Source organism: Eumetopias jubatus, unplaced genomic scaffold, assembly GCF_037043125.1.
Source record: "Eumetopias jubatus isolate StellerSeaLion01/CBP00866 unplaced genomic scaffold, mEumJub1_p1.0 scaffold_8, whole genome shotgun sequence".
NCBI lineage: Eukaryota > Metazoa > Chordata > Mammalia > Carnivora > Otariidae > Eumetopias > Eumetopias jubatus.
The window spans coordinates 73,424,312-73,568,490 of record NW_028274814.1 but is presented as its reverse complement, the minus strand read 5'-3'; the positions used below and the strand labels follow the sequence as shown (position 1 = coordinate 73,568,490).

Below are 144,179 nucleotides of genomic sequence, written 5' to 3'. Positions count from 1 at the left end.
AAGATACTGGAATCTTTTTCATTCCCAGTAAAGGTGCTTCCCAAACTCTTCAGCATTTTCTTCCAAAATGGAAACATGAATTTACGTTCTGAGAAATCCTGCGTATGGAGTGTTTCGATTTTTTCTTGGGTACTTCCCCAGGGAACTGAAAATTCTGGTCTTTGTGGCTGTATTCGATCGTACCGTGAAGGCAGCTCAGTGTGCAATTATATCTGACCTCCATTATTTCCTGGTTTGAAAATGGGCAGTCTGGAAGCGCCCACCTCATCAGAATCAAATAACATATCCCGGGGTTACTCGCGATTACTTAACGAGTGCTAATATAAACCCACGCTCTTCCTGTTAATAGACAACGAATCTTTCCCAGATGAACATTTACTTGTGTTTTGTTCGTATGAGTCTTTGACCACCCCACACCTCTCCCTGCGCACACAAACACAAGCAAAATACTGTCAAACCTAAAAGCAGTTTTGTTTGTCCGAGTTTGTTAGACACTTAAATATGTAATTAATGATTTTCATGTTTGAGCCTTATAGCAATCACTACTTAAATAGTGGTTCTTGCTCTCAGTATACAACCCAAGGATGAAATTGGAATGAAATTGAAGCTTTAATGGGAACAGAAGGGTTATTAAATATATATTTGCTTAGTGAACTTAACTCTAGCTTTTTGAGAAATACCAGTTAGAAAAATATTCCCGGAAGTACAAGCTTGAATGCATTTTATTGACTTTTTGTTTAATCGGGATAGGATATCTGATATTTACTGTTGTTTTTAATGTGGAAATACAGAAATGAATCTTTATTATAATTTTGAAATTGGACTAGAAGAGAATGAAAGGTTTCCAACAATTTTCAACCAAGCAATAGAGGTGTTTTTTAAAATCGTAGTTTGTTCGTTATTGGATTTGGTTAATTTTAGTATTTTCACTCTCAGTGTTATTTCTGCTTTGGAATTACCTAGTTAAAACAGATTAGAATTAGTAGTAATATACTTTAAGCTATATTAATATTTCTTAGCTGTGTACACTATCCACCTTGTTATACCTTTAAGTTTTATAGTTTAAATTACTGATAGTAAGGGGATGCTACATACTCAAGATTTTGTCTTCTATTACAATTCATTTCTCCTTATTTAAATAGCATTTGAAAGTATTAACACATAAGTATAAAAATGGGTTTACTTGTCTATCTTTTTCCACAGCAAGTGAAGATGTTAAAGATATCTTTGCCAGAGCAAGAAATGGAAAATACAGACTTCTAAAAATATCTATTGAAAATGGTTAGTTATACATTTTTAAATATTGTTTGTCTTTAGATTATTGAGTGTTAAATTTTTAAATTTCTAAGTCATGGTTAGTGATTGGAACTGTTAATGTGAAGCAAGTTCAAAGCTTGCCTTTAGGTAACATGGATCCTGTACATTTGGTCATGTCCCATTGGCTGCTGCCTACCCTCTGAATTCTGTAGTTGACTGTCAGGGAAACAGAAAGATATTTTTTTGGTGTGACATCTTCCTCTTTTACTTTTTGTCTCAGTTTTTGTACCATAACCCATTTCTAATGTTAGTGCTTCTATCTCTGGAATGGAAATCAGTAAACAGGTGATTCTCTCCCAACACCCCCAAAAAATTACTTGAGAATTGTTACTCAGTAAAGTTAGTTTTGAAGTAGAAACAAAGGGGGATTTCAAACTCCCACTTTCTCCACTTGATTGTAATTTGTGCTGAAGAAATGATTCCCCCTTTCTTGTTTTGGGACAAAGTTCTAAGAATGTAACAAACTGTAAATTGATCCTTTCAAAATAATTCTGTAGCAGGGAAATTGGGTGGGAGAATCTTTTAATATGGCTATATTTGAATTTGGACAATTAATATTCTTGCAAATGAATGTCTTAAAATATTCCATTGGTCTAATTTCTTAAATACTTGGAAATACTTTGCTTTGGAAAAATAACTTGTTCTTTTATAAACTGGAAGTAAACTTAATTTGGTTTACATTTTCTACTTACATATTAAAAATACCAGAGTAGTTTGAAAAATATGCAGTTGTAAATATATATTGCCACACTTGATAGGAATAAACATATACTGTAAAGCAGCATATTTTAGGAATATTGAGCTAAATTTTAAAGGCCATCACTTCCTAACTGACTGGTTAAGTGACTAAAATGGAAAAGTTTGTCTAACTAGGATCACTACAGAAGGAAAATGACACTCTTTCCTAAATCATCATTTTCTGATCTTACTTTTTGTTTTGAGGAAAACTTTTAAGGAAGTTAAAAGGAATAAATAAAATAACAAATACTTTGATCTCCCCTTAATGACTGCTAATATTTTATCATATTTGCTTCAGCTTTTTTTAAACTTAATATTTTTGTGATATAAGGGCTTCCCCTTTAAACAGTTTCACTTCCTGACCTCCTCTTCCTGAAGCAACTATATTAGGAGTTTTTATATTTTTGCAGTTTTTATATGTATCCCTCGATAGCTTATAGTGCTGTTTTGAGTTTTTAAGTTCATGTAAACTGATGTCTTATTCTGTATCTTTTTTTCTGTGAACATTATTTTTGTAATTAGTTTTGACAAAGAGCTCATTATTTTTAAATATGAATTCATATAACTATGCCACATAGTATGTGATCATTCTCTTACTGATAAAACACTTAGGGTACTTGCAGTTTCCACTGTTCTCATACAGTGCGGTGAACATATGTGTAAGAGATTTTCTATGAGGAGAATATTCACAGTTTTACTTGATTCTGCCAAATGGCTGCACCAATTTATGCTTCTGGACGAAAGTTTTTTATTTGTAGCATTATGGCCAAGTAAGTGCTAAACCTGGTTTTAATGTGTCTTGTTGCACAATTCAGTGTTTCAGAAATTCTACCTTTGAACAATAATACACTTATTTAATACACATTTTGTTGACAACTTACAGCATAAACATTTTGGAAAATAGACCATAATCACCCATTCTTCAACCATCCAGCTCAACTTTTATTTTTAATATGAATAAAATTTTACCATATGTTCTTTTCTTGTGTTTTTTATTTTTATTTATTTATTTTTAAGATTTTATTTATTTGACAGAGAGAGCACAAGTAGGCAGAGCGGCAGGCAGAGGCAGAGGGAGAAGCAGACTCCCTGCTGAGCGGGGAGCCTGACATGAGACTCAATCCCAGGACCCTGGGATCATGACCTGAGCCGAAGGCAGACGCTTAATGACTGAGCCACCCAGGCGCCATTTTCTTGTGTTTATTAAATATAACATTTTAACCATGCTAGTCATAAAATCTTCATATCTTTTTTTTTTAAGATTTTATTTATTTGAGAGAGAGAAAACAAGTTGGGGGGAGGGGCAGAGGGAGAAGCTGATTCCCCTCTGAGCAGGGAGCCTGATGCCATGCCCAGGACCCTGGGATCATGACTTGAACCCAAGGCAGACGCTTAACTGACTGAGCCACCCAGGCATAATTTCTTGATATGGAGATGACTGTATTAGTTTATTCTTTTCTTCATTACCATTTGGTATTTAAAACAATTCATGTGTCTTTTAAAAATTGTTCTTCATAGAGAAACTTGTGATTGGATCATGTAGTCAGCCTTCAGATTCCTGGGATAAGGATTATGAGTCCTTTGTTTTACCCCTACTGGAGGACAAACAACCATGCTACATATTATTCAGGTTAGATTCTCAGAATGCCCAGGGGTATGAATGGATATTCATTGCCTGGTCTCCAGATCATTCTCATGTAAGTAATTTTTTTGTAACTTGTTTAACATTAAATGCTAGAAATTTTTGTTTTCTGAAATAGTCCTAGGCCAAGAGAAAGTTAAGAAGCAATAGTTATTTCCCATTGAAGGGAGTGATCATGAAGAAAATCCTCATATTGGTAATGTAGAGTCGGGAGTAATGTACTTAGATTCAGGAGTCTTGCCCTTGAAATCAACAGAATTATTACTGATTTTAAATTTAAATATCTTTGGCAATTATATATAAATGACTATGCTCTGAAAATAATACTTTGAATAATTCTGGGACCTAATTGAATGTTATAGTAAATATTCTTAATAGCTACCATTCAAATGATAGGCATACACACAAGTATTTCTTTTAGGAAAGTTAGCAGAATGATTCAGATTACTGGATTTGACAATGCAGTATTATAAAACTATTTCTGTTGGTTGGCAGTTACCTTTAGTAGTTTTCAACAGTTGCTATTAGATTCTTTAATAATAGTTTATATTGTAGTTGTTTTCATCTTTGTATTCCTCATAGAATGGTATATGCCATAGGTATGCCATAAACACTTGATTCTTAAACAGCTTAATTAGTAACATCTGATCTCGATTTGCTTTTGAGTAAAATGTCAGTATCCAGGTTACTTTATTTCAAGTGATGTTTTCTTCCTCATATCTTAAAGTAGTATTTTAAGTAGTTTTTTTTAAATTCTTGAACTCATTGTATACTTTGAAAAGTGAGTAATTTTTTAAAATTTAGTTTCCCAATTTTGTAAAATATGACATATTATAAATTGAAATCTACCTTAATAGATGAAGTGTTATGATGGCTATTTGTACACATATACTTTAGCATATTACAGCCCCTGGACTTCAGCTTTATCACAGTTTATGTTTAATGTACTTGAAGATTTTAATACATTCAGAAAATACTTTCTTTTGTAATGATAGTTTTCATCTATAAACCGCTAAGTAAACTTTCACAACTTACTAGGTTCGTCAAAAAATGTTGTATGCGGCAACAAGAGCAACTCTGAAAAAGGAATTTGGAGGTGGCCACATTAAAGATGAAGTATTTGGAACAGTAAAGGTACAAAACTTATATATATCTGGATTCCACATGTTGGAATTAAACCAATATAAGGACTCCTAGGTAATGGGTAATTGATATGAAATCAGACTAATGAATCTGTAAACATAAGAATAAGAGAAAATATTACTATATTTCATATGATAAGCAAGTTAACTAAAACATGTACTTACCCTTTCAAAATATGTTGGAATACCTTAGAGATTATCTAGTTTAACCCCTCATTTAGTTCAGCCTTTTCACTTTAAGGACAGGGAAACAGGCTCAGAAAAATGAGAGACTACTTGAAAGAGGTGGTAATTTTTAGATATTTTGGGCATTCATAGCCATGTAGAAGCAGTAACTATGCATATTATTTAAACCAGGAACATTGAGGTAGGTAAATTGATTGATAATTGAGTGGGATAGTTGATTAATACATTTAATTAGTTAAATTATGATTAAGAATTTGTAATAAAAATTATATGGTAAGGATATATATTTATACATATATACACATAAAGAAAAATGAAATATTTTTTGAACAGTAATATTATCTAGTGGATAGACCACAAGACTGGATGGGAATATTTTGCTTGTTCATCATTAATTGTGAGGTGGCCTGTTTTCTCAGTTCTTTCTATTCTCATTCTTTCAAATCACAAAATTTTGATGAAAAAGTAGACCTCTTTGGAATATTTTATTCTTTTAAATAAGAGCTGCAATCATTTTCTATGAAAAACTATAGAGAAATTGTATAAATCAATATAATAGAGAATTCAGAATCTGAATGTGTTGATTATTGTATAGTTATGGGGCAGACTTCCCCAGTAAGTTAATTATAATCATCCTGTAGACTTGAACATGACCAAGTTCATCATGTGACTGACATCACCACACCACACTCATACCCATTTAGTAATTAGAAAACTTTAGGGAAGCTTAAGGAAATGAAGAGTAAATACTCCCCCTTAAAATTTTTTGAAAACTTAGAATTTTTTGAAAACTTAAAATTTTTTGAAAAATTTTTTGAAAGAGGATTTTTGAAAAATAAGAAATAGTAAAATTCTTGATACTATTTTTCAATCAAAATGTTTTCTGTTAAATTAATAATTTTGTTTTTCCTAAAGTGACTTCATGGAGGTTTTCTAGGGAATAACTAGTAACAATCCATTTTTGTGTTTACAGGAAGATGTATCATTACATGGTTATAAAAAATACTTGGTGTCACAATCTTCTCCTGCCCCATTGACTGCAGCTGAGGAAGAATTACGGCAGATTAAAATTAATGAGGTAAATTACAGTTTTGATACTCTTGCAAGATTTTAAGTGTTTGAAACAATATTTTTAATTAATAGATGTAGAAGAAACTAGAGAATAAGTTAGGTAGCTTGCATTCTGTGTAGTTTAGAGACATGACTGTGCTCATTGTATTTTCAGGAAAAAAGTTAAAAGTAAATATTAAAATTTGTATTAATTTCATAAGTAACTTCCTCCTATATTTGTAATGTATGTGACAGAATAGTAAATCTTCCTGTTGGAAGTACAACGTTTTTTAACTTTGTACTTTGAATACTAGATGAATGGGAAAAATGTGTGTTACCCATTTTGGGCAAAGAATTCTATCTAATGAGGTTGCCGAAGCAGGTTTGTTTTGTTACATTATATTGTTTTATTACATTATTTTGTTTGTGACTAAAGAGAGTAAAATGTAAATGCTGTAAGATATTTAGTATTTCTAGAAGCTCTATAAATTAACTTCTGTGAACACTACTTGGATACATATGTATATATGGGAGATGATGTTTTGAGTACTTATTTAGCTCAGTTATATTAGAGTCAATAAATTTCATCCATATTATAGTTTATCATATTTCTAATGTGTTTACTGCAGCTGTTCTAATTACAAGTTAGAATAGTTACTATATTTCTACTGGGATTTTATAGGAAAGAACAAGTAACAGAAACCACTATTCACTAGTCTGAGAAACCAACTAATAGGAATCAGTCTGGACAGTGTTAATATTATTTAATATTAACCTGAGAGCAAGGATCTATCTTTATATTAACTCAAGTTATTTGAGTAAAGATTTTTATGTGATTTTTTTTTTTTATGAGTTTGATAGTTTGTTTTATTCCTTGCAATCAGAACCCAGAGGATCGTATTGGGGTATGCATTTGCATATGTTCTATGATGTTTTCATTATCCAGTATCATTTATGCTGTAGAATCTCCATTCGTTTTTTTAAAAGTAAAATTTCTATTTGACTTTCTGTTGCAACACTGCAAATGAGACCCTATACTAGCTATCATTTGAGTATAAAAGTCTTAAAACATGTACATCGAAAGCTTTCTTGAAGTATTCTTCTAGTATTTGCACACCCATGTTCTTAGTAATGAAAGCTCAAAGTCTGGATCTTCTGCAGTAGTATAATTTGTTGAGCTGTGTTGTGTCTTTGTATACTGTTCGTACTCCTTCAATTCAATGCATGGTGTTTGTGTTGCATTTTATGTCTAACAGAACAAAGTAAAGTTTGATACATATTGTATATATATCACATTGTTCATAAATTTTATCAAGTAAAATTTTATAATTAAAGGTGTAATCTGAGGACACCTGAAAGAACTTACGAAGTTCATTGCAAATGTGCCAAACCAAACATATAAACAACCTCCCCCCAAAGCCCCACTAACACTGCATACTCACTCAAATGTTCACTCCCAGCATTTCATAAAGATGTGTCATGCACTCTGCATGTTGGTAGAATGCTAGCAGAACATGAACAAATGTGAAAAATTACTTGCTTTTTTTAAGTTCATAGTATTTTAAATGTTAATTTTACTTATATTAAAATGGGCAAGGGTGGAATGACACTTGATAGAGATTGGGTTTTCTTTGCCGTATGACACTGCTAAATGCTAAAACTTCATCAGTAAATTAAATCTGTCATACTTAGGTACAAACTGACGTGGGTGTGGACACTAAGCATCAAACACTACAAGGAGTAGCATTTCCCATTTCTCGAGAAGCTTTTCAGGCTTTGGAACAGTTAAGTAACAGACAGCTCAACTATGTGCAATTGGTAAGAGACATATGATAATTATGAACTGGCTGCTGTTTTTGGTGGCTCATGGCGTGTACAAGGTTTATTTTTAATGGATTTAAAATTGTTTCCTGATTTTTTTATTCATTTTCTTAAAACTACGAGACAATATATGTTCTTTGTGAAAAGTCAAACCTGTGTAAGTTTCCCCTTGTCTCCTAGTTTTTTTTACTATAAATTTTAAATTGCTGTGTATCTGTTTTAATGAATGTATTTCTTATTGACAGGAAATAGATATAAAAAATGAAATTATAATTTTGGCCAACACAACAAATACAGAACTAAAAGATTTGCCAAAGAGGATTCCCAAGGATTCAGCACGTTACCATTTCTTCCTGTATAAACATTCCCATGAAGGAGACTATTTGGAGTCCATAGGTATATAATACATTGTTTTAACATGTTATTTTCAGTTGGTTTATTGATTTTTTTTTAGCACTGTATTCTCACTTCTTGTCCAGAGGACTTAGTTATAGTTCTGTGAGGCTTAGTATTTGCTTTAATTGATGTATTGCTAATTGTATTTATTATTTTAACTTACAGTTTTTATTTATTCAATGCCTGGATACACATGCAGTATAAGAGAACGGATGCTGTATTCTAGCTGCAAGAGCCCTCTGCTAGAAATTGTAGAAAGACAACTACAAATGGATGTCATTAGAAAGGTAAAATTACCTATCTATTTATTTTAAAATTTCAGTTTTTGTTAGATCTTTATTGTCTTTTCCAGGTAGTTTGTGATGTATTATGATTTATTAATGAAGGTATTTTTTTCTTGTTCTCACATAAATCCTTAGGGTCTCCTCTACTCTGAGTGCTTGAGGATGACCTATCATTACTCCAGTCTCCTTAATAGATCTTTACTCTTTCATATGTAGCCATAAGCTACATATGGCTATTTAAATTTAAATATAAATTAAAATTAAGTAAAATTTAAAATCAGTTTCTTAATCATACTAGACACATTTCAGGTGTTCATTAGCTACTCGTGGCTAGTGGCTGCTGTCTGTATTGGACAGTGCAGAATTTAGAAAACATTCCCATATTGCAGAAAGTTCTGTTGGACAGTGCTGCTAGAGCTACATACTTGGAATTGTTTCAACACTTGCTATTAATAAGGAACTACAGTCTCCATTTATAACTGAATCATGGGATGGTTGAGAATCTAGTTGTTGAGAAAGGAGGGAATGGGCATAAACATTTGAATTTGGGGAGCTAAGCTACCAATTTTATTAAATTTATTTTCTTAAATGCAAATGAGGCACGGGGAAAGATGTGGTTTATTCTTGAGCCCTTCAACTTATTAAAACACAGGTCCCTAAAACTACCAGTGCTCTAGGTACTGAACCCTTCAAGCTTTTTAAGTTTGTAAAGTATAGCAGGGACTGGCTGACTCTTTTATTAGAAGAGTTGTTAGTAAATATTCTAGGCTTCACCAGGCCACATATGGTCTTTGTAACATATTCTTGTTTGTTTTATTATTTTATGTTTATAACCCTTTAAAAATCTAAAACAGTCTTAATTAGGGCTAAATTTGGCCCTGTTCTAGAGTGATTACAAGTGACTCAGGTAACAGGGGGCCAGTGAGTAATGTTTCTTGAATATGTATATTGTACCAAAGCAGAACAACCTGAGAATATAGTGGTGGCTTCTTATGCATTAGTTAAATAGGAGAAGAAAGAGGGAACCAGATAGAAAATGATTATTGCTGATTATGTATTCAGGCAATGCACCACCGCCCCCCTCCAAAAAAAAAAAAAGGTGAAAGTGAAACTATTTACATATGGTCCTTGATACTCTCCTGCTGGAATGGGTATTATGTATTCATTTGTGAGCATTCACACCTGAAAACTGGCTCCTTGCTTGTATTGGGTTTTGAATGTTGTTTTTTTCATATAGGATCACACTTTACTGATTCCATCTCTTACAGATTGAGATAGACAACGGGGATGAGTTGACAGCAGACTTCCTTTATGAAGAAGTACACCCAAAGCAGCATGCACATAAGCAAAGTTTTGCAAAACCAAAAGGTCCTGCAGGAAAAAGAGGAATTCGAAGACTTATTAGGGGTCCAGCTGAAAGTGAAGCCACTGCTGATTAAAATCATATATTAAGCATTACAATACTAGTTTTTTTAAAAGTCCAGCTTTTAGTACAGGAACTGAAATCATTCCATGTTGATACATAGTAGGGAAAAAAATTGTACTTTTTGAAAAATAGCACTTTTCACTTCTGTGTGTTTTTAAAATTAAGGTTATAGAAGACTCATGATCTCTATTTTTGAGTTAATGCTAGAAAAGGGTTCGACATAGTGATGTTTAATTTTGTCACACTGTTTTCACAGAGTAATAATGATTCCATACTTTCACACACTTCTTAAAATTTTATACAGTTGGGCCAATTCCAGAAAGTCTAATGTCTCAAAGTAAGATACACTCCTTACTACTCTTTAGTGAGACATCAAGTTTTTTTCTTGAAGGGAGAAAGACCTTAAAATATTCATACTACTTAATGAATATGTTAAGGACCAGGTTAGATTATTTTCTCAGCTTAGAACTTAGTGTGCCTAGGTAAAGGTGAAAAGTTGCTGACTCTGAGAAGCAGGGCTTAGCTCTCAGATGATGGGATCATGTCTGCAACTTTTAGAAACAGTGCTTTATTGCAGCAGTCTTTTCTAGTTGACTTTTTTGGTTTTTTAAATGGCATTAAAATTTCAGAAGATCAGTTCATTCTGAAACCTTAAAGGTACCAGATATTTTCTATACTGCAGGATTTCTGATGACGTTGAAAGACATATTAAACAGCTTTAGTAAATTCTCCTTCTAGTGCTTTAAAGTTTCCTTTTCAGAAGTAACTCATTTCATTCTAAGTAGTTTGAGGCTAAATATCTATGTTCAGATTGAATATTAAATTAACATCATTAAAAAGAAAGCAAAACTAAAGTCAACAGTGTTGAAAAAAATCTTAAACATCAAGATTGATTTTTCTCCAGAATCCCAGAACCATATATTAATAGGCAAATTGTGTTCTTTATTATTTTTGAGGAAATACTCATTTAATAAAACTGTTTGAAAGTCCTAGTACTTATCAGCCTAATACAAATTAAATACTTAAGAAACTTGTTCAATTTATATCTTATTTCAAAGCACATTTAACTATTTAAAGCTTTGCATTTTCAGTTACAACCTACAGAAATTTTGAGCCTCTTTTTTTTTTTTTTTGGATACTTGAAATAGGGAAGGAGATAGAATACTTTGTCATGTTAAATCTGACAAACCTGCTGCAAGAGCCATAACTTTGAGGAGTTTTCTAAATGAACTATGGGGATCCAGGATTTAGAATTTCTTGATCTAAACTTTATGCTGCATATAACATTAGAAATGCACATTTCATAGTATAAAATATGAAACACATTTTTATACCTTATTATCTAAGGTACTATATGCACCTTTCAAAAATTCAATGTGTGTTCAAGTAAAGCATATTAGAATAATTATGGGTTGACAGGTTTTTTTTTTCTAGAGGTAAGAGTATTTGTGGGGTTTTGTTTGTTTACAAATAATCAGACTATAATATTTAAACATGCAAAGTAATTGGCAGTAATGTTGCACTTGTTTACTAAAGATACACTTTAAGTTGTTCCATGGGTGCCCACATAGACACACGTATACACAAATTACTGCATTGAGAATCCTAGAGCTGTGTTGCAGACCATAGCTCAAGCTGTATTTTCAATCAGAAAGAATGTAAAACCTGTCATGAAGGTATAAAATAATTTGGTGGTGAATGTTTTTCTGTACCATTCATGTGCAATTATAGTCTAAATTCTGCTACACTACATGAAAGTAAATGGACATTCCAGAATATAGATGTGATTATATAGTCTTAAACTAATTATTATTAAACCAAGATTGCTGAAAAATCAGTGATGCATTTGTTATAGAGTATAACTCATTGTTTACAGTATGTTTTAGGTGATATCATCATAACAGTAGAAGGTGATCAAAGTATTCCAGGTAAATTTATATAGCAGTGAAGAATTACATACCTTCTGTGGACAATTTTATAAGTGCATTTTATATTACAATAAATTTTTTTCTCTTTAAATTGTGTACTAAGTTGTTTTCTAGCATAAGGTTTTTTTTAAAATGTTTATAATGCAGTATCTGGTAATAGGCTAGAAATCCCATTGATCTATGCATTTAATTCACCTATCTAAATCAAGGATTTTAAATATTTTGTAACCTAGGCAAGTTGTGCTTAATTTAGATTAGAACTTTCCTACTGCTGCAGCAATAATGAAAATGCCATGAGTTATACAGTCCTGTGATAAAAGCTCCCCTGTACAATAGAATGACCAACATATTTGACGCTAAACTCTTCAGATACTTGCCACCCATCCAACAAATACTGAATGCATTCCCGTGTACAGTTCACCACCAGACTGATCTTTTTCTAAGGCCAAATTTCAAAAGATGGAGAGTTGTCTTTAAAAGGACTGATTTTAGAAACTTAAGAGTTAAAAAAAAAAACTCTTTAAGGTATTTCTACTCAGAACTATAATGTGCCTGAGACACATACTGTAGTTTGTGGTATATATCCTTTGCATACACAGCCATACATTATAAGGAAGAGAGGTTCTTTTATAAAAAGTTTGGGTTCTGGGGCTTTATATACAGAGGTTTTGATAAAATAGGTGGACCCAGGAATTACATAGTTTCATAAATGAGTCATGTGTTGCCATGACAGGGTATAGTTTGCCTTATGATAAATTTTTTTTCTCCCCATTCAGTCAACAAACTTCTTTAGTACTGTGTACTGGTATATAGTATTTATTGGTAGAGGTAACATCTCATACAGAATAAAATCTAGTTCTTACTCTTTGTTGCCCATTAGCTTCTGCATGACTTGGTTCATGGCTCTCTTCCACCTCGGTCAGTTGGCTCCAGTTTATTAGCTGCTTGCTGTACCTCTGATAGACCAAGAATGCTGCTGCCTCAGGAGGACTGAATGCACCGTTCCCCACACTGGATCACTACTCCAGTATCTACATGTGGTTCCTCCTTCACTTAACTCAGGTCTCTCCTCAAGTGTCATCTCCTTAGAGAAGTCTTCCCTGACATCCAAATCTGATTGTACACCCTGTCCTCACCTTAATCCTGTCTCATTTTTCCTCAAAGCACTCAGGAAGTATCGATCTATGCATATTGTTAGTCTCTGCCACTAAAGTACAAGCTCAAGGGGGGTAAGGGACCTGGTTTTATTCGCTGCAGCATCCTCAGCACCTAGAACTGTGTCTAAGACAGTGGATATTTGTAGAATGAATAAAAGAATGAGAGATTTTACCTTTCCTTGAACAGTGGGGAAAAGAGCACATCCCAGCAGTGGTTGGTGTAGCACAGAGGCTACACACTGCATCCTGGCCAGAGCAAACATCACTAGGGCAGACAGAGCCTCTTGTCCTCTGGACCATGGTTTGTACCACAAAAGACTAGTATCAACTCATTCCAGAGCAGCAAGTGTCTTCCGGTGGGGATCTTTATTCAGCAGACTGCTCTGGAAAGGCCAAGACCAGCCAGTGCATTCAACTGCCAGTGCAGCTCACCACCATCAGCATTTGCTAGGATTCAGCCGGGCTGTGGGAATTCCTGGATGTGTAATGGGAAGAGGCAAGCTATGCAGGTTAAATTCTATTTCTTAGTTTCCAATTACCAAGCTGTATGGATGAAACAGCATGGGCCATTTGTGTGTATCTGTGTGTGATGCTGCCACTTACTGGCTAAATGACGGAATTGGTTATGTATTCTACCATACCATAAACTACCCCCAATATTTAGTGGTTTAGAACAACAGCAGTCGTGTTCCACAAGTCTACAGTTGGTTGACCTCTCATATAGTCACACCTGACAGGTTGGCTGGTCTAGGATGATGTTACCTGAGATGACTTGTCTCTCTGCTCTTCATGGTCTCTCAGCAGCAGCATGTTCGCCCAGGCTTTTCTCATGGCAGTGGCAGTGTTGTGAGAGAGAGTAGTACCCAAGGACTCTTGAGACCCAGGCTAGGAGCTACAACATCACTTTTGGTGCATTCTACTGAGTAAAGCAAGTAACAAGGCCATCCTAGATCTAAGAGCTTGGGAAATAGACTGTACCTCCTGATGAGAAATATTGCCAAGGGCATGTATGTAGGGAAGAGTGGACAACTGCAATTTAATACATTGAACATGAGGAAGAAGTTACTTAACCTTTGGGGGCATCAATTTCCTCAATAAGGAAAAGATAGAATCTACCTTATAGGGTTATTAAATGAGATCATGCTCATAACACAATGCTTGGCACAGCAGTTAGCTCTCAACAATGATAGAGAAGATGATGATTATATGATGACATAGAGTATAGTGATAAAGGTTATAGGCTGATGTCAGATGCCTGAGGTAAAAATCCAAGCTCTGCAATTTCTTAGCTGCATAACCTTGGGCAAGTTACTTCACTTCAAGTTCCTCATCAGTAAAATATGGATAATGATATTACCAAATTCATAGGCTTGTTATAAGCACTTTGAGCAGTGTTCATAATCATTTAATAAAACCAGTGTACTATACAACTTTTTAAAAATTACAAGTTTAGAAATTAACATTATTTTTAATTGTTAATGGGGTACTATGAGAACACAGAGGAGAGGCTACTTTTTTCTATCTGGGGAATCAGAGAAGACTGTGGAGTGGATACTTGCACTGAATCTTAAAGAACTGATATGTGTTTGCCAGGTGGACAAAGCAGGTCAGAGCATTTCAAGCAGAAGAAAAGAATGAGTAGTATGCATAAATACACAGATAGCCATGTCATTTTTAAGAAATTCCAAGAAGTGTAGTTTGGTTGGGAGAAAAGCATATTTCAGGCTGCGTGGCTAATGAGAACCAGAAAAATCTAGTCGTGTGCATGTGGATGATATTTGAAACTCTATAATTGGGCAAGATAGGTATGTCCAGAAAGAAGGAGTTATCTAGGGCAGGATCATCAATATTAACAGGGTAGGAGGGGGGCAGAGAAGTATTCAAAAGAAACTGAGGAACAGAGGCAGGAGGAAAACCAGGAAGCCAAGCAAAAAGTTCCGAGAAAGAAGGGATGGAATTCTATCCAAATTGAAAATGAAACCAGGTGACTCTGCTTTCACCAAGAGCAGAGCAGGTAATTCAGATCAAACCTCCTCCTGAGGAAAACTAGGGGAAAAATTCTGCTTGAAGGCGTCAGAATACTCACAAGGTAGTCAAGAAATATAGACGAAGATCTAGGAAAAGATAGAAATCCAAAAAAATGAATCCAGCATCGGGGGACTGCTATTTCTCTTGGGGGTATTTGCCATTTCTGGAAGGAGCTATAAATAGGCCTGTACATGTATTGAGCATCTTTTCATATGCTTATTGACCATCTGTACATATTGAAGAAATTTCTATCCAGATCCTTTACTCATTTTTCAATTTATTTTTTTATTGAGTGGTAGGAGTGCTTTCTCTATTCTGGATAGCAGATTCTCATCACATATATGGTTTTCAAATACACCATTCTATGGGTTGTCTTTTCATTTTCTTAATAATGTTCTTTGAGATGTAAAAGTTTTTAATTTTCATTAAGTCTATTTTATCTTTTTTTTTTTTTTTTGGCTGCTTGTGCTTTGGGTGTCATATCTAAGAAACTATTGCCTCATTCAAGAAGAAACTCTAATGTGTTCTTCTAAGAGTTTCATAATTTTGCTCTTATCTTTAGGTATTCCATCCATTTTGAGTTTATTTTAGTATATGATGTGAGGTAGGGGTCCAGCTTCACTCTTTTGCTTGTAGATGTTCGGGTGTCTCAGCACCATCCATTAAAATGACTATTCTCTCTCCCTTTGAATGGTCTTGGCAAGGCCATTGACCATATATGTGAGAATTAATTTCTCAGTTATTATCTTTATGCCAGTACCACATTGTCCTATTACTGGCTAAATGTCTTGATTACTGTAGTTTTGTACTAAGTTTTGAATTCAGGAAGTGTGAGTCCTCCAGCTTTGATCTTTTTTAAAGATTATTTTGGCTTTCTGGTTCCCTTACACTTCCAAGTGAATTTTAGGATCCACTTGTCCATTGCTGCAAAGAAGCCAGCCGAGATTTTGCTAAGGATTTTACTGAATCTGTAGATCATTTAGAAAATATTGCCATCTTAATACTAAGGCTTACAATCCATAAACATAGATGGTCTTTCCATTTATTTGTCTTTAATTTCTTTTTCTTTAAGATTTTATTTATTTATTTGACAGAGAGAGACACAGTGAGAGAGGGAACACAAGCAGAGGGAGTGGTAGAGGGAGAAGCAGGCTTCCGGCTGAGCAGGGAGCCTGATGCAGGGCTCAATCCCAGGACCCTGGGATCATGACCTGAGCCGAAGGCAGACGCTTAACAACTGAGCCACCCAGGCGTCCCTGTCTTTAATTTCTTTCAACAATGATTTGTGGAGTTTAGTGTACAATCTTGTACTTCTTTGCCTAATTTATTCCTAAGTATTTTATTCTTTTTGATGTTGTAAGTGAAACTGTCTTAGTTTCCTTTTCGGATTGCTCATTGCTAATGTATAGAAATACAACTCATTTTCATGTGTTGGTCTTGTATACTGCAACTGTGCTAAATTTATTTATTAACTCTAATAGGTTTTCTTCCCCCCCTCTGTGCATGTGGATTCTTTCGAGTTTTCCATTAATGAGACGTGTCATCAGCAAATAGTTTTACTTTTTTTCCAGCTTGGATTCCTTTCCTTCCTTCTCTTCCTTTCCCTTCCTCCCCTTCCTGTCTGTTACTCCCTCTTTTCTTCTCCTTTCCCCTTTCTGCCCTCCTCCTCTTCCTTCTCCTGCTTCTTCTTTTGTTTTGCATGATAGCCCAGCTAAAATCTCCAGTACAACATTGAACAGAAAGGGCAAGAGTGGACATCCTTATTGTGTTCCTGATCTTAGAGAAAAAGCTTTCGGTCTTTCACCATTAAATATGATGTTCTGTTTTTGTTTGTTTGTTTTTTTTATGGATGTGCTTTATCAGATTGAGGATGTTACCTTGTATTCTTTATTTGTGAGTGGATTTATCAAGAAAGAATATTTAATGTTGTGAAATGCTTTCTCTGCATCTATTGATATGATCAATCATGTGGTTTTTGTCTTATTCTATTTAAATGATGTAGTACAGTTACTGATTTTTGTATGTTGAACCAACCTTTCATTCCCAGGATAAATGCTACTTTGTTTTGGTGTGTAATTCTTTTTATATGGATTTTTGTGTTTACACTGGGCACTGCTTTTGCTGCATCCCATAACTTTTGTTTTGTGTGCATGTTTTTTCAGACACAGAGAGAGAGAGTGCTGTGGGGAGTGGGCAGAGAGAATCTTAAGCAGGCTCCATGCCCAGCATGGAGCCCAACACAGGGCTTGATCTCACAACCCTGATACCATGACCTGAGCTGAAAGTAAGAGTTGGATGCCCAACCAACTGAGCCAGCCAGGTGCCCCTGTTGTGTGTTTTTCATTCATCTCAAAGCATTTTATAATTTGCCTTGTGATTTCTTATTGATGCATCATATATTTAGGAATGTGTTATTTAGTTTATACATATTTGTGAATTTCCCAAATTTCCTTCTGTTATTAATTTCTAATTTAATTCTTCTGTGGCTGGAGTACAAGTTTTGTATGATTTCAATCCCTTGAAATTTATTGAGACTTGTCCTATTTACTGGAACTGGTAAATGTTACTTTATTTGGTACATGAGTCTTTACAAATGTGACTAAGTTAGGGATTTTGAGATCAGGAAATTATCCTGGATTTTCTAGGTGGGCCCTAAATACAATAACATGTATCCTTATAAGGAGAGGCAGAAAAAATTTGACTACAAAATTAAGAACAGAAGCTAATGTTAAGATGGAGACAGAGATTGAAGTGATATGGCCACCAGCTAAAAATGCTGGCAACCGGTCAATGCTGGAGCCAAAAATGGATTCTCCTCTAGAGCTTTTGGAGGGTTTGCAGCCATGTCCACACCTTGATTTTGGTCAACAGTATTGATTTTGGACTTCTAACCTCTAAAATTTTGAGGGAATTAATTTCTATTGTTTTAAGTCATCAAGGTTGTGTCAATTTGTCACACCAGCCACAGGAAACTAATACCCTTCTTTTATGGACTAACACATGGTCTATCCTAGAGAATTATTCATGTGCAGCTTAGAAGAATGTGTATTCTGCTTTTGTTGGGTGGAGTGTTCTATAGATTCTGTGAGGTCTATTTGATTTATAGTGCTATTCAAGTATTCTATTTCCTTGTTATCTTCCACCTACTTGTTCTATCCATTAAGTGTGGCATTAAAATCTGCAGCAATTATTGTTGAATTGTCTATTTTCTTTCTCAATTGTATCTGTTTTGTATTTTAAGATTCTGTTGTTAGGTGAATATCTGTTTATAATTGTTGTACTTTCTTGATAGGTTGACCCCTTTAGCATTACAAAAAGGTTCTTTTGTCTATAGTAAGAACTTTAGCCTCAAAATCTCTATTGTCTAGTATTGGTAGAGCTACTCCAACTCTCTTTTGGTTACTATTTGCATGGTATATCTTTTTCAATCCATTTACTTTCAACCTATTCCCATCTTTAAATATAAAGTGAGTCTTTTTTAGACAGAATACAGTTGGATCATGTATTTTTGTCCATTTTCTAATGTCTCCATTTAGTTGGAGTGTTTAATCCATTCACATTTAATGTAATTACTGAGAAGGTAGGAATTACAGCTGTTTATTTTTCTATATGTTATGTTATTTTTAATACTCATTTCCCCTATTACTGCCAATAGATATATTTTCATGTTCTATTTTAATTTCCTTATCATTTCTTTTACCATATTTAAAAAATCATTTTCTTACTGATGCTCTACGAATTACAATTAACATCTTATAAAAATCTAGTTTGGAGTACTATCAACTTAATTTGTCATACAAATTACATCTTTAAACACATTAGATGCCCACCAACACAGATTTATAATTATTGCTTTATGTACTTATCTTGTAAATAAGATAGGAGAAAAAGAGCCACAAACAAAATATATATTTATAATGTCTTTTATATTTACCTATTGCCTTTACTGGAACTTTTTTATTTCTTCCTATGGATTTGAGTTACTCTTTAGTGTCCCCTGGTAGCAGCCACAAAGATTAGGGCACCAGATAGGACTTGAACTCTTTTCTGGATGACACCAATTATTACAATACCATGGGAACAGGAACACAAGCTCCCCTGCCTCCAGAGCCAGTCAGTTCCACAGGTGTATCCTGGGCAACAGCCACAAAGATCAGGGCACCACACACGTAAAAGCTCCCTTTTGGGGCTACTGGTGCTCTGGAGCACAGAAAAGAGACAGCATGAAGATGGTGCCCACAAGTCATTGTCCCTGAAGAATGTTCCAGCTGGCTCCAAGATGTATTAAATTAGATACTTGGACTTTGGTCAGAGCAAGATGGCGGAAGAATAGGAGACCCGGATTTCGTCTGGTCTCAGGAATTCAGCTGAATAGAGATCAAACCATTCTGAACACCTACGAACTCAACAGGACTTGAAGAAAAGAACAGCAACTCTCTGAACAGAAAAGCGACCACTTACTGGAAGGTAGGACGTGTGGAGAAGTGAATCCGAGGCGATATTCGGGAGGATAGACGGCGGGGGAGGGGGCCTCCATTGGCCGCTTCTGGCAAGTGATAGAGCCGCGGAGCACAAAATCGGAACTTTTAGAAGTCGGCTCCGCAGAGGGACGTCACTCCAGTGGCTAAGTGGGGGGTGGAACCCGCGTGGGACAGTGTGATCTCAGGACCCTCGGGGTCACGGAAAGACCAGGGGTGCCTGAGTGCAGCAGAGCTCCCAGGTATTGGAGCAGGGAAGCCGGCTGCAGAGACGGAGCCGAGGCGCGGGCTCTCAGCTCGGGGTTGCCGTAAACTGTGATCCGCAGCCCAGTCCGGCCACTGCTCCTGCAGCAGGGACCCAACAAGCGGCAGAGCCAGGGAGACTCCCCTTCCTCCCCCAGGAGGAGCAGCGCAGGAGTGCACCACAGGGATCTGGTGGGTTTGAAGACTCCACATGGGGTCAGGTGCCAGAGATAGAAACACTTGGTCATAGGCCGGGTGAGCACAGAGTGCGGCCGGAGACCGGGGAGACGGGAGTGACTGCTTTTCTCTGGGGGCGCACTGAGGAGCAGGGCCCTGAGTTCTCAGCTCCTCCGGACTGAGATTGGAGGCCACCATTTTCACTCTCGTCCTCCAAAGCTGTGCCGGGAGCTCGCAAGGAACAAAAGCTCCCAAGAGCAAACCCGAGCATATTACTTAGACCGGACCAAGAAGGGTGGGGCAATTCTGCCTCCGGCAAAGGCATTTGGGAACCACAGCAACAGGCCCCTCCCCCAGAAGATCAGCACAAACAGCCAGCAAGCCAAGACCAAGTTTACCGATCAAGGAGAACAGGAGAACTCCAGCGCTAGGGGAATACTGCACATAGAATTCATGGCTTTTTTACCATGATTCATTAGTTTTTCAAAGTTAATTTTTTTAACTGTCTTTTTTTTGAATTTTTCTTTTTCCCTTTTTCAACCAACATCTTATCAATCCCTTTTTTAAAAAAACACTTTTTATTTTTCATTTTTAGAGTCATATTTTATCCCTTCATTGTAGTTACCCTTATTTTTGGCATATATATATAAGTCGTTCCCTCTTTAAAATTTTGAGATACAGTTTCTTCTAACAGATCAAAATATACCCTAAACCACTAGTGTATGGCTTTGTTCTAGTCTCCTGCCTGATCACATTCTCTCCTTTTTTTTCTTTTTTTTTTAAATCTTCTTTCTTTTTTCAAATAACTTCTTATCAATTCCTTTTATAAAATCTTTTATAATTTTCATCTTTACATCATCTTCCATCCCTTCATTTTATCAACCCTTATTTTGTACATATATAAGTCTTTCTTCCTTTAAAATTTTAGGAGGCACTTTCTTCTAACAGACCAAAATACACCCAAAATCTAGTGTGTGGCACTGATCTATGCACTAGCCTGATCATATTTGATCATATTCTGTTTTTTTTTGTTTTGTTCTGCTTTTGTTTCTTTTTATCTATTTCTTTTTCTTCTTTTTTCTTTCTCTTTCTTTGTTCTTTCTTCCCTGTCTTTTCCCCTGGTTTCAGGTCTTTTCCGATTTGTATAGAGTATATTTGCTGGGGACGTTGTTAACCTCTTACCATTTTGTTCTCTCATTCATCTATTCTCCCCTGGACAAAATGACAAGACGAAAAAAATCACCTCAGCAAAAAGAACAAGAGGTAGTACCGTCTGCCAGGGACCTACTCAATATGGACATTAGTACGATGTTGGACCTAGAGCTCAGAATCATGACTTTAAAGATACTAGCTGGGCTTGAAAAAAGCGTGGAAGTTATTAGAGAAACACTTTCTAGAGAAATAAAAGAACTAAAATCTAACCAAGTCGAAATCAAAAAGGCTATTAATGAGGTGCAATCAAAAATGGGGGCACTAACTGCTAGGATAAATGAGGCAGAAGAGAGAATCAGCGATATAGAAGACCAAATGATGGAAAATAAAGAGGCTGAGAAAAAGAGGGAGAAACAACTACAGGATCACGAGGGCAGAATTCGAGAGATAAGCGATACGATAAGATGAAACAACATTAGAATAATTGGAATCCCAGAAGATGAAGAAAGAGAGAGAGGGGCAGAAGGTATATTGGAGCAAATAATAGCAGAGAACTTCCCTAATGTGGGGAAGGAAACAGGCATCAAAATCCAGGAGGCACAGAGAACCCCTCTCAAAATCAATAAAAATAGGTCAACACCCCGACATCTAATAGTAAAACTTATGAGTCTCAGAGACAAAGAGAAAATCCTGAAAGCAGCTCGGGAGAAGAGATATGTAACCTACAATGGTAGAAACATTAGATTGGCAACAGACCCATCCACAGAGACCTGGCAGGCCAGAAAGGAATGGCATGATATCTTCAGAGCACTAAATGAGAAAAATATGCAGCCAAGAATACTATATCCAGCTAGGCTGTCATTGAAAAGAGAAGGAGAGATCAAAAGCTTCCAGGACAAACAAAAACTAAAGGAATTTGCAAACACGAAACCAGCCCTCCAAGAAATATTGAAAAGGGTCCTCTAAGCAAAGAGAGAGCCTAAAAGCAGCATAGATCAGAAAGGAACACAGACAATATACAGTAACAGTCACTTTACAGGCAATACAATGGCACTAAATTCATATCTTTCAATAGTTACCCTGAATGTAAATGGGCTAAATGCCCCAATCAAAAGACACAGGCTATCAGATTGGATTAAAAAACAAGACCCATCCATATGCTGTCTGCAAGAGACTCATTTTAGACCCAAAGACACCCCCAGATTGAAAATGAGGGGGTGGAAAACCATTTACCATGCTAACGGACACCAAAAGAAAGCTGGGGTGGCAATCCTTATATCAGACAAATTAGATTTTAAACCAAAGACTGTAATAAGAGATGAAGAAGGACTATATCCTACTTAAAGGGTCTATCCAACAAGAAGATCTGACATTTGTAAATATCTATGCCCCGAACATGGGAGCAGCCAATTATATAAGGCAATTAATAACAAAAGCAAAGAAACACATTGACAACAATACAATAATAGTGGGGGACTTTAACAGCCCCCTCACTGAAATGGACTGATCATCTAAGCAAAAGATCAACAAGGAAATAAAGACTTTAAATGACACACTGGACCAAATGGACTTCACAGACATATTCAGAACATTCCATCCCAAAGCAATGGAATACACATTCTTCTCTAGTGCCCATGGAACATTCTCCAGAATTGATCACATCCTAGGTCACAAATCAGGTCTCAACTGGTACCAAAAGATTGGGATTATTCCCTGCCTATTTTCAGACCACAATGCTTTGAAACTAGAACTCAATCACAAGAGGAAAGTCGGAAAGAACTCAAATACATGGAGGCTAAAGAGCATCCTACTAAAGAATGAATGGGTCAACCAGGAAATTAAAGAAGAATTAAAAAAATTCATGGAAACCAATGAAAATGAAAACACAACTGTCCAAAATCTTTGGGATACAGCAAAGACAGTCCTGGGAGGAAAGTATATAGCAATACAAGCCTTTCTCAAGAAACAAGAAAGGTCTCAAATACAGAACCTAACCCTACACCTAAAGGAGCTAGAGAAAAAACAGCAAAGAAAGCCTAAACCCAGCAGGAGAAGAGAAATAACAAAGATCAGAGCAGAAATCAATGAACTAGAAACCAAAAGAACAGTAGAACAGATCAACGAAACTAGGAGCTGGTTCTTTGAAAGAATTAACAAGATTGATAAACCCCTGGCCAGACTTATCAAAAAGAAAAGAGAAATGACCCAAATCAACAAAATCATGAATGAAAGAGGAGCGATCACAACCAACACCAAAGGAATACAAACAATTATAAGAACATATTATGAGCAACTCTATGCCAGCAAATTAAATAACCTGAAAGAAATGGGTGCATTCCTAGAGATGTATCAACTACCAAAAGTGAACCAGGAAGAAATAGAAAACCTGAACAGACCTATAACCACTAAGGAAATTGAAGCAGTCATCAAAAATCTCCCAACAAACAAAAGCCCAGGGCCAGATAGCTTCCCAGGGGAATTCTACCAAACATTTCAAGAAGAATTAATACCTATTCTCCTGAAACTGTTCCAAAAAAATAGAAATGGAAGGAAAACCTCCAAACTCATTTTATGAGGCCAGCATTACCTTGACCCCAAAACCAGACAAAGACCCCATCAAAAAGGAGAATTACAGACCAATATCCTTGATGAACATGGATGCAAAAATTCTCACCAAAATCCTAGCCAATAGGATCCAACATTACATTAAAAGGATTATTCACCAAGACCAAGTGGGATTAATCCCTGGGCTGCAAAGTTGGTTCAACATCCACAAATCAATCAAGGTGATATAATACATTAACAAAAGAAAGAACAAGAAACATATGATTCTCTCAATAGATGCAGAAAAAGCATTTGACAAAGTACAGCATCCTTTCTTGATCAAAACTCTTCAGAGTATAGGGATAGAGGGTACATACCTCAATATCATAAAAGCCATGTATGAAAAACCTACAGCGAATATCATTCTCAATCGGGAAAAGCTGAGAGCTTTTCCCCTAAGGTCAGGAACGCGGCAGGGATGTCCACTCTCACCAATGCTATTCAACATAGTATTAGAAGTCCTAGCCACAGCAATCAGACAACAAAAAGAAATCAAAGGCATCCAAACTGGCAAAGAGGAAGTCAAATTCTCACTCTTTGCAGATGATATGGTACTGTATGTGGAAAACTGAAAAGATTCCACCCCAAAACTGCTAGAACTCATACAGGAATTCAGTAAAGAGCAGGATATAAAATCAATGCACAGAAATCAGTGGCATTCCTATACACCAACAAAAAGACAGAAGAGAGACAAATCATGGAGTCGATCCCATTTACAATTGCACCCAAAACCATAAGATACCTAGGAATAAATTTAACCAAAGAGGCAAAGGATCTGTACTCAGAAAACTATAAAATACTCAGGAAAGAAATTGAAGAAGACACAAAGAAATGGAAAAACGTTCCATGCTCTTGGATTGGAAGAACAATCATTGTGAAGATGTCAATGCTACCTAGAGCAATCTACACATTCAATGCAATCCCCATCAAAATACCATCCACTTTTTTCAAAGAAATGGAACAAATAATCCTAAAATTTGTATGGAACCAGAAGAGACCCCGAATAGCCAGAGGAATCTTGAAAAAGAAAAGCCAAGCTGGTGGCATCACAATTCCGAACTTCCAGCTGTATTACAAAGCTGTCATCATCAAGACAGTGTGGTCCTGGCACAAAAACAGACACATAGATCAATGGAACAGAATAGCGAGCCCAGAAATGGACCCTCAACTCTATGGTCAACTCATCTTTGACAAAGCAGGAAAGAATGTCCAATGGAAAAAACAAATAGTGTTTTTTGTTCTCTTCAACAAATGGTGTTGGGAAAATTGGACAGCCACATGCAGAAGAATGAAACTGGACCATTTCCTTACACCACAGACAAAAATAGACTCCAAATGGTTGAAAGACCTAAACGTGAGACAGGAGCCCATCAACATCCTAAAGGAGAACACAGGTAGCAACCTCTTCGACCTCAGCTGCAGCAACTTCTTCCTAGAAACATCACCAAAGGCAAGGATAGCAAGGGCAAAAATGAACTATTGGGATTTCATCAAGATAAAAAGCTTTTGCACAGCAAAAGAAACAGTCCACAAAACCAAAAGACAACTGACAGAATGGGAGAAAATATTTGCAAATGACATATCAGATAAAGGGCTAGTATCCAAAATCTATAAAGAACTTGTCAAACTCAACACCCAAAGAACAAAGAATCCAATCAAGAAATGGGCAGAAGACATGAACAGACATTTTTCCAAAGAAGACATCCAAATGGCCAACAGACACATGAAAAAGTGCTCAACATCGCTTGGCATCAGGGAAATCCAAATCAAAACCTCAATGAGATACCATCTCACACTAGTCAGAATGGCTAAAATTAACAAGTCAGGAAACGACAGTTGGCAGGGATGCGGAGAAAGGGGAACCCTCCTACACTGTTGGTGGGAATGCAAGCTGGTGCAACCACTCTGGAAAACAGTATGGAGGTTCCTCAAACAGTTGAAAAGAGAGCTACCATACGGTCCATCAATTGCACTACTGGGTATTTACCCCAAAGATACAAATGTAGGGATCAGAAGGGGTACGTGCACCCCAATGTTTATAGCAGCAATGTCCACAATAGCCAAACTGTGGAAAGAGTCAAGATGTCCATCGACAGATGAATGGATAAAGAAATGTGGTATATATACACAATTGAATATTATGCAGCCATCAAAAGGAATGAGATCTTGCCATTTGCAACAACGTGGATGGATCTGGAGGGTGTTATGCTGAGTGAAATAAGTCAATCAGAGAAAGACATGTATCATATGACCTCACTGATAGGAATTCTTTAATCTCAGGAAACAAACTGAGAGTTGCTGGAGTGGTGGGGGTTGGGAGGGATGGGGTGGCTGGGTGATAGACATTGGGGAGGGTATGTGCTATGGTGAGCGCTGTGAATTGTGTAAGACTGTTGAATCACAGATCTGTACTTCTGAAACAAATAATGTAATATATTTAAGAAAAAAAAAGATGAAGATAGCAGGAGAGGAAGAATGAAGGGGAGTAAGTCAGAGGGGGAGACGAACCATGAGAGACGATGGACTCTGAAAAACAAACTGAGGGTTCTAGAGGGGAGGGGGGGTGGGGGGATGGGTTAGCCTGGTGATGGGTATTAAAGAGGGCACACTCTGCGTGGAGCACTGGGTGTTATGCACAAACAATGAATCATGGAACACTACATCAAAAACTAATGATGTAATGTATGGTGATTAACATAACAATAAAAAAACTACAAAAAAAAATTAGATACTTGCCCCTCACGCCAGAGCTTTAATATATGCGGGAGAGCTTCCTTCACTTTAAGTCTGGGTGGCTACAGTTTGTTGCCTCTGAGCTGAGTCCTGGGGTGGCTGAGTCCAGGTGCACAGAAGTATAAGAGCTATCTTCCTGATTGCTACAATCTATGAGTCTAGGGACAAGCCCCCCCTTTTTTTCCAGAGTTAGATATTTTGGGGGCTCATCTCTAGGATGCAAGCCCTAAAAGTTGGGGGTGCATGATGGGGTTCACACCCTTTTCTCCTTGGGGAGAAGCTCTGGGTTTTGAGCTTTCTCCCAGTTGTGGGTCTCTGTGCTGTGGGTGTGGTTTTTGGTGAGATGCGTACCCACATCTCCCACCTGTTTTGATTTGTTTTTCTTCGCATTTGCCTGGTGTTCCGTTGTCATTCAGACAGGCTTTAGGTTTTTTTAAAGAGGAAATTGTTCCATATGTAGCTACAGACTCAGTGTGTCCGTGGGAGGGTCCTATGTTGCCATCTTGAATCTGGTTTTCATGTTTGGTACCCTTGTTTTTGTAGCTGGCACTCAGGGGATGTCTCTTAATTGCCTAGCTCTGATTGGCCATGGGGTCTTGCATTCCTGGGTCCCATGGAACTGTGGCAATTGGAGAGATAGTTCTTAGCAGGTTGCCATTCCCAGGGCATTGCACCGAAAGTAGACTGAGGCACACTCCCCAGTCTTTCTGTGAAGGAGGCCTCTGGTTGTCCTGGAACTTTAACCTAAGGATAAGGATTTAGGTTTATCACACACCTAGTAGACTATGAAGCTGCTCTTAAGGAACATATGCTGTAGACACAATCTTGGTGCTCTCCTTTTGCCTTGCTCCAGCTCACTAGTATCTCCCAGAAAAGAACTTATTCCCTCATCTGGAGCCCCAATTTTTGTGACTGCTGCCCAGGGGATACTGCCAGATTGCCTAACCAGTGGAACTTCGACCTGTAGTCCCACAACGTAATATATATTTGCATACTTTTAAAAGCTGTTGCCTGAGGGCCTGGCCTCCAAATAGCCTGAATCTACATGTTGAGGTATTCCTCTTAGGGAAACTGACAAGTGCTGGCAGGCACATCATCGACAACTGGGAGCTTTTAAAAATATAATAGATTGCTTGGATGAGCACAAAATTTTGAGAGATGACAAAGAGTTGGGTCAGGGTTGAATGACAAGGTTTGGCTTCTGCAGAAGGACACTCCTTCATGACTGGGAGAGATGGTTGTTTCATCTACTGTAAGAAATCAACAGAGAGTTAAGCAAAATGAAGAAACAGGTGAATATGTTCCAAAAAAAAGAACAATATAAAATATGTAAAAAAAAACAACAACCCAGAAAACCTTAAATAGAGATAAGTAATTTGCCTCATAAAGAGTTCAAAGTAATGGTCGTAAAGATGCTCATCAAACTGGGGAGAGGAATGGATGAGTACAGTGAGAATTTCAACAAAGAGATGGAAAATATAAGAGAGTAGCAAACAGAAATCACAGAGCTGAATAATATAATTACTAAACTGAAAAATACACTAGAAGGGTTCAATAGTAGAATAGATGAAGCAGAAGAAAAGATCAGTCAACTCAAAAAGAAGGCAGTGGAACTCACCAATCAGAGCAGCAAAAAGAAAAAAGAATGAAAAAAAAAAGGGGAAGATAACTTAAGGGGCTTATAGGACAACAACAAGCAGACTATAATTTGCATTATAGGGTCCTAGAAAGAGAAGACAGAGAAAGCGGCAGAAATCTTGTTTGAAGAAATAATGGCTGAAAACTTCCCTAACCTGGGAAAGGAAACAAACATCCAGGTCCAGGAAGCCCAGAAAGTTCTAAATAAGAGGAACCCAAAGAGACTGACACCAGGACACATTATAATTAAAATATCAAAAGTTATTAAAAGCAACAAGAGAAAAACAACTTGTTACATACAAGGGAACACCTCTAAGATTTTAGGCAGGTTTTCCAGCAGAAACTTTGCAGGCCAGAAGAAAGTAGCTCAGTATATTCAAAACACTGGAAGAGGAAAACCACGAACTTCCAACCAAGAATACTCTACCTGGCAAAGTTATCATTCAGAATTGAAGGAGACATAGAGTTTTTCAGATGAGCAAAAGCTAAAGGCGTTCCTTACCACTAAACTGTAATTACAAGAAATGTTAAAGGAACTTTAAGCTGAAAGAAAGGGCACTAATTAGTATCAAGAAAACATATGAAAAAATAAATCTCACTGGAAAGGTGTATATATATAATCAAGGTAGTGGATTAATCACCACTTATAAATCTAATATGAAGTTTAAGAAATAAAAGGAGTAAAAATAACTATGATTGCAATAATTATTTAAGAGATACACAAGATAAAAAGATGTAAAATGTCACATCAAAAACAGAAAACAACAACAACAACAACCCAGAAAACACTGGAGGATAGGGAGACCTCAAAATGCTGAGCTTTAGAATAGGATCCAACTTAAGTTTTTATCAATTTAAAATAGACTGTTTTAAGTTGTTATATGGAAGCCTCACTGTAACCACAAAGCAAAAACCTAGAGTAAATACACAAAAGATAAAGAGAAAGGAAAATAAAAAACTTAAAGAAAGTCATCAAACCACAAAAGAAAAACAAGAGAGCAATGGAAGAAGAAAGGAAGAGAGAGGAACTACAAAAGCAGACAATAAGCAATTAATAAAGTGGCAATAAACACACACTTATCAGTAACTAATTTACATGTAAATGAACGAAATTCGCCAATCATAAGATACAGAGTGGCTGAATAGATAAAAACAAAACAGAACAAAAACAAAAAAACAAGACCCATCTATATACTGCCTATAAGAAATTCACTTTGGATGTAAGGATACATACAGAGTGAAAGTGAAGGGATGGAAAAAGTTACTGCATGCCAATGGAAGCCAAAAGAAAGCTGGGGTAGATCTACTTATATCAGATAAAATACACTTTAAAACAAAGACTGTAATAAGAGATAAAGATGGATGCTAGCTAATGATAAAAGCAAAAATCTAACAAGAGGACATAACATTTGTAAATATTTATGCATCCGATATAGAAGCACCTAAAGACCTAAAGGGAGAAATAGATAGCAACATAATAATAGTAAGGAATTTTAATACCCCACTTACATCAATGGATAGATCATCCAGACAGAAAATCAGTAAGAAAACATTAGCCTTACATGACACATTACACCAGATGAACTTAACAGGTATATATAGAACATCCTATCCAAAAGCATCATAATACACATTCTTCTTAAGTGCATGTAGAACCATTCTGGGATAGGTCATATGTTAGGCCATAAAATAAGTTTTAACAAATTTATGAGGATTGAAATCATATAAAGTATCTTTTCCAACCACAACAGTATGAAACTAGAAATTAATGACATGAAGAAAACTGAAAAATTCACAAATATGTAGAAATTAAGCAACATGCCACTGAAAGATGAATGGGTCAAAGAAGAAATAAAAAGTTAAAAAATACCTTGAGACAAATGAACATGGAAACATAACACAAAAATTTGTGAGATGCAGCAAAAGCAGTTCTAAGAGAGAAGTTCATAGTGATAAATGCCTATCTCAAGAAATAAGAAAAGTCTCAAATAAACAACTTAACTTTATACCTTAAGGAACTAGAAAAAGAAGAACAATGGATGCCCAAAGTTAGTAGAAGAAAGGAAATAACAAAAATAAGAGCAAAAATAAATGAAATAAAGATTAAAAGAGGACCAATGAAACTAAGAACTTGTTCTCTGGAAAGATAAATAAAATTGGCAATTCTTTAGCCTGACACACCAGGAGAAAAAGGAGAGATAACGCAAATAAATAATATCAGATATAAGAGAGGAGATGTTACAACCGATACCACAGAAATACAAAGAATCATGAGACTACTATGAACATTTATACACATAAAAATTGGACAATATAAAAGAAATGTATACATTTCTGGAAACATACAACCTACCAAGACCAATCATGATGACGTAGAAAATTTGAACAGATAAATTACTAATAAGGAGATTGAATCAGTAATCAAAAATTTTCCAACAAACAAAAGTCCAGGACCAGATGGTTTCACTAATGAATTCTACCAAACATTGAAAAAAGAATTAATACCAATCCTTCTCATACTCTTCCAAAAATAGAGGGAAGGAACTCTTCCAAACTCATTTTATGTCAGCATTACCCTGATACCAAACCAGACAAGGATGCCACAGGAAGAGTACATTACAGGTCAATAACCCTGATGAACAAGATACAAAAATCATCAACAAATATTAGCAAACTGAATTCAGTAATGCATCAAAATGATCATACACTGATCAAGTAGGATTTATTCCAGGCATGCAAAGATGCTTCAACATCTGCAAATCAGAGAATGTGATACACCATATTAACAAAAGTAAGGATAAAAATCATATGGTCATCTTGATAGATGCAGAAAAAGCATACGACAAAGTTAAACATCCGCTCATGATGGAAACTTTCAACAACCACTTATGATAAAAACTCTCAACAAAGTGTGTATAAAGGCCGTATGTGAGAGGCCCACAGCCAGCATCAACTCCATGGTGAAAAGCTGAAAGGCTTTCTTCTAAGATCAGAGAAATGAGAAAGATGGCCACTTTCGCCACTTTTATTCAACACAGTATTGGAAAGTGGTGGTGAAACTAGGGAAAACAGTATGGAGAAAGCTCAAAAAATTAAAAATAGAACTACCATATAATCCAGCAATTCCACTTCTGGGTATTTATCCGAAGAAAACACAAATACTAATAAAAAATGAACAACAAAAAAACAAAAATGCATCTCCATGATCACTGTGGCATTATTTATAATAGCCAAAATATGGAAACAACTTAAGCAACCATCAGTGGATGAATAGATAAATAAGCTGTGGTATATATATAGACAATGGAATATTATTCAGCCATAAAAATAATGAAATCCTGCTATTTGCAACAATATAGATGGACCTTGAGGGCATTATGCTAAGTGAAATAAGTCAGATAAAGAAAGTAAAATACTATATAATCTCTCATATGTGTATTCTAAAAAAAGAAACAAACAAAAATACCTCAACAAGCTCAGAGATACAGAGAATAGATCTGTGGTTTCCCGAAATGGGACAGGTAGAAAAAAATGGATAAAGGTAATCCAAAGGTAAAAAGAAAAAATAAAATTAAAAACAGTAACAATTAAAAAAAAAAACACCCAAGTAACCAAAACTGATAACATCAAATCCATGAACAAAAAGTCCTTAATTTTATTTTATATTCCTTTCTAACAAGTTTTATTAGCTGGTTTCCTAACCCATAATAAATATATATCTATTAATCTTATTGAGGATCCTTTATGCCTGCTGAATCACTTCTTTTTTGATGCTTTCAAGATTCCCTGACTTCAATTATGATGTGTCAAAGTGTGGATCTCTTTGAGTTTATTCTACTTGCAGTCGTTAATTTCTTGGATGCCTGGATTAGTATTTTTCAGCAAATTTGGAAAATTTTTGTTCATTATTTCTTCAAATATTCTTTCTAGCATTTTCTCACCTCTCCTTTTAGGACTCCCATTACAATGTATCTTGGTAAACTTTACAATGTCCCGTAGGTCTCTAAAGATCTGCCTGTTTTTCTTTATTCTCTTTTCTTTCTGTCCCTCAGTTGAATTATCTTCATGTTTATTGATTTTTTTGAGGGGGGCTACTCAAATATGCTGGTGAACACTTCTAGTGAATTTTTATTTTAGTTATTGTACTTTTCAACATTGGGATTTTTATTTGGCTCCTTCTTATACTTTTAATTTTTTTTATTGATATTCTCTATTTGGTAAGACATTCTTATACTTTTCTTTGGTTCTTTAGACATGATTTCCTTTAGCTCTTTGAACTTATTTATTTAAGATTTTATTTACTTATTTGACAGAGAGAGAGCACAAATAGGCAGAGCGGCAGGCAGAGGGAGAGGGAGAAGCAGATTCCCTGCTGAGCAAGGAGCCGGATGCGGGGCTGGATCCCAGGACCCTGGGATCATGACCTAAGCCAAAGGAAGAGGCTTAACCAACTGAACCACCCAGGCGCCCCAATTGTTTATCCTGTTATTCATCACCTCAGGCAGCTGTGATTAAAACATTTGCCAAAAAAATGTTTTTGACAAATGACTCCAAAGAGAGGCTAATTTTAGCACTAGGTGAACTTTAGTCAGTGAAATAAAGATAAGGCTTAGAATGGCATCTTCCAAGGAATCACGAGAGAGGTCAAACAATTACAATTCCTTCCGAATGAGGCTTTGAAAGAGCTCCAGTTCTGTTCTGCTCCCTCTGGTACCAAGAATGTGGGCTGCTTTTTTTTTTCAAGGCTGCCATTGGGCTGGGACATAAGAGATAATAATAGGACAAGTTAAAATGCTACAAAACTTGTCATTCCTATTGAGATTCAGCCCTTTTTCTTGAGTAAATTCTCCTTGGGTTGCTGTTTTCTAGTTCAGAAAAAAGTCAATTCTGACAATTTTTGCCATCCTTTTCATTGTTTTTATGGAGAGGTAAATTTTTGCAGCTCCTTTTCTAGTCATTTTCTAGCCCTGAATATTTAAAAGCAGATGTTATTATTGACCTTTCTTGGCCAAATAAATAAATAAAATCTTGGTACAGCAGGTTTTCCTAGTATGGTTAACAGAGTAAGCTATTGCATGTTTCCTCTACCAACTTATGAACTCATTTAAAAATATTTGACCAAAGAATGACATTAGTGGAAGTGATATTGACTTTTTTTTTTAAAGCTATTGGTCAACATTTCAACATATTTTTAAGGCCACTCACTAATAATAGTCAAATTGTGTTGTCACTATGAAGAAGTGTTAGTCTTTTTCTAAAATATGTGATGGGGAAATACCTCACTTTACAATAAAAGTTCTGTCATTTAGACATTTTACAAAAGGGTGGAGGAACTACATATGCAGTCCCTTGCTTGACTTTTAAATTCTTTCTTTTCCAGCTTTATTGAGGTATAATTGACATTTAGCCTTGTGTAATTTTAAGGTGTGCAACGTGGTGATTTAATATACTTGTATATTGCAAAATAGTTACTACCATAATGTTAGCTACATTTTTAAAGTTTTTATTTAAATTCCAGTTAGTTAACACAGTGTAATATTAGTTTCAGGTGTACAAGAGTGATTCATCACTTACATAGAACACTTGGTGCTCCTCCCAAGTGCACTTCTTAATCCCCATCACCTATTTAACCCATCCCCCCAGCCACTTCCCCTCTTGTAACCAACAGACTCTACAGTTAAGAGTGTTTCTTGGTTTGCCTCTCTCTCCTTTTCCCCCCATGTTTGTTTCTTAACTTCCACATGAGTGAAATCATATTTGTTTTCCTCTGATTTATTTTGCTTAGGGAATATACTCTAGTTCCATCTACATCATTGTACATGGCAAGATTTCATTATTTTTGATGGCTGAGTAATATTCCATTATGTATATATGTATATATATCACCTCTTCTTTATACATTCATCAGTTGATGGACATTTGGGCTGTTTCCATAATTTGGTTATTGTAGGTAATGCTGCTATAAACATTGGGGAGCATGTATTCCTTTAAATTAGTATTTTTATATTCTTTGTGTATCTAATAGTGTAATTGCTGGACTGTTGCTACTTTAATTCTAAAAAGAGGTTGAGACACCATCTGGCTACTAGAATGGCTGTAGTAGGAGAAAGGGTCACTCAAAGTCTAAGGTTTAAATTTTAGAATTGCAGGTCAGCCAGAGATGATCAATCATGATTTAATTCATGCTCCCTAAACTTTCAAAAGACTTAGGTATAAACTAGAATGTGATCTTATTAATCATAAAAAGACATTCTGCAACAGAAACTGATATGTAGATTGTAACAGTCTTTGTCATTGTGCATTATTTTTCAAAAGGCAAATCCAGGCAAGAAATCAAAATGAAAAGGAAAGGCTGCTAGGTAAGTATGGAGTTAATACAAGCAAACAGATAGATAAACTTAATAACTATCTTCAACCAACTACCCTGATGCATAAATAGCCTAACAGAGGAAAACACCTGATATAATCTGAAAGACAATACTCCTTGCCCCAGAATAGTAGAAATTTTGTGACAAAGTCTCATTCTTGGATCATTTCTCACCTAAGGGCCTCTGCTAACACACACACACAAAACTTGATTCAGTTTAGATTTTTTATTTTTCTTTTTTCTAAGTTACAATACATGCCTATCATTTCTGAGACTATACACTAGTAGGTTTTGTTTGTTTGTTTGAGCTTGGGTGTTGTTAAAGCTTTTTAGCCAAGGAAATCTATTACAATACACAGTTTTAGTATTTCCTTTATACTTCTCACTACCTGATCTTGTTTTATTTACTTGTATACTATCATCTCAGTGTCTCATCTTCTTTGAACAGACTTTATCCTGCGAGCAAGCTCTTAGAAAACAAGGACTTTGTAATGCTCATTATTATATGTTCACTGCTTTTATAAGTGTTTGGACCATTGAAAACAATCAATGAATATTTAATGAATAATATAATATTAATTTTGTTAATTATTGTTTTAGGTCAGAGTATTTCATGAGATGATTTTTATCCTAATTTCATCAGAGGAATGAAATCTTAGCATTAATTTTGGAGATTCATTGCTATTGTCTCCATATTGACCATTTTTTTTTTAAGATTTTATTTATTTAATTGACAGAGAGAGAGAGAGAGAGAGAGAGAGAGACAGCGAGAGAGGGAACACAAGCAGGGGGAGTGGGAGAGGGAGAAGCAGGCTTCCTGCCGAGCAGGGAGCCCGATGCGGGGCCCGACCCCAGGACCCTGGGATCATGACCTGAGCCGAAGGCAGTTGCTTAACCAACTGAGCCACCCAGGCGCCCCTCCATATTGATCGTTTTTGACATTAGAATTTGAATGATTAAAAAAAAGAATTTGAATGATTAAAAAGCCATTCCTATCTGTGTCCATTCTTACAGTGGAATCATACAAACTTCAAAGGAGTATGGGGAGAGGTTAGTCAAAGAATATAAAAGTATATAAAATGCCTAAGTTCTGGGCATCTAATGTACAAGTTGATGACTGTAGTTAATAATACTGTATTGTATACTGAAATTTGCTAAGAGAGTAATCTTAAATGTGCTCACCACACCAAAAAATCAAAAAAGGTAACTATGTGAGATGATGGTTGTGTTAATTAGCTTGATTATCAAATCATTTCACAATGTATATATACAGCAAAACAGACTGAACACCTGAAGTAAATATAATTTTAATTGTCAATTATAGTACAATAAAGCTGGAAAAAATAAAATACATACTTACAGGCATAAATCATTGGACTTCACTTTGCAGATACTGTAGCTTTTGTAAATCGAAGACTTAGGGCAACCCTGGGTTGAGCAGGTCTATCAGCACCATTTTTCCAACAGCATTCGATCACTTTGTGTCTCTGTGCCACATTTTAGTAATTCTTGCAGTATTTCAAACTTTTAATCATTAGTATATTTGTTATGGTGATCTGTGGTCGGTGACCTTTGATGTTAAATGACTGTCATTGTTTTGGGGCACAAAGTCCCTAAGACAGGAACTTACCGATAAATGTGTGTGCTCTGATGGCTTTCCTGGCCTACCGTCCCCCCATCTCCCTTCTCCTCACGCCTCCCTAATCCCTGAGACCCAACAATATTGAAGTTAGGCGCATTAACCACCCTACAATGGCATCTAAGTAGTCAGGTGAAAGGAAGAGTCACACCTGTCTCACTTTAAAAAAAGGCTAGTGAGGAAGGTATGTCAAAAGCTGATATAAACCAAAAGCTAGGACTCTTGCACCAAATAGTTAGCTAGGTTGTGAATGTAAATTAAAAGTTCTACTATAGTGAACACATGACTGATAAGAAAGGGAAACAGTCTTATTGCTGATATGAAGAAAGTTGATTCCAACCCTCATAGATGACTTTGGGGAGTTTGAGACATCACTGGAGGAAGTGGAAGGAAAGACTTCAGTGGTGGAAAGAGCAAGAGAACTAGAATTAGAAGTAGAGTCTTAAGTTGTGCCTAAATTTCTGCAATCTCATGATAAAACTTTAACAAATGAAGAGTTGGGATGAGTGGAGAAAGTGGTTTCTTGAGAATGGAATCTACTCCTGGTGAAGATGCTGTGAAGATTGCCGAAATGACAACAAAACATTTAGAATACTGCATAGTTGATAAAGCAGTGGCAGGGTATGAGAGGATTGGTTCCAATTTTGAAAAAAAGTTCTACTGTAGGTAAAATGCTATGAAGCAGCATTGCATGCTACAGAGAAATTGTTTGTGAAAGGAAGAGTCAATTGATGGGAAAAACTTCACTTAAGAAATTGCCACAGCCACCCCAGTCTTCAGCAACCACCACCCTCCCTGATCACTCAGCAGTCATCAACGTGGAGGTGAGACGCTTCACCAGCAAAAAGCTCCCTGCGAGCTCAGACCATAGTCAGCATTTTCTAGTAACAAAGTATCTTTAAATTAAGGTATGTACATTATTTTTTAGACATATGTTATTGCAGTTAATAGACTATAGTGTAGTGTAAACATAACTTTTATATGCATTGGCAAACCAAAAAATTTATTTGACTCACTTTATTGTGATACTCATTTTATTTTTTTATTTTTATTTTTTAAAGATTTTTATTTATTTATGGAGAGAGAGAATGGTAGAGAGAGAGGATGAGAAGGAAGAAGGTCAGAGGGAGAAGCAGACTCCCTGCCGAGCAGGGAGCCCGATGCGGGACTTGATCCTGGGACTCCAGGATCATGACCTGAGCCAAAGGCAGTCGCTTAACCGACTGAGCCACCCAGGCACCCTGATACTCATTTTATTGTCGTGGTCTGGAACTGAACTGTACATATCTCTGAGGTATGCTTGTGTTTTGAAAGTGAACAAAAAGGACTACAGAAAGCTGAGATCTATGGCCATTTTATATGGTTACAGAACCAGAAAGTGGATAGAGCAATAAATGCTTCAGAATGTCTTAAATTTCTCTTAATTATGTTAGAAAAGTAAGGCAAAGCATTTATTAATTGTTCCTATTACCTGCTTGGTTCCCATAGAACATATTGAGAGAAATTTAAAATAAAAAATTTTTCATTGGCTAGCGAGCAAACCAGTGGGTCAGAAATATGGGAAGAAAAACAGTTGTTCTTTCTAGAAGAATTCAATTTCTTGTGGTTATACAACCCAGGTCCCAGTTTTTTTACTGATGGCTAACAGCTGGAAGGTGGCTCTCAACCTAGAAGGCCACCCTTAAGTCTTAGCCAATGTGGCCTTCTTACAACACGGTAGCTTACTTCTTCAAGGCCCACGGGATAATCTCTCAGGCTTCTTGTACAAACTCACCTTATTAGGGCAGGCCCACCTAGCACAGTCTCTCAGTTGATACTCAAAGTCAGCAGATTAGGGACTTTAACAATATCTGCAAAATTCCTTCCCATGAGAGACGATGGACTCTGAAAAAACAAACTGAGGGTTCTAGAGGGGAGGGGGGCGGGGGGATGGGTTAGCCTGGTGATGGGTATTAAAGAGGGCACATTCTGCGTGGAGCACTGGGTGTTATGCACAAACAATGAAGCATGGAACACTACATCAAAAACTAATGATGTAATGTATGGTGATTAACATAACAATAAAAAATTATTAAAAAGAATTCCTTCAATTTTGCCATGTAACATAATCTAATATTGGCCATATCATCATGGAAGTAACATCAGGGCATATTTGGTTAGTGGTAAATGATTGCTTAAAATAGCATACCGTGAACATGTTCCTATAAACAAATGACTGTAATTGGATTATATATAAATTTTAAATTTTCTATCACTTTACATATTACAAAGTACACGTACATATGCTGCCTCATCTGATTTTCATGACTACCTGTCCGAGAAGCACAATAGATATTAGCCCAATGTTACCAGTGAAAAAAAACCAAGGCTTAAAGCTGTGTAGGGCTTGCCCAAAGCTCTACAGCAAATTAGTAGTAGAACTGGGCTTTGGCCGAGGGTCTTTTCACCCTATGGTCCAGTCCTCTTTGTTGCTAATTCTATAGTTTTCAAACCGTGTTTGGGGAGTTCCAAGGAGAGGTCTCAGGGATTACTCAAGAACCGAGGGTGACACTAACGAGCTAGGGCTTAGGGTCGATATCGTGGCTCTACTTTTGTTTGTTCTATATTTGTTGGTGGTTCTATACAGGCTTTAATAGCCACTGCACTGCTCCATGCTGCCTTGTTAAAGGTAAAAAAGAATGTTTATTAAAAAAATTTAGTTTAAAAAATGGTTTAGATAGGTGCATACAAAAAAAATCAAGAGTCTATTCCAGTAAAATTTTAAGAAGCTGTCATGTCTTGCAGCAGCTGTTGAACCTTTCAAAAAGACAGAAAAAGAAAAACACAAAAAAACTGTATTAAACAGTTGTTTTGAAATGTAAACTTGGAAAGAAAAGATGAACCCCACCTTCTTCATTTTTAAATAAATATAAAAAATCAGTTAGTACCTTCTTAATGTCTGGTCTCTTATTTTTCTTTTCATGCAAGCATTGACTAGCAACAGAGTACATAGTTTCAATGGAAGTGGGATCAGTGTCATTCATCTTCGTATCAACATAGTCTTCAATCGTCTTCTCTTCATCTTCAATTTCTTCTTTAATATCTAGCTTTAAAACAATTTTTTTTAAAAAGATTTTATTTTATTTATTTGTCAGAAAGAGAGAGAGAGAGCAACAGAGCACAAGCAGGGGGAGCAGCAGGAAGAGGCAGAGGGAGAAGCAGGCTCCCCGCTGAGCAGAGAGCCTGACACGGGACTTGATCCCAGGACGCTGGGATCATGATCTGAGCCGAAAGCAGACGCATAACGACTGAGCCACCCAGGTGCCCTTTATTGTTTTTCTTAAAGCAAAAAATGGTACCAATCCTTGAGCAAATATATCATACCCTTTGACTTTCTAATCTCCATTCTACGGGAATAATCTGTTATACATATATTATCTGAATTTGTCTCACTGGTTTGCCTCATTAGAACACATAAATTAGAATAAAGTCAGTGTAGTTATTTAACTAGTTTTAAGAAAAACTTATTCATGATAGTAGGTATTTCTGAAATCTTTAGCTTACAAAAGAAAATAAAAATAAACTGTAGAAGACCTAGAAAGTCATACAGTTCTACTCTGGTTTTACCCAGAACATAGAATATATAAGTGACTTTTCCAAGCTTCCCAAATACTTCATGGCAGAACTGAGATTAGAAATATGTGATGCTCTTTCCATATGCCACTTTGTAACTGCCAATGAAAAGATTGTCAATAGAAAAAGACATTGCTAGATGCCAAATTTACCCATATAAATTTAGATTATAAATGCAAAGAGAAAAGGACTGGAAAAAATACTAAATCTTTCAATTACCAATAACTGAGGCTCACGGTGTTCATCTACAGCTGGAAGTCCAGTTATTATTTCTAATAAAACCTATGAAGACAAAAAAAAGAAGTCCATTACTGTAACACTCAAGACAACATATGGAAATAATATGGATCTTGATTATGAAATCTGATTAATCATTTCCACATACTGCATTATGCCTTTTAGGCATTGAAGCAGAAAGGACAGGGGCATCCGACTCTTGGTTTCAGCTCAGGTCATGATGTCGGGGTCCTGGGATCGAGCCCTGCATTGGGCTCCTCACTCAGCAGGGAGTCTGCTTGAGATTCTCTCTCTCTCTCCCTCTGCCACTCCCCCCGCTTGTGTGCTCTCTCTCTCTAAAATGAATAAATAAAATCTTAAAAAAAAAAAGCAGAAAGGACATGAGTTGTGGTCCTTTCTCACCACCACTCCTTCACAGAAATCTTGGGTTCCACCAATCCCCCCAAGCAGTACTTTTCTATTAGCAACTTACTAAAACAATCAGTTCCACTCAGTATGTGTTCTGGACAGTCCTCCTGTCTTGCAGGGCAGTCGTCACAAGAATAATTTTCTCTGGCTTTTAGAATATTATTTTCTGAACTTTAGGCATATCCTACAACTCTGTGCCTTAACTCCACAGTGCTGTGAAGTTAAATTTCCATATAGGAAACATATATGCAAAAATAAGATGAAGAAGAACCTGATTTCTCCAACCACTCCCACTCACTCCATCTTAAAAGTTATTCTGAACAGACCAGTAGATCAGAAAATGCCAAAGTATATGTCCTTTTTTAAAAAAAACATTTATTTATTTGACAGAGACAGACAAAGCGAGAGCACGAACACAAGCAGGGGGAGTGGGACAGGGAGAAGCAGGGAGCCCGATGCGGGGCTCGATCCCAGGACCCTGGGATCATGACCTGTGCTGAAGGCAGACGCCTAATGACTGAGCCACCCAAGTGCCCCAATGTGTATATCTTTTAAAGAATATTTCATTTAAAAAATATGACACTAACGTGTGCTGTATGACATGATTTGTTTTATGCACTAATTTTTTTTTTTAAAGATTTTATTTATTTATTTGTCAGAGAGAGAGAGAGCGTGCACACAAGCAGGGGGAGAGCAGAGGGAGAAGCAGGCTCCCCGCTGAGCAGGGAGCCCAATGCGGGACTCAGTCCCAGGACCCTGGGATCTTGACCTGAACCAAAGGCAGATGCTTAACTGACTGAGCTACCCAGGCATCTCTGTTTTATGCACTAATTTAATGTAACCTTCATACTAATTCATGAGGATAGTGTGTTTAAAAAGTCATTTCTTGCAGTAACTTCAGAAATCCATTTTAAAAAGTTCTACAGGGCGCCTGGGTGGCTCAGATGGTTAAGCGTCTGCCTTCGGCTCAGGTCATGATCCCAGGGTCCTGGGATCGAGTCCCGCATCGGGCTCCCTGCTCCTTGGGAGCCTGCTTCTCCCTCTGCTTCTCTCTCTCTCTCTCTCTCTCTCTCCCCACCTCTGTCGCTCATGAATAAATAAGTGAAATCATTAAAAAAAAAAAAAGACTGCAACATCCTTAAAAAAAAAAAAAGTTCTACAAATTTGGAGAAGCTTTTATAACTTTATCATTTAACTAAGGGTTAAAGTAAACAATATGCACATTTACATAAGAGAGCTAAGCAAGACAGGTATTTCAGAATATTCTACTTCAATTTCACAGTTATAGCCAGAATGATTATTTTTACTAATTATATATGTGAAACTTACCACACCAAAGCTGTAGATGTCAGATTTGGGTGTTATTTCTCCTCGTAAAGCCTCAGGTGCCATATAAGCTGTTGTTCCCACAATTCTGCTAGTCATGACTGTCTGGGCAAACTTCTCAGAAGCCCGTGCAAGCCCAAAGTCAGATATTTTGGCTGTAAAGTCTTCATCTAGTAAGATATTTGCACTGAAAAGAAAAAAATATTTTTCTTTTCAAGCAAGTCAAACAGTTAATATTTATGTAAATACAGAATATATGTACATATTTACAGAGTATACCATTTTATAATACACATCAGAAAAGCCTGAAATTTGTATAAATAAATGTAGATTTCACATTAAAGCTAAAGAGAAAAGATTGTCTTTTTTTTTTTGGGAGATTTTAGGAAAAATTTTAAGAGAATAAAAATGAAATAAAACTGTCCACATTAGTGAGAGATACTTTCATTATTTCATAAGTAATTTATCATAGGGAAAATTTCCCTCAGTCTCTTAAAGCACCATTCTATTCCTTTCCTAACATTTCTCAACTCATTTAAAAACAAATTTCCAACCAAAGTATTTCAATTATTCATTTCTTTATTCTTCTTTTTAAGTTTTTTTTATTTTAATTCCAGTATAGTTCACATGCAGTTATGTTAGTTTCAGGTGTTATTTTTTTTTTTTTTGTACTACCTGAAATCTTTCAAAGAGGAAATAACATGGTTAAAAGGTCTTCATTCATTCATTACATGCATTCACTCATGCACGCATAGTTGCATTCAATAAAAAATTTTATCAAGGAATCATTATGTATAATAGTATTTAAGCTCAGTCCTGCATGGAGGGGGATTTTCAAATCTTGTCTGTGAATAATTTTTAAAAATCCAATAAATACTCCATAATGGTGATAATAGATACAAAATGCTGAGAGAACAACCACATGCCTGGAAGAAACTCTAAGGAGACGGTGAACAGTGTGCTTAGTCTTGAAGGATTGTTAGAAGGTGAGGGATAAATGAGGGGGGAAAAAAGGCATTTCAGGCAAATGGAGCAACATGTACATAGTGATGAAAACATAAAAACATATGATCAATTTCAAGAAACTGGTGCCAATGAAACACGGAGAGAATATGAATTTGATCCTGTGAGAGCAGGATGCCAGCAAAAGTTTTCTTTTCCTCTTTCAGTAAGGAATTGGTGCTATTAGACTTGATTTTTTTTAAAGATTTTTACTTACTTCTTTGAGAGAGAGAAAGTGTACAAGCAGGGGGAGGGGCAGAGGAAGAGGGAGAAGCGGACTCCCTACTGAGCAAGGAGCCTGACGTGGGGCTCGATACCAGGACTCTGGGATCATGACCTGAGCCATGCTTAACCCACTGAGCCGCCCAGGCACCTCTAGCCTTGATTTTTAAGAACACAACCTGGCAGTGTAGTAGTGAATAGGTGAGAACTGGAACAGACTAGTTAAAGGCTGACCAGGAAAGCTTGTAATAAAGCAAATGAGAGATGGTGAGAGTCTGGATAAAGAAAGAACAGTGGAGGAAAAAAAAAGGAGCTGAGAATCTGAGGCACATTCAGTGAACTTTGTAATGAGTGTGATATGAGGAATGAGAAAGTCTTTAGCTTGGGAGACAGGAGAAATAGTGACTTCATTTGATCAGGAAGGGAATACAGGAAGAAGACTTTGGTTTGGAAGAGAAAATGAATTTGATTTCTGACATGTTAACTTAGAGGCTGCTGTTGGACACCCAGGCAAGGTGTTTTTGGTCTGGAGATATTGAAAATATAGGATCAGAGGCTGATGATACAGATTTGAGTGTCACCCACACACAGATAGCAGGTGAAGTCAATATAATGTCAGCAAGAACACGTTGTGGGAAGAGAAGAAACAGGAGGTGAGAATAGGGGGAAATACACCAACACGTAAGGGATGAGAGATTGCGCCTGTCCTCTCATCTATGGCTGATCTCGTACTTGGACTGCTTCCTATGTTCTCAGGAACCCTACTCCATTAATTATCTCACTTCTCTATTTTATCATCTCCCTTTTCCCCTAGGCATAAAAACATGCTTTAGTCTCTGCCATCTTAAAAAAAGTTTCCTGAATGACACATCATTTCCGGCAATCACCCTTCACTATCTAAATGTCATAAAAGACTTGTCTACACTCACATTTCAGTTCTCTAGCTCCCACTCTCTCCTCAACTACATCCTGAATTGTGCCCAATGACTACGGGGAAGTAGGGCTTTGTAAAGATACCCATGATCTTCAGGGCACTAATCAAATGGTGATTTTCAGTCCTCATTCTGACCTCTAAAAAGCAACTGGCATTTGTGACTAGTCCCTTTTGGGAAATACTCTCTTTCCTTGTTTTCACAGATATCATACTCTCTAGGTTCTCATCTGACTTCTCTGTGCCTATTTTCTTAGATTCCTTTTTGAGATCATTCTCTTCTATTTGGCCAGTAAGTCTTAAAGTTCCTCAGGACTAAATCTTGGGACCTTTTTCTAATCTCTATCTCTCCTTAAGAGAATACAATCATATAAGAGGTCGTCAATTATCATCTATATGTAATACACAAATTTATATCTTCAGCTCAGACTTTTTTCAGCTCCATATCTGTACATCACACTGTCTGTTTAGCATCTCCACTTTGATATCTTAAAATAATCTCAAACACAACATGTACAAAAGAGAATTCACATCTTCAACCCTCAACCTTGTCCTCTTCCAGTGCTTTCTATGTAAGCGAATCATGCCACAATCATCCCAGAATGCAATTCAGGAAGCTAGAAATCCAGGAGTCATTCCTGACATGTCCCTCTCCCTGACCCCTCTGCAGCCAAGATATCAGCAAGTCCTCCCATCTTATGTTTTTCAAGATTTTTAAAAAATTTGAGAGAAAGAGAGCGAGAGAGAACTTGAGTGGGGGACGGGCAGAGGGAGAGGGAGAAGCAGGCTCCCAGCAGAGCAGGGAGCCCAATTTGGGGCCCTATCCCAGGACCCTGGGATCATGACTTGAGCCGAAGGCAGGTGCTTAACCGACTGAGAGACCCAGTCCTGCCATCTTCATCTCTCAAATCTGCTCACTTCTTTTGATATGAACTGCTACCACCAAGACTTCTGTGATAGTCTCCTAACTATCCCTTCTCTACACTCAAGTCAAAGTGATCTTCTCCAAACTTAAACATGATGCCACATCTCTACTTATAATTTTTCAATGGGATCTGATTACCTTTATGATAAAACTAAAGTCCTTACCTTAGTCTACTAGATCCTACAGGGGTTAGCTCCAGGCTGACTTCTATAATTTTATCTTACATCAATCATTTCTTCAATTTCTGCATTTCAGTTATACTGTATTCATTTCACTTCCTCTAATTCATCATGCTCTCAAATTACCTCTCAACACTGGTCTTACAAATGTAGTCCCTTCTTTCTAGAATGTTCTTCTCCCTACCTTCTTTAGCTACCCTCTAATTGTGTCCGCTTATTTCCTACTCATTCTTTGGATCTCTGCTAAAATATCACTTCCTCAGAGAACTCTTATTTATACTAATACTGTACATTAAATACTATATACTACTTACTAAAGTTCTATTATTAGTGATCATTTGATTGATGTCAAACACTACAAGTGCTAGTTTTGCTAACTATATTTTCTACTGTGCCTAGCATGTAGTAGGTGCTCAATTAATATTTGTTATTTACGCAAGAAGAAAGAGAATTGAAATGCACCCATGGAGGATGAGAGTGATTCAGAAAATAGTGGTGATCCAGAAAATAATTTTTTTTTTTAAGATTTTGTTTATTTGACAGAGACACAGTGAGAGAGGGAACACAAGCAGGGGGAAGGGGAGAGGGAGAAGCAGGCTTCCCCCTGCTGAACAGGGAGCCTGATGTGGGGCTCGAACCCAGGACCCTGGGATCATGACCTGAGCTGAAGGCAGACGCTTAATGACTGAGCCACCCAGACGCCCCAAGAAAATAATTTTGACAAGGCAAAAGTAGTCAAGAAAAACAAAATGCCATGCTATTCAAAAAAAGATCATGTAGGATGAGTACCAAAAATAGGTCAGTGGGTTTGGAATAAAGGAGATTATAGATGTCTTAATGAGAAGAGCTTTCATGGAGTGCTGTAGACATGCATATGAATATTGAATAAAAGAGTGAGAGCAAGTTATTCTCCAAAGATGGTGTTCCAAAAACTTTTTTAAGAGTAGCATTTACCTTTTAATGTCTCTATGAATATGATGGTTTTCATGTAAAAAACTGATGCCATTAGCTGAACCTTGAGCAATCTTGCATCTCATGTGCCAAGGAAGTGGTGGAGTATCATCCTTATGAAGTAAGAAACCAACCCATTAAAAAAAAAAGGATAAAAAAATCTATAGAAAATATATACCAGAACATTTTTCTAAGCAACTACTGAAAACGATATTATATCACCAAGAATTTAGGATTACAATTTTTAAAAATTGTTCAAAAATAATCTCTAAATAAGATCAAGTCAGAGTCAACATTTCTTATTTGACAACAAGAATATATAAGAGCACCTTCAAAGACTGGTCTTGACTGGTAATTTTGTATTTAAGATTATCACCTAATAGAATAGCAATCCCAGTTGTATACCTATCAACTGTATAATTTTCAAAGAGCAGGAAAAATATTAAGATTAATATGGTTATAAAATAATCTTGTCACAAAGTGAATATTAGTATTCCAACACATAAATAGAAAGCCGAACAATCTGATGAACAAATATCTTACCAAGCAAGACAGCCTGTCTAGCAATGAGCCATTGGGCATATAAACATATACTAAGCAGAGGTCATCTCCATCACTTGAGAAACCAAGCAGTTCTACTAAGTTCTCATGTTGACACCTACGACAAATAATTTTCCACTCAAAATTATTATGACACATACATATATTCAGGTGTAGGTTAGAGGTTATTCAATTTAGAGCTTTAACAGAAAAAAAGAGCACGAAAATAATGATATGGTATATATCATTATATTATGATACATATGTTTATAACATGTTTATTTATGTTTATTGTAACCATTTACAATTTTCTGCAAACAGTTCTTTCAGTCAATATTGATCAACATTAGAAGTAAATCCTTTTTCTATTTTATTTATTTAAGTAATCTCTACACCCATTGTGGGGCTTGAACTCACAACCCTGAGATCAAGAATCAAATGCTCTTCTAACTGAGCTAGGCGTCTCCTGTTTCTATTTTATAGTAAAAGCTTAATAACTTAGAACTTTGGAACTTGTGATAGTTTGTTTAAGGACTGGGCTGATAATTACCTTTGTGTAGCACAATTTTCAATGATAGTTTTACAGGCAAGATTTCAAGAAGTCTGTTGAAATTGGTATGCCAACCCTTTCAAGAATTTTCTAACACATCCAAAGCCCTGATTTATAGACATCTGATCTCTAACCATACCTAATTTACACATAGTTGATCTTTAATGATATCTTAGTATTTATAACCTAATTTGAATTTCTTTATCTACTTGAAAGGGATAAAATTAAAGAGAGCTGAACTATAACAAAACCTCAGGTATCTGTGGTACAGTAGAAAGAAAACTGGGCAAAGTCCTAAGTTTAAAGTTCAGCTCTGCCACCCCCTGGATATTTGACCTATAGGCCAAATTAACACTTAAAACAAGTTAACAACCTCAACTGAGCCTAAGCAAATTCACCAAATGTGGATAATAACCCCTACTATGTAACATGGATGCTGTGAGAATTGAATGAGCAAATACATGAGGGCCTAGAAATATACTTAGAACATGATATGTATTCCATCCAAGTGCTTACTCACTTTATTGATTCAAAATCATCTAAAACTCTGGGATTTCATGATTTCAAATCAGACTTTAATTTGAAAACAGTCTATCCTCATAAATATTTTAAGAAGTACAAATTAAAACAATAAGTACTCTATTTTCCATCAAACTGGAGCATTTTAAAAACAAGTAGGTAACATTTGCTGAGTTTGTACGGTGTAGAAGGCACTGCGGTAAATGATTTACCTGCTTTGTTTTATTTAATCCTCACAATAACTTAATGAAGTAAACACTATGATTATCCCATTTTATAGATGAGAAAACTAACAGACAGTTAAGAAACTTGGCCAGGGTCATTCTGCTAGTAAGGTCCAGAAATTGTTACTTATTAAGAAACAGTAATAATAGTCAGTGGTGGTGAGGTAGTGAAATTTAAAATTGTAATACACTGCTGATAGGAGTGTAAATTACCATAATTTATTTATAAAGCCATTTGGACATGTACTTGGAAAGTTTTTAAGAAGTTCATGCATTCTGAACCAGTGATTCTTCTAGGATTCTATCTGATAAAATAAGCAGGGTTGCATTTAAAGATTTATATACAATGAGATTTAAAGGAACTTTAATTTGTAATGTTGAAAATTAGAAACAAACCTAGTAGGGTACTGGTTAAATAAAATATAATCATCATGTATGCTAAATAATTGATATACAATACTTTAAAATTAAAACTAATATACAATAACAAAATGTTTTAAAATTAGTTTTAATGACATGGAAAAAATGCTACACACACATCATGAAGCAAGTACATCAAAATATTAGCCATGGCTCTCTCTGAGTGATATATTTAAGAGATGGTTTTTATTATTTTAAATATATATTCCTGTATTTCCTAGAATATCTACTTTGAACAAGTTACTTTTAGGATTGCAGAGTGGGTAAAAGGGTGGGGGGAACAAAATCCCGAAAGAAAGAGGTTTTTGTTTTTTTATCAGCGTGCATTATTTTTACTATGACTGAATTAATTCCAGTCTATTATTTCTTTCTTGGGGTTAAGCAATTACAATTGGTAATTTGTAGCAATGGGTATAATTGAGGTAAATTGGTACATCTCATTAGGATTCATATCAATAATGTTCTAAGGTGACAGATGGGGACTATACTTATTGTGGTGAGCACTGAGTAATGCACAGAATTGTTGAATCGGCATGTTGCATACCTGAAACTAATATCACTTTGTATGTCAATTATATTTCGGGACTAAAAAATAAATAAATTTTAAAAAAGGAAAATGAAAAAAGCTTAAGCTCTGGAATCAGGCAGGTCTGGATATGAAAACCAGATCTGATTTTTACCAGCTATGTGGCCTCGGGCAAGCTACATAATGTTTCTAAATCTCTTTGAGAAAAAAAAAAAGGTAGGGGAGGTTATAAGAACTGTTAGGAGGGTTAAATGAGACCAGACACATAAAATGTACCACACTACAATTATCAGAATAGATCTTGATTTGTTTCTCTTATCCTTATTGACAACGCCCAACAATTGTCAAGCGTACCGGGTCAATGTCTTCTAAGGATTCTGGCATATAACTTTTTTCCTGATTTAGGGTTGTTAACATATCTAAGGGCCTATTATTCTGTAATTTTTTTTGTATCTCTATAACTTATCTCTCATGAATTTGGGAGCAGTAAACATGGTAACGGAAGATAGCTGAAATCCTTTGGAACTTTGCTATGATATAGCACTTCTTATAGTGCTGTTTAAGCTCCAGGCATGTGAGTATTTGTAGTCACAGACTTGTAGAGTCAAAATTCTTTCAATTCCTCTCATCTAAATCCTTTAGTTTAATTCTACATGTTTGGAAATATCACTAGTTCATGGCACACTCTGGGTGAGACACCAGGTCCTCTACTCCTGGAGCTACTCTTTTCTACTCTACCACATTGCCAAATTAACTTACTTTGCCATAACTTTTATTTCTTGATCAAACTGCTGTTTCAGTTCTTCAGTACTAATGTCAACCATCTGAAAAAATAAAATAATATATAATATAATACAATACAATAACCTCAAAGATCCTAAAGCTAGAAGGAGGTGCAAAAGATGGCCTGGCTGATCTTGCTTTCTTTAAAACAGTAAAGGCATTATTCTCTCCATTTTATAGAATAACTGAGAACTAGAAATTTTAATGATTTGTTTAAAGTCCCCTGGCTAGTTAGTGGAAGGGAAAATAAAACTTATAAACCATATAACCATATAAGCCTCAATGAGTTATTGGAGGAACAAAATGAAATATGAGAATTTACTGCGCAAGCATTCTGAAGAAAACATTTGCTGTAACAAAAAACATAAGCAAATTTGAAGGGAAAAAGACAAACAAAATCTACAAAAGTATTTCTAACATCTATGACAACAGGCGACTATCTTTATCATATAAATATGTACTACATGGATGTTTCTAGAATATAATAAGTTATAACAAATCGAGTACATGGTGAACACTCTAGAAGAAATGGGAATGAAGGACTTAGACAAGAATTTTTTTCAATCTTTTTTCTTATTGTATATTTTTTAAGCTTCATTTTTAAATGAGAAAAGTAACATAAGAAAGTTGCTTTTACAAAATTTTCTTAGTATCTTCCCATTTTCATATTGATTATGCATGAAGCACTATGTAGAACGGGGCTTTTCAACTTCATTTTGTGAATCTTCTGAAATTATATGTATACTCATATGTGTATGTCCATAACTACATTTTTGTAGGGATGGGATCCATAGCTTTCAACAAATTTTTAAGTGTTAAAAGCTACCAGCTTAGAATGATGTTTAAAGAAAACATGCACTGAAATAATGTATTTCCTAAAGATTAATTTAAAACTTATGATATAGCACACCAGGAAGCAACTTTTCCTTTAATTCTTTTTACTCCTAAACATATAACTTACCGCTGCAAGTTTCTTCACTGCTACAGTTTTGTTGTTCACGTAGCCTTTATATACAACTCCAAATCCTCCCTCGCCCATCTTGTTGCCACCGAGAGAAATGGGTCTTTCATCAAAGTTATTGGTGACATTCTTCAATTCATAAAATGAAAAACTGTGAAAACCTATAATGTCAATAAAATAAGGAAAAAAGTACTTTGATAAAAAATATATTGGCTTTAATAACCTTAATATTTTCTCAATTTGATTATTTCATATATATACAAATATTTACAACTTTGGATTAGGCATGATAGGAGAGAATACAGTTATCTTTTAAAATAAAAATTTAAGCTTCATCTTGAGAATTCTGCCTGGTGATCCTCCACCCAAAACTCTAGTCACTTATTTTCTTTAAAAAATGACCTTTTCAAGTTATGTAAATAGTTACACACTATGTCCTACTTCTGTGGTTGTTTGTACATCCTATTGCTTGTACTCACTGATAACACACTGACTAATACAATGGAGATGGTGCTTAATGAGTCAGGAGAGAAAAAAGAAAATCCACAGAAGAGCTATGGCCAGGGTGCCTGGGTGGCTCAGTTGGTTAAGCGTCTGCCTTCGGCTCAGGTCATGGTCCCAGGGTCCTGGGACTGAGCCCCACATCGGGCTCCCTGCTCAGCGGGGAGTCTGTTTCTCCCTCTCTTTCTGTCCCTCCCCCCACTTGTGCGCGTGTGCGCTCTCTCTCTCAAGTAAATAACATCTTAAAAAAAAAATAAGAGCTATGGACAGTGTTCACAAGAAAAAGGAGAGATTTATTTCAAAGCAGCAATGGTCTTAATGACAAATCCACTAGCACTGCAAATGTTACTTACGTGTAGCACTGCAAATGTTACTTACGTGTATCACTATCTTCTAAACTTGTATTTTCTGGACTTGAGAAGTCAGGTGGCATATAGTTTTGTTCAAGATTCTGCACAGGTAACACAAATGTCCTGTCTTTACCATAGAGAGGCATCTGTTTCTGCTGAACCGTTACAGCTTCTTTAGAAGGTAGTGTAGTAACCGTTTTGGGAACAGCATCTGCCAAATGAAGTAAGATATAAGATGTCCTTCCATAAGAAAAAGTGTTTATGAAAAAGTTAAACTAGGAACTCAGTTCATTTGACATCATCCCCATTTCCACAGGTTTAACCTCCTTTTTTCACAGCACACACAAGAAGCTACCTAGTAAGAATCTGTAAGTAAGACGAGTAGAGAGGGTAAGGCGGTGTTTTCAAAAAGTCTACAAGCCACCTACATCAGAAGCACTGAAGTGTTTGTTTAAAAACATTGGCATTAACCCAAGTCAAGAATTCTGATAACGAGGGCGCCTAGGTGGTTCAGATGGTTAAGCGTCTGCCTTCGGCTCAGGTCATGATCCCAGGGTCCTGGGATCGAGTCCCGCATCGGGCTCCCTGCTCCTTGGGAGCCTGCTTCTCCCTCTGCTTCTCTCTCTCTCTCTCTCCCTCTGTCTCTCATGAATAAATAAATAAAATCTTTAAAAAAAAAAAAGAATTCTGATAACGAGGTCTGGAATAGAGCCAGGAATCTGCACACAGAATAGTGAGAACTGTTGGTGTAAGTGGCATCAAAGGGAAAAAAATAAGGTTATGCGGAAGGCATCTAAACAGTGACCCAATAGAATACAATGTAAGGAAATCACAATCACAGATCCCATCAGGGTGGGAGTTGAAGGTGAAAAAAAAGCAAGAGTTAAAAAAAAAAAACCCAAACCTGCCAAAACTAATTTCCGTCCTTCTAAACTTCCTATTGGCACAAAACTACCTGACTTGAATGGTGGGCTCAGACCCGATCACGAAGCCTCCATCTCCTTAGCAGCAAGTCCGCAGTACCTTATGTCTGGGGTGCTTGTATGAGTTGGGGAGGGTGGAAAGAATGAAAAGCAGTCTCAAATGTAAGGCTCATCTACCAGGAGAAAAAAGTAAGAGTAAGAAGACATGTACCTATTTCTGCCACTTGCCTATCCACCCTAATCGTTGATGCCCTAATCATACTCCGTTTACCTGGTAGCAAAAGACTTGCTGGGGCAAAAAACTCATTTTGAATCAAAAGATCCACAAGATCACCAACTGTACAATTTGTGGTGCCCCAGTCAAACAGTAATTCACAAGTGGGACTTTTTCCAGTTTGAAGTAATGCTTCAAATCTCCTTAAAAGCAAGTGAAAAAAAAACAAAATTAGTATGTAATAGACTTCACATGAAAATAGGAATTATTCCCCCATGCCCCTGCCTCGCCCACAGCACCACCTATAGTATTAAAGGAAAGGGGCAGCAGGAGAACCAGCAAGAATTTCTGAGAACCGGGAAGATAGGCAGAAGGGAAAAAGATGCTGAAGGCAATGATACTATAAGTTAACATAAACTGAATACTTACTGAGTATCTGCTCAGGGGGCCACCTTGAGGTGATGCACCCACATGAATTCATTTAGTTCTCAAAGATACTATGAATATAATACTAATTTATTAATGAGAAAACCAGGTGTGGGGAGGTAAAGAAACCAGCCCATAGCCACACAGCCAAAACACTGTATTTAAGTTGAGATCCAAATTCAGATCTCACTTGACATAAGGGTGTGCTCTCAACCTACTAAGCTATATTACTTCCCTACCTGACTTAGTAACTCTGCTAGCCATATGATTTTTAATAAATCATTCTGCGTAATGAAATAGAATACTATATATAAACTTGGGGAATTATTCCTTTGATCTTAATTATATTTCAATTACATTAAAGGAAAAACAGATCAGTTTTTCATTTCTTTGAAAATTAGTTTGAAAAATAACATTTAAAAACTTAATTGTTTCTGGCTTGCCTCCAAACTTTTTCTGTTGAAAAATTTCAAACTTACAGGAAAGTTGTAAGAATAATACCATGAACAACTGTTTCCCCTTCACCTAGATACACCAACTGGCCAGTGGATAACACTTTGCCACGCTTGTGTTCTTGCCCTCTCCCTCTCCCTGTGTGTGTGTATGTGCGTGTGTGCGTCACACATTTTATTTTATTTATTTATTTTTTAATTTTTTTAATAAAGATTTTATTTATTTGACAGAGAGAGACACAGCGAGAGAAGGAACACAAGCAAGGGGAGTGGGAGAGGAAGCAGGCTTCCCGCTGAGCACGGAGCCCGATGCGGGGCTCGATCCCAGGACCCTGGGATCATGACCCGAGCTGAAGGCAGACGCTTAATGACTGAGCCACCCAGGCGCCCTGTGCACACATTTTAGAGTATAAGCCAAATGCCTTGTAGAATGTCTCACAGTCTAGATTTGTCTGGTTACCTTCTCATGATTAAATTCAGGTTAAAAATGTTTGTTAAGAACACTACCTAGGTGACAACGTGTTCTTCCCGTTGTATCACATCCAGAGCCACATAATGCAGTCTGTGCCATTATCAGTGACCCCAAGTTTGATTACTTGGTTATGGAGGTGTACTTCAGATTTTTTCTTTATAAAAGTACCTTTACCCTTCATAATTCATAAGTAACCTGTGGATAATACTTTGAAATCTTGTGCATATCTTGTTCATCGACAACTTTTTATCTTGTGGTTTTAGCAACATTGATGAGTCTTACATGAATCAGTTACTCATTGGTGATTGTAAATTGGTAACTTTTTATAAATCTTTCAATAATTATTTGCTGCCATTATTCTGTAGAGAAGAGCTTTTTCTCCTCATCACTGCCTCAACTATCCTAAAGTTTTTAATAGTAACATCAATAAACTATTTTTAAAAGTCGTTTTTCAAGGTTTAAACTTAAGCTGCTTCTTTTATTTTTTTAAAAGATTTTATTTATTTATCTGTCAGAGAGAGAGAGAGAGAACAAGCAGGGGGAGTGGCAGGCAGAGGGAGAAGCAGGTTACCTGCTGAGCAAGGAGCCCAATGCAGCACTTGGATCATGATCCAAGCCAAAGGTAGATGCTTAACCGACTGAGCCACCAAGGCATTCCTAAACTTAAGGTTCTTTCAGGTAATTTAAGATGTTTATCCTTCATATGAGGAAACATTTCCTGGAAGGACTAATATGGGAGTTAAGGCTTTGGGATCTTTATCAGGTTAATGCTGAAAATCACAAATTAATGTCTTTTCCTCTTGTTTCCAAAGACAGATTTTGGGCTGAAATTTGGGGAGAAATCACTGACAAAAATAAAATTGTACTCACATTTTACAGTAAATCAAGCAGAGATAAGTAGAGACAAAGAATGAGATTATCTGAAGATAGTGTTGTAAAATCCTGGCTAAGAACTAAGAATTCAGTTCATATATGTGTACATTTACAGGCAACTTTAAAATGTCAATTTGAAGAATTCTCAAAGTACACTGTTAAGGTGAAGTAGAGATTCACACACTTAGAATTTTACTAGAGATTCTTATAATATACCCTTATGTTCAATCTGGATGTGACAAGTGTGAGGCAGAGGGAACTTTCTCAGCTTGCTAAACAGAAAACTAGAGTAAAAGTGGGAATCTTGATTCTAACCCAAAAACTTGTTTGCAAAATCACAACACTAGCCTAGCTGACATAATGGAGAATGAAGCAAAAACTGCAAAAACAGAAAAAAAGAGGTTACTTACCATTATTTCCTTTGGAGAGAGTTTTATTTTCTGAATTGCAACATTAGATGGTATTTACATTTATTTACCATTCTAATTGTGATGTAAGAATTTAAAGAGAAAAAGATTTTTATACATTACCTTATGTGAAATTGATTGTATCTATCATCACCAGATGGTTTTTTAATAGCTACCGCTAACTTCTTCCATCCTTCTTGAGGATCAATAAAATCTGACAGCTTCCTAATTAGTCCAACATTGAGGCAGCGCACATATGTTGAAGATGTTATGGGTTTGTTCATCTTCTATTCCTAAAATATGGAAATTTCTCACTAAAATTTCATGGTAGTTTTAGCGATGACATCTGTAAGCTTATAAATCACATTTTGCTACAATATATGAAATGCTGGCAACTGATTATACCATAATAAAGGAACACTCCAAAGCCAACTCATTGATATCCTAAGAAGAAATTAAAATTGTGGTTTATTTGTCTAATTGTCCTTTGGTCTTTGTTTCTCCACCTATAATTATCAACAACAAATTGAATTATTTTTCTGACATTTCTTAAGTGTAATTTACACAAAGAAGCGAAAAATTCACTTTTTCAGAAAAATTCCTGAAAATTCAGAAAATATTCAGGAATCAATTTTATTCATAAAAGATTTATTTTTCAATTTAAAATATTTTTCTCAATCAGTATTTATGCACTATTAAACATTTGCCAATACTCTTCGGTAGAAATAAAAAAAAAATTGAGTGGCATTAAAAGATATGGTAAATAACCAACTTTTCCTATCACGTGCTTCATGTTATTTGAGTCCAAGAGAACTGTCTGATCATAATTCATTCCCTACTAAGCCAAACCCTGTGGTTCACCACTTTAACTACACTCTAGAGAAAACCTTTATTTCCTCAGTCCCCTCTTTCTTTTGCCATTCCACCCTGGGGAGCGACAGCCAGGGATACATTTCAATTTTACTTGTATACCAGCACTGCTGAATATAGCCATAGAGATTTAGCTGAGAAGACTGGTATGAACACAAATTTATGGGGATCCCCTTTCCATAGGGCCTTCAACACTGCTGTGAATCCTGTTACTTGTCTTCACTCATTGTCCTCTGTGACTATTTCATGCCTCGCCCTCTCTCCGTGTGGTTTTATTTGACCTCCATGCCTCTCATTTTCAGCAAGTGGCAACATTTCCTTGTAATTAATCAAGACAAAGAGATTCAGATATTCTTCTGTCAACTATTCTCCTTCTTCACTCTATATTTTTATCTTTAAAATGTAATATAATTAATTTTTGGAGTAAAGAATATATTCATGTGGTACAAAATTCAGAAACTATAAAAGAGGAAAAAACAAAACATCTCCCTATATCGTAGGCCTCCATATTTGTATTCTCTTCTCTTTGGCCTTCTTTGACCACATCTAAGTAGGGTTATCTGCCCTCAACCTAATTATCTTTCATCACTGCACAATGTAATTGTAATCATGTATTTATTTTCTTGTTTACTATCTGCCTCCCCCCATTAGACTGTAAGCTCCATGAGTCCAATTCATTTGCTAATAGATAACTACTGACTAGCAAGTTGTACATATTGCTGGTAAGAGTTAGGAATGAATGAATTTGTTGTTGAGTACCATGCTAGGTGAGTCATATATTTCACTTAGTCCTTAAAGTGATGAAGGCAATTTTAACATCTTTACTTCACAAAGGTAGTACATGAGAGAGTTGGACTTGAACTCATATCTGACTCCAAAATTCATTCCATATGTCCCTGCTTGTATAACTCAATGCATTGTTCAAGTCACTCTCTTTTCTATGAAAACAAGACATTTCATTTATTCATATATTCAAAAAACATGTATGTCAGGCTTTGTACTGAGCGATGGGAGCTACAGAAAGGAGAAAAAAATCTTTGTTTTCAACCTTCTCAGTCCAGCAAGGGATACAAACAATTACAGTGAGTGATAAATGTTCCAAGAGCTGTGTGTAGGGTGTGGAGGCCCAGAGAAGCATGGAGGCCAAGGCAGTCTGAAGGAAACATATCAAGACAGATCTGGGTGGGGAGGGAGATTGGAAGGATGAGTGAAAAGGAATGAAGATCAACCTAAAAGGAAATTCCAGGCAGTAGGAATTGCAGGGAGAACATGGATGAGGCTCAGGCAAGGAGTTGCTATGGCTGGAGCATAGGAGACATGTTCTTAAGTAGTAAGAGATGAGGCTGGAGAGGTAGACAGGACCTAATCATCATGCGCCTCATATGCTAAGACAAGGACTTTAAGCTTTATACCAAAAGTTATAGGGAAGCCATTTCAGGACTTTAAAGATTTTATTTATTTATTTGAGAGAGAGAGAGCATGTACTTGAGCAAGGAGAGGTGCAGAGGGAAAGAACCTCAAGCTGACTCCATGCTGAGCCTGGAGCCTGATATGGTACTCAATCTCATGATCCTGAGATCATGACCTGAGCTGAAATCAAGAGTCAGATGCTTAACTGACTGGGCCACCCAGGTGCCCCAATTTCAGGATTTTAAAGAAAGGTGTTATGTGATCTTATTTGTTTAAGTGGATTCCTCTGGATAAAGAAATTGAAGGGATGTATATTGAGACAAGGAGACCAGTTTGAAAACTTTGCAATAATCTGTGTGAGCAGAAATGAAAGCGTGAAAGAAATCGAGGAATAGAGAAAAATAAAGATTCAAGGATTTAGAGGTCAAATAAAAATCATTTAATGAAAAATCAGATATTAAAGGGAAAGGAGAGTGAGGAAAACCAGGAAGTTGATTCTTGGCTTTTTGGCTTAGGCACTTAGATGATAGAAGAAATGAAGTGTTTGTGGTCATGTTAAATGGTAAATATCTACCTCTGGCACCATGTAGGGGAGTTGGCACTAAGTAGCTAGATATATGGTCTGAAGCATGGGAGAAAGGTTTAGGTAAAGAATACTCACTATGTGAGCATTCTCACATATTCATAAGTGAATCATTGGTTGAAGCAACAAGTAAATATGAGGTTGCCTATTAGGAACATATAGATTGTGAAGAAATGAAGAGAAAGAGGAACCTTTAAAAAGTATTGATAAGCCATGGAGGTAAGAAGAAAACTAGGACAATAGCATATCAGAGATTTCTAGAGCAGGGCATAGGCTGGTATAAAAGACCCAGAGAGGTCCAATAAATACTCATGGGTGTGTTAGATTTGGAAACTGGGTGACTTAAGAAGAGTTTTAATGGAGCAGTGAGTGAATGGTAAAAATGTATTTTCCAAGAAATCTGGCTTTGAAGGGAAGGAGAGAGAAACAGAGAGAGAGAGAGGGAAAGAGGGAAAAGGCATCAGTTCTCAAATTTGGTCTCAATACCCTTTACACTGTTAAAAATTTCTGTGGAATCCAAAGAACTTTTGTTTATGTTGGCTATATCTACCAATAATTACCTTATTAGAAATTGACACTGAAAAATTTAAAAATTACTTATTCATTAACTGATTAAAAATAACGAATGTACTACATGTTAGCATACATATTTTGCTAAAAATAACTACATTTTCCAAAATAAAAAGAAGAGTTATATTATTTCACAGTTTTGTTAATCACTTTAATATTCAACTTAATAGAAGACAGCTGGATTCTCATATCTGCTTTTGCATTTACTCTGCTGCAATATATTTATTGATTTGGTTGACATATATGAAGAAAATACAGAGTTGGAAACAGAATTTTAACAGCCTTTTCACAAAGTAGTAGATATTTCTCTTTGACACTATAGTGAAACTTGATAAAAGATAATTTCCTAACAGCTGCAATGTGGAATCTGGAACCATATCAATGAACTTTGTTTCATTAAAATCCACTGTACTCTGAATGAATCTTTTACCCATAAGTGATTTGGACTCTATGAACCTCTTGAAAGAGACTTGGGGACCCCAACCACACCGTGAAAACTGCTGGCTTAAGATTTGTTTTAAGAGTTAAGTTTGGCTGAAGATACAAAAGGGATAGTGAACAGAGCATAGGTAAAGACGTCAGCCTTGTAAAGAAGGCAACTTTTTCTTCCAAATCTAGAAAGGGGGTCGGATACAGACATATTTGAAGGGAGAAGGAGAATTCCCACACAATGTTATTTTCTTGGTGAAGCAGGAGATGAGGTCATCTAGGGCTAGGTAAAAGAATTGCCCAATCACTCTGAGGGTCACTGGGCAAATATGCCTATGATTTCTTCAAGCTCAGGGCAAAATGCACTATTGGCTCTCGCTGATAGTCATACCTTTTGCTCCAACCTGTCACCACTCTTCTAGTATAACAATTATCATATTTTATTGTTTGTGTGTCTGCTTTCTCTTCTAGATGGTGGGCTCTCCTAAGCAGAGACCAAACCAAACTGGGCTTTAGCAGCTACTCAAAATATTTCTGTTGAGTGTGAGAAAGACTGATTTTTTTTTTTAATTAAGAAATTATATCTGCCTGTAGATTTTGCAGTTGCTCCATTCACATTATTTTCCTTTATTTACTTAGATTTCCCTCCATTGTAAGAAGTACAAAGTGATTGACAAAACTAGTAAAAGTAGGACTGCTTGGTAATCCTAAAGGCGAGAGCTAAAATACAGGAAATTGAGAATAAAAAGTCTATCTTAGGACCAGGGATAAATTCTGTAGCTCTCCTATATCCAGATTTCTAGGAGAGGTGATGGCATAGGGATACCAAAACTAGGAAAGCCTTCTGACAACTCCTCTCTCTATATACCTATAAGTTCTAAACCTCAGAATTTAAAATTTTACTTTAAACATACGTTCGTATCTCACCACACACACATTTGGAAGAACATATACTAAAACATTAACTGTGAATACCTTTTGATGGTGATTTTTATGGTGGTTTTGTTTTCACTTGCTTTTCTGCATTTTCAATAATAAAAATAAATTATTATACAGAAAAAATTAAAAAGTATTACTTCTTGCAAAGTGTTCAAGAATTCAGTGTGCTTAGGATTAAAAGAAGTAGAAAAAGATATATTGCTTACAAGTAAATAAATACATATCTTCATAGCTTTTCTCATGCCATTAATTCTCATGGTAACCATTCATATTTTCAAACAAGACAACTTGGACAAGAACACGAGGTAAGATGACAATTGAGAAATATACTAAAATGAATGTTTCCTTGTGGAATACTTCTCACTTATATGGATGTTCTCAAACAAAGTATTATGCCCCAAATAGGAAATAATTTTTTGTCAAATGAATTAATGAAGTTTTAAGACTGTGCTTCATCAGCACTCTTATCAGAGGAAAACAAGATAGAGGGAAGGAAGAAGATGGACTTGGAGGTTGCACGGGCCTGGGTTCTAATGTACCTCTTCCACAAACCACTTGTGACCAGACTTAATAATTGAATTTCTATGGACCTTGGTTTCTTCATCTGAAAAACAGAGATGGTAATACCTAAGACTTGCTGTAAGATTTTAAACCAACAAATGCAAAGGGCCTATCAACAATTAGGTGATTTTTAAAAATGCTGCAATAACTATTTTATGGCAGAAGTTATTTTTATATAACTTTTTTTTCTTAAAGAAAAGAAATGTGCAGAGTTGTATTTAAGCTCAGTTTTCAGAAAAGTGGTAAGGGGCTACTGACAGAGTAGAAATAAGAGGTCTGAGAATATAGCTAAGCTTTTCAGGTAGGGGCAGTCTTATTTTATTAAGCGTAGTAAATTTAATATATTTTTAACCTCCCTAAAATACATTATTCACTCCCATGCTTGAAGCAAAATATGCTAGATAACCATTAGTCTTTATTTTTGGACAACTCAACCCCTGCATTATGAGCAAAAGCTGGTGATACCTTCTGGACCTATTAAATTATATAGGATTGCCCTTCTGAAACTGGGATATGTGCTGGTATGCCTTATATTAAACAACATAATTCTCAAGCATGGATTTAATTCAATGGGAAGTGATTTAAAATGCTTTGGCTATATTAAAAATATATATAATATTTGGATGTATTAAAAACATAAAAAACATTGTTTTTCAATATTCTAACATATTGAATATTGAAATAAAGCAAATATTTACTAAGTGTATACTTTGTGCTGGATATTGATCCAGGTTCCTGGAGATAAAGCATTAGGAAAATAAGAAAAACATAACTGAACTCATGGAACTTATATTCTAATAGAGGAAGACAGGCAATAAGCAAATAAACTCTACACTAGGCTAGATGGTGCCAAGTGGAGTGGACAAAAATAAACAGAGGAGTTTCACTTTAAAACAGAGTAGTCAGAGTAGGCCTCAATAAGAAAGTGCCATGTGATTAAAGGTCTCAAGAATTGGGAAAGTCAGACACTGGGCTATCTGTGGGAGAAGTTTTGAGGTAAAAGGAATACTAAAAATATAAAGGTCTGAAGTGGGCTCCCTGAGAACAGCAGGGAGAAGTAAGTCTGGAGAGGAAGGAGCAGAAAAGTAGCAGATTAGGAGAGCAGTAAGGCACCAGGTCTCCTAAAGCTTTATAGCTTTTGTATTGATTTTGTTTATTCTCTGAGTGAGAAGACAGCGGAGGCTTTGAGAATGGGAGAGATATGCTCTATATTCATGTCATAAAACGACACTGGGGCTGCTACTGAGAGTAAAGGATACTAGAGGAAGAGCAGAGAAGCAGGAGAGACCAATTGGCAGAGTACACCAACAATCCAGCGGGGAGGTGCTGGTGGCTTGGACCAGAGTGGTAGCAGGGAAGGTGCAGTTTTAGGATGCTGGCTATTTTCCTAAGCAGAGTAAACAGAATCCCATGTGCTGCTATGAAGGGTGAGGAGATTGCACCAAGGTTTTTGGCCTGAACGTTTCTCGACATTTACTTAGATGGAGGAGACTGAGGATGGAGCAGGTTTGGCCCGCAAGATCAGGAGCTTGGACTGGAGAGGTAGAAAGCAAATTTCAAATGAATGTTCAGCATGACAGCATAAAAGAAATAGGAACTTTCTGACAGATCTCTTCAAGGATTACCCCTAGACAGGGAAAAGGCAGACTTTAATATTCTCTACTCTTAGGGCTCCTTGGGCAGATAGGTTTTTCAGGCGGTAATAGAGCTCCTGGTTCCCATTCCAAATAGCTAAAATGTTTTCCCGCTTTCTCAGGGTCTGCTTTTTATGCCTCTGTTTTCCCTCTTGCTCCAGGCTGTCAGGTATACTTTTGCCATCTGATAACGTACTTATCTGATCCTTCCACCCCTCTCCATTTTCCAATTTCCTGGAAGCTTGGAAGCCAGAGTGACAAGCTAATTAGAATCTTGCGGAGGCCCAGAATGCCTTCCACGCGACGAGCATCTCTGCCCAGAGCTGGCCTTACTTCCTGGTTCTCAGGAAAAGAGATTCATTTCGTAAACCGGTTCCCGCCACACATCGCCTGGGAGTTGAGAAACCTGACGCGAGGTCGGACTGAGCCACAAGACTTGGTGACGCCTCTCCACGCCCCAGCTTCCTCCTCAGGTCCTATTAACTTTTTGATCCTCGGGACCCACCCAAGTCTTTACGCTGGAGCAAGCTACGCCCACACAACCTACTACTTCCTCTCTAACTTTTCTCACTTTGAAGACAGAAGGCGATTTTCCTTCCGAAACCGTCCTTCAACAACCCTGGGGCACAGGGACGGAGGCCGGAGCGCAGACCTCGGACGACCCGTGAAGAAGACGCGCACCGCGGGACTTCCTTACCTGATCAGTAGCGGGGCGCCAGGGCTGCCCCGGCACCGCTCAGCTGATACGGCTGCGGAGGAACCCAGGTTCGGAAGCGCACCCGGGCGGGGTGGGCCCAACCTATTAGGCCCCGCCCCGCCCCGCCCCGCCCCGCCCCGTCCGTCCTTTTTGAGCTTCCAGGCGGCTCTGCAGCGGGAGAAAGCCCAGGTCTCGCCTAACGCTCTTCTTAAAGCGAGAGCCTGCCCCTTTTAGTACGCCGCTGTCGGAGGCTAAGTATTTTAGGACTTCCGGACATGCGCACAGCATTGTGCCAAGGAATTCCTTAACCTGGACGTGAGGTAGACCGGGTCGAACTTCTTGCAAGATGGGGGGCTTCTGTGGGGGCCAGTGATGAGATTAGCTTTGGGACCCCGGTTTTTTGCCTGCAAGAGGAAGGGGACATGGGCTAGTATCGGCGTTGGGACAGGCGGGGGTAGTGGAGGGAGAAGAAGCAGGTGGAGCCATTGGCTGTGCTAGGGGTACTTCTGATGCACCAGAAGCAGCCCCGCCAGAGACTTTAGTTCTGAGAATTGGTGACAGAAAGCAAATAGGAGTGACTGTAGCTGAGCGTTGGCATTTGAAGGAAGAGCATGAGGGAAAAACGCTAGCTGCTGCATTTCTAACATCTCCCCAAATCTGCCCTCAACCAACAATTCCCCAACCTTGGGTCAGCCAAACTACCCACTCCTCTCCGCCCCGTACCCTTGTCAAGAAATCTGCTGTCTAGGAATACTGCCTATTTGTGTTTAACTCCACGTGGACTCCTTGGCTCCGTCCAGCTCAGTTCCACTCTTTTACTAAGATGCTCGTTGTAATTCCCTGAACATTACGTTCTTCCCAAGGTGTTCTAGCGAACCCAGTAGTAGAATGTCTTCCTATCTTCTTCCTTCTACTGGGGAAAGAGTACATCATTATTCTTTACAAGGACAATCCTAAAACTGCTCTTGATCACATTGCTTTCCAACTTTTGGAATTCTTCATCACATTCATCTGATCAGTGCCATCATTCATCTTACTAAAACATCTTTTTGGATTGTGTCATTTTTCTACTCAAACTCCTCCAGTAGCTATATGTTGACCACTCAAGGGATTCTAAGTTCTTGGTAGGGCATTCACTGTCTGGCAGTTTGGTTCTAATCTGAGCTGTATTTTACAGAGCTGTACTACAAAACTTTTTCTCCTATTGCTCTTGTGTCTGGGCTGTTCAATTTCCCCTAACACATTGTATATTTTGTTTGTACGTACTTATGATATGTCTCTACCTTATTCAATGTCTTGAATCGTTTTGAAGACTTAAATGGCCACTTCTTGTATTATGCTTTCTCTGATTATCATAGGCAAAAATGATCCCTTTTTTCTTCCTTTTTACTCTTAGAGCTCTTATTTTGTAGTAGTTGTTTCATTTATTCATTTTTTCAGTCAGTATTGATTGCATGCTTACTATGTGCTTGACACTGTTTTATTTTTTTATTTTTTTAAAACTTTTTATTTATTTATTCATGAGAGACAGAGAGAGAGAGAGAGAGGCAGAGGGAGAAGCAGTCTCCCAAGGAGCAGGGAGCCTGATGCGGGACTTGTTCCCAGGACCCTGGGATCATGACCTGAGCCGAAGGCAGACGCTTAACCATCTGAGCCACCCAGGCGCCCGACACTGTTTTAAATGTGAGGTAATCAGTGAATTGGGCAGACAAGGCACTTGCTCCCATAGAGCTAAGATTCTAGTTGGGAGAGATATACCATAAATAATAAAATTATTAGATAGAAATACTGTGCAGAAAGTTGAGTAGGGTTTGGGGGAAGAGAGTGTCTTGTTGGTTCTTTTACATTATTAGTCAGGGATGACCTCTATGAGGATGTGATTGAGGAATGACTAATCAGCGGGAAGAGTTAACACAAAGGAATTGAAGAAGGCCAGTGTAGTTGGAGTATAGTGGGTAATGGGGAAAGGGTACAAGATAAATTTAGAGAATAGATAGAGTCCAGAATCTTAGAAGTCTTTGGAAGCCAGGGTAAGTAATTTGGATTTCATTATCAATGTGATTAGCAGTTTTAAAGAGGATTGGGATATGATTTAATTTACCTTTCAAATCATCATTCTGGCCATGTGGAGAATGGACAATAGTGGACTAGTTAAGTAGAAGCAGATTAGAGGCCTTCACAATGTATAAGAATTTCTAAGATGGGAGTACTAAATGATGGAAGGACGGCAAGAGTAATCAGAGAGCCAGATGCTTAAAGTTGATGTAATTTTTGGTGATGAGAAAGTCAAGGTTATGACCAAGATGGCGTGGAAGTAGGTTGAGGTTGAGATCAAGGAATCGAGGGACTGTGGTCTTAAGTAGATGATGCATATAGATGGACATGGAAGTCATGCTGGGTAGGAAGACATTGAGGGAGGTGTTAAAATCATCAGTGAATGAAGAGGAGTCTTCTGGGGACCAAAGAGAGGATGCCGGCAGATGGTAAAGCCTGATTGCATGAACCTCAAAGGAGTTGGGATTTGGGGCAGGTAGAGGAGGGAGAAATGGTTTGGAGCAGTGGCAAATAGAACATATTTACATCCTCCAGGTCCTAAGTTAGGTGGGTGTGAAGGGAAAAATAGCCTTCACTGAGAGGACTAGAGAAGCATCAGCGAAGGGAAATAACCAGGTTTCAGTTATGACAAGAAACTGAGGAGACTGTGCAGGAAATTAAGGAGTGGAGGAAATAAACATATCCTTATGTAGTCTAGGAAATTAGGCTACAGAGACTCTGCTGTGATTTCTACGTGGCATGATTGATCCCGGGGGAAGTTTACTAAATTGGTTCAGATTAGTAGAATACATTGTAGAAATGGGATGAAGGTTCAGATGATGATGAATTACCTAGAGAGTGGTTATATGTGAGTAGTATGTGGTCCCTGGGCATTTTGTCTTTCATGTAGCTCTGTTTGGTATGGTAGCCATAGGCTGTGTGAAGAATGAATAAAGGCTTCGGGCGCCTGGGTGGCTCAGTCGTTAAGCGTCTGCCTTCGGCTCAGGTCATGATCCTGGGGTCCTGGGATCGAGTCCCACATCGGGCTCCCCGCTCCGCGGGAAGCCTGCTTCTCCCTCTCCCACTCCCCCTGCTTGTGTTCCCTCTCTCGCTATGTCTCTCTCTGTCAAATAAATAAATAAAATCTTTAAAAAAAAAAAAAGAATGAATAAAGGCTTCTTCAGAGGATTATTCTCTTATCTACTGCTTCAAGAAGAGCTGAAAAGTTTTTTTTCTCTCTGATGCCAGTAGCATGGTTGGAATTTTCCTGTGGGTCAACATCAAAAGTTTGTATCTGTAAAAGTTTATAACTGGGTTTTCAAGAAGGTTTAAGGTTCAGGATTAATTTAAGTTAAATTAATTAATTTTGAAGCATAATCAAATTGCAGGTTGGTTTTTAGAACTTCATTTATCTATCAATTTGGACTATTTTTTCTTGTCTTCTGGTCCCTTCTCTCATCTCCAACAGCTAATATATAAAAATCTAGCCACAAAATCTCCGGAATTAGCTGGAAATTTTCAGGGATGGGATTTAGACAAATCATTAAGTCCTGTGTTCTGGTCTTTTCTTTGTGGGTCTACAAGTGGTATTTTTTAAAGTAAACTTGAAACTGATCCATTTTAATCCTGGATAATGGATAGAAGCTTGGAGTGGGTGAAGAGTGAAGTTGCAAATCATCAGTTATACCGGAAAAGATTGCCAGTTAATTCATCTTGGTATAGAAGGGTCAAAATACACATGATATGTAGAAATAAATTGCTAATGTCTCTTAAGGGAGCTCAGGTTTGAAAGGGAGAAAGAAAGATAAGTCCTGCAAATACATTTCTTTTTTGTTATCCATAACTTTTCTTTCTGGTAACTGCCTCTTTCTTTCTTTTGTAGGCATTTTTATTTAAGAATGGAAGAGGATACAGATTTTAGAGTCAGGTTTAGTTCTTTGTGTTTCATTACTGATCATGTTGGATTTCATGGCACTATAAAAAGCTCACCAAGTGACTTTGTTGTTACAGAGATTGATGAACAGGGACAGTTAGTTAATAAAGCCACCAATGAATGGATCAGTAAAGTACTACCTGAGCCAAATAATTTTGCCAAAAAAACAAAACTTGATTTTCAAAATTTATCCTTTAAAGAGGGAAGCAACCAAGAAGTCAATATTGTCACTGGGTGCTCTTATGATGACCAAAATCTGACTGACATCAAGACTGATGAGTCTGCTTCAGAAAAAGAAGTGATGGAAAAAAATGATGGAACTTCCAAAGGCAAAGAAGAAAAAGTTGATGTTTTAGGCAACTTGTTAGATGAAAAAACTAACGAATTACTGAATCACTTTGCCTGTGATATAAAAGAGAAGTGGAATTCTAAAACTGAGCTAATTGGATCATCTCCTGAATTCTCATTAGGCAGAATCCTTGACAAAAACCAGAGGGCTATTTTGCATAGTGCTGTTAGGCAGAAATTCCCCTTTTTAATAACTGTTGGTAAAAACAGTGAGATTGTTGTAAAACCAAATCTTGAGTATAAGGAACTCTGTCACTTGGTATCTGAAGAAGAAGCATTTGACTTTTTTAAATATTTGGATGCAAAGAAAGAAAATTCCAAATTTACCTTTAAACCTGACACAAACAAAGACCACAGAAAAGCTGTCCACCATTTTGTCAACAAAAAGTTTGGAAACCTTGTGGAAACCAAATCTTTCCCTGAACTCAGTTACAATGCCGGTAATCCAAATGTAGCGATAACAGTAAGATTTCGGGAAAAAACACACAAGCCCAGGAAAAGGTCTCTTTTTGAATGCCGGGATCAAAAAGTTATATACACAGGTAATGTAATAAATCATTACCATTTTCGTTGATAAAGTTAGTTAAAATTGTGTGAAAGATGAATAATTTCAAATGAATTAAATAGACTTAACCAGAGGGATGTCGGAAAAAATATTTGGGTCTAGTTTTTAGTGGAAGCTAAGGCCTTTCGAATGACACTGATTTTACGAATTAACCTTATTAATCAAAAATATGGTTAACACAGTGCTTATAGTTAACATAGTCAAAAATGTATAAAGTTGAAGGAGTTACTTTGTGTTTAATAAGTTTTACTGGAGATAAATCTTGATTTCATATTTTTGAAGTTATTTTAATTAAAATTAAGCACTGAGACAAGTAGAATATGTCTGCTTTGCTTGAGAAAGTGAAGAGAACACCTTTTTTTCTAAACAATTGAACTTCAGTACCCAAGGTAAAGAGCCTCCTTACAAGGAGCTCCCTCTTTGTTCGGTTACTCTTTTAGAGAGGAGGTGCTCAAACTTTAACATGCATTAAAAATCACCAAAAGGGCTTGTTAAACAGATTTCTGAGCCCTATTCTCAGAGTTTCTGATTTAGAAGGTTTGGGCCAGGGCTTTCAGAAATTCCCAGGTGATGCTTTTTTTACTCGGTCTGGGGACCACATTTTGAAAATCACTGTTTTAGCAGATATATTCAATTCCTAGGCCTGGATGGAACTTATGAAATCTTGTTCTACAAGTTTGGCTGACCAGGTTTAATTGGCCTATATCCTACATGAAGGACGGGAAGTTTTTTGGATGGTCTTTTTTATAGATACAACAAAGCTTTTTTTTTTTTTTTTCTGGTTAAACACATTTTATTTATTTTTAAGTTTTTATTTTAATCACCCAGTGCTCATCATGACAAGTGCTCTCCTTAATTCCCATCATCTATTTCACCCATCCCCCACCAACCTCCCCTCTGGTAACCAGCAGTTTGTTCTCTATAGTTAAGAGTGTTTCTTCGTTTGTCTCTCTCTTTTCCCCCCCTTTGCTCATTTATTTCTTAAATTCCACATATGAGTGAAATCATATGGTATGTATCTTTCTCTGACTGGCTTATTTCACTTAGCATTACTCTAACACCATCCATGTCACTGCAAATGGCATGATTTCATTCTTTTTTATGGCTGGGTAATATTCCATTGCATGTATATGCAACCTCTTGATCCATTCATCAGTCCATCAGTGGACACTTGTGTTGCTTCCATATCTTGGCTATTGTAAATAATGCAGCTATAAATGTAGGGGTGCATGTATCCCTTTGAATTATTTTTCTTTTCTTTGGGTAAATACCCAGTAGTGAGATTGCTGGATCATAGGGTAGTTTTATTCTTAACTCTTTGAGGAAACTCCATACTGTTTTCCACGGTGGCTACTCCAACAGTGCAAGAGGGTTCCTTTTTCTCCACATCCTCGCCAACATCTGTTGTTTCTTGTGTTGTTGACTTTAGCTAATCTGACAGGTATGAGGTGATATCTCATTGTAGTTTTGATTGGCATTTCCCTGATGATAAGTGATGGTGAACATTTTTCATCTTTTCATGTGTCTGTTGGCCAGCTGGATATTGTCATCATCGTTGTCTTTCTTTTCCTTTTCTTTCCTTTTCTTTTCTTTTCTTTTCTTTTCTTTTCTTTTCTTTTCTTTTCTTTTCCTTTCCTTTCCTTTCCTTTCCTTTCCTTTCTTTTCTTTTTTCTTTTCTTTTGTTTTTGTTTGATACACTCCACAGAGCTTGAACTCATGACCCTGAGACCAAGACTGGGAGCTGAGATCAAGAGTTGGATGCTTAACTGACTGAGCAACCCAGGCACACATCTGTTTGTCTTCTTTGGAGAAATGTCTGTTTGTGTGTCTTCTTCACATTGTTAAATTGGATTATTTGTTTTCTGGGTGTTGAGTTGTATCAGTTCTTTATATATTTTGGTTCCTAGACCTTTATCAGATACGTCATTAGCAAATATCTTCTCCCATTCCATAGGTTGCCTTTTAGTTTTGTTGATTGTTTTCTTTGCTGTGCAGAAGCTTTTTATTCTAATGTAGTGCCAGTAGTTTATTTTTGCTTTTGTTTCCCTTACCTCAGGGGACCTATCTAGAAAAAAAGTTGTTACAATTGATGTCAGAGAAATTATCGCCTATGCTCTTTCCTAGGATTTTTATGGTTTCAGGTCTCAGATTTAGGTTTTTCATCCATTTTGAATTTATTTTTGTATATGGTGTAAGAAAGTGGTCCAGTTTCATTCTTTTGCATGTAGCTGTCCAGTTTTTCCAACACCACTTGTTGAAGAGACTGTCTTTTTCCCATTGGATAGTCTTTCCTGCTTTGTTGAAGATTAATTGACCATATAACTGTGGGTTCATTTCTGGGTTTTCTATTCCATTCCATTGACCTATGTTTCTATTTTTGTGTCAGTTCCATACTGTTTTGATTCCTACAGCTTTGTAATATAACTTGGAAGTCTGGAATTGTGTTGCCTCCAGTTTTTTTTTTTTTTTTTAAGATTGCTTTGGCTCTTCAGGGTCTTTGGTTCCATACAAATTTTAGGATTAGTTCTGTGAAAAATGCTGTTGATATTTTGATAGGGATTTCATTAAATGTGCAGATTGCTTTGGGTAGAATAGACATTTTAACAGTGTTTGTTCTTATAATCCATGAGCACAGATTGTCTTTCCATTTTGTGTCATCTTCAATTTCTTTCATCAGTGTTTTATAGTTTTCAGAATACAGGTCTTTCACCTCTTTGGTTAGGTTTATTCATAGGTATCTTATTATTTTTAGTGCAATTGTAAATGGGATTGTTTTCTTAATTTCTCTTTCTACTGCTTCATTATTGGTGCATAGGGATGCCACAGATTTCTGTGCATTGATTTTGTATCCTGTGACTTTAATGAATCTGTTTATGAGTTCTAGCAGGTTTTTGGTGGAGTCTTTCAGGTGTTCTATATATATTATCATGTCATCTGCAAAGAATGAAAGTTTTACTTCTTCTTTACCAGTTTGGATGCCTTTTATTTCTTTTTGTTATTTGATTGCTGTGGCTAGGACTTCCACTACTATGTTGAGAAAAAGTGGTGAGAGTGGACATCCTTGTCTCATTCCTGACCTTAGGGGAAAGGCTGTCAGTTCTTTCCCATTAAGAATGATGTTAGCGGGCGCCTGGGTGGCTCAGTTGGTTAAGCGACTGCCTTTGGCTCAGGTCATGATCCCGGAGTCCTGGGATCGAGTCCCACATCGGGCTCCCGGCTCAGCAGGGAGCCTGCTTCTCCTTCTGACCCTCTCCCCTCTCATGCTGTTTGTCTGTTTCTCTCTCAAATAAATAAATAAAAATCTTTAAAAAAAAAAAAGAATGATGTTAGCTGTGGGTTTTTCATATATGGCCTTTTTTATGTTGAAGTATGTTCCCTCTAAACCTACTTTGTTGAGGATTTTTATCATGAATGGATGTTGTACTTTGTCAAATGCTTTTTCTGTGTCTCTTGAAATGATTATATGGTTCTTATCCATTTTCTTATTGATGTGATGTATCACTTTGATTGGTTTGTGAATATTGAACTGTGCTTGCAACTCACGAATAAATCCCACTTGATTGTGGTGAATGATTTTTTTTTAATGAATGTTTTTGGATTTGGTTTTCTAGGATATTGATGAGGATTTTGGCATCTATGTTCATCAGAAATATTGGCCTTATATAGCAAAGCTTTTAGGATGAAAGCAGCATCCCAAATTTGCACAGATTGCATGTGGCACAGAAACAGGATTGTACTGTGTAGGGACTCTGTGGTATAAATGAAGAGATTAGACCTTGAATCTATGTGGGTTTCATTTTATATTATGACTTCAGTTCGTATAAAGATTTATGAACTTTTAAATCTCTTTAAGACTGGGCGCCTGGGTGGCTCAGTTGGTTAAGCGACTGCCTTTGGCTCAGGTCATGATCCTGGAGTCCCGGGATCAAGTCCCACATCGGGCTCCCTGCTAAGCCGGGGGTCTGCTTCTCCCTCTGACCCTCTTCCTTCTCATGCGTTCTGTCTCTCATTCTCTCTCTCTCAAATAAATAAATAAAATCTTTAAAAAAAATAAAAAAATAAATCTCTTTTTTAAGACTTAGTTTCTGGGGCGCCTTGGTGGCTCAGTCAGTTGGACAGCTGCCTTGGGCTCAGGTCGTGATCCTGGGATCCTGGGATCCCTGCTCAGCGGGGAGCCTGCTTCTCCCTCCCCCTCTGCCTGCTGCTCTGCCTACATGTGCCCTTTGTCTCTCCGTCAAATAAATAAATAAGATCTTTAAAAAAATAAAAAAAGACTTAGTTTCCACAAATGTAAAGCTGGAAAAAAATAATACCACGGGCAAATTACTTAACAATTTGTAACTTTTGGTTGTACTTTAAAAAATGGGGTAATAGTAAAGCCTAATTCACAATGATATTCTAATGATTAAATGAAATAATTAATGAAAATTTTAATATATAATAGTTATTCAAATGTTGGTGTCTTCTCTCCTGAAAATTTCTGTCTGGTATGTGACTTGCCTTATATGAGAGAGCTGCTAGTACAGCACTTGACACATGAGGCATGCAGTAAATGGTAACAGATAAATCTATTTTGAAGGAAAAACAAAAGTAGCTTTAAATGTGCAAGGGAGAATTGCTGATAAGTTATTTAAGCAGTTATAGGTTTTAAACTACTTGAAATTCTAACAGTATTAATTTGAATTAATGAGCTAAAAACTGGAAACTTTTTATGTATTAGTTTAAATTAGTTTTACAAAAACTATGAATAATTGGAGGGATTTATTAAGGGGAGGAACTGATGGTTCACCAGAGAATCGTATGGAGATATTGGGATATCTACAAGTCCAAGAACAAAGAAAAAGACCAAGGTAAAGTATCCCTAGCCCAGATTTTGCACAAGCCAACCTTTTATAAGAACAAAAATAACTCATATGAAAAAAAATTACTTTTTCCAAGTAATCAAGAAAATGTTATAATTCTTATAAATTAAAAGTATAAATTTGGTGGCCTTTAAGTTTTCCTGTGTGTTCGCATATTATTTACTAACAGTGAGATTTCAATGTAAAAAGACAAATTTAAATCAGTTAGACATTTATAATTAGAATTAGGTCTCATTCTTTTAAACATTCCAAGTATATAAGATACAGATTCATTAACACAAATACTGAAATCATGGATTTGATTCTCCTAAATACTCGAATTTTAAGTTCTAAATCATCGCAAATGAAAAAAATGCTTATGCACTAAGGCTAACCAGCAACAAATGATATAATTTCAGACAATTTGAAGGGTTCCTTCCTACATGCCTGAGCTTGCTTAACAACTAGTCAATAGCGGGGCGCCTAGGTGGTTCAGTCGTTAAGCGTTTGCCTTCAGCTCAGGTCGTGATCGTAGGGTCCTGGGATCGAGCCCCACGTCGGGCTCCCCACTCCGCGGGAAGCCTGCTTCTCCCTCTCCTGCTCCCCCTGCTTGTGTTCCCTCTCTCGCTGTGTCTCTCTCTCTGTCAAATAAATAAATAAAATCTTAAAAAAAAAACAAAACTAGTGAGTGACATGCCCAGATTGTCATGGGCAGATTTGACATATCAAACTCCACTTATCAAAAACATGAACTTTAAAACTTTTATGGATTGGTTTCTTGGCCTTCTTCTATGTAGAACCGTTTCCTGGTCTACTTTGAAAAGTTTGTAACACCTAGCCAGCCCACTGCAACAGCTGACCAAATTTTGCATTTCTTTTACTCTTAAGATACCTTAGTGACTTCTGTCTAGTTCCACAGATTTGGTATATCTGAGGGACTACCTATATTTTTTCACATTATTCTTAATGGACTCTCAAAAGTTTTGGTTCTAGGATACCTGAAGAGTATAGCTCTTATAAGTTATTGTAGACCCCAAACAACTTTTATTTGTGTGGTTATTACCTATTGATATCTAACCTATTAAAACAGAGAAATTGTTGAACCACCATGTTGTATATATGAAACTAAGGTAATATTGTGTGTCAGCCATACTTCAATTAAAAAAACCCCAGAAAATCTAAAAATATGAATTTGTTTAAAGTAACCTATTACTATTAACATGAAAACAATTTCTAATGAAAAATAACGATATTTTTCAACTAAAAATTAGTAACAGGCATTGTTTTATAGTTCTGCAGATCTTTCTAATATCTGACTTAATAAAAGTCAGCTTGATTCTCATATCTGTTCTTGCATTCAGTCTTTTGGAATTTCTCATTTTGATTGAATCAAAAGAACAAAACAGCTTCACACAGGTATATAGTTGGAAAAGGGAGAACATTATAGGCCCCATAAAATAATAGAGTCCCACAAATCCTACAAATATTGAAATATTTGATATTTTGATCTTATTGCTTTGGCTGTTTGCCATACTTCTTTTCATTCTTTAAACTCCCAGAGCAGCAACACTTCCTCAAATTCTTTTCAGCCTCCTAAGATTAAATGCTTCCAAGGCAGGGATCATTTTTGTTTTATTGACCATTATATCCTTAGCCTAGCACATCTTCTGAAATCATTTTATTTAAACTTTGTAATTAAATCCTATCATGACAAAAGCTGATATTCTGAAGTTATTATTTCTCTATATTTTAAATATGGGCTTTTAATTTCATTTTATTTGAAACAAGTGATATAAATAGCTGTCCTGGAATCAGAGTTTTATATTTGAATCTATTTGGTTAAGATATCCTGAAAGTGTAAAGAACAAATTGAGATTTCGCACATAGATTTAGCTTGTATGATTCTCTCCTTTCTTGTACCTCTTTTTATCAGTTCTTTAACAATAACAGAGGTCATGGTACATTTAACTTATCACTGCTATAATAGAAAATTTGGGGAAATCTGGGGAGCTGTATGATAGTACAAAAAATAATGGCCTTAGTGGTAAAAATAAATCTAGAAAGTAATGGATAGTGCTTGAATATTCTTCAGAAATTATAGCTGTTTGTTTATACTTTAACAATTCTTAAACATAGCAAGTAAAAAATATTTTTCTTGTAAAAATTCAAACATTGAAAATATACAACATTGCATTAGAGATTTTAACACTTTTCACATAAATTATATGCACTGTGTATATTTTTGAAACCTGCTGTTTTCATGTTTCTAGAGGTTATTCATATGAAGATATAAATATATAGATCTTCCCCATTCTTTTAAACAACTTTTGATATTCTAAAATGTGGTTATTATAAGCACTTGTTTAGCTATTTTATATATTCATAGATGGATAGATAGATACATATATACATTTCACATCCTTCTACTTCCTGAATCAACGTTTATGTTTAATGTTCATTTTTCGTAGAGGATTCACTATTTGGGGACACCCTTGTAGCTGCGGATGACAATTACAGCAGTTGAACAAAATATAAATTATTCTACAAAAAACCCTGAATTTCCTTTTCATGAGTAGAGGGAAAAGGGCAGTAGTTTGATGTATCTTATATGTAAACATTGTGAACTGTGGGTTGTGGTATTTTGTTATTATCAGTGCTGGCTGGTTTATAGGCCAGCATATTGGGAACTTCTTTGGTGGTAGTTGGTACTGGGCTTGTTCCTTCTCCCTACCTTTCCAATCTCACTCCCACCCTGTCATCTAGTAGACATTTTAAGCACCTACCACAAAGCAAGTGCCGTTTTATCTATTGGTTCACTCGCCTGGAACTCCCAGTTTATGGGGTGGGCAAATGTAAAGAGAGAAATTATAATGCATAGTGGCAAGTGTCATGATATTGATAATGACAACTTGTGGAGACATGCAATTTTGTGTAATCACCTTGTGGAGTTTATTTATTCATTCAGCAATTATTTGAATAGTTAGTGTGTGTTAGGCTGTGGGTATAACAGTTGAGAAAACAAACATGATCCCTGCTTTAGGAGCATTCAGTCTTGGGAACCTGGGAAGAGCTTAAGGGAGAACTGCTGCTGCTGTTGGATCATGAAGAATAAATACAAGTATGGCAAGTAAAATGGAAGAACACATTTTAAACAGAGGGATTCAAATGTGAGAAACTACAAAGCTGTGGAAGGCTCTAGTCCATCCATGGATCCTGAGCCATTCTCTGTGTCATACAGGATATACGTGCGGAGACTGAAAAGAGAGACCGGGGTCAGATATAAATGCCAAAGTAAGGGATTTAGATGTTTTTTGTATAAGCCTTTCCTGAGCCAATTAGCATTTTTCAAATGACTGCTGAAATCTAAGACACTGATTTTATATCTTGTTAAAAAATACTTACATTAAAAATTTGATTCATTATATTAATCTGTTAGTCTACTAAGAATGTAGTTGATGTATCATAGCTGTGTGTGTGTGTGTGTGTGTGTGTGTGTGTAATCTGGGATTTTTGTTTGTTTGTTTCAGCCTTTACCCTACGAAAAGAAAATCTGGAAATGTTTGAAGCACTTGGTTTTTTAGCTATCAAACTTGGTGTGATTCCTTCAGATTTTAGTTATGCAGGCCTAAAAGACAAGAAAGCCATCACCTATCAAGCAATGGTTGTTAGAAAAGTGACTCCAGAGAGGTAATATGACATTACTTTATAAGATAGAACTTTACTTTCTTATTGCATTAAATAAATAAATGGGAGATTAAAAACTCAGAACACTAGGAGCATGTTAACCTCCCTATCAATAGTAATTAATTGATTAAAGGCTTATTGAGCAGCACATCCTGCCTTAATAATATGATTATCTTCTAAATAGTGTTATGTCTTAAATTTACACTGAAAATGTAGGTAGTTTTAAGACAAACTTTGAGAGGTGGCAGATTTTAAATGATTGAATTATTTCAGGTCATAAAATAACTCTGTTAATATAATCCTATAGTAATGGGTTTTTTAGTGCACATTTGTTGAAATAGCATTGCCTTTTGAATTCCAAAAAAATTTTTAGTGTTCTGATATAAGTGGTTGTCTAGCAACTATCATTTAAACCTTATATTAATTTTTAAATGTAAGATTTAATGAGTCTATATGATTTATCATTTATAGGTTGAAAAATATTGAAAAAGAAATCGAAAAGAAAAGAATGAATGTGTTTAATATTCGATCTGTAGATGATTCCCTTAGACTCGGTCAGCTCAAGGGAAATCACTTTGATATTACCATCAGAAATTTAAGAAACCAAATAAATGATTCTTCAAACCTGAGAGAGAGAATTTTGGAGGCAATAGAAAATGTTAAGGTAAGAAAATTTTCTTTTCTTTTATTTTATTTTAAGATTTTATTTACTTGAGAGAGAGAGAGAGCACATGAGAGGGGGGAGGGTCAGGGGGAGAAACAGACTCCCCGCTGAGTGGAGAGCCCGATGCGGGACTCGATCCTGGGACTCCAGGACCATGACCTGAGCTGAAGGCAGTCACTTAACCAACTGAGCCACCCAGGCGCCCAAGGTAAGAAAATTTTAAAATAGTGTTACAGGAAAATCTTTATAGGCCTCTTTACGCTGAGGCAAGAAGGGAAACTTCTTTTTCTTTTGTACCTTTTCTTTTTATGTGCATATGTCATTATTTTAAAAAATGATAATTAGGACAATTTGGCTTATTTTTAATTTTCTTAGTACATTTTTTTGTATTAAAAAAACAAAACTTTAATGTAATTTAAAAAATATATAGAGTTACCTGGAGTGGGGGGGGCAGCTATCTGCATACGAAGAGAGGTGTTTTTTGTTGTTGTTTGTATGTTTGTTTTTTTAGCACATGCCAAATAGAATAGTATTTTAGGCAAAAGGATTAATTTTGGAAATTTTGTTCAGTAATTTTTTCCAGAAATCTTTGGTAAATAGTTACATTACTTATCAGAATTATGCACAATCTTTTTTTCTTTTCAATCTAATTGTGAATTTTTTTCAACATATACAAATGGTAAATCATACACATTTTATTCTGTCTTACAATAAATACTATTTAACATAAATATATGAGACATTTTCCAGGGATCTAAATATGCCATAGCTTTCAGTCTGATCATCTAGACTGTGGGTTAGCAAGCTTTTTCTGTAAAGAGCCAGATAGTAATATTTTTGGCTTTTTAGGCATATGGTTTCTGTTGCAGCCACTCTACTGCCCTTGTGTGGAAGCAGCGATAGACCATACATAAATGAATGAGCATGGTTGTGTTCCAGTAAAACTTTATTTACAAAAATAAGTGTTGACCACATTTGACTTGTGGGCCATTAGTAGTTTGACAACCCCTGATCTAGACCAGTAATCCTCAACCTGGGATGCTTCTAGGCAATCTCAGTAGTCAATCCCTACCCCTGAACCAATTAAATAAGAACATTTGGGAATGCAGCTTTGGTTATTAGTATTTTTTTAAAAACTCCCTAAGTGATTTTACTCTACAGCTAACACTGAGAAACAGTGATCTAAGATTCTGACCACAAAGACCTTTTTACACAATTTTATTCCTCTCCAAAGGAAAATAAACAAGCAAAACTGGTTTTTAATCACTCTTATGCCTTATAGTCAGGAAAATGACTTCCAACTAAAGATTTTCTAAGTTCACATTTGTCTGTATATAGACACTCTTTGATTGTATATTCTTTTTTTTTTAATATTTTATTTATTTATTTGACAGAGACATAGCAAGAGAGGGAACACAAGCAGGGGGAATGAGAGAGGGTGAAGCAGGCCCCCCGCTGAGGAGGGAGCCCAATGTGGGGCTTGATCCCAGGACCCCAGGATCATGACCTGAGCCAAAGGCAGACGCTTAACTGACTGAGCCACCCAGGTGCCTCACAATATACTTCTAATTAATTGATTTTCTTGTATTCATAGAATAAAGGGTTTGTAAATTACTACGGACCGCAGAGATTTGGGATGGGAAGGAAAGTTCACACCGACCAGATTGGATTGGCTTTGCTGAAGAGTGAAATGGTATGGATTTAAAAAAACTATGATCTGATTTGTTTTGTTAGTTGTACTTACTACATAAGCTAGCCCTTTGCTTTCTTAACCCAGCATATAAATGCATATATATATACACACACATACATATACCATATACTACATTATTGAACACTTATTGAGCAGCTACTATATTTTTAGTATCATATTATAGTAAAGCAAACTGTATGTGATGTCCCTGTGTTTAATACTTGTTTGAGACCTAACAGAGAATTGGCCAGCACTCACCAAATTCTTAATGAACCGAATAGAGGATTTAGAGGAAACTTAACACACTATAATTCCAGAAACATGACATCAAATTATATAAAATTCCTGTTTCTCCTAACATTTAAACAAAAGCTCTCCCCTCTTTTAAACTTCATATTCCATGCTTCTCATTTTTTTTAAAAGTTTGCTAGAGCATTAATTATCAATTGTTGCTGTGTAACAGACTACTCCAAAACTGAGTGGCCTAGAACAACAAGCATTTCTTGTCTTACTGCTCCCGAGGGTCAGGCATCTGGGAACAGCCTTGGTGGGTGTTGGTGCATCAGGGTCTCACATGGTGTGCAGTCACACTATCAGCCAGGACTGCAGTCTTTGGAGACCTGAATGGGCCCAGAGGACCTGCTTGCAAGCACACTCCATGGTTGTTGGCAGGAAGCTTTAGTTTCTCACCATAGGACTACTCATGGTGTGACTTCCCCAAGAGAGAAGAGTCCAAAAGCACAGAAGAGTGAGAGAGAGACTGTAACATAAATCTCAGTGTCTTTTATAATGTAATCTGGGAAGTGACATCTTTACTTCTGCTCTGTTCTACTTACTGGGCGCACAGACCCACCCTGATAAGTGTCAGGGAGGACTGCAGTAGGTGTACCAGCCAGTGGAGATCACTGGGGGCCAACTTAGAGGCTGGCCCCACAGCTAGAAAGCCATATTTTCTTTCCTTTGAAGCATCCCTTCCCCAACTTTTATATTCTCTACATTTCAATTTAAATTCTCATCCCACTCCCAAGAAAAATTGAATTCTTCTTATCTTGTTACCTCAAAGCCTCTTGGACTTCCCATCTTGGGTTTTGTTATATTTTATTGTTATTCTTTATTTGATCTTTACCAGTAAACAAACATCATGTCTCTCTTGCTCAACACTCTATCCCTAGTACTGTGCACAGTGCCTAGCACATAGCAGATACTTAGTAATATTTATTTGAATGAATTAGCTTCTGAACATATATTTGTTTGAATGAATGAATGAATACTATAAAAATAAGATTGAGTGTGATTTTAGGTTGAATGATCTATCTTAAGATCGTTTCCTACTCTAAAACATATACTTAGAAATCACAGTGCTGGAGACAATATAATAATAATAATAAAATAATAATAAAAATACAGGACCTCATAGATACCATTAAAAAAAGGAATATCTTTTAATCTATTTAGTTTTTAAAAGAAAATATTAAAGTTGGCAACTTTTTTTTTATTTGAGAGAGAGAGAGAGCATGAGCAGGGCAGAGGGGCAGAGGGAGAGAGAGAAGCAGACTCCCTGCTGAGCAGAGAGCCTGATGTGGGGCTTGATCCCAGGACCCCAAGATTTTTTTTTAAATTTTTTATTGTTATGTTAATCACCATACATTACATCATTAGTTTTTGATGTAGTGTTCCATGATTCATTGTTTGTGCATAACACCCAGTGCTCCATGCAGAACGTGCCCTCTTTAATACCCATCACCAGGCTAACCCATCCCTCCACCCCCCTCCCCTCTAGAACCCTCAGTTTGTTTTTCAGAGTCCATCGTCTCTCATGGTTCGTCACCCCCTCCGATTTCCCCCTTCATTCTTCCCCTCCTGCTATCTTCTTCTTTTTTTTTTCTTAACATATATTGCATTATTTGTTTCAGAGGTACAGATCTGTGATACAACAGTCTTGCACAATTCACAGCGCTCACCATAGCACATACCCTCCCCAATGTCTATCACCCAGCCACCCCATCCCTCCCAACCCCCCCCACTCCAGCAACCCCCAGTTTGTTTCCTGAGATTAAGAATTCCTCATATCAGTGAGGTCATATGATACATGTCTTTCTCTGATTGACTTATTTCGCTCAGCATAATACCTTCCAGTTTTATCCACATCGTTGCAAATGGCAAGATTTCATTCCTTTTGATGGCTGCATAATATTCCATTACATATAAAAAAGTAAGTAATTTGTCATTTTCATTTAACATATGTTTGCTTGCTTGATTTTTAAAGGTGGAGGCTATAAAATTATTTCTTACACCAGAAGATTTGGATGATCCTGTAAATAGAGCAAAGAAATATTTTCTTCAAACTGGTATTTAAAAATTTCTTTATCCTATACATAGTCATGCAAATACATAATACAGATGTTATGTCAGCAGGAGGGCATTTATTGCTACATAAATGTGATAAGAAATAGCTTGTAATATATTATACATTTAATAATTTTATTACATGTCTAAGACACTCAGTTTTGGCCAGATATCCAGGACTTTTGTCTGTTTTAACTCTTCTTGGCGGTAGGAGTGAGGGGAGAAATAGCTTCTTAATTTTTCTTGGTCTAAATTCTCAGAGTAGATAAGAATTTCAAATTCTACACTGGTAGCAATGGAAGTATAACACTACAACTAGGGGAGACTTAAAAACAAATTATATAAAAGTTTATTTGCTATATCCAATACTTTGTGCGTTATTTTTGGTTTAGTTGCCCATTCAGGCCAGTCAGTTTTGACACTTTAGTCAATATCATGGTTTATATGCAGAATGCTTCCTGGGAAGCACCAAAGAAAAGTGGTTATGAGTGTGGGTTCTAGAGTCAATCCACATGGGTTTGACTCTCAAAATGACTTATGTGTTTGTATCTAGAGTTCCAAGAATATAATTTCCTTGTGGCAATGATTCCTAAACTTGAGTGTGCATAAGAAACACCTGGTACATTTATTAAAATGAGGATTCCTACCTGAATAAGCATCTTTGCAGTAGAGTTCGTTCATTTAATTTTAAAAAAGCATCCCATTAGCAAGGCCTATTAGTGCTTGATGGATCCAACCCTTTCTTACTCAAAAGATTCTGTGTAAATGTTTGTAATAGCTCTTTAAAAATATGTAGGCTCAGAGGTTTATTTAATGGTTTTTTTTTAAGAAATCCTCTGAATAATTGCAAATTAGTTTATCTCCATTCTGAAGTAGGTATTACTAATGTGCTTTTTGCTATTTTTTTTTTTTAAGCAGGGAAAGTGAGGGGCACCTGGGTGGCTCAGCTGGTTAAGCGGCTACCTTTGGCTCAGGTCATGATCCCAGGGTACTGGGATCAAATCCTGCATCGGGCTCCTTGCTCAGCGGGGAGCCTGCTTCTCCCTCTCCTTCTACTGCTCCCCCTGGTTGTGCTCTCTTTCTCTGTCAAATAAGTAAACAAAATCTTAAAAAAAAAAATAAAAATAAATAAAACAGGGAAAGTGAATGGAGAATGGACCATATGATTAATGATCTTTACTAAACAAACAAACTCTTCAGGTGTAGCTAAGTTTATAGTTGGTGCTAAGTGTCATCTTCATATTCAAGTTTATAAGAGCACAGTTCATTGCCTCTCATTTAGAAGGCATAATAAAGGTCTTTATAACTGGCCTGTAAATGAAAGTGGTTGACTCACTGATTTTCTCTTTATTTCAGAGGATGCTAAAGGCACACTTTCATTGATGCCTGAATTCAAAGTTCGCGAGAGAGCACTGTTGGAGTCATTGCACCGCTTTGGCATGACGGAGGAGGGATGTATCCAGGCATGGTTTTCTTTTCCCCATTCAATGCGCATATTCTACGTTCATGCATATAGCAGCAAAATTTGGAATGAGGCAGTATCTTACAGATTTGCAACCTATGGATCAAGAGTAGTAGAGGGTGATCTGGTCTCTTTGGATGAAGATGTTGATGATGAACATTTCACAAATAGTAAAGTAAGTATCATCAGAGTTGTCAAGAGTAGTAACCACACTGGGAACATTAATTTTCAGAAGCCTTTATTTGAGAAACAATTTAGAACTAAACATACGTTTTATTTTTTTATTTGTATTTGCTTATCTTCTGCTTCTGTGCTGCTAGCTAAGGCTTAACACATGTCTATAAATGGTAAAATAAAAATAGTGGCATTAAGTGAAAGGTACAAAGATAGTAAACTTTCCTTTAAAGACTATGTTTTAAAGAATTACGGAAATAATGCACAAAATAGTATCATTAGAAGTGAAAAATCAAAAGTTTACATATGAAGCTGTCATCTTGTCACCACTCTTATTGTCTTTCCCTCCCCTGTGTCCAGGAAATCAACCTCTGCTTTTTGGCCTGTATCCTTCTAGACCTTTTCTGTGCTTTCACAAAAATATCCATAGGAGAGTGTATTTTTATTCTGTTAGCGAACACTGAGAAAAGAAAAGGAAGGGCTTAGAGGCTCAGAACTTAAAATACGAAAAAGAATACAATTTTTATAGTAATTGTATATGAGGTGTGTAATATTGTGTGTATTTCTTTTATATAAATGTGATTTTATGATTGCAATTTCACAGCTTGCTTTTTTCCTCTTAACAATTTATATTATAAAAGTTGATTCTTCCATTTCCTCTCTATCCAACTAGTATTTTTATCTTTGTGGGTTTCAACAGTTTAAACAATGAAACTGAATACCATAAGTCAAGTAAAGAAATTTATTTGTAATATAATGCAAAAAGAACAAATTATAATGCAAAAACAAATTATAACATAATGCAAAAAGAACATTATCTCAAGTTAGTCTTACAAAGATGTTATAAAAGTGGAGGGATTTGAGTAGTGCTTTCATATATAATATCATAACATCATTGAACTTTAGATGAGAAAAGGATTTTAGAGACCTTCTTTTTAACTTCCATTTTATAGAAATGAAAATCAAGACCCCGATTAAGTGACACAGGTAGCAGAATTAAAAGACCCTAGCCCAAACTGATCTCTACCAGAGAAATCATGGAGTACAGAAAAGGTGTCAGCATCTAGAGAGAGAACATGGCCCAGTTTTTCAAAAAAATGAAGAAACATAGACTCTGAACTCTACGTAAAGGGAGCTTTATCTAAATTAATAGTAGAAGTCTGGATGTATAAATTAAGGTTTTTGTTTGGTTGGTTGGTTGGTTTTGGTTTTAAGTAATGGAGATCTACCTCAAAACAACTTAAGGAAAAGTGGACAGGAATTCATTGGCTCTCATAACAGACTCTGACTGATTTGGGCACAGCTATATCCAGTCTCCTAATTAGTCTATCTCTTATTTTCTTCATCTTTCAACTATGTTTTCCTCTGTTAGAGCCATTCTCAGTCTGGCTTGTTCTTTCGGTGGCAAGATGGTTATGAGCATCTCTAAGCTTATTTCTTACAGCTTGTAGAGAAGAGAACTTTTCTTCCCAATGGAATAAAGGCCATGGAATTAAGTCTCTCTGGCTAGGAGTGGCCTGGCTTTTGGGCCTATGTCCAGGCCCAAAGCAATTATTTTGGACTGGAGTATGTGACTGGCTAAGCCTATGTTCCAAAGGATCCTTCCTGGAACCATCTCACCCAAATTATGTTTGAGAACCGGGAGGGGAGCTCCCTGAAAATGAGGGTGAGCCTATCAGAAAAGAGAGTAAAGACCGAGCAAGTCAGAGCAACGGGTTTCTGCTTTGCTGTTTCATTGAATGGGTGCCTTATGAATATTTAGATAAGAAAGTGATCACGAGGAGCATAAATCACTAAGAATGGTCATTTAACTGAGACAAAATCTGAAACTGTAAAAAGAAATCTGGCAGCATTATAGGTTTTTTTTTTTTTTTTAGCATTATAGGTCTTATTTTACTTCATGAATGGAAGAGATGTTGGTGATTCCCTTTTGATAAATAGTGAAAAATCATGTTTTTTTCACACATTCCAGAAAATATGTTCATTAAAATATTATCTGGGCTGTACATTATTTAGTAAGTTAGCCATTCCTAATTCAGATTTTCAGAAGTTAAAGGTTACTTTGACAAGACATGGTAATAATCTCTGAAATACATGTCTTATAAGACTTCTTTGTTCAAAGTAACATTTGCAAGGACAATTTTGTGTCAGAACTGTATCTGTTTTTCTTTTGGAGCTGTAAGAGAAAGGAGAACATTTTCTCCTTCATATCCTGCTAAGTTTTCTTCTATTAGGAAAAAAAAGTCTTTATATATTTTAGGACCAATCATTTATACTTTACTAGTAAGCACTAAGAGTAGAAAAGGCAGGACTTACAGGCCCAAGATGTTAAGATATGAAAATGAAAAGGACAGTAAAGTTTCTAATAAATGGTATATGGGGCATATAATGTTGTGCATCTACAGTTAAAAATTGTAGGAAACTAATCTGATTCTTGATAGGATTACTAGACTAATAGATATACCTTTATTTCAAGTCACTTGGGGTAGATTTTCTTATAATTTCTTTGTGAACAAGATAGAGAAATGTGGCAGACAATTAAAAGGTTAGGTGAATTCATAGTTGAGGAATAGCCATATGCCAAAAGCATGTTTGTTAATTAAAAAAATCATTTGTTATCAACCTGGAGGGAGCTCTCTAACCACAAAACATGGTCTAATGTACTTGACCATGTTTTTCAGTATTTTCATAAATTATTTAAATTGCATCATTGTAAGTAGGCTTAAGAGTTTGTGAAAGAAAGCTAGAAATGCTAGATGCAGGAGAGATCCTCATCCCATGGCTTTTGGTCAGATCACATCTAGAGTTTTATATCCATTTCTGAGTCCAGCAACTAAAAGGCGTACTTACCTATAAACAAACATACAAACCCAAAATGAAAAACAAAAAAAGAGGGGCAATAATTATTGATTAGACTGTGCAGCCTTTAGGGCAAAGCCAGCAGAGTTAGAGGGGATCTGGACACTACATTATATGGTGAAAGCCTTAGGAAGGTGGGGATGCTGTTCATCTTTGTTTAATGATAACAACTGCCTTTATACCTGAACTTTCATGTGCTGGAGAAATTAGACTTTTTTATTCTCTAGTGTCCTGTAGCAACATTTCTCACACTTAACATACACCTCTTTTTCCCCCTGTCTCCTGTTACTGTTCTATGAAACACGTTTTGAGAAACACCACTTCTCAGAGAGTATTATGATACTTGTTGGTGACGGGGAGGGGGGGGGCGGTTTCCCAGAGGCAGATTTTTGATTCAGCATAACAATTTTGTAAGTTAGGAAAAGCTGCTGGTGATGAGGTGAAAGTATTGCCTTGGTGTATTAAGCTACCACCATTCTCTTTGTGTTTCAATTTCAGTTATTAGTGGTTAAAGCAGGAAGTATCGTTTAAATTTTTATGTAGTCTAGAAGCAAATTGTGAAAATAATCTTTTTTGGGTATATGTCTATTCAGCACAGGAGTCAAATTATACATAACAGGGAAAATTGAGGAAATGAATCATGCATATTTTTGTCATGTTTTAAAATGTAGGTTCATCTAGTGACTGAAGAAGAGGAATCAGCTAACACATATGCAATACATCAGGTAAATTTGTTTAAAAATTGGTATCACTTAGATCTAAATGTAGATATTGTGTCCTAAAGACAAAATGTTGATCATTCTCTTCTCCACCTTCTTCTCTTAACCACTTTTTAATTCAGGTATAATTTATATGCAATAAATATCTCTCTTCTTAGTTTACAGTTCTAAGAGTTTTGATAAACATAGTCTTGTGACTACCACAAAAATCAAGATAAAGAACATTTTCATCTCTCTCTAAAATTTCCCAGTGCCACTTTTTATTCAACCCCCACCCCTAGCCCCAGCTCCTGAGGGGCTCATCCATTTTCTGCCCCGTTTGCCTTTGAAAGAATGTCAAATAAATGGAATCATATAGTTTGTGGTCTTTTATGTCTGGCTTCTTTCAGTTAGCATAATGAATTTGAAATCCATTCATGTTGTATGTATTTGAATTTTTTACTTTGTTCCTTTTTCTGACTACCTTTTGGTAGTGTTTAAGAAAAATGACTAGAAATCATTAGAAAAGAAGGAAAGCCCTACAAACTAGTGTCTTCTTATAAGCAGCTGAGCAAAACACTGTATTTGCTGCTACTGGTTTGCACTCATGTTTTTAAATAAGAAGAATGTAAAGTTATCAACCAAAATACCAGTTATATCATTGAGCAGTAGGTGTTATTCTTTCTGTTATAGAAACAATATGCTTTTAAGATTGTATGACTACATTGAGATTAAATCTTTGTTGTCTAATTAAATGTCCCAAACCTGTTGTTTCCTCTCCTCTACATTAATAATAGTTTGTCTAATAATATCTGACTTGAGTTTGTTACCTTGGTTATTGCGAGTCCTTCTTGATTTTAGTTAGTTCTTTTCTTTGCCTGGCAGCATTTAAAATAAAGTAGTGTAGTGTTCAATAGCATGTTTTAGGCTGATTGTAATGTTTATATCCTGAGACATAAGGATCATATCTCAGTGATTTTCTTATATACCAAATCTTAATGATATAATGATCATATATTTTTCTGAAGGCTGTTTCATGTAATTTTATCCCCCTTCTTCTGCACAGGTGGTTCTTCCAGTGCTTGGATACAATATTCAGTACCCAAAGAACAAAATTGGGCAGTGGTACCAGGAAATACTTAGCAGAGATGGACTACAGACATGCAGGTTTAAAGTACCAACTCTGAAACTCAATGTTCCAGGATGCTATAGACAGATATTGAAACATCCCCGTAATGTCTCATACCAACTAATGGAAGAACATGAAACTGATGTCAAAACTGAAGGTTCCCACGTTGATGAAGCAACTTTATCTCTTTTGATCTCTTTCGATCTTGATGCTTCGTGTTATGCGACAGTCTGTCTGAGGGAGATAATGAAGCATGACTTTTAGAACCACTACCCTTGATATAATCATATATATGTCACTCTTTAAAAGGAAGGGAGCTAAAATTTCTTGAGCACCTGCCATGTGCTAGGAGCCTTATAATTGCTATCTCCTGTAATTACTAAACATCCTGGTGAAGTAGGAGTTTGATGCTGATGTTCTGGAGGACATATAGCTAGTAAGCGCAGCATCTGAATTCAAGACCCCAAAGCCTATGTTCTTTCTGTTATCTAATGTTTCAGTGATCTTTATTCTGTGTTATAAAATTTATAATCTTTCTTGACTATTCAAAACAAATAATACTGCAAGATAACATGTTTGGAGTAATGTTTATATCCTCTAGTTCCTTGCTTAAAATGTAGATGAAACTAGATTGTAAGATGGTTGGAGAGAAACAGAAATGAAGCATTTTGTTAATTATTGTCATTCTTTTCTGTTTTTGAAATTACTGATCAGAATAATACATTAGGGAAATACAATCCCTATATTTATGATAGCTACCCCAGGGTAGCTTACCCCTTAATGAGATAAATTATCTTCAGTGAAGATTGAAAGAAAATTTTTCATACACTTTCTTTATCTCAACATACATTGACTCTCTTGACTTTTTGCGATATTTTTTCCTATTATCTAAAACTTAAATTTTAGAGTCAGACAGACCCGGGCTCAGACTCCAGCTCTGACACTTACTAGTGACTTTGGGCATGTTATTGATTCTTTTTGAGGCTTACTTAAAGAATTAAGACAGCACCAACCTCATAAGCAACAAGTAATAGGATTGTCTCCACCTTTTATGTTGCTAGAGGAAGAAAACATTTTGCCCATTTGAAAATTGAAATATTTATTTAAGTGTCCCACATCATAAATCATCCTTAACCACTTTAAATCAGTTAAATTTGGGAGGGATGGTATATATTGATCAGGAAGATCTAACATTCTTTCATTTTTGGTAGTATAACATGATGATGAAATTTAAAAAGTGGTATGGAGAATTACATGTCAGTAATGTGGCATTTTTATATACTCAAGTCAGTGAAACTATTTTGGGTATAGTAGCATAAGGAAATAAAATTCAAAAGAAGGAAAAGAGCTATATGCAATGCAAAATTTGCTCATTGTAACATTTTTATATAAAATGAAAGAAATTATAATTGTCTGAAAGTCCAGCATTAGACAACTAAAGTAAGTAAAATGAGATATATCAACTTGATGGCAAAATATGTAGTTATTAAAAATGATGATAAAAGTTTAGGTATGTGAGAAAATGTTGCCCTTCAAACCTAGAGCAAAGATATTACAAATGAAGTATACACACTGAATGCAGCTTTTACAGAGAGGCACTTTAGCATAGTAATTAAAAGCATAGTTACTGTGGAAAAACTCCCCAAGTTTGAACCTTGGCTGTGCCACATAGCATGTGGCCTTAGACAAGTTATTTAAGCTTTGTATGCTTTGGTTTCAACATCTATGAAATAAGAATGGTAATGTACCTACCTCATAGGATTATTGTGAGGATTTACCAAGTTCACAGATGTACAGCAGCTTAGAAAAGTACGTGCTACTTAGTTATTGTTAAATAAGTATCTGCAGATGCAAGTTTGGAAGGAGGAGAAAAAACATGAAAATAAGTTTCTTTTTTGTCATTATATATTTTAATAATAAATCTCAGAACACAAAAATTGGACTTTGTAGTACCATTGGATTTTTAAAATTGCCTTTATCATCTTAATATTTATTGAAAATAAAATGCTATATTAAGTACTAAAAAATTTAGAAAAAATGCCATTTCATATAATAAATTATATTTATTTATTATATGTAATATAATGCAAATGTAATCAGAAAGTGAATTATGTAAATTATTCAATTCTAGATGTCCTAAATGTTGGGTAGCAATTAGAAAATATGAAAGCATTAAAATGTGCCGTCATTGATATTTTCTTTGCCTGTAGATGGCACTATGATTTTAGATATCGTATTTATTTATTTACTACTTCGGCCATATGTAAGGAAAGAATCACTAACCTTATTTCAAGTCACCATAAGATGTATTCAGATACTGTTGATGTGGAAAATTATTTTATATGCCAGTAATATTTGACATGTTAATTTTTTTTCAGTGTAAGGCCTTGAATATACTTTGGACCGAATGATGACCAATCACCTAGGTTTTTGCAGTTTTTTCCTGGGCATTTCAGGCCTTCAGAAGGATAATCTTTGGATTAGTTTTAATTTTCAAGGTTGTTTTTGAAACTGAGCCTCAGGATTACTAAGGTAAAACAAATTGAGGTCTTTTTACTAAGCTAAAAACACTTCGATGTTTGTGACTTAGGCTAAACTGAAAGTCATATGCGAGTTTCAATTCAAGTAACATTTATTGTTTGTTGTGCCAGCGCTTCTGTTTCTCTCATTTTAATCCATATACCCAACCTATAGGTAGGTAATATTTTCCCTGATTTTGCAGATGGGAAAATATCTGGGTGGTTTACTGACCTATCCAAGGTCAATCAAGATAGTATGTGGCTGAACTTGATTATGCTTCGTAGATCAGTACTGTTTTCATCTACCTAATATTTGCCTTCTGAAAACAGGTTTTTTTAACGACTTTCATTTCCACTAACTCAGTATTACTTGCCACTGATTAATAGGCATATTGGAGCATGTCTTGAGAGAAACAAGGTTCCCTTTTGAGATTCTGAGACCAAAATAAAAGTAAAGGAGATCCTTCAGGAAATTCCCAAATCATTTTGGAATATTTTCCAGAATACTTTGGGACTTGTATCACATTGTTAGGCAAAATTATTGCAAGTCACAGGAGGTTATTTTAGATGGTACCCGGCACAATACTAATATTGAAAAAGAAGGGTGAGAGAGTTGCTCTTTTTTTAGAAAATCTCATGAAACACTAACAACAGTGTCCAGCACCTAAATTCTCAGTGTCAGCTACTGTGCTATATGATGAAAGTTTTACAATGGACTGGTTAATGACTTCCCCTTGAGATCTGATCTGACTCTGTCTTAGCGTAATTATAATTCAGGACACTTTTAGATTTATTTATTTTTTTTGTAAGTGGAAATAACTATTTCTAAGAGCAATTCATTCAAATTAAGATCTTTAAGAACTATCTGGGTCAGTGTTTTCAGTATTTTCCACCTGGGAACTACCTTTAGGAGACCAAAAAGAAAATGAAGCCCCAGGTTAACAGTGAACTTTTCTTGCATTAATGTAAGGATAGAAAAAAAGCTTGGAGGAAGATATGGAAGTGAGGAAAATAGTACTTCTCATTTTTTTTTCTCACTTTACCTCTGAAGTGTTTGGGTTTTTAAGTAAGAATATATTTGTGTATTAATTTTGCACTTAAAAACCTTGAAGAAGGGGCACCTGGGTGGCTCAGTCGGTTAAGCATCTGCCTTTGGCTCAGGTCATGATCCCGGATTGCAAAATCGAGCCCGGCATTGGACTCCCTGCTCCTCGGAGAGTCTGCTTCTCTCTCTCTGCCCCTCATCCCCCTCATGTTCTCGTTCTCTCTCACTCTCTGTCTCTGTCTCAAATAAATAAATAAAATCTTAAAAAATAAATAAATAAAATAAAATAAAAACACCCTGGAGAATACTTAAGGCTCAGAGAAGGTAAGGTAAGGGAATTGGATTATGATGGCATTATTTTCAGAATATTCTGGTGGCTCGTGCCAGCATATCGTCAGAAGGAAATTTATGTATTATATGCTTTAATGGCACTAATGGCAGTTAATACAGATAGTTTAAAGTTTTAGTGCATGTGCTATGGATTTTGCTTTCAGATTTGAGGGTTCTGTCTTAGAGATAGCTTGGTCTTATGGTATTGTTTTAGTCTATTTTTCTTGAGCCCTTCTGTTTTACGTATTTTTGATAGGCCACCAAGCAATGCCAGATGTCTGACATAATAATCAACAAATATTTCAGTACCCCTCAATTAAAGGCACTCTAGAAGATACTATGGGGAAAGAAAAAAATGAATCAGATAATATCTCTGCCTTTGAGGGATTAACAGTTTTATATCCTTTCAGATAACATTTGATTTGAAATGTTTGTTAACTGCAAAAAGGATATGCAGGCTAAATGGCTCAGAGAAAGAACAAGCAGCATCTTTCCATTTTGTGTATGGCTTACTGTATGGCCGGTAATATGTTACTTGACCTCTCAGCACCTCATCCTGAATCCTTCAGTGATACTTATATTAGCATTTCTAAGCATTTTGAGATCTCCTCTTAAAATATGCTTTGAACTATTCAGTCTAAATGCTGCTTTCTGGAAAGCTACTACTTTAAAGAATGGGAAATGGTGTTAATGGAGTTAATCTTGTGTAATTTCAGTGTGGGTTGTCAGGAATATCTTTAAGTAAAGAAAATGACTCTAATCTTCTTAGGCAATTCTTTTTCTCAGCTGCTGTGAGACAGGAGCTAATTTACTCTGCTTGTGTACATAGACGCTGTCTTACTAAAGAGAAATTTTACTAATGGAAAGAAGTCAGGACATCCATGAAATTATTTAAATTTAGGTATCTTGGAAAATATTATAAAATATAAGATATGTGAAATTGTCTTTTTCATGATCAGTTTTCTTAATAAATACCCAACTCAGTTACCAATATAGAAATGAAATCCCCGTTACAAGGAAGAAATTTAATTATGGAGTCAAAACAAGCGCTATTTAGTTGTTTTTAAAGGGAAGAGATCAAAGAACTGGTCACTCCTTAACTGAGGGTGTTTGAGCAGCAGGATGGGGGTGGGGAGTGGAGAGGGTTAGGGATTCAATTCTTTATGCTTTTATTCCAAGTCACCCTTTTCTGATGAGCCCTACTGGCACTCTCTTAGACTAGTTAGGTCAGGATTCTGAACTTTTCACTACAATAGGGTTTCAATCTTAGCTGATTATTGTTCCCACCCCCACCCGTAGTCATAAAGGACTCGTGTTCTTTTCTAAAAAGAGAAGATGAAGACTATTTCTATTAAAAAAATAGGTTATAGTACAATGGATTTTTTCACATCTGATTTTCAAAAGGAAACTAATTTAGGTTCATTTTTTCAATAAATTAACCTTAAGGTAAATCTAATAAATTTTTATGGTATGTGAATAGTAACAAAGCACTTTTTCTATTTAGAAATGATTTTAGAAAATTTGAGAAGCAGTTATTCTGAATTCAAAGAGCATTCTCCCAAGTCATTGAAAGAGAAAATTTTAATTTCATAGTGAAGCATTTGATGATTATGTTTTTTGTGTACATATTCTCTCTAGTTTTGATTATTGTGATAGCTTTCTAACTGACTGCCTTGATTCTTCATTCTAAGCAGTCCATCCTGTGTACTAGTCATTTAACCTTGTAAAAGTAGAAATCTGATCCTGTCATTGTGTTTTGGCCATTAAGCATTTCAGTGGCTTCCCAGGATCTAAGGAATAAAAGTCCAAATCCCTAAACATAGCACATATATATCTGCACAGTATGACTTCAGATTATCTTTCAAGTGTCATCTTCCACTTACTCCATAAAACATACTTTTTGTTTTAGCTCCGTCTGCTCTTTCCCAAATATATTAAGTTTTCCTGTGTTATACATCTCAGCCTCCCATTCCTGTTGGCAGAAGGTCTTTTCTGCTTATGTTAAATATCTTGTCTGTGAAATCTGTGTTCTTATAACACTTGTCTATGTCTGTGCTATCTCCTTAGTCACATTGCATTATACTTATTTGACTAAATATCTGGCTCATCTACTACTAACTATTCAAAGGCATTAATCTTTATACCTCAGGGACCCATCAGTGTCTAACATGTAATAGGTTAAAAATGCTGAATGAATACCACAAACATACCTTAGTAAATTTAGTTGGTAAATATATATATTACATATAATCTCAGGAAAGTTCTAAAATAGTTCTTTACCCTCACAGAAAGTTTAGGAGAATTGGGTCTCATTAGATTGCTTTTCCACTTTTACAGAATTGCCAAAATACTTTGAATAGTTTCATCTTTGTCATTACTACCTAGAAAATGTCTGCCTTTTATTTAAATACTAAATGCATTATAGAATTTCATTGCTCAGAACAAGCTCTCAAGCAGTATAACTATTCACATTTTACAAATGAAGTTTCTAGGGCTTAAAGAGGTTAAGTAGCTTAACTCTTAAGTTGCAAAGAGAGTTTAACCTAGCTCTTTAGTTTCAAGGCCCATGATGATAACTACTTTGCTCTGCTGATTCCTAATGTAAAATGTCTCAGTTCTCTGCTTAACTAGTAGATATTTAATTCCTGCCTATCTCTGAATTGACCTGTATATTTCTAATTCTTTATGACATTAAGGCAAATTGCGGGAAGACTCACTTTAAATGACACAATGATAATAGCTGTCAGTAATTGAGCACTATGTGCTAAGCATTTTACAACTTATTAGTACATACCTATAGAATAAGTATTGTTATTATATTTGTTTTATGGATGAAGACATGGAGATTGCATGCAATTAAGAAACTTGAGGAAGTTAAAACATGGAGCCAGAGCTGGAAACCAGATCTTTTTTCTTACAGAATCCAGAGACCCTTAAGCCATGAACTTGGTTTGAAATTAAATGACAGTGACTCCAGTCATGTCATAGAAGCCAAAACAAGTGTTCTTTTGAAGTCATCTTATCCCAGATTTTGAGTAAATGTTCAAAGACAGTGAACATCACAGAAGAAAGCAAGACATCATGAATGAGGGCATAGAAGCCTTTGTTAAATATGTTTGTAAATATTTCATGTTTTTATGCTATTTTTGTTACTGAAACAAAAGACAGTATAAATAGATATGCAGGACTTCAGAATTCTAGACATGGATCTCATGTTTATCCTTTTTAAAGAAGTAAGAGACAAGCTTGAAAATGTGCAGGGAACTAGAAGCAAAACACAATTTAGCATATTTGAAAAAGAACCAACAGACTTTCTAGAAGTGAAAACTGTAATAATCAAAACTTAAAACTCATTGTATGAGTTCAATAACATTACACAATATTGAAAAGCAAACTGGTAAACTAAAAAGTAGTTCAGAAGAAACCCAGAAAGGAGCAAAAATGAGATTTAAAAAAATACAGAGATATGGAGGACAGAGAGAAACTTTAAAATACATTTAATTGGAATCTGAAAGAAAGGAGAAACAATAAGGTAGAGGCAACATTTGAATAGGTAATGGCTGAGAATTTTCTGAAACTAGTAGGACACCAAAATATGGGTTTAAGAAGTCCAGTGAATCCCAAGCAGTATAAGTAAAGAGAAAGCCATCAATAATAAAAAGAAGAATCTGAAAAGCAGCCAGGGAAAGGTTATTCTCAAGGAATGAATAGAGTGATTGCTGACTTTCCAGAGCAATGATGAAATATATTAAAATAATGAGAAAGTTTGCAACTGAGTACTGACTCACTAGAAGAGATTCCAAACCAATCCCCCCCCCAAAAAAACAAAAAAGCAACAAAAAACACTTCAGAGAGAGGGTAAAGGATCCAAAATCAAAAGCCTAAAATGGAGGAATGAATGATGAACAAGAAAAGTGGTAAATATGTGGTTAAAATATAAACAAATAATTGACTTTGTAAATTGATAATGTCTCTAATATCTTCTGGGTGACAAAAGAATAATAAAACAGAGTCTGGGAGGGAACTAAAAGGAGTTAATCTAAGGTGGTTGTGTTATCTGTAAAAAAGGGTAAATATATTGATCAACTTTAGTCTTCTGTAAATTAGAATTGTGTGGTATAGTATCTATAATAGTCACTAAAATTATAAAAACAGCTGTAACATCCAAACTAAGTACAGGATGATTGCTCTAGTGTGTGTCCTACAAATTAGAGCTTCATGATTAGTTTGATACACTTGATATACTTTGTCCTCCATATCTCTGTATTTTTTTAAATCTCATTTTTGCTCCAGTCTGGGTTTCTTCATGATCAGTTTGATATACTTGATAAGAAATTTGGTGAAAATACAAGAATTATTTACATTATCATGAAAAAGATTTAACATTGATTTTTTAAAGAAAGGAAGAGCTTCAAGATAATTTCAAGTGTTGTAAACTTTGAATGACTGCAAAAAAATTCAAAATTTACTATTTTTTAGACACCGTCACAAGCACTATTTTTTTAATCATAAATTTTGACCAGGAAGTGTGTGTAGCCATTTCACACACAAAATCCATTACTGAAACACTATAGTCAGAGAAACAAGCTCAAATTTCTCACTAAAATTTTGAAAATACTTCATTTTGAAACTTTATATTAACTCAATAGTTAGTATCTTCTCTAGTAGTTGTATTTATTTCATTTTCTGATCATATTTATATTTATATAAAGGTAATTTTTTTTCCACTAACTCACACTCCTAAATGCTCTCAGTCTACTTCAGTGTGATACAGATAGCATTTTCTATGTAAGAGGGGAACAGTTTGGGGAACACTGCATTATGTAGAGCCAGATGGAGTCGAGGAAGAGGACGATGAGAAAATTCCCCATTATCTTTAATCATCCTGAATTTTAAGGCTACATTAAAAAAAGAAAAAATATTAGAAAATATTAATATCTATAAATGTGAATACTCTTATTTATTTCCTTTTCCTTTACCTTTCCTTTTCTCTCCTTTTGGTTCATGCCCCTGTGCTCTCAGTCTGTATTTGACAACTGACTTGATCAATTCCATAGCCACAAAAAGTCATACGCTGTTGGTTTCATAAGATACTTCTGTGACCTTTGTACTGATGATTGCTTAGTGTTCCCAAAAGAAAACTCAGAAGGAGCCAGCCTTCAACTTCAGTGCCTACTCTAATTTCACAGTGAAATATATCTTTGTACTTACAACCCCCTCCCAGCTCACCCAACTCTACTAGGTATTCTTCTTCATGTCCTAATGCTCTAAGAAAAGCTGGGGGCTATCCTACAATTTTCTCTGTTTCTGGAGTGTTAGAATGCTTGTTTTATCATGCATTCACTTTCTAGTTGAGAAATCAAAGTATTATCATTAGCTCAATTGCTCTAGTAATTGCAGTTGAATAAAATTTCTCTTTATAGGAGCTACTAGGAAATATTCTACATGTATTTAATTAGACAAATTAGAGAACTTAACATTTTAAGTCGTTAGTTACTGGTTTTACAATTATGTTTAATGTCATCCAACAGAGTAGACAAAACAATAAGTCTTTATAAGGTAGGAGCTAAACTCAGGTCTCTGCCAAAATACCTTCAGGTCACTTAATAATATGAATACAGTTGTGCAAGTGGGCTTTTTTTCCTCCTTGTCCTGGAAATCATATAAAAGCAATAGGGAAATTAACATTTTTAAAAAAAAAATCCTGCAAACACTATAATAAGCAAACTTAAAGTATGTAAGAGCTACCAAGGGCAGCTGAGATCTGGACAAAAGTTGCATGGCAAGAAGTGAAAAAAAGTAGCAGATGGGTCCAATAATAGCAGATCTCAAAAGCACACGCATTAAAGAAAAAAATCTGTTTCTGAAGATAAAAGTCCTGTCCTAAAGAGAAAAAGCTATATCTCTTGTTTGGAAGGGTCTGAGAAATTGAGTAAGCAAAGTGGTGGCAAAAACCCTGCCGAACCTAGTTTGGGGCTAAATAAAGCATTGCAAACAATGAGGTATTTATAGAAAGCAGAAGGGAGAATCTCCATCAGATAACTGGTCCAAGAAAATTCAACTCTTTCAATAGTGAGTAATAAAAGAAACTGGGCACAACCTCAATACAAAGATACTGTAAGATAAACATGTGGAAGAGAGGCACAAAATTTAGCAACAGATCACCAAAAGGTGGCCATAAAGAAGATAAAAATTATGGGACGTCTGGATGGCTGAGTTTCTTAAGCATCCAACCCTAGATTGCAGCCTAGGTCTTGATCTCAGGGTCGTGAGTTCAAGCCCTGCATTGGGCTCCATTCTGGGCATGGAGCCTACTAAAAAAAAAAAAAATTGTGACACACTTTTCTTTGGAGAAGCAATCATTTCTATGAAGGAAGTCTACAAAAAAAGAAATGGAAGGAGAAAGAAAACAGTAAATAGTAGACAAAAAGAGGAGAGGAAATCTGAGATAGCAGATTTCAAGAAAGATGCAGAAGACAAAAGCAATACTGTCAGAGAAAGATGAAATTTAAACAAGCACCAAAAGTAGATGGTGAGAAAAATACAATCAGGTACAGGAAAGATAAGAATAAAACTGAACTCTTCCAAATATATGAAGATTTAAGCACGTACGTGCACACATGGCTGCATGTAAGGAAAATAATAAAACACAATGTTAATGGTTAAGACGTAAAAACATAACAAAAGACTTTCATGTTTGTGGTACAAGAAAATCTGAGACAAAATAAAAATTATACTTTTCTATGGAATTACAAAAGAGTTTTGGATGCCTGGAAGGCTTGATGGACTGAGTACTAGGATGAATGAATTCTTCCTAGCTAAGCAGAGAGCCATATGAGCTTCCATATTGGAGGGTGGATTAACTCAACCTAACTAAAGCTGTGGGCCAGGTTCAGATTAACTCAAAACCTAGGAAGAATCCAAATAAACAGTCTTTTTTTTTTTCCCAATAGCCAAAAAAGGAAAGAACTTACACTGTTTGGGAAATAAATAAAACAACACTGCTCCTTTATACTTAATGTTGGAAATGGAATTTTTTAAAATAAGACATTCAATGAAGCAAGAAAGTGTGATCCATACTGAAGAGAAAATGGTGAAATATTAAACAGTTGCTCCAAGGATCAGAAAAAAAAGAAATGATATCTGTACTCACCACTTCTTTTATGTACTAGAGGTCCTCACCAGGTCCAGCAATAAAACAAAGCAAAGAAATTAAATGCATCAAGTTTGGAAAGGAAAAAAATTATTTTTTACCTTTGGAAGACAATCTGATAGTGTACATAGAAAATACAAAGTGATCTACCAAGAGACCAAAACAAACAGCTAGAACTTACTAGTATTATCCAGTTCACAGACTACATGGTTAATGTATAAAAATTAAATTTGTTTCTATGCGATAGCAATGAATAATTGAACAATGAAAATTCTTAATACTATTTACAATAGCATAAAAACATGAAATATTTACAAACATTTAACAAAGGCTTGCATGTCTTCTATGCCATTAACAATGAAACATTTCTGAAAGAAAAAAAGAAAACATAAGATAGAGACATGATATTCATTGACTGGAAGACAATATTGTTAAGATCACCTCAAATTGGTATGTAGATTAAGTTAAATGCCAATCAAAACACAGCCAGCTGTTTGTGTGAAAAATAGTACAAATACTTTGGAAAATTGACAGTTTCTCATAAATTTAAACATACCCTACTGTATGACTCAGCAATCCTACTTCTAAGTATATATCAAAGATTGATGAAAACATGTCAACAAAAAATTACAAAATGTTACACACAAACATTCACAGTGACTTTGTTTATAATAGCCAACAATTGGAAACAACCCAAATGTCTATAAAAGGAAAGTGGATAAAGAAATGGTGGTATATTCATACAATGGAATACAAATTTTAAGGTACATGCAACAACATGTGTACCTACCAAAAACATTGTATTGCGTGAGAGAAGCCAGAACCAAAAGAGAATGTGCTGTGATTCCATTTATATGAAGTTCAAAGCAGGCAAAATAAACTATAGTAATAAACATCAGGACAGTGCCTTGGTGCATGTGTGGGGAAAGTGGGTAGCAGGGGTAGACGTAAGGGGAGTTGGATCCAAGGGCTTGAGGGAACTTCTCTATGTGAAGGAAATATTCTGTATCTTATTTGGGATGAGGTAAATGGATTTGTAAATTTGTGAAAACTTGTTAGACTGTGTACACTTAAGATCTATACATTTCACTGCATATGGATTATACTTGAATGAAATACTATAGAATCCAGCCATGGAGCTCTTTCACTCAGATACTCATTCAAGAGTGACCCTGCCTTGAGGTATGCAGTTAACCTATAGCCTCACCTTTAGGATGTGCTACAGCTTTGGGACTAAGGACATGTTCTCTTCTGCAACTCCAGCCAGTGACTTAGCATGGCATGAGTATTAGAGCCTGCCCAGTGAGATACTCTCTTAATGGGCAGTTTGGCCTAGAGCTCCCCCTTAGGACTAGCCACAGTGTTTTCAGAGCTGCGTAATAGTCTGAGGCTCTCCCTAGCCAACTGTCCTTACTTTCCCCTCTTTCTCAAGTTTCAGACTTGTTTCACGGTCTGAAGGTTTTTTTTGACCTCTTCTGTTCCCTCTCACCTTTTTCTTTCATAGGCATTACGCTTCGTAAATCTCTTCCATGTCTAACTCCATCTTGGGTTTTGACACAAACTGTCAATTAAAAAAAAATCTGTGATAGATATGAGACTAAATATATGTCATATCATAATTGTATTGACATAATTCCAGAAAATTTTTTTTCACAAAGTAAATCACATTTATGCCTTTATGCTGGATGCAGCAGGCTCACCTAAAACACATATATTTAATGGTTGAATATAGAATTGTCAACAAAGGCAAATGTAAACAGAAAGCAAAAGTCATGATCAGATTAGGAGGAATTCAAGCCAAAACACATTGAAGAAAGGAAATTTTGTATTCTTAATACCAAAACCAGGCAAGGATTGCCACAAGGAAAAAACATCGGCCAGTATATGTGATGAACATAGATGTAAAAATCATCAACAAAATATTAGCAAACCAAATTCAACAGTACATGAAAAGGATTACCCTGACCAAGTGGGATGTATTCTGGGGATGCAAGGATAGTTCAACATCCACAAGTCAGTTAATGTGATATACCACATTAATTAAGGGTACCTAACACATATACCACTCAGAAAAGTGGGTATAGAGATAATGTGCCTCAAAGTAATAAAGGCCATATATTACAAACCCACAGCTCACCATACTCACTGGTGAAAGGCTGAAAGCTTCTCTGAGATCAGGAATAAGACAACAATGTCTATTCTCACCACTTTTATTCAACATAGTATTGGAAGTCCTAGCCATGAAGACAACAGAAAGAAAGAAAAGCCATCCAAATTGGTGAGGAAGAAGTAAAACTTTCACTATTTGCAGATGACATGATATTATACATAGAAAACCCTAAAGACTGTCAAAAAACCATTACAACTAATAAATGAACTCAGTAAAATTACAGGATACAAAATTAATATGCAAAAATATGTGTTTCTATACATTAATAAACTATCACAAAAAGAATCTCATTTACAGTTGCATCAAAAAGAATGAATACTGGGGTGCCTGGGTGGCTCCAGTCGGTTAGGTGTCTGCCTTCAGCTCAGGTCATGATCCTGGAGTCCCAGGAGAGAGCCCTGCATCGGGCTTCCTGCTCAGCGAGGAGTCTGCCTCTCCCTCTGCCCCTCCCCCTTCTCGTGCTCTTTCTTTCTCTCTCTAATAAATAAATAAAAATCTTTAAAAAAAAAAAGAATGAAGTACCTAGGAATAAATTTAACTAAGGATGGGAAACACCTGTATATTGAGACTAGAAAATGTTAGTGAAAGAAATGGAAGAAGACACAGATAAATGGAAAGATGTATCATGCTCATGGATTAGAAGATTCAACATTGTTATGTCCATACAATCCAAAGGAATCTACAGATTCCATGCAGTCACTATCAACATTCTAATGTCATTTTTCAAAGAAATTGAACAAATAATCCTAAAATTTGAATGGAACCACAAAAAACTGAACAGCCAAAGAGATCTTGAGAAAGAAGAAAGCTGGAAGCATCATACTTCCTGATTTCTAACTATATTACAAAGCTATAGTGGTTAAGACAGTATGGTATTGACATAGACATACAAATTGATGGAACAGAATAGAGAGCCCAGAAATAAACCCATGCATACATACTCAGTTTATGACAAAAGAGCCAAGAATATACAATGGAGAAAAGAAAGTCCCAACATCACAAAGCTTGACTGCCACATGCAAAAGAATGAAATTCAACCACTATCTTACACTATACACAAAAGTTAACTCAAAGTGGGTTAAAAACCTGAAACCATAAAACCAACAAAGGCAAATGTAAACAGAAAGCAAAAGTCATGATCAGATTAGGAGGAATTCAAGCCAAAACACATTGAAGAAAGGAAATTTTGTATTCTTAAAACCAAAACCAGGCAAGACAGGTGGTAAACTCCTTGACAACTGTCTTGGTGATGATATTTTGAATATGACACCAAAAAGTAAAAATAAATAAGTGGAACTATGTCATACTCAAAAGCTTCTGAACAGCAATAAAAACCATCAACAAAATGAAAAGGCAACCTACTAAATGGGAGAAAATATTTGCAAATAATGTATCTGATAAGAGGCTAATATCTAAAATATAGAAAGAACTCATAAACTCAATAGCAAAAAAAAAAAATCTGATTTTAGATGTGAGCAGAAGATTTGAATAGACACTTTTTCCAAAGACATACAGATTACCAAGAGGTACATGCGAAGATACTCAACATCATTCATTCAGGGAAATGCAAATCAAAACCACAATGAAATATCACTTTTCATTTGTTAGAATGGCTATTATAAAAAAGACGAGAAATAACAAATGTTGCCTAAGATATGGAGAAAAGGGAACCCTTGTGCATTCTTTGTGGGAATGTACATTGGTGTAGACACTCTACCATATGATTCCACAATCCAATTTCTGGGTATTTTTCTGAGGAAAATGAGGACACTAATTTGAAAAGATATATGCACCCTCGTGTTTATTGTAACATTATTTACAATAACCAAGAAATGGAAACAATCTAAGTGTCCACCAATAGATGAGTAGATAAAGACACTGTGTTATATACATACAATAGAATATTCAGCAATAAAATATAATGAAATCTTGCCATTTGCAGCAACATAGATGGACCTTGAGGGCATTATGTTAAGTGAAATTAAGTCAGAGAAAGAAACTACATGATCTCTTTTATATGTGGAATAAAAAAAAAAATCACACTTATAGATACAGAAAACAAATTGGTGGTTGCCAGAGGCAGGGGGTGGTGAGGTGAAAAGAAATGGGTGAAACATGAAGGATGAAGAGAGTTAAAGGAAATTTCCCCTGAAAACAAATAATTGAACATGTGAATCATTCTGTAGTTAATTTAATTCAATAAACCAGTGTGGATGAGCCAAAAATATAAATTTATTTAGTATATTCTTGGATCCAGCTCTCTCTTCAAAAAGTTATTTCTTTAATAACCAAAATCTATGTTCTGTCTGAGAAACTTCATAACATCTGGTTTAAATAGTTATGCATAATAATTTTATAAGTAATTCAAATGCATTCCCTTGTATTTATCTTAGTTGTAACTATTTAAATTTATTTCTCTGATTATTTGACTAATATCTCTCTCACCATAATTTGAGATCCATGAGGGCAAGGACATTATTTGTTGGTTGGTTGGTTTGCTTGTTTTTATCATTGTATCCTCAGCCTCTGGCATAGCATCTGGCACATAGTAGGCACTCAGTAATTCTGAGTAAATAAATGAAGAATAGAACACAATAATATTGATGTAATTCTTTACTAAGGACTACAACTAAGTTTATTCTTTGTAGTTGGAAGTCTTTCTGGAGGCAGAGAGTTGCTGTGCTCATTTATTGCTTCATCCATTCATTCAACAAATATTCATTTACATGGCAGACAACACTGTGCTAAGCATGGACTACATGGTGGTAAGAGGAATAGATATAGTTCCTGCCCTGGAGGATCTCACAGCCTAGCAGGTAACTGCTTAAAGATTTATCAATTCTCTATTTCTAATATGTACAGCTATAATTATACATTTGTAATAGTACCATATCAGAGGGATTTCATAAGCTCTTATTTGATCCTTACAGCACAGAGGTTATCTCCATCTTTACAGATAAAGAGACATCTAAATAAAAAGCTATGCTTTGTATAGATTAGTTCATTTTATTTAAGACATACTTATTGATTACCTACTAGTTTCAGGAACTTAAGGAGTTGCAAACAGCAATGAACAAGAAGAAGAAGGACACTTCTAGTGGGAGGTGGCAAACAATAAACAATAAAAAAGATAAATCATAAGAGGGGCAAATATTACAGAAGAAATAAACTGAATGATTCAATTAGACTATAGTGAAGGAATTTAGGGGAAGACTCTGAAGTGCTAACACTGAAACTGAGAAGTAAAATTAGACCAACCATTTGAAGAGTCCTGGGAAAGCCTTCAAAGAGAGTGCCAAGTCTAAGGCAATGAGCAGGACTGAGTGTGGCATATTCAGGGAAGAAAGTGAAGGCTAGTGTCACTGGGGCAATGGATTGCATGGTATGAGATAAGCTTCAGAACAGTGTGAGCCAGATAATGTGGGACCTTACAGGCCATGGACTTTCTTCCGTACACATTGAGAAGCAAATAGAGAGTTCATACATATAACTTAGCGTGTTGTAGTCCCAGAAGAGGATTCCTTGGCATTATAGTTGGAAAAAGGAAATTGTGCTTTATTTTGATTTCAAAGAATAGAGAAGTCAAAAGTGATTATCTAACAACCAGCTGGGGAATTTCCCATAGCCCAATGAATCATATTGGAGAGATACTAAAAGTAGACTCCTCCAGAAGTGTGTGTGGGGAAGAGGGGTGGTCACACTTAGGAGACACTGAGGGTTTCATTCCTTAGGACAATTTTTGAGAAGGCTCCTTGTCAGGGGCAAAAGGATGTAATCTGTGCTTTTGAGTTTGTAGGATTTAAAAGCTAAACACTCCCAGATCCTGAGGAAAAATGGAGAGTAATTCTGGGTCTTTAGTCTTTAATGTGGTAAAGAATGGAAACAACCCTGTGTAATCTTGGGAACCAAGTGTGGAGCAATCTCTGTGGGATTTATCCCTGGATAAGTGAGCTCATCCTCTCTTCATGCCCTGAGGCTGCCGGAACAGGGATGTATATCACAGTGGACACGCTCAGTCTCACAGTCTCTTGAACTAGCTTTCAGCAGGAATACTCTGTCACAGAAAGAAGCAATTGCAGAACCAGTTTTCTCTCTGCTTCAGTGTAGAAGACAGAGTGAACCTCTTTTCCACTGGGTAGGGAGGGATTTTGGAAAGGGGAAGGGAGGAGCCCAAAGGGAGATCCTGAACTTCCTACTAAAAAGACAGTATGGGATTAAGCAATTAATTAGAAAAATAAAAGAGGAGTGACCTCATGTGTACCTCAAGTTTATGCAGTAACTTGTAAATGTTACATATGCCACTGTCAAGAATTTTGGCTTGTCTGTGGGATGAAAACAGTATTTGTGGCACATACAGTTACATGAATTATTTGAGACTGAGTAGCATTCAGGGTCACTCCAGGACCTGTGCTCTTATCCAGTTGTATTTTTTAGTCTAGCCATTAAATTTCTTTTTAATGCTGTCAATTTTATTTGACATAACATTCTTATTGGGTTTTGGTGTCTGGTTAATATGTTCTATATTCAGTCATTTTTGCTATTGCTCAAACAGTAACTGCTGAGTTGTTTTTAATAACTTAGGTTTTATATGTTGAATAAATGCATTTAAAGCTGTTATTTCTTTCTGGGACACCGCCTTTTGGTGTCCAGAGCTGCTTCATTTGGGAACTGTTCAGAAAGACTGTATTGTAGCCATTTGTTATTTGATTTTTTGGCTGTCCAGATTCTAGTTCCTTTCCTAATGGCTCTCTGATTTGTTCTTTTCAAATTAACTCTTTTGCGTTGTGCAGTACTGACATGATGGAAATCCAAGTGTTTGGTTTTCTCCTAGAGAAACCAAAGAAATTCTTCCTGCCAAATGCTTCTTCTGACTTTCTCCAGTGTTGTCAAGAGTAAGGTAAGCTACTTAAATATGGCAAATCAATTGCTCTTCTTGGAATTGATTCTTGAGTGAAGTAATGACAGTTGTTTATATCCGAGCACTTGTGGACACATGGGGTTGGGAAGACCTTCTGGGATTGTCTGGTTCCACTTTTTCCAACCTTGTTCTTCAGCTCTCCTTTAGGGCATGTAAGCTGCTCATGTCTTTATGTTTTCTTTTGACTTATGCCAGCTAGGTTTGGTTTCTGTTGCTTGTTCCTAAAGAATCCTAAATAATATATAAAGCCATGCCAAAGTCTTCCCTAACTTCCCATTCCCTCAAGTAAACCCTCCAGTGAGATAAATCCTACTAGGAATGTAGTTAGCTAAGCTGATAATGAAATGTTAATCATGGTTTTAATAGTGGAATTCATTATTCCTGCCAGATACTATTTGCATTTTCATAAGAAATGCTTTAATGGAAGAAATGTTTTGGTAATAATGTGGTAGGGTCTTATCCAGAAGTTGCCCAAGGACCACCTGAACAATATTCTCACACTTCTAGCACAACAGACTTAGCATTCACATTTGGACACTTCTGGCAGGAGCCAAAAGACCAAAGAAGAGGAATACAGAGAGATGAGGAGAGCAAGAATTTGTTCCAGATCTGTGTTCCCTAAAAGCACCTTTGTCAGCTTAATTTTAATTTAAGCACAGATTCCTCTTCTCTTACATATTTATATTTGTGTTTCCTCTTTGAGTTTCCATTCAGTGCTTTCAAAGTTCCCACAAAATAAGTAGAAAAAAAAAAGAAAAAAAAGTAGAGATGATAAAATGCAGTTTTTATACTTCATGAGACCAGGTTGTGATAAGGTCTAACAGTTTTTCAAATAGCATTAAATATTCTTAAGATTAAAATTTTCTTTTCCTAACTTCTTTCAAGACCAATGAAAACAATTATATTTTTGAAACAATATAATTTTATTAAACCTTAAATCTGAAATAAGCGTAAAAGTCAGGGAGTAATATTTTTTTTAAAGATTTTATTTATTTATTTGAGAGAGAGAGAATGAGAGATAGAGAGCACGAGAGGGAAGAGGGTCAGAGGGAGAAGCAGACTCCCCACTGAGCAGGGAGCCCGATGTGGGACTCGATCCCAGGACCCCAGGATCAGGACCTGAGCCGAAGGCCGTCGCTTAACCAACTGAGCCACCCAGGCGCCCGAGGGAGTAATATTTTTAAAGAAGGTTATTTCCTGATAGTATTGTTTTGTCTCAATAGAAAATACTTCCTTTAGGGGCGCCTGGGTGGCTCAGTCGTTAAGCGTCTGCCTTCGGCTCAGGTCATGATCCCAGGGTCCTGGGATCGAGCCCTGCATCTGGCTCCCTGCTCAGCTGGAAGCCTGCTTCTCCCTCTCCCCGACTTGTGTTCCCTTCCTCGCTGTGTCTCTCTCTGTCAAATAAATAAATAAAATCTTAAAAAAAAAAAAAAAGAAAATACTTCCTTTAACAAAATTGTTATTGTGTTTATTTTGGCTTCTATTTTCTTTCATTGATTTTTGGTCTCTGGTAAGTATATCACATAGTTATTTATTATAAATAATTGTTTTCAGAGTTATAGCCTCTGTGTTGGAATGGCATTATCATTTGCAGCCAATTTCTTTCATTTCAATGTAATGTAAGCAGCATTTAAAATTTCTATTTTTTTGTTATTTCTTTAATATAAATGGACACAGTACTCTGAATATCTGTGCCTTAAATTTTTAGCATCATTATTTTGCTGTTTTCTTCTATTTATATTTCTCATTCTGATTATCCAATTCAAATAATCCTCATAAGCTTAACTAAAGTCTTTTCTCTTCTAGGAGGTGTTCTAAGAACATTCCAGCACAAACCTCCCTGTCTCTAAAACTCATCTAATACGGGGTCATGGGTTCCTTTATGATAATGTCTTTTTGTTGTCTTATTATTCAACATTCCACGTGTATTCCCCTAGATTGCAAATTCGCTGAAATCAGGGACTAAGGCAATATAGCCAAGTACTTTAGAATCATGGACTCTCTAGCTGGATTGCCTTGGGTGACTCCCTGCTCCCTCACTATTTTCTTTGGGGCATAAGGCCACTGCTCTAAGTAATTTTCCTCTTCTGATTAAAAATACTCCAAAATAAATGTCTGCTCCTATTTTTTCAATAGTAATGAATACCATTTGCATAGCAGTTTACCACAATTTATTAGATTTAATCCTGCTAATATTCTGTTAAATATATGTTGTTAACCTCACCTTATAGATAAAGATCCTTTTGCTCAAAGAAGCCAAGAGATTGCATGAGATGATATTGCAAGAGGTGGAACTAAGGCCATTCTTCCAAGCACAGTACTTTGCATACTGATGGTACTACTAAGTTAAGTGATTGATGAGTTGTCTCATGCTTGAAATCTTTTCCTACTGGGGCTTTCTTATGTGTAGACAGCTGTTAATTTCTTTGAGTTTCTCCCTATTCATTTCCCTGCAAACTTTCCCTCTTTCCACCTCAAGAATTTTAAGAAGAGGAGAGGGTTAATTACGTATCAGCTACCATTTAACAATGTCTAAGTGAACCCTGAAATTAATTTGAAATTTCCTGCTTGACTTGCAAAGTCAGTCTCTGCTCATTTTGTACTTTCCAACCTCATCTTCTCTTTATCACCTTTCTGTGACTGCATAGCTGAGTCACTCTCTCATGTTCCCTGCTCCATCGCTTACTTCCTTTCTTCCCCTCAAGCCATTACATCTGTCCTTCCTTACAAAATATGTTTCTTGTTGGTTGAATCTGTTTTTAATTCAAGTCTTCAATCATCCTTCATTGCCTGGAGTACTTACAGATTGTCTGAAAGCCCATTTGTAATTTTACCCCTTTACTAGTAATTAGATTTCTTCTCTTTCTTTTTTTCCTTTTAGAAATCTCATTCTTTGATTTTCTCATAGCATTATCTCTTTATCTGTTATTTGTTCAAACTTTACTATTCTTCCATGCTCACGATAGCAGAACAAGTTGAAATTTGTCTGTTGACAATCACACATATATCATTAATGAAAGTTAACTTATTTAACTATATTGAAAAACAACCCTACCTCTACCTCTTTTTATCAATCTAAATAAAAAACTAGGGTTCTGTTTTGTTTTAAAGATGATGGAATTTCAGAAGGTAACATTCGGGTAAGATAGAAATTTCTATGAAAACTCAGGTAGACTACAATCATATATCAAGATAAATAAACAGATTTTGGCATAAGTATGTGGGTTGGTGTCCATAAAAGACCTGAGCCTCTCTCTCTCTCTGTGTTGATGTAGGAAGCTCAAGACACTCCCTATTTCTGTATCCCAATTGTTTTTCATAGCAGCATTCACAGTGGCTGTTTTGATTCAAGGTGACTCAACCTCTTGGGCTTTCCCTCTAAGGGTTTGGCTATCAGACCTAGGGTCTAAAGGGCAAACCTCCATATTCTCACATTGAAACCAAATGTCTTATTTCAGGTTCCCAATAATAATGAAAATTCTGCATTTTCCTTGAGAAGATGCACGACTAGTCAGTAATAGTTAATTCTACCAAAGTAAGAATGTCGCATCAGGGTCTCCACTAGATTGTCCCACCTCTTGATTTTAAGGGATTCCAATTTGACAACTTTTATGGTCTTGTATTGATAAAACGCTATCATGCTCATAAATTAGTTCAAGGAAGTCTAACATACCGGGAGTTTGGATCCCTTATCAAGAAGTACCTTATTATTCTTTATTCTTTCAAGGTATCATTCAGCCAAATGTTTCTGAAGTTTCACACCAGACTCTTGCTATGAGACAGATTCTAGCTCTGGGCTGAACATCTAGGGAGCTCTAAGCTCACAGATTCCTCAACTCAATAATAAACCCCATTTTTACTGTTGATTACTTAACACCTATTGCTCTAAGCCTTCTAGTGGGAACCTGAGCCCTTGCTGCTAAGCTCTTTGGCTGGAGTTTCTGCTACTGCGTTGCTCAGAATCTTTTATCTTTGGTCTCAATCTTCTAGCATAGTTTCAAGTCCTCCTAGATGCCTGATCTACCTGACTTTTAATCAGGGTCCAAGGTACTTGCCAACTCCAGCCTGCCTTTGTTAATTTTCTTAAATTGGATCTTTGCCTACTTAGATCTTCTTTAGTCACAGCTTTAACATTTACTCTCTTATAGTTGAATTCCTCATTCTGTCCCTGTAGCCGCCATCCTTTTTTGTTTCAGTCTAAGTTCTGGTGAAATACCCTCGTTAGTCATTCTACGACTTGCACATTATGTGTGAGGGAAGCAATATTGTCTTACTCAATTGCATGACATTTGTAATTTAATAAAATATAACACTGAGTAGTCAATCATAAGTATGTGCCCACATGTCAACATACTTGCTAAATGAATTAATACATTAAATTATCTACAATTATGAAACAATAGTACAATTATTAAAATTTTCATTTGATAAATGAATCAGAATGGTGTAAATAGTCTCACTATACTATTACCTTAGGCTTAACAGCTCTTGGTAAAGCTGATTTATTTTTAGTTATCAATTAAAAAGTGCAAGTTAAAATAATTTCCACTATAATGGTGAAGCAAGTACTTTTCTTTACATTTAAAAATGCAAGGGTCTGGCAGAGAGTTATTTATGTGTATGAAGAAATCAACATGGGAAATAATACAAAGAAGAAGTTTAATAAATGTTCATTGAATAAATGAATGAATGGTTCAACTAACCATACTATTTATTTTTCATGACATATTTTGGACCTAATTATTTCATTTATTCATACTGATAAAACTCTATCATGGTCATAAATTAGCTCAAGGAAGTCTAACATATCCAGAGTTTGGATCCATATATGAAATATTGCCCTATTATTCTTTATTTTCTCAAGGTATCATTCAGCCAAGGGTTTCTGAAGTTTCATACCAGGCTCCTGTTTGGCTCCTTCCCTGAAAAGTTATGATGGAGATAAATTATTGGCCAATTTATAACAAAGAGATTTTAAAAACTTATACTTGATTAGAATGTCATGTGAAGAGTTTATCTTTCCAGAAGAGGTCCAAGGAATTTTCCCATTAAGTATGTTTTCCACTTTTCCTGTAGCTAGCTGTAGTAAATTCAGGTATGTGTTATTTTGTATCAGACATAAATAGCAATTCATTGCCATTATAAAGCTTGTAAATGGTGTACAAAAATGTTTTTCTATACTGTGACTTTTTAATAGGACATATGTGCTAGAGAAGTATCTTAGTATTTAACACTAAGGTCCAGAGAAGTTAGCTGGTGCAATATCATGTATTAGACGTGGTAATATTCAGTTGCTGGAAACAGAAACCTAAAACAACAATGGTTCCAATAAGAGAACAATTTATTTACATCTCAAGTAAAATTCCAAAATGGACAGTGCAATGCTGCAGGGGAGATTTGTTCCACAAAGCCCTCAGGAACCATATTCCTTCTATCTTGTTCTGTAACACATAAATTTCTATTCCCAGGGTCTACTCATGGTCCAAATTGGATGTTCCATCCACATTCTAAAAGTCAGGAAGGGAAAAATGGACCTAGAAAGGACTAAATGGTGTGACCCAGCTATTTTGGGTTGAGGGGGAAGAATCTATTTTTAAAGAAAGGTTTTATTTACATGTTATTAGCTAGAATTCAGTCATATGTCATTTCAAGTCTCCCTTCAAAAGGGAGACTAGGAAATGTAGTTCATTTTCTGCACATCCATGAGTGACTAAAATATCAGAAGGTCCTTAATTATGGAAGAAGGGGAGGACTGTTGAAGAGCAGTAAGGATTCTCTACCACCATATGTGATTTATTTTAGGTTAAGGAAGCTCTGAAAACAAAGATTGAAATATTTCATTGCTTTCATTAGTCATTGGAGAATACAGTCATTGTAAATTTTTAATATAAAAATCCCAATGTGGTTATATATTATAACCTACTATGCATTTCGTCAGCTTTACAACTGAAATACACTTGGAATAAGGCAAGAAACAATAAATAAATAGTAAGAGTGTAACAGTCATAACTTCTCATTTTCTATTAACCAAACCAGGTCAAGTGTAAAGCACATGAATTGCTCAAAATTATCTGAAATTAAATAAAGCTCCTTAGTAAAGTGGAATTTCACTACTTCTACATTCTTGGTTTGAATGTGGCTAAAATACAGAAGAGAACATGGCACTTGATTGAATCAAACTAGATGAACTAGAAATCCTGATGAGCATCATATAACAGACAGTTGGGGCTAGTTGTGCTAGCATCAAAGAGAATAGAAATGCATAAACATGTGGCAGAATAAATCTTTGCAATAATTACTGAATGTAACAATATTAGATATTGAATTTCTTTGATATGTGCACGTTGTGCATAAGTAAATTTAAAATGAAGAAGAAATGTTCAGAAACTTATGTTCTATGTAAGTTTAAAGAGAATCAATTCAAGAATGTTTCAAATTTGGTGATCTTTTGCTTCATTATTTGTATCACTTGTTTTCTACAATTTTCTCCCCTTTTTACACCTGCATTTTCAAGATACGAGAAATGTGCTATGCTCTCTTCCCCCCCCCACCCGGAAACATTCTGCTCAATTTATACTTTATGAAGGGAAGCTTTGAGGTTTTTTTTTAGTGCTTTTATACTGGAAAAGATTGAATTCTCTAAGGTGACTTTCAAGCAGATGTCATTTAATAAATAGTTATGCTTCCTCATTAATCTTTGCATTTTTCTCATCAGTCCTGCTATGAAAATGTACCCAAAATAAAACATTGGGGACCGTCTAAGTCATCTACTGCCCACTCCTTTCCTTTCTTTGCTTCTGGAAGCAGCTGTGTTTTAGCACAAGGCGGGATGATGATACAAGGAAGGCTTTCTTGGTCTCTTCCTCCATAACCAGGAGTTTATAATGTCGGTATGTGTTTTGTGGTGCGCAAGTATTATCTGTTGGCCATTAGCATTCTGTGCAATAAAATTAGCCTTCTTCCCAAACTATTCTTTTCTCTTCTATTATTTTTTTTTTTGAAGATTTTATTTATTTGACAGAGAGAGAGCGGGAGGGAGCAAGCACAAGCAGGGGGAGCGGCAGGCAGGGGAGAAGCAGACTCCCTGCTGAGCAAGGAACCCGATGTGGGGCTCGATCCCAGTACCCTGAGATCATGACCTGAGCCGAAGGCAGATGCTTAACAACTGAGCCACCCAGGCACCCCTCATAATTATATCTTAAATAAATCTTTTCCCCCTTTAATGGAGTCGTTTTTGGAAGTGATATGTTTATTCCTATAATATTGAAATATGTGTTTTTAGAGTTTCCTATAGAATTTATTTTATAAATTCATTGTTTTTCTGTATATATGTGAATACATGTGAATACATACATGTAAATATATACATATATACACACAAACATACATGTGCATACACACATAAGGTTTTATCTCTTCCATGGCCTGCCTGTATGAGTAAAATTACCAAATTTTACTATTGTGGTTATATTTATTTATGTGGGAGGATAAAAGGGTAAAATAAAGAAAAGGAAATAGCAGATGCACGGATAGGAAGACTCAGTATTGTCAGGATATCATTTCTGTTCATACTCATCTATAGTTAAGTACAATTCTAAGCCTTATTTTCAGATCATTGTGCTGTGGAATTTGAAGATAAAAAAGGGATTTTAAAGTACATTTAGGGAAAAAATCATGCAAAAATAGGAAAATTTTCTTTTTTTTTTTAAAGATTTTATTTATTTGACAAGAGAGAGACAGTGAGAGAGGGAACACAAGCAGGGGGGGTGGGAGAGGGAGAAGCAGGCTTCCCACGGAGAAGGGAACCCGACGCGGGGCTCGTTCCCAGGACCCCGGCATCATGACCTGAGCTGAAGGCAGACACTTAATGACTGAGCCACCCAGGCACCCCTAGTCAGGAAAATTTTCAAAAGAAGAATAATGACCAGAGAATTTATCTTATTTTTTATGTTAATATAAGACTTCAGTAACTAACATGTATTGTATTAATGTGTATTATGCAATTAAGTATGTATTATACTGGTGTACACAGGCAATGGGAAGTAAGCCCAAGTATTTATTATGATTTAGTAGATCAATACAGTGGCAAATAAAATCACTGGGCAGTGTCAGGAAATAATAATAGCATTTACTGGACACTTACTATACACCAGGTGCTGCTCCAATCAGCAGTCTGGGGCTGTGATGGGCTTGTAGTTGGGCGAGGTCAGCAGTCAGACCAGATGCCAATCTTCAGCCCATTTGCTGGGGCTGCAGTGATACCAACCTGCGGGGTGCTTTCTCTGTCTTGTCCCCTGAGAGGCTTTTGTTGGTGGGCAGGACCAGTAGTCAGGTCAGATGCCTGCCACGGCTACAGTCACACTGATTGGCAGGGTCTCTCTCTGCACTGCCAAATATAAGGTTCAGGTGCTGGGACTGAGTGTACTTGTGTGTGTGGTTATCTTCCCCTCTACCCAGGGCAGGAGTCACTTTGGAGTGGAGCCAGTCCTTTTCAGAGGCTGCTTGTAGGTTGAGACACAGCAGGAGCTGCTCGGAGGGACTCCTGTCGAGTGGGTGGGTTGGATTTGTAGGAGAATGTAGGGGAGAAGGTGGTACCCAGTGTTAGCATGGTAGTTGGAGGGTGTTTGTGCTGTTTTCTGCAGGTGTTGGGCTATTTAGGCTAGGGCGGTGGGGAGAGAAATGGTGTCTTCTAAAGATCCCTGCCCTTCCAGCACATATTCTGGGATTAGTAAATAAATCTCCTTTATGTGTACTCCAGGCACTTTTCAAAAAGTATATAGTAGTGTGGTGCCTGGATGGTTCAGTCGGTTAAGCAACTGACTCTTGATTTCAGCTTCGGTCATGATCTCAGGGTTGTGGAGATCGAACCCCACGTCAGGCTCCCTACTCAGTGGGGAGTCTGCTTGAGATTCTCTCTCCCTCTCTCTCTCTCCCTCTTCCTCTGCCCTTCCTACCGCTCATGTGTGCACACACTCTCTTTCTCACATAAATAAATAAATCTTTTTAAAAAGTATGTAGTAGAATATACTTTTTAAATTGAGATAAAGTTCACCCTTTTGAAATATACAGTTAAAGGGGGTTTAAGCATATTCACAAACTTATGCAATCATTGCCACTGTCAAATTCCAGAATATTGTCATTGTCATCCCCAAAAGAAACCCTGTATCCATTTGCCATCACTCCCAAGTCCCTCATCAAATATATGATTTCTAAATATTTCCTTCCATTGCATGGGTTGTCATTTCACTTTCTTCATAGTGTTCTTAGAGCACAAAAGTTTATAACTTTGATGAAGTCCAACTTCTTTTTTTCTTTTTTTTCTTTTTCTACTTTTCCTTCTATTTCTTGTGCTTTTGGTGTCTTATCTAGGAAACCAGTGCCTAATCCAAGGTCATTAAGATTTATGATGGTGTTTTGTTTTAAGAGTTTTATAGTTTTAGTGCTTACATTTGGTTCTTTCATGATTTTTTAGTTAATTTTTTAATATGGTATGAGGTAAGGGTCCAAGTTTAATTCTTTTGTATATGAATATCCAATTGTCTTAGCATGATTTTTTGAAATGAAATGACTGTTCTCTTCCCATTGAGTTTTCTTGGCACCTTTGCCAAAAATCTGTCAATGTAAGTCTTTATTTCTGTACTTTCAGTTTTTTTCCAGTGATCTATATATGTATCCTCATGTCAGTACCATGCTGTCTTGATTATTATAGATTTGTGTATGTTTTAAAATCAGAAAGTGTGAGTTCTCCAAGTTGGTTTTTCTTTTCCAAGATTGTTTTGACTATCCTGGGTCTCTTAAATTTCCATATGAATTTTAGAATCACCTCATCCACTTATTCAATAGAATCAGCTGGGATTTTCCTAAGAATTGCATTGAATCTGTAGATCAGTTCGGGGAGTACTAACATCTTAACAATATTAAGTCTTCAAATCCATGAACAAAAGTATCTTTCTATGTTTTAGGTCTTTAACTTGTCTCAATGATGTTTCCTAGTTTCAGTTTTTAGTACACAAGTCTTCCACTTCTTTTACTAAATTTATTCCTAACTATTTTATATTTTATTTACTGTCACTGGAATAGTTTCTGTTTTATTAGTTTGTAAGCTTTGAATTGACTGATGAATAGTTTTGATAGGTTTTGTTGGGGTGTTTATCGCCTCTTACATAGGATTTTAATTGTCATGATTCTACAGAAAAACCCGGACATCACTACTTAAAACAAGAATTTTATGTGAAAACCCAACCAGACTATTTTGGTATTTTGTATTTATAAAAATATAAATATATCTTTATATTTGCATTCTAAGCTCATATTCTAACCTAATGTTTCCCAAAGTTCATTTTCTTCCTTTCTACCTTAATGACTGTTTCCATATCTGCATGCTATTTAATGTATTTTTTAAAAATATAAAATTAAATAAATATATCTAAAAGGAAATTTTATATAAAAATTTTTATAAAAACTTAGGGAGTGATATATAAATCACTTCTAATATGCATTCCTATAAATACATTACTATTAAAATGTTCTTTCCTGTACCACCTAAAATTATTTTTAGGTAATTATAAGTTTGTTACTCTTTGGGAATTTCTTTAATAACCAGCTTAATAATTAACTGGATGAAATAGAAATTTCCCAAAAATTTATTTTGTGGTGGCTAGATTATTCCTCAGTGACATGAAGCAGAGATTTAGAGTCATTATCTGAATACACAGGCAAAAGATAAGAGTAAAAATTCCTCCAGTTCTTGATTTTGCTTTTCTAGGGGATACCTAAAGGATATGTACCAGCTAGTGACACTCTCATGAATAAAATGGGCTCTCATTCAATGCTCCATGGATTACATCATGCTGCTATCTGATAAATATGAATAATTTCCTCCTAGAGGGTAGGGATTGTGTCTATTTAACTTGCCTCATACGGCAGGCAGCATAACATTATGTTCATTTGAGCACTTACTAAATGCAAGTTGATGATATAATGCATTTGTTAATCACCAATCATCCTGAAAAATAATGATGTACCCAGAGTTGATGGGTCCACCTCAGAGTTTTATTACTGAGGGCTGTACATTATTGAGAGGCCTCAGCTTAAAAGGAAGCACAGTAGAAAATTGCTCAGCTTTTCAACAAAAAAGAAGGAGCTTTTTGTCCTTGATAATTAAATTCTTTTTCAAGCTAAGAATTACCTGAATGACTATTTTACGTTGATAATAACAATGTTTATTTAAATAACAATTTAAAGCATTTCATCTAGAAAAGAAAACACTTCATCTCTGGATTTTTAAACAACCTATCAACGAAAACCAGGACACAGGATCCTTGGCATGAAGAATTAGTTAAGGGCTAAGAGATAGGGAAACAGACTCTTGGCTTATCTCTTGACACTAGAGTGTTGAAACCTTTAGAGAAGCACGCAAACTAGCCTCATTCTACCACCCTATCTACCTGCAGGCCACTCCTGTATCAGATTCCCAGTTCAGCTTCTGTGGGGCTGGGGACAATCTTCAAGAAGGGAAGAACTTTCTTACAGTTATTGTCTTGGTCTAGCCATGCAGGGACTAAAAGGGTACTTGTCTTCTAACCAGGACTGCTAGAGAGATGTGACTTATTTAATCTGATATTGAGTATAAAATTTCCTAGATGTAATGCCTCAGGAAAAAAAAAATCAGTGCAGCCAAAGAAAGGTAGCGGGGTATCATTTAATAACATATGAGAGTATTTAAGGATCTTTATATCTAATATAGGTTGTGCATTAAATTATAGACTGGCACCATACCACTGTAGGTCTGAAAGTTACATTTGAAATGAATTTTAGTGTGGTTTTTAATTTACTTTGTTATTTTGTTAAAAAAACAATGAGAACATTTTTGCTAAGAGCAGTTCACTCTACTATGCTGTGACCTGCAACTTTCCCACCTATAAAATATATGTTTCTGTATTTCTTTTGATTTAATTGTAACCGTGATTGGAGAGTTGTTAGCTTGATTAAAAAGATAACAGGTCATCTATCTGACTGGTAATCTAAATAGAAATTCCTGCCCAAATGGGACAGGAAACTCCTTGATCAGATGCCCAGACTAAAGGTAATATAATTATTTGTCTTCCTGTTGAAAATATCCTTCATAATTCAAGATGTTTGGATACTTGAATGGAGAATTTAGGATTAATGAAACAGTTGGTATTCCAAAATCCTTAAATCAAACATCTAAAAGGCTAAAAATTTGGTTTGTTTATTCTTTTAAAGGCAGAGGAGTTTGGTTGTGGTATCAAAATGTAAAGTCGAGGGGCACCTGGGTGGCTCAGTTGTTAAGCATCTGCCTTTGGCTCAGGTCATGATTCCGGGGTCCTGGGATCGAGCCCCGCATCGGGCTCCTTGCTCTGTGGGGAGCCTGTTTCTCCCTCTGCCACTCCCCCTGCTTGTGTTCCCTCTCTCACTGTGTCTCTCTCTGTCAAAAAATAAATAAAATATTAAAAAATAATGTAAAGTCAAGAGGCTGAATTGTTTTGCCAGAGTAAAACTAAAACTAGAGTTTTCTTCCCCACAGTTTCTTTTTAGAATAGCAAAATGCATAAGATAAGAAAGACAAGGCAGAGATTTGTATTTTTAAGTAACAAAAAGTCAGGGTGAATGACTAAAAAGTTTCAGGTCAAAAACCTCTCGGCATTGGGAAGACTCAACACATATACTTGCCAGTACACATAAACCTTTGCTTTGATATGACCAAGTTTGTTGGATCAAATAACTTCCTTTCCAAGTCTTGTGTCTCCTTGGTACTGGGCATAACAAATCTGTCCCTCCTTTATATTTGTCTCCTCCCTTCCCTGCCGTTCTGTCCTTTTCCCTAATTCGGATGACCTGGGTTTGCATTCCTCATTAAAATCAGAGCTTTTACTCCAGACTCCTTGCTTACCGACCTAAACTAAGACAAGCCTCCTCTCACACCTATTTGCCATAAAAATATGTATATAATTGGGATTCAGCTCTTTATGTCCTGTGACCATACAGCTTTAATTATAAAACATTTCTGAATTAAATTCCCATCATGATTATTATGAATATGCAAATGATAAATGAGTGGTAAATAGAAAAATAAATTTTACTGGTAATATATTTCTTAGTGAGGTGGATATAGGGCTACTTCCCCTAATTAGTTTATGTGTCCTTAGGTGATTATTTATGCTAGGGTATTTCCTGAGGCAATATACCATAGTAGGATGCAGGAGAGATGAGAATTATGGCTTTTCTTGTTAGGGAGTAAATGGCTATTATGAACAGAGATGTGGGAAAGCAAAGCTTGCCTCTTTATCAGGCAGTCTTGGGACATTTTTGAATCATTATGAAATTGATTACTTTCAAAACATCAATGAACAGTAGAGCGATGCAGCTGCAAACCAAGGGGTGGCCACAGCTACTGGTGTAGGCAGTGTCTACTCACAGATAAGCATAAGCCAGCATTAAGACTACGAATATGGACAAAATATGGACAGTTGCTGGTCATTTCTTTGTGGTTATTCACCTAACCCAAGCCCTAGGTTCTGTATTAGAGGCTAAGGACTTGCTGTGATATGGAAGCCCCTAGGCCAAGCTGAGTTAATGGTGGAATGCTAATTCCAAGGTGGTAGAAACAACCAAGAGATCCAAGAGTATTCTGGAGAACCCAGATTTTCTTCAAGGTATACCAAAGGCTTTGAAATTGTGTATGAACCGAATTAAAGGGAATGGCCATTTGCGTTAGTGATATTAGCCCATTTTAGAGAAGTATATAATCTTTAAACTAATATGCTGTAGTTAATATCCTAATTGAGAAATTTTAGCTCTAAAAGTAAAACTGCATGAATGCTCCAACTCTCAATTTCTTAGGATGTCTCTCCTTTTCATTCTCCTTGTCCTGATATATATTGTGGTCCTTTTCCTTTCTTTTAAATTTGAAATATTCGGAAAAGGAAGACATTAATAATTGCCCACAACCCATGACACAGAACTAATAGTTGTTAACAATCTTCTCCCTATGTGTATCCTCTTGAAAAAGGTTATATATGTAGCAGATAGTAATAGTTTCCTATGGCCCCTGTAACCAATTGCCACAAACTGGGTGACTTAAAACAACAGAAATCTATCCTCTCATGGTTCAAGAGGGTCTAAGTCAGAAATCAATTTCATCCGGCCACGACCCTGCCAGGGACACTCTTAGGAAGGATACATTTCTTGACTTCCAGTTTCTTTTGTTTTTCTTTTTTGTTTAAGATTTTATTTATTTATTTGACAGAGAGAGACACAGAGAGAGAGGGAACACAAGCAGGGGCAGTGAGAGAGGGAGAAACAGGCTTCCCGCGGAGCAGGGAGCCCGATGCAGGGCTCCATCCCAGGACCCCGGGATCATGACCTGAGCCGAAGGCAGACGCTTAACGACTGAGCCACCCTGGCACCCCTGACTTCCAGTTTCTGGTGGCTGCTAGCCTTCCTTGGCTCATGGCTCATCACTCCAGTCTTCACGGGCAGCTTCTCCAAATCTCTCTGCTCCATCTTCACATTGCTTCCTCTGTATGTCTGTATCATATCTCCCTCAATCTCTCTGGTAAGCAAACTTGTGATTACTTTTGGGACTCATCCAGATAATCCAGGATAATCTTCTCATCTCAAAATCCTTAATTTAATCACATCTGCAAAGTCTTTGTCTTATAAGGTGGCGTTTATGGGTTCTGATATCTTTGGGGGACATTTCGGGCTTACCACACATGTGAATATATAGTCTGTTTAAATTGGAATGTAGGATGTTACAGATAAAGTTAAAATCCCATTTGACCTCTGTTCCCAATTCTAGCCCACCTTACATTCCCCAAAGGTCACCACCATGTTTAGTTTGTTATTCTTCTAGTACTTGCAAGAAACTTTTACCTCTGTCTAGATATATATCTGTAGAAAATGTATGGCATTTGTTGTGTGTGTGTGTGTGTGTGTGTGTGTGTGTGTGTGTAAAAACCACAAAATGTTAACAAGCTATTCTGGTCATTTTGCAGCTTGTCTCCTTTTTATTTTTATTTATTATTATTTATTTAAAGATTTTATTTATTTGACAGAGAGAGAGAGAGAGCACAAGTAGTCAGAGAGGCAGGCAGAGGGAGAGGGAGAAGCAGGCTACCCGCCAAGCAGGGAGCCAGATGCGGGGCTCGATCCCAGGACCCCGGGATCCTGACCGGAGCCCAAGGCAGATGCTTAACCGACTGAGACACCCAGGCACCCCACTTGGCTCCTTTTTACTCAAAATGTTTTTTGAGATAAAATGTATTGAGGCAGTTGAAGGTATATATTTTTTATTATAGCACTCATCTTAAATGTGTACCACTTTTTATCCATCCCCCTATCTATGGATGTTTAAGTTATTTTTAATTTTTTGCTATTATAAACCATACCATGGTACAGGGTATCCTTCTGTACAGATTGTTGCTATTGAAAAAGTACATGAAAGAAGATCTTTCCCCACAACTGATCTATATATTATTTCAGATTATTAATATATCTGGACTCTGTTAGAGACTATTTGTGTGTATTTTGTGAGGTGAAGTATTTTTTCCATTCTGTTAGCCAATTTTCAAACATTATTATCTCTTGCATACTTTCCCCCTTTGTTTCATCTGCTTCATGTAGCAGGGTGGTTTATATGCATACAGTTGTAGTGTCTTTATTCTTTACTGTGAAATATTTTTTATATTAAGTCATTCTGTTTACTTTTCTCCATGGTACTTGTCTACCCTTGACCTGCTCATTGCTTCTCGGCCTTTTGGCTAAGATCAAGTGTAGTATCTGTTCTTATCAGTTTAATACCCTTGACCTGCTCATTTGTTCAGAAGCTCTTTCCTGCCACCATTATATAATCTCTATTGATTTGTTCACTTTTGCATCCCAGCACATAGAATAATACTTGGCACATAGTAGATGCTCAATAAACATTTACTGAATAAACTGTATTAATAAATGTTTAAATTGGCCAGCTTATACAGTCATTTTCTATGCTCTATCTAATAGTCACAGAAAAAATGTTATATTAGCTCTCAAATTTAGATATGAAACAAGTTTAGAGAAGGCACTGATTAGTAAAAAAATAAGTCATATACTACCAACCTTTTGCCCCCAGACAACTCTACTACTACACTTAAAAATGTATATATATTATGAAATATCATATAGGAACTTTAGAAAAAAACTTGGGAAAATAAAGAGACACATGTTACATATAATATTGTCATTGTGAAATAACTACTATTAAAATGTCTTTAGGAATTTCTACATCTGATCTAGTCTGCCACATTTTATTGACAATTTTCTATATCAGCATCACAAAGGAAAGGTCGGTCATATCTCAAATATGCTAGATTTTAACAATCTATAGTATAATTGCAGTTTGTGCTTTTTCTTTTCTCTTTGGCCTTAGATATGTTTTTAAATCTGCAGGACAAGAAGTTTACTGCGTCCTAACATTCTTTTTATCTGGCCACACTTCCACTGTTCTAATATCCTGGAAATTCTTAAATGATACATATTTACTCTATTTGGTATCATGACTGATTTTCTTGGTCCTTAATCCCATTTTTTTTAAAAAAACTGTGTCATCGTATTCATCATATCCATTATCTCACAGATGTTCTACATTTTCATCCCCTGGGTCAGCTCTATTCTCCCTGAAACATCTGCAAATTTATTATGTATTTTCAAGATCTGAAGAGATGCATTTTTTACTTATGGGAGAAAATTACTATTTCTGGTAAATCATTAGTTTGTTAGTGGATCTTGAACCATTAATCTAAACTTTTGCAGTTAAAGAACATGACCATTTCCCATGATAAGTATGACAGTATTCACAGCTCAAAGAGCGAAAGTAAACACAGACGAGATCCTTGGGTCTCAGTTAAAAGACAGACCTACTTGAAGTCTGAAATAAAAAGAAAATCAAACCAATAATTTTTAACATTGAAGTTGTTGGGGAGAAAATATAAAAATAAAATTTATTTTGTTTAAACAATGAGCTAATTTTTATTTAAAAAGGCTATAAGAAGCTCATTCACACATACATTTTTCATTAATCTAACACTATACCTTATGTCCTTTTAAAATAGTTGAAGTGATCCCTTATAGCTAAAGCAATGTTGTCAGTGTACTATTCCATTTATAGCATGTTTTCAGAAAGATAATGGGTCACAGATGATGACATGAATCCTCATGAACTATTTTCTTATAAAAAGAGTTCATGACCCTTCAAGATAAGTGATTTTATCATGGAAGTAAGGAATAGTACAGAAGATCCTATTTCAAAAATAAATTTTCATTTATTTTGACATTTAAAGGGAGCAACATTTTTCAGATAATAGATTTTTTTAAAAGATAAAAGCCAACATTATAGCGTGATTACAGATGTTCAAATTAATGTGAAGAATGTGTTCCAAAGAAGAAAGATGTTTGGAAGAGATAAAGTTATCTTCATCTCTTTTAGAAACATCAAAAATGGTCGTAAGAAATCTGTTTCTTAGGTTTTCCTAGGACTGCATGACCTTAAGCTAGCCAGTCATTGTACTTCCTTATTGTCAAATAAATTCAGATTAATATTCAGTGAGAAGAAGATTCTTGGAAGGTTTAGAATAAAATGTATAATTATACTTTGTTGGTAAGTGATGCAGTATAGGTCAACTTGTGACCATCTGTCTTTTCATAACAGCTACAGGTCAAGATCTTAACCATGATCTTTTTTTTTTTGTTGTTTCTTTTTTTTTAAAATTTTTTATTGTTATGTTAATCACCATACATCATTAGTTTTTGATGTAGTGTTCCATGGTTCATTGTTTGTGCATAACACCCAGGGCTCATGCAGAACGTGCCCCTTAACCATGATCTTAACCACAACACTACTTTCACTACTTAGAGATTTGATCACAGTTTGTGATTTCCTTCTCACTCATGACTCTCTAACCCTTTCTTTAATGTTAATCTCCTCTTTTGTAATAGCTTCCCTGGAAATTGGTGGATCTGTTCTACCTCTTCCTTGTTTCCCACAGCTATGCTTAGTTATACCACTGAGCTTTAATTTCTTTGCTGCCTCCCTGGCACATGGACAATATATTTCTGCTCCTGGACCGTCTGGTAATTCAACCATCTTCTCTTCACACAAGCCAAGTCCAACTTCAATAATGACAGGTTGGCCACACACCAAGGTCTTACTTTTAGTTATTCTTGCCTGGTTATTTATCACAAAGAATGTACCACATATAGTTCATTAGAAAAATGTTATCAATTGTAATGAGCTAAAGTGGTAGTAAATTTTAAAATGCAGCAGTGAAGAATCTGATTTGTGTATTGATTAAAACTAGAAAAAAATATCATCATGACTGGTAATGTAAAGTCACACAATGGAATTGGTGGGATTTGTGACAGGACTATGACAGCAAAAGCAAGCTTTTTATTTTTATGCTTTTCAAGTTTATATAAAAGCCAATTCTGATCCATACAACAATTCTTTGAGTTAGATATTTTTATAAACTTTACAATCGATGGGCCTAAGGCTTAGAGTTTAATAACTTGTTCTAGGAAATACACCTACCAAGTTGCAGAGAGGGTCTCAAACTCTGGTACTTGACTTTTTCAATGACAGTATGCCTACCTTAGGAATTAACAGATAAAATATAAGTTGTATTATAAGAGGAGAAAAAGGGAGGAGAAGATAGGTTTCACCTACCCCCATTTTTTTTTCCTTTTTTATTTGGCCAGAAAATATCTTTTACTTTTCTAAAATATTGCCAGAGTGTATTCACTTTGGGGGTGGGGTGAAGGGTGGTTTCAGGCTTTTCTATCTATCTCCATTAGAATGGGTTAATTTATTACAGTTGTTACTTCAGTGTAGCCATTTTAGAAGAACTGGAGTTTGTTGGTGGTTAAGAACTGAGGAAGTCCCTTTTAATAGGAAACAGAGATTTCCCTTAAAGAGGGTCTGGAGCTGTGACTGGGAAGATGGGGAGGGAGAAGGTTGTGGGAGTTGAAAGGGTATGAAAAGGAGCCCTGGACAAATTTAGCCCATTCTCTTCTGCACTGAGGACCAGAGAAGAAACCTGGGATGAAAGTTAGGCAAGACAAGGCTTAGTAAGATGATACTCTGATTCAGTTTTCTTTCCTGTCTCATTCATCTTACCCTGGTTCTGCTAAGAAAGTCATTGTCAAAAGATAGGGTTTCATGGCGGGGCACTTCTGTTCCCGTCAGTTAAGAGAACAATCTGTTGCGGTTAAGATTGACAGGGGTGCACTGAGGTGGGTGGGGAGGCCGAGGCAGTAGCTGCCACTTGCGCTTTGTTCTATCATTAATGGGAAACAGACAGTCCAAACACCTCTTGTAAATGCTCAGATTTACCTCAATCAGACATTGTAGGCACTATTATGGCCTCCTTTATTCTGTCTTGGAACTATGAGTATGCAAGCCCTTTCAAAGAAGGCACCAGCATTTTTACATGTTTCATTCTCCAAAGAGTTATCTGAATAGAAATTAGTGAGCTCCTTCTTAGGATCAGGTTACATGCCAGGGCACATATTTGCCTTTCATAGATCCCTTCAGAGGGACCCAAAGGGCAGCTGGGCATTTTATATAGGAAGACAGAACTTATAAGAATGGCCACATGTTTGGTGAATGAATTTAAATACAATGAAGGAGTTACAGAGTCTATTTCAATTTAATAACTTCATATCCTTTAAACATGAACATTTACTTAAAAGCCCGAGCTATCCCTTTCCAAGTGGAATAACCTTTCCACACAAGTCTTCCTCATTCACCAAGTTATTTTTTCCCACTTAGAAAATTTCATTGCTTAATGACTCATATTTATTTGATGAGAGGATTACATAAGCACTAGAGACAAACTAGAGAATAAAGAATATAGTCTGTTATCAGACAATGTCTTTAAAATATTTTTAAAAATAAATATTTTTAGAGGGGTGCCTGGGTGGCTCAGTCGGTTAAGTGTCTGCCTTCGGCTCAGGTCATGATCCCAGGGTCCTGGGATCGAGCCCCACGTCAGGCTCCCTGCTCAGCGGGGAGTCTGCTTCTCCCTTTCTCTCTGTCCCTCCCCCCACTCGTACTTTCTCTCTCTCTCTCAAATGAATAAATAAAATCTTTAAATAAAATAAAAGAAAAATTTTTTTAAAGTTTTGGAAATTTGAAATAAATATCCTAAACTTTCATGGCAGGTTTTCTCTAATTTTGTGATGGACTAGATTATTAATCAGTAGGCTATAAATTATGAGATGAGCCAATGACTGCCCATGTGAGACTGTAATCTGCAAATAGCTGAAATGATTTATTTGTATAAATTTAACATTATTTTACCATTTTATAAAATTTCCCAGCTTGATTATAAATACTGTTTTCAGAGAATTGACCAGAATCTGTATATTAAGTTTACAGATGGTTATTTTCATATAACATTTGCTTCCTAATCTGAGGACATATTTGGACTTTAAAATATAGTAGCAGTTTACAGAGAGGTGAAGAGCACCTGCTCTCCTGATCCAAGACACAAGTGTTTGACAAATGCAAAAACTGTTCCTCAACATTTTTTTTCTCAAAAGGCAAGCTAATTTAAATACTTTCCTGGTACTTAGAAAAGTCATAATTTTCTAACATCTCAGTCAGAACTCTTGTGCTTAATATTCTGTACTTTCTCTATAATTACTGACTTGCATATTCATGTGTAGTTTAATTTAGGGGAAAGTGACTACCAGGGAAAGGCCCTGGCCTATTAGGTAGGGATGATAATCACATTCTTACTTCACTTGTTGAAAGGGCTAATTGTGGAGTGCTTCCAGAAAGAACCTATCCCATGTCCTGTGTTGTGTATGAGATTGAAGCCCTGGTGATTAGCTCGTTTAACTCAGAAGGGTTTGAGAGAGAATAATATATATCTTATTAATCTTGACACTTATCTTCTAAACTCTAAAATTCTGATTTATCTTGGAAGCAAAAGGTGATCCTAAATTTTCAAAAGATGAGCAAGACAGAAATTTAATTTGTAGATATTTCCTCTTTTGAATATTGTTATTCATTTTCAGGATAGTAATACAACTCATTATGCATTTCAAATCATTCAAAATGTTGCATTGGAAGGTGGAGTTGGAAGCAATTTTAATTAATTCAGATTAAAACAAATTAATTAAATCAGAATTTCTGATAACATACTAGCATATATTAAATTTTCTATTTAGACTTTAAATTTTTGGCAATAAGCAAATTTGCAGTAAAATAGTAGATGATATTCAACAACTTACAAAGTAAAATGTTTCTTCAAAGGTTTAGCACAGCAATTATGGATATGCAAATTATTTTGCTACATAAAAATATTGCCTGTGTTAAAAAGCTGAATAGTATCTATTTAGAAATATATTCAAGCAGTTCTACCTCATATACATAAGCAGTAAATTTGCATTCCTTTAAATTTTTCTGAAACGATATTTGAAACTGTACTTCAAACAGTCTGGACACCCCTTGGGTCCATGAAGGAAAGATGTGAAATGATCAGAGGAGGAAGGATCCAGAGAGGCAGAAACATTGTGATTAGAAAGCCAGAAGAGATTATTGTCAAGGTTGTCAAGAGAGCAGTTTTGAGAAACAGTACCTGTTAACAGTGTTAGTAATACAGCAGAAAGGTCTGGTAAAATAAAGGCTGGAAAGATTACATTGCACTTGGCAATTTGGAGTTCACTGGTGACCCTTCTAAAAGTAGTTTGAGTGGAACGGTATGGTTGAAAATCAGATTGTTGAGGCTGATAGACAAAAGGGTAAGTGAAAAATTAGACAGATCAGGGTTAATTTTTTCAAGTCCGGATGGTTAAGGAAGGCAGTAGGGTAAGAGGAAATTGTATGGTTAAGGGGGAAGTTTTGAGGAAAAGAGGCAATTGATCATGTTTGTATGTAATGGGGAAAAGCCCATTGTCAGGAGAGAAGGTAAAAAGAAGGGAGAACTGAGTTGATCAATAAATACTTATTGAGGGCGCCTGGGTGGCTCAGTTGGTTAAGCGACTGCCTTCGGCTCAGGTCATGATCCTGGAGTCCTGGGATCGAGTCCCACATCGGGCTCCCTGCTCGGCGGGGAGTCTGCTTCTCCCTCTGACCCTCTCCCCTCTCATGTGCTCTCTCTCTCATTCTCTCTGTCTCAAATAAATAAATAAAATCTTTAAAAATAAATAAATAAATACTTATTGAATACCTGAATTCCTTTATCTTGTTAGTACAAATGAAGTTACACAAAGAAGCAGCTTCTTCTTTGAACTCTGTTTAACGTTCAAAATCAGGACAAGATAAAAAGAATAGGAGTTACAAAATGTATTTGTGTCTGAAGTTTATTGATGATGCAATCAAACTATTTAAAAAACCTACTTCCATTATTGTTTTTCCTTATCAAATTTCATGTAATTGGGACGTATTTCCTATTTCCTATTCTGAGGATGAGTTTGGGTAAGAATAATATTGATTCTTAAATGTTTGCTGAAATTCACCAATAGCCACCAGTGACTAGATTTTTCTTTGTGGGAGGATTATTATTATTCAATTCATTTAATAGATATAGAAATATGTATTTAACAAACATAGGACTATTCAAGGTTTCTGTTTTTTCTGTGTTGTTTTATTTTTCTAAAAATGTGTCAATTTCCCTTAACGTTTCAAATTAATTGGCATAAATTTTTCAGTAATTTTTATTATCTCCAACTATTAGTAGGAAGTATAAATCGTTCCTGATATTGGTAACTTGTATATTTTTTACTTTTTTCTTGGTCAGTCTTTTCAGAGATTTATAAATTTTATTAGTCTTTTCAAAGAACAAACTTTTGGCTTTGTTGATTTTTTTTTCTATTATAGGTTTGTTTATATTTCATTGATTTTTATTCTTTAGTATTTCTGTTCTTCAGTTTTCTTTGGATTTAATTTGTTATTGTTTATTCTAATTTCTTAAGATTTCTACTTAGATAATCTATTTTCAGTCTTTTTTTGATATAAAACATTTAAAGACAAGTTTTTCACAAAAAAAGACATAAATTTTTCTTTAAGCACAGTTCTATGTGCATCCCACAAGTTTTGAAAGTCGGTTACTCCTTTAAATACTTCAGAGGTGAATAGGTAATTTTTGTGTAGCTTGTTTCTTTTTTTTTTTTTTTTTGTATCTTGGTTCCTATTTTCCTCTGCTAAATAATTAGTGTTAAGGGCAATGCCACGAATATAGAAGTCTTTCTTTTGTTCCAGTGTTTTTTTCCTACCAGACTCTAGGCAAATTTCTAAAAATATTTGTACCTATCTAAGCAGGGTATCTAAATGTCACTGCATATTAGAATTTTGATTACTTCTGTCCATCTGGTTAGAATGCAGAAGATAATTATGAAGTAAACTGAAACTGAATTTCTGTTGTTTGTGAGTCCTTGAAATTTCCATTTTTTGGTCTTAAATCATTAATTCAGTTGAGGCAATTTGAATTTGAATTGTAATTGAGGACTTTTCCCACTAACCCTTAAATTTGGCTTTAATTTCCTCACCTGTTGGTTAAGAGTCTATGAAATGTTTGCATGTGGCTGCTTCTGTGAAGTGAGGCATGTCCAGTGTGTTTAGTTTCCTTGGAAGCAGACACTCCCCATCCTGAGGAAATTTTCATTTTACTGATGGTGAGGAACAGAAATGATATAAATAAAGATTACTTCCCCTTCTCTATTATTCCTTCATCTTATCCCCAAATGAGCTCAAACAACAAACTGTCTAAAGTCTCCTAATGTATGAAATATGTTAAGAAAGACATACCAGGGCACCTGCGTGGCTCAGTTTGTTAAGCGTCTTCCTTTGGCTCAGGTCATGATCCTGGGGTCCTAGGATCGAGTCCCACATCAGGCTCCCCCTGCTTTGGGCGGGGCCTGCTTCTCCCTCTCCCTCTGCCTGCCACTCCTCCTGCTTGTGCTCTCTCTTTCTCTCTCTATCAAATAAATAAATAAAATCTTAAAAAAGAAAGACATACCATTCAGAATGAGAAACAATCTCTAAGTACCACAATACTTACTTAATAGACCCTTATCTTGCACTTGCCACGTATCGGAACTTGTGCCAAACATTTCCAAAAGTTAACTCATTTTGAACCTTCCAACACCCATAGGAGATAGATACTGTTATTATTCACATTTTACATATGAGGATACTGAGAGGTGAGAAACATGGCCAAGGTCACAAAGCCTCTAGAATGGAGCTCGGATTCAAACTTTTCAACCTGCGTTATTAACTGCTTTGTTGTGTGGCATCCCAGTAAACGATGATGAGTTTACTACATCATTGTAAGGAAAAAATGATGGCCTGGGGAATCTGTGTTTATAGTGAGTTCTTTGCTTTACAATTAGTGTGTAACTCACTGGTGCATTTTCCTTATTAGATGGTATTAAGGGCAGAAACATTATCTGTTCTTTGCATCCTCTGAGTTTCTTAGCCAAACACACCATAAGCATTTAACAGTTATACTCTAAATGGAGTTTTATTTGCAGATGAATAGTCCCTGTCACAAACCTTGTATTGCCCTGAATTAGGCCTTTAACTTCTCAGATTGCCTAATTACCCAGCAATTAGATTCAGTATAAGGCCACTATATTGGACATCTCCTGGAGGTGCCACTCACATAGCACACATGGCAGATCGCACAGCCCATGTGGCCAAATGCATTGGCCCTGCTGTACAAGCCAACATTCTTTGGTCTGGGTCATTAATTATGAATGACTGCCTGACTGTGTTGATGAGGACAATATATGCTAGTAACCCCAAGGAAATGAACAGAACATGTGATAGGGGTAATTGCAGTGAGTAATTCACTCATTCACTGAGACACTGTAACATACTGGTTAAGGACTGAGGTCTAGATGCAGAATAACCAGCTCAAATCCTGACCCTACTCTTCACCTCCTGGTGACCTCTGGCAAATCCAACATCCAACACTTCAGAGAGTTCTCACTTATAAATGGAAATTTTGGTTCCTACCTCCTTGGATTTTTGTGGAGACTAAATGAGTTAAAGTAAGAAAAGTGTTTAGACTAGTGCCTAACTCTTAGAATGGCCATAACAAATGTTAACTATATTTAAAATTATTATAAATATAATAATTATATTACATAAAGTTAAATATATTATACTGACAATGACTTAATCTCCCTGGTCCTGTTTTCTCATTTATAAATGGAGACGAGGAAGTAGAAGATGAGGTGGGTGAGGTAGGGCAGAGTAAGGAGAGTGTGAAAGTGGGGATGGAGGAGGATGAATTGAGATCACTGTTTATCAAGCTTTTGAATTTCACAACCAGTGAAATGTGTGTATACACATACATACATACACATATATGTTGTATTGGGGATTGATTTGCTAGAAGGACTCACAGAACTCAGATTAAAATCAGCAGCAGAAAAAGGTGCAGAGGGTGGAGACTGGGAGAGACAAGATTCAAGCTTTCCATTGTGCTCTCCCATTGGGGTTACACACATGGCAGGCAGTGCTTAATGCTCCCAGCAATCACATGTGACAACACGTGTGGCCAACCAGGAAGTACACGGGATTCTTTTTTTTTTTTTAAAGATTTTATTTATTTATTCATGAGAGACAGAGGGAGAGAGAGAGAGAGAAGCAGAGGGAGAAGCAGGCTCCCAAGGAGCAGGGAACCCGATGTGGGACTCGATCCCAGGACCCTGGGATCATGACCTGAGCCGAAGGCAGACACTTAACCATCTGAGCCACCCAGGCGCCCAGTACACGGGATTCTTGATGTCTAGGGTTGGTACTGGGAGTCAGTCAGATAGTCATGGAGTGCTCCTGTGACTGACCCTAGGTACTCAGTCTCCAGTCCGTTCCGGAAGTCAAATACATACAGCATGGCTGAGGGTCCCAGGCAAATGAAAATAGGCATTTACCATAAATCACATTTTTATCAGAAAGTATCTGGCATGACCCAAGGCCCAAGTATACAAGACCACTTGGTTAGGCAGGATATTCCCAGGGCTTACAGGTTATTTCCCAGGGGCCAAAGAAGGAATGTATAGGGTTTGGACAAACTGGGGCTGAGCTAACCTTTACTGCACGTACATATACACATATACCATATGCAAATATATATGTGTGTATATACGTATATATATACACATACACATATTTAAGGTTTTGGTGAGGGTGAGTATAGGAGAAAAATTATTAAATTATCAACTTTTAAATTTTGCAAGTTAAGCCATTAACAACTATATTCTACTACCCTCATCATTTCATAAAAAATGACCATTTTAACAGCAAAAAAGGGAGGAAGGACTTAATTGTAAAAGAATGTTCTTACCATGAAAAAACATTTATACACATGCATGTACACACAGAGAATGGAAATATTATTAAGATGTACACATTTATAACATAAAACCTTACAGGATTCCTATATATAAATATTTCCATGAACAACTGTCAGTTTGGGAATCTATATTTTATTATATACCACAAAGTAGATCTTAATCATCCATAGCTTTCTACTCACAGCTTTTTCCTTTTTATTTTTTTAAGATTTTATTTATTTATTTGACAGAGAGAGGTAGCGAGAGCAGGAACACAAGCAGGGGGAGTGGGAGAGGGAGAAGCAGGGAGCCCGATGCGGGGCTCGATCCCAGGACCCTGGGATCATGACCTGAGCCTAAGGCAGACACTTAACGACTGAGCCACCCAGGCGCCCCACACAGCTTTTTCCTATACTGTGTTATTTTTTCACAGATTAGTGTAAAAAAATACTATTTCACATAGGAATGTTGAGCAAAATAGAAAAAATATATTTTATTTGAAAGGTTCTGGGAAAACTGAGAAAGCCCGAGCAATGATTGCCCCATGGTTTTGGCTACAGTTGGGGTGACTGGTCAATGAGGGCTGCATGAAGGAAGCTCAAGGGTTCTCACACTGAGAACTATGAACTTGGCAGTGGGGGAGAGGGGCGTGCAGCAGCTGTTTCAAAAGGAGCAGTCCAGAATTTCTCTGAGAAAAATGTTTTGGATCAAAACAATACTAGACCACAGAAAAATATTTGGAAACCACTGGGCTAGATGAGCTTTTTGAGTTCTACTGCAAATTACCTGATTTGGGGGGAATACAATTTAAAAAAGAATAGACATTGCTTTTAAGAGGTTTGTGATATAGCTTCAGAAACAAAACTAACAGGAATGAAAGAATACCAAGGAATTAAATGCCAAATGAATGGACTAACTATATGGAGATCAGAAGATTTTAGAATGATGGGAAGTCTGAGGGCAGATGTGAAATTTGATCTGGGCCTTAAAGAACTAGTAGTAGAAGGAGAGAGAGAGGCTTTCTAGGTGGGAGGAAGAGCCTGAGCAGAGGCACAGACTATCATAGATCCTTCTAGTGCTGATGGTGGCTTTACCAGCTTAAGTGGAAAGGGTCTTAGAGAACGGAAGAGTGAAAACAATTTTGACTTCCTAGGGAAGGACCAAATTAGGGAGGTCTAGAAAGTTAGGCAGCAGAGTTAGACTATGAATTGTGGTGAATAACAAGTATAGATTTTTGAGGAGGAGAGTGACTTTACTTAATTTCTTAGGAGATATATATTGGGCACTACTATAGGCCAGGCACCATCCATAGTGCCTATAAAGAGTGACTATGTCAGATATCATCAATGCTGCTAAATCCTGAACAACTGGCTCTCTGGGGAAAAATAAGTCCTGATTCATAATATAAATGTAACATAAATCTGTATATATAAATATAATATAAATCTATAATATAAATACACCTGCCAGAGCCAATTTCAAGTTATCATCATGACATCAGGGGATTCAGAGTTGAGAAGACATAGGCTCACAGTCTGCTCTTGCTGGCTGGTGCGAGCCAGCTCGTGCCCACCATTGGATAATCCCAGCTCTCTTGAATTTTAGAAGTGATATTTCTGTAAGATTCAGCTCACGATAGTGCTGAGGATGACTTGGCCGCGGGAGGAGATACCAGCCCCAAGCTGTTTCCTGGATCCAGACAGAGAGCACAATCAAGGGTATGTAGGCGCGGTGGCAATGGGAATGGGAAGCAGTAAGGATAATGGAATCATTTTAAAGAAAGCAATGGCGGGATTTGGAAACGCAAGTGTAGGTGGTGAAGGGAAAGCCAAAGATTGATTTCACAGCCTTGAATTCAGTAGACTGGGAGGACTATTATTAGAAAAGGAATGGTTGGCATATTATCTGTCCTAACCCTGCACTCCGGTGCCCTTTCACCCTAGCAGCTGATGATCCTTCACTTCTTTTTTTGGCTTAATCCTATCCCGGGCTCTGGGACTAACCCTGGCCTCTGCTAAGTAAGTTCTTAAAAACTTTACGAGGCACAGCTGTGTGATAAAATGAACTGAATCCTGGGTTCAGGAACTGAAGGTATGGTTTCAAATCCTGGCCCTACCACCTGTTAACAACGAGACCTTGGACAGTTTGCTTCCAGCTGTGAGCTTTCAGTTTCCACATGTGAACGCTTAGGATCATTGTGATTAACATTGCACTTTCACATATACTATCTCATTTAATCTTCGAACCAAACCTGAACAGAAGACTCAGGTATTGTAAATGCCCCATATTACTCATGAAGAAAATAAAATGCAAGTCAGAGGGCTTTGAAGACTTCCCGAGGACTTACAGCTCACAAGAAAAACAGGAATTCAGGTGTCTTGAATGCAGATATTAATGATAGTTAAATTTTTTTAAATCTTAACTATGTACCAGGGATTTTATATGTGCTGAATGTTTTGCTTACATTATCTCGATTAATCTCACCATCACATTGTGAGTTACTACTCCTATTTAAAGGATCTGAGGTTTAGAACTTAGGCGAATTGCCCACATTCACAGAGCTGTTTAGTGAAACCCATTTTTTTCCATGACACACTAATTTTCTTCTCTTTTATTGTAACATATCAGATGTTATAATAAACTCCAGTTTGAGTTCTTTTTTGTTACTATTTTGGTATTCTCTAACTTTTAAGCTAAAGAACCAATGCTTCAGTCTCATTTGAAATTAAACATTTACTGGGGTGCCTGCCTGGGTGGCTCAGTCAGTTAAGCGTTTGCCTTCAGCTCAGGTCGTGATCCCAGCGTTCTGGGATCGAGATGGGTCCTGGGATCGAGATGGGTCCTGGGATCAAGCCCTGTGTCTGGGCACTCTGCTCGCTGGGAGCCTGCTTCTCCCTTTTCCTCTACCCCTCCCCCTGATTGTGCTCCTTCTCTCTCTCTCTCTCATGAATAAATAAAATCTTAAAAAAAATGAAATTAAACATTTATAAATATTGAATTTGTTTCTCAAAGCAGAGGATCATAGGGGAAGAGAGGAAAAAATGAAACAAGACGAAACCAGAGAGGAAGACAAACCATAAGAGACTCTTAATCTCAGGAAATAGACTGAGGGTTGCTGGAGTGGAGGGGGGTGGGAGGGATGGGGTGGCTGGTGATGGACATTGGGGAGGGTATGTGCTATGGTGAGCGCTGTGAATTGTGTAAGACTGATGAATCACAGACCTGTACATTATATGTTAATAATATTGAAACAAATAATACATTATATGTTAATAAAAAAATTTAAAAATATTACAAGTGTGTAAACAGTGCAAGTAGAGTTCAATCTGCTCATCATATTTTAATAAAATCATGGCTTTACTGCTCTAAACCAAAGTGTAAGATGATATTTTTATAACATATTTTAATCAAATTATTTTAATTAGAAGAATGAATGCACAATTGGGTATTGAAATTAATATTAAATTGATAATGCAGTCATAATTTTAGGTTTTTTTTACATTTTAAATGTGGATTGCAGTCAGAATTTCACATTTTATAAGAAATTATTTGTGTATTTCTAGGAGCCACAAAGGTGACAGTCATTTAAAAACATATGGAAAACTGTTTCCAAAAATTGGGAAATAAATTTAAATGATGCAATTAATAGGTAGATTCAATTCCTTGCAAAGAAAGTATTTCTAGGCAGTGCCTGAAGAAATGCCATCCGATCAAAGGTCATTCAAACTGCCAGGATTTAAGAATAAACCTAAACTATTTCAGGAAATTATATTTAAGTTGTTTAATTATCAGCTTTTCTTATAATTCCAATTAAACATAAATCCAAGAAGTATGTACAATTATGTCTATATGTAAAATTACAGAAGATTGGAAGTAAACAAATAGGCTAGGTAAATTTTTCCCTTTTCATGGGATATTGGACAAAATTATTGCTCTATGATATAATGGCAAATTTATAATGTATCTTCTGAAAATTCAACCTACATAAGTTGTTATACCAATGCCTTTACTTAGAAATATTTGTTTTCATTGCGCCATTGAAATAGTTTTATTCCATCTACTTGGCTAGAGTTAATAAAGGCTTATGATGGATAAGTAGAAACGTGTTTAAATACAGCATATTTTACTTCCTACGTATCTTCTGCAAAATTGCTAGAAGGGGCGCCTGGGTGGCTCAGTCGTTAAGCGTCTGCCTTCGGCTCAGGTCATAATCCCAGGGTCCTGGGATCAAGCCCCACATCGAGCCCCACATTGAGCCCCACATCTAACCCCACATCTAACCCCTTATCAGGCTCCCTGCTCGGCAGGAAAACTGCTTCTCCCTCTCCCACTCCCCCTGCTTGTGTTCCCTCTCTCGCTGTCTCTCTCTCTCTGTCAAATAAATAAATAAAATCTTTAAAAAAAAATGTTGCTAGAAGAAGTCTTTCCAAAGTATTTGCATGTTTTCCTGTGTTTGATCAAATGACAGAGAAAGATAATGATCTTTCAATGGTTTTTTGTAATGGATCTTGGCCTCCGCATAAAGCTGCAACTGTTTGCCAGGTCTGCTCTTATTTCTGAGCCAGCATTAGATGTTCTTCCGATCTTTCCATCGATAAATAATCCGCTAATTTATTTTATGGAATACATCCATACAATGTCTTCTTTTAAAAATCACACATATAATATAAGAAAACCCCAACAGATTATATAAATCATATAGAACACCTATCATTAAAAATAATCTAATTGTTCCATTTCCCGTAAGTCCTTTTGAGATTATTTAAATCTAAGCCAAATACTTTTCAGACCCTAAAACTGATGTCTAAAATTGTCATCTTAATTTGTATTCTAAAATATTTCCTTAAATAATATTTTCTCAAGAATTTAAACAAAAGAACCTACGAAACTTACAAAATTTTATAATTCTGACCTCTACCCGTATCTCAGGTTGGATTTGCCAGGAACTGAAAAGAGATGAATATGTAGTATACTTATTAGAAAGTGTTATTGGGATGCAATGATAAACAATGGAATATAATAAGATGGAGAGGCACTTTTCACAAGATAAACTCTTCTAACCGGGATGTCAAGTGAGATTTTTCCTGTTTCTCTTGATTTTTTGCTAAGGTCAAAAGCTAGGAAGAAAGAATCCTAAAATTCCTATATCCTATATTCAGAGAGCTTCCAGAAGCTGGGGTTAGCCACTTTCCTGCAGGTCTTACTAAATTAGAAAGCTGACCCTATCACTAATAACCACTTTAACCTCCTCTTCTAGGAGATCATAAAAAATAGGCCAAAGAAAGAACAGGAATCATTAGTCTTTTGGGGAAAGTGGTGTCCATGAAGGAAGGTTGAGAGAAAGGGGCTATTTCCAATCCTCAGTATCAAGGAGTGTTGTGAGATAATCACTACAAAAGGTCAAGGATGTAGCAAGAAGGGGAGACTGGAACCTTTCCCCCCAGTTGTAAATTGGCTTATCAGCAGTTTTGCTGATTTGCCTCTGGAATACCCGAGCAAGGAAAGGGAAAATTGAAGAGACCTAGGGCTTCCAGGGGCATGAGACCCTTACTCTCAGTTGTTGATCTGGCAAGCGTATACAAATTGCTCGCAGAAAAGATCAGGTCTTGGCCTGTGTTGATCTCTCTCCTGGATCAAGGGCCTCAGCTGCAAGAGGCTACAGACAGGCTTCCTTTGGTGGGGGGATGGGGAATGAAGGAGGACAAATGGAGCTGATTTCCTGCTTCAGGGAACTGTTCAATAGTAAGGAGCCTGGAGGGGCCAGCATTTGGATGCCTGCCACATGGAGATCATTGACAGTCAGTGTAAGGCCGTTAGAGAGTCACATCTCGAAAAAGAGGACTGCTACGGGCTGTCACGTAAGGGTTCAAGAAACCAGGCACTTTAAGGGGGGAGACGAACCAGGAGAGATGATGGACTCTGAAAAACAAACTGAGGTTTCTAGAGGGGAGGAGGGTAGGGGGATGGGTTAGCCTGGTGATGGGTATTAAAGAGGGCACATTCTGCATGGAGCACTGGGTGTTATGAACAAACAATGAATCATGGAACACTACACCAAAACAAATTATGTAATATATGGTGATTAACATAACAATAAAAAAATTAAAAAAAAAAAAAGAAACCAGGCACTTTAGACATTGTTCCACCTTCCTCGATTCTGCAAGCTGAACTAGCGTGGGTCCCGCTCTGTTAATGCAAGTGTAACCAGGAGATTCTACTGATTCAGGGTGGTCTCCTATTTTGTTGGTTCCTGTTTTCCCAAGCAAAGCTGAATTTATAGTTGGAAGGTTCTCCATGTTTGCAGCTACTGGATTGCAGCAGATTGCCCGAATTTATATAACACTCTGCCTTACTGTGTGATCTTGGGCAAGTTAGTGAATATTTCTGTGCCCATTTCCTTATCCGTTGTTTGGGGATAATAAAATGTTATGTTACGGGGTTGCTGTGAAGTTTAAGAGCACATAGTTCATACAAATCATTCAGCATAGAGCCTGGGTATTATATTGCATGTCCTCAATAAATGCGTTATTAATGAATGGGGTCATGGCTTGTCATTTCATGGTTTGATGGTGAACTCTGTTGTGAATCTGCAGCCCACACGGTTGGGACTCTGTTGACATCGTGCCCAACCTTTGCAAGGAAATTCAGTCTTTTGTCTGGATTCTCAGCTATTGAAGAAGGTCCTGATTTAAATTAGATACCTGGTATGGCCATTTTCTTGGCTTAGGCTAATGAGTATCAAAAAACAGAGTACTTAACACCACTCTACAAATGCATGTCTTCATACTTTACCCACAGAAATTCCGTTTCAGTAGATCTGGGGTGGAGCTCAGAAGGTCACTTGTGGATACACTTCCATAAATTCTGGCCTTGAGTACTATTGTAGAATTCTGTTGGGGGACTCACTCATCATCCAGCACCCACTTGGATATTGGTGTTGGCCTAGAATTAACAAATATTTATTGAGTATCTACTATATGCCAGGCACTTCTATAAACAATGGCAATATAATTTTGAATGAGGCACTGTCCCTACTCCCAAGTAGTTTCCAGTGTAATGGGAGAAGCTAGCAGGTAAAATGGCACTTATTAAGAACACAACACATTGGTCCACCTACTAATAATACTATTTCTTTCCTTTTTGTCCAGTTAACTTGTACTTATCAAATTCTAATCCCTGACTTCCCTGACTAGTTCAGATACCCATATTTTATTCTCTCATAGCACAATGTGCTTCTCTTTTGTAGTGGTTATTCTTACTGTAATTTTTCCTTTGTGTAGTGCTTACTTGTGTTTCTTCTACACCAGAGCGCTTCTTTGCACCGCACTTGTCTGTATTTGCTTACCTTTATATTTCTAAGAACCTAGCATTTAATAATTATTGATTGAACACATGAATGGGGGAAGTTCTGCAATAGGAATGAATAAAAGATAAAACAGAATTACATAGGGAAGATATCAAAACTAGTCTTAGAAGGTCAGAGAAGATTCATCAGAGAAAGTGCTACTAAACTGCATTCTGATAAATGAACAAAAGTGCCATGTGAGTATGTGTGGCTCAAGAGTGATCTAGTAGTTGGTTTGATCTATGGGACAGAGGTTCAAATATTTGGCATGAACATATAGGTAGTAACTGAAGCCACAGGAGTAAGGAATATTACTTAGGGAGAGTGCATAGTGTGAACCCAAAATGCCAAGGACAGACTTCTGAGATGATGAGAAATATCATGGTACCTCAAGTTAATGGATTTCTTCTTTTTATTTTATTTTATTTTATTTATTTATTTTTTTCTTCTTTTTATTTTAATGTAGCCTATTGTAACAGGAAACTCTCAGTGCAGCCAAAACTTTTTTTTTTTTGCAGCCAAAACTTTTAATGAACAGCAGACTTTACAGACATTTTTACTTATTTAATATGGAAATATGTTAGAAAATTTGATCAATAGATCTATATATTAAAAGGTGGAGTCCATTTTCAAGGAGCTAGAAGACGAAAGATTTCTAATAATGGTTTGTTTAGGCTTTACCTCCTTTGGAGCCAGGCAAGATCTCTAGGCATTTTCCCTCCTTTCTCTGCCTGACCCTAGATGAGGTGATCGTTAACAGTTGATATCAGACTTTTAAGCATGCACTATATAGTTTGCTGAAATAGCTATGGAAAAGAATTTTTATTTCAATTTTTAATCCAACAGAAGCTAAGGAAGGGCTCACCCAATGCAGGTGACATTCTCCCCCACTCCACCCCCACCACTGAGACTCTGTTGTCTGTCTAGTCCACAACGAATCACCTCCCAAAACCGGAGAGTGTGAATGAAGATAAGGTAAGGACAGAGATGGGGTGAGAAAGAAACTTTGGCTGGGGGAGCAGACTTGAACCTAGGTCTAAGACTCCAAATAAGCAAACAAAACATAGGCCCCCGTGGGCTCTGAAAATCAGGAAAGCAGAGGGTTCTTTCTGCCAAAAAACTCTTTTGCAATTTCCCTACAAGTGAACTGTTTAGTGGTGTCAACATATTATATATGAAAATACTTTTGTGTGGATTGAAACTCCATGTTAAGCACCTGCTATGGTACTGGGCATTTTTTTTTTCTTTTTGGATATTGAAGACAAGGTCCTTCTCCCCAGGAGGCCACAGTCTAGTTGTGGAGACAGTCCATGTGTAACCAAAATGTGCTTTACACAAGAGATTGCATACAAAACACTCTGAGCTGAATCCAAAAAAATCTTAAACTCAGGGGTGCCTGGGTGGCTCAGTTGGTTAAGCATCTGCCTTCGGCTCAGGTCATGATCCCAGGGTTGTGGGATCGAGCCCCACATCAGGCTCCTTGCTCAGCGGGGAGCCTGCTTCTCCCTCTACCTGGTACTCCACCTGCTTGTGCTCTCTCTCTCTGTCCAATAAATAAATAAAAAATCTTTTTAAAAAATCTTAAGTTCATTGGCTTTATTTTATTTTTTTTAAAGATTTTATTTATTTATTTGAGAGAGAGCGGGAGAGAGAGCATGAGCAGTGTGAGGGGCAGAAGGAGAAGCAGACTCCCCGCCGAGCAGGGAGCCTGATGTGGGGCTTGATCGCCTGGGATCATGACCTGAGCTGAAGGAGATGCCCAGCTGTCTGAGCCACCCAGGTGCCCTCATTGACTTCCTTTAAAAACAGAGTTTTCACATTAAAATTTCTGGGTTTCCTGAAAAAAAAAAATCAGAAAGCCTGGCAATTCTAGGTGGAAGCACTTCCTCATGGCAAAAATAATCAGCTGCCCCTGTTATGTGAGGAAGCCCTCAAGTGCCCATTACTCAAGTAATATACTCGTCTAGCGTCTAGACCTTCTGAGCTCGTAACACTTATTCTGCCCTTTATGTGCCATAAATGCTATTCTCCAAGCTCCCCACATTGCAGCATTTAAGCCCTTTTAAGCAGTCCAAAGGTCTAAATTATCCCTCACCAAGTCTCTAGTTCCTCCCTAGTAGAGTTCCAGAGTCCTTTAGTTGTTCAGCTATCCTGGGGCGCTTCTTGGCAGGTAACTAACTGTTCCACGCTCGAGTAGGACAGCTTTTAAAAAAAATCCCTCAAAACCAAAAGGCTTTTAACTATATGCTTCAGACAGGACCATGACACTGCTAGGTGAACATTTATATACCTAAGGGAGATATTGTAAGTGATTCCCCACAGAATAAGGAAGATCTATCTCTTTAAGATTATTTATCTTTTGACTAGAATAATGGGGCCCATGGACCCGACACTTTCATCACTATTGGAGACAACTCAAATGAGTCTTCACAAAACAAAGTTACCAGCTTATTGTCTTGTGGGTAATGCACTGATAGGATTCCTTGCTACATGTGTAAAAAGGCAATTGCAATGCACTAAGGAACATATTACAATGATCGGAGCCTAGTAGTCGAAATTTAGTTAATGAACTTTAATATACTCAATGACTCAATTAATATTAAAATAGTCAATATTTATTCAATAGGACATTTAAACATTAAAGCTTAGGAAATCTTACCTGAAAATGATATAGCATTGGAAATTCTCATATAATTTAAAGAATTTGTATTCCAACCATTTGCCATAACCCAGTTTCTCATGTTTAGGTAAGTCACACTTTTTTCCACCATTAGAAAGTACCAGCATCAAGGGATACATCAAGGGTCCTTTTAGTTCTGTTTCATAATATAGTATTATACAATAAAGCTGAAAGAATCTCTAAAGATCATCTAGTACCACCACAGTATTTCATTTTTGCACATTAAATCCTTGACAGATGTTTTTAGACCTAGTTGTATTCAACTAGTTTCCATTATGTAGCTAGGCTTTGATCTAGAAGATTTCTTATCGATGGTCTACATAAAATGAATTAAAAACCACTCCCTTTCATCTCCTGAGAGCAATATGTGTGAATCCTTTGCTTAGCCCTGCTTCTTTATAGACGATGTTCCTCTCACTGGTTCCTGGTAAGGATTCTTTTTTTTCTTGATAAGCCAGTTCCTTTATCTGTTTCTACAAAAGAGCCCAGCAGATGTCACTTCACATTTGTCAAGCCTAAACCACATAATCTTTTTAGCATGGGATATTTTACAATATCTTCCTGGGGCTTTCTCTTTACCATCTTTAATAAATCCCCCAAATTGCAAAGTAATTGAACTACATGATCAAGAAACACTGGACAAACTTTGGGAAGAGAGCACAAACTCTGTATCTCATTTCCATATACCAGGGACATTCAGTGAATGATTTATGGAAGTCACTCAATTGTCTGAATTAACTATATATTTTCAGACTGTAGGGCGGCCATGTTTAAAATTTAACCACAAAATTTATAAGATCGAGATATTTAAGTCACTATCTTAATGTTATTGTAGGACAGTATAAATATGATTGTAAGAGTTAATATTTATGTAAGGTGGTATGTAATAGTGTACTGTAGGACATTCTCTGTCATGGTGGCATTAAAGGAGAGAAACTGAAAATAATTTCCCTTGCCTTTGGACATAGTTCCATTCTTTTATTATTCAATATTTAATCTAATCCTTATTAAAGCCAGTTTAAAACATGTAGTTAATACTTCACTCTAATTGTTCCCTGGGAGAATATGCAATTTATTCATATATTCACAGGCAATTAAAAATCTATTTATTCATATATTCACAATTAAAAAATCTATTTCCTAGAAAGCCACAACAGTTTGAAAGAATTCTGTCATTTACAGTCTAAAATTGTTTCTGCTTTAAAAATTAGAGTAATCTGTTTCAAATATCTCGTTGACTTCTTCAAATGATTGTGTTGTTGTTTCAACAAAAGCTTCAAAGTTAATTTCTTCATCAAATAAACAGTGCATCAGTTGTGACTTTGAAATAAGAAATTGATCATCTCTTTTTCTTTATAATCACTGTGTTTGTAATACATTTTCAGTCTGTGACTAACTTACCATTTCTATATACAAACCGTTAAAGGTAACTTAGAAAAACCTTATTTCTAAAGTTATTTTCAACTTAATTTTATAGGAATAACACATGAGCACAACATGTATCAGGTGCTACCAACCTACAATTATTCAATACAAATCTGAAATGAATACCGTTGAAAAAGATATAAAAGCTGAATCCCTAGAAAAGTCTATTTGGCTTTCTGTGTTTTAGTTGAGGTGGTTGTTATTGCTTTCATAATAAATTATGGCCATTTCATATCAAGCCTTAGCTGAAAGTAAAATTTCCTGATCAAGTTATTAATGACTAAATATAAGGAGTTAAAAGGAAATGCTGACAAACCCATAATATAATCATTGCAGAACTATTGGTTCTGGTATAAGTAGAGGCTAGCTTAATCCAACAATTCTATAAAATTTACTTAGCTTAATTTCAAGAGTGTGTTTATAGTGTGGTTTGTTTGATTAGAAAGGCTCTCTTTGTTTTGCTCGAGTGCACTTTAAATCTCTCTCCCAGGAATATATATTATTACCAATGTATAAAATGTCAGAACATATGGCAGAGTTTGTTAAAACCCCAAGAGTCAGAAAACTCAAGAAATCCACAAGTATTTTGACTACTGAGATTTGCTGAATGAAGATTTTCATCTGATCTCTTCTTTTCTACAGTGGTACAGACATTACTAAATAAGGCTTTTCTGAAGTTCATGAAATTTTCTATAAACAGATTATCTTATGTCTTCTTGTCATCACATAACAGTCTGGTCAACTGCTATTAATTAGATCAGTTGATTTATTTATTATTTCCATTATGATATTATCCAAATAATTTTAATACATTAATAACACTTAACATGTTTGAGAGAACATGAATGTCCTTACCTGTGTGAAATACAAAATTGTTTGGAATTCTGTTTGTATGGATTGTTTGCCTGATTATTCCCTGTGCTTTGCCAACCTTCCAGGACTTTTCTAATTCAGTTAGAATTAGATGAATCATCTAGATCAGCATGTCCACACACTTCTGCATAGTTCAGCTCTCACCTTCCTTCCAAACATTCAGCATTAAGAA

General features: G+C 36.2%; 3 protein-coding genes, 1 long non-coding RNA gene and 1 pseudogene across 6 annotated transcripts in view; 4 read left to right on the top strand and 1 right to left on the bottom strand.

The window, feature by feature from the left end:
* The window catches only part of TWF1 (twinfilin actin binding protein 1), a 12,553-nt gene extending 532 nt beyond the window's left edge, over window positions 1-12,021 (top strand). The window contains exons 2-9 of the mRNA XM_028123171.2: window positions 1,204-1,281; window positions 3,574-3,752; window positions 4,736-4,831; window positions 5,999-6,103; window positions 7,768-7,893; window positions 8,142-8,292; window positions 8,458-8,579; window positions 9,845-12,021. Coding sequence (XP_027978972.1) covers window positions 1,204-1,281; window positions 3,574-3,752; window positions 4,736-4,831; window positions 5,999-6,103; window positions 7,768-7,893; window positions 8,142-8,292; window positions 8,458-8,579; window positions 9,845-10,015 — 1,028 coding nt within the window. The 3' untranslated portion in view covers window positions 10,016-12,021. The remainder of the gene's footprint in view (window positions 1-1,203; window positions 1,282-3,573; window positions 3,753-4,735; window positions 4,832-5,998; window positions 6,104-7,767; window positions 7,894-8,141; window positions 8,293-8,457; window positions 8,580-9,844) is intronic.
* A 26,784-nt stretch (window positions 12,022-38,805) lies between these two features.
* IRAK4 (interleukin 1 receptor associated kinase 4) lies at window positions 38,806-62,877 on the bottom strand. Of its 2 annotated transcripts, XM_028123119.2 has the most exons (12): window positions 62,774-62,877; window positions 55,204-55,373; window positions 52,508-52,653; window positions 51,342-51,524; window positions 50,463-50,623; window positions 49,478-49,542; window positions 46,483-46,597; window positions 45,943-46,052; window positions 41,733-41,916; window positions 39,978-40,040; window positions 39,074-39,232; window positions 38,806-38,942 (listed from the first exon to the last, which is right to left on the bottom strand). In XM_028123119.2, exons 2-12 carry the CDS (start codon window positions 55,362-55,364, stop codon window positions 38,907-38,909), a joined length of 1,383 nt encoding a protein of 460 aa, XP_027978920.2. In that variant the 5' UTR covers window positions 55,365-55,373; window positions 62,774-62,877; the 3' UTR covers window positions 38,806-38,906. The 2 variants fall into 2 exon arrangements, with proteins under 2 accessions (XP_027978920.2, XP_027978922.2); XM_028123121.2 differs by lacking the exons at window positions 52,508-52,653; window positions 62,774-62,877 and having other exon boundaries at window positions 55,204-55,290.
* Window positions 62,526-89,145, top strand: PUS7L (pseudouridine synthase 7 like). Of its 2 annotated transcripts, none has more exons than XM_028123115.2 (9): window positions 62,526-62,841; window positions 66,690-67,630; window positions 76,022-76,181; window positions 76,650-76,842; window positions 78,437-78,535; window positions 80,802-80,883; window positions 82,238-82,518; window positions 86,048-86,101; window positions 87,141-89,145. In XM_028123115.2, exons 2-9 carry the CDS (start codon window positions 66,706-66,708, stop codon window positions 87,465-87,467), a joined length of 2,121 nt encoding a protein of 706 aa, XP_027978916.1. In that variant the 5' UTR covers window positions 62,526-62,841; window positions 66,690-66,705; the 3' UTR covers window positions 87,468-89,145. The 2 variants fall into 2 exon arrangements, with proteins under 2 accessions (XP_027978916.1, XP_027978917.1); XM_028123116.1 differs by lacking the exon at window positions 62,526-62,841 and adding an exon at window positions 63,021-63,093.
* Window positions 89,146-89,324: 179 nt separating this feature from the next.
* Window positions 89,325-105,305, top strand: LOC114224041 (uncharacterized). The gene is made up of 3 exons (XR_003612301.1): window positions 89,325-89,735; window positions 103,069-103,236; window positions 105,211-105,305. It is a non-coding gene; the product is annotated as an uncharacterized LOC114224041 (long non-coding RNA).
* A 15,798-nt stretch (window positions 105,306-121,103) lies between these two features.
* Window positions 121,104-121,208, top strand: LOC114224131 (U2 spliceosomal RNA; annotated as a pseudogene).
* The last annotated feature ends 22,971 nt before the right edge of the window (window positions 121,209-144,179 follow it).

Coding starts and splice junctions, on each gene's coding strand:
- IRAK4 (XM_028123119.2), bottom strand. CDS start 55,364: ATGAACAAACCCATAACATCTTCAACATATGTGCGCTGCCTCAATGTT. Junction 52,654..55,203: donor TACAATCAATTTCACATAAG/GTAATGTATAAA, acceptor CTTGCTTTTAAG/GAGATTTGAAGCATTACTTC. Junction 50,624..51,341: donor TTTAGAAGATAGTGATACAC/GTAAGTAACATT, acceptor TTGACATTATAG/GTTTTCACAGTTTTTCATTT.
- PUS7L (XM_028123115.2), top strand. CDS start 66,706: ATGGAAGAGGATACAGATTTTAGAGTCAGGTTTAGTTCTTTGTGTTTC. Junction 76,843..78,436: donor AGGCAATAGAAAATGTTAAG/GTAAGAAAATTT, acceptor TTGTATTCATAG/AATAAAGGGTTTGTAAATTA. Junction 78,536..80,801: donor CTTTGCTGAAGAGTGAAATG/GTATGGATTTAA, acceptor TGATTTTTAAAG/GTGGAGGCTATAAAATTATT.